Source organism: Dermochelys coriacea, chromosome 7 (assembly GCF_009764565.3).
Source record: "Dermochelys coriacea isolate rDerCor1 chromosome 7, rDerCor1.pri.v4, whole genome shotgun sequence".
Lineage (NCBI taxonomy): Eukaryota > Metazoa > Chordata > Testudines > Dermochelyidae > Dermochelys > Dermochelys coriacea.
In genome coordinates, this window is record NC_050074.1 from 51325248 (window position 1) to 51463442 (window position 138195).

At 57.0% G+C, this 138195-nt stretch overlaps 5 protein-coding genes across 18 annotated transcripts; 2 read left to right on the forward strand and 3 right to left on the reverse strand.

Moving 5' to 3' along the window:
- Positions 1-13595: 13595 nt before the first annotated feature.
- Positions 13596-22055, forward strand: LOC119858743 (aminomethyltransferase, mitochondrial). Of its 3 annotated transcripts, none has more exons than XM_038410050.2 (9): positions 13598-13790; positions 16518-16685; positions 18110-18190; positions 18960-19091; positions 19393-19471; positions 20147-20292; positions 20462-20642; positions 21002-21157; positions 21462-22055. In XM_038410050.2, exons 1-9 carry the CDS (start codon positions 13695-13697, stop codon positions 21638-21640), a joined length of 1218 nt encoding a protein of 405 aa, XP_038265978.1. In that variant the 5' UTR covers positions 13598-13694; the 3' UTR covers positions 21641-22055. The 3 variants fall into 3 exon arrangements, with proteins under 3 accessions (XP_038265979.1, XP_038265978.1, XP_043374316.1); XM_043518381.1 differs by lacking the exon at positions 13598-13790 and adding an exon at positions 14724-14875; XM_038410051.2 differs by lacking the exon at positions 18960-19091 and having other exon boundaries at positions 13596-13790.
- Positions 22056-22719: 664 nt separating this feature from the next.
- TCTA (T cell leukemia translocation altered) lies at positions 22720-26502 on the reverse strand. The gene is made up of 3 exons (XM_038410054.2): positions 26097-26502; positions 24633-24687; positions 22720-24127 (listed from the first exon to the last, which is right to left on the reverse strand). The coding sequence occupies exons 1-3, from the start codon at positions 26308-26310 to the stop codon at positions 24085-24087; spliced, it is 312 nt and encodes a 103-aa protein (XP_038265982.1). The 5' UTR covers positions 26311-26502; the 3' UTR covers positions 22720-24084.
- Positions 26503-32742: 6240 nt separating this feature from the next.
- UBA7 (ubiquitin like modifier activating enzyme 7) lies at positions 32743-85137 on the forward strand. 11 transcript variants are annotated; one of them, XR_006282600.1, is made up of 26 exons: positions 32743-32870; positions 37401-37509; positions 37744-37912; positions 39030-39164; positions 40533-40639; positions 40922-41012; positions 41674-41812; positions 42374-42471; positions 54421-54555; positions 54785-54943; positions 57741-57848; positions 58524-58604; positions 58700-58855; positions 60015-60180; positions 60631-60827; positions 61742-61806; positions 62245-62419; positions 66219-66293; positions 70797-70986; positions 71816-71925; positions 72531-72623; positions 73089-73283; positions 77757-77858; positions 78364-78539; positions 80387-80443; positions 84600-85137. XR_006282600.1 is itself a non-coding variant. In XM_043518382.1 (25 exons), exons 2-25 carry the CDS (start codon positions 37430-37432, stop codon positions 79497-79499), a joined length of 3138 nt encoding a protein of 1045 aa, XP_043374317.1. In that variant the 5' UTR covers positions 32743-32870; positions 37401-37429; the 3' UTR covers positions 79500-79703. The 11 variants fall into 11 exon arrangements, 9 of the variants coding, with proteins under 9 accessions (XP_043374317.1, XP_043374318.1, XP_038266638.1 ...); XR_006282601.1 differs by having other exon boundaries at positions 78439-78539; XM_043518382.1 differs by lacking the exons at positions 80387-80443; positions 84600-85137 and adding an exon at positions 79364-79703.
- Positions 33873-36191, reverse strand: LOC122460951 (aminomethyltransferase, mitochondrial-like). The gene is made up of 2 exons (XM_043518389.1): positions 35853-36191; positions 33873-34215 (listed from the first exon to the last, which is right to left on the reverse strand). The coding sequence occupies exons 1-2, from the start codon at positions 35886-35888 to the stop codon at positions 33907-33909; spliced, it is 345 nt and encodes a 114-aa protein (XP_043374324.1). The 5' UTR covers positions 35889-36191; the 3' UTR covers positions 33873-33906.
- INKA1 (inka box actin regulator 1) lies at positions 80280-86355 on the reverse strand. Of its 2 annotated transcripts, none has more exons than XM_038410165.2 (2): positions 86234-86355; positions 80280-81240 (listed from the first exon to the last, which is right to left on the reverse strand). In XM_038410165.2, exons 1-2 carry the CDS (start codon positions 86282-86284, stop codon positions 80359-80361), a joined length of 933 nt encoding a protein of 310 aa, XP_038266093.1. In that variant the 5' UTR covers positions 86285-86355; the 3' UTR covers positions 80280-80358. The 2 variants fall into 2 exon arrangements, with proteins under 2 accessions (XP_038266093.1, XP_038266095.1); XM_038410167.2 differs by lacking the exon at positions 86234-86355 and adding an exon at positions 85131-85257.
- Positions 86356-138195: the final 51840 nt, after the last annotated feature.

Consider the following 138195-nt stretch of genomic DNA (forward strand, 5'->3'; position numbering starts at 1 on the left):
AGGTAGGGTTAGGATACAGAGGGACCTAGACAGATGAGAGGATTAGGCCAAAAGAAATCTAATGAGGTTCAACAAGGACAAGTGCAGAGTCCTGCATTTAGGACGGAAGAATCCCATGCACTGCTACAGACTAGGGACCGAGTGGCTAGGCAGCAGCTCTGCAGAAAAGGACCCACTGGTTACAGTGGACGAGAAGCTGGATATAAGTCAACAGTGTGCCCTTGTTGCCAAGAAGGGTAACAGCATTTTGGGCTGTATAAGTAGGAGCCAAGCAGATGACAAATGGCCTTGACTCATCGGGAAAGCATTAAGCTGGGACTGCTGCTGCTTTTTGTTTTAAGGGGCTCAGGGCGGAATCCTGTTCCGGTCCTCGTTCTCATTGAGTCTTTTTTTTTTTTTTTTTTTTAAACAACTTCCATAAAGGAAGGGTGATTTCAGCATCCTTATAGATATGTGGCTGCAGGAAATTAAATCCACCCCACAAAACTCGTGAAGAGTGCACATCCGTAGGGGCTGGCATTACTAGCAGGGCCTTTACTTTCCGCCCATCTACTTCCTCTCTTCCAGTCACTGTGCCCAGATATGTCACTTGTGGCTGTACCAGTTGAGCCTTCTCTAAGTTCACTTTCAATCCTGTCTCTGGAATTTACGCTAAGATATTTTCAGTAAGCTGCTATACCCCCAAAAACCAAAATGTCATCCACATAAGAAAATACAAAGGGTTTTTCCTGGGGACTCAAGCAGTCTAGCATATCAACTACATGCTGGTACCGGCGCAATAGCTGGGCTGTTGTGGTAACCCTGTGGTAATCTGCACAAAGTGTTCTGTTGTTCTTTTACAGTAAATGCAAACCGGTCTTGTGATTCTGAATGCAGGGGTGTAGCAAAGAAACAGCTGACCAGCTCAATTACAGAGAAATATTTAGACGTGGCTTGTACTCTGTATAACTTGCGTCATATCAGCCATGATGGGGCCCATGGCACAGTTCTTTTGTTAATTCTCCTGTAATCTGTGGTTAAACACCAAGAATGGCCATCCGCTTTTAAAACTGGCCATACAGGGGAATTAAAGGGATAGTTCATTTTTCTAATAACTCCCTGTTGTTCCAGCTCCTGAATAATTTGCACCAGTTGGGCATCTGCCTCCCTTGGGTAGGGGTATTGTTTTGAGGGGATACTAGCTCACCAACAATTTTAATGCAGGTGTTAATATTACCGCAGTCTGTTTTCTTACGAGTCCATATGGTGGGGAATTTTAAACGCCACGCCTCAGCCTGCTCGGCTGAGAGTTTGGTGATGGGCCTCCTGCCCCCTTTTGTTATAATAATAACCTAATGCCTATCCTTGCAACAAAGCCGTTGCCAACTCTGTCCACATATCTATTCAGGGGACACCATCATAGGACCTAATCACATCAGCCACACTATCAGAGGCTCGTTCACCTGAGCATCTACCAATGTGATATATGCCATCATGTGCCAGCAATGCCCCTCTGCCATGTACATTGGTCAAACTGGACAGTCTCTACGTAAAAGAATGAATGGACGCAAATCAGACGTCAAGAATTATAACATTCAAAAAACAGTTGGAGAACACTTCAATCTCTCTGGTCACTCGATCACAGACCTGAGAGTGGCTATTCTTCAACAAAAAAACTTCAAAAACAGACTCCAACAAGAGACTGCTGAATTGGAATTAATTTGCAAACTGGATACAATTAACTTAGGCTTGAATAGAGACTGGGAGTGGATGGGTCATTACACAAAGTAAAACTATTTCCCCATGTTTCCCCCCTCACTCCCCCCCCCACTGTTCCTCAGATGTTCTTGTTAACTGCTGGAAATGGCCCACCTTGATTATCACCACAAAAGGTTTTCTTCCTTTCCCCCACCCTCCCTACCTGCTGGTAATAGCTCATCTTAAGTGGTCACTCTCCTTACAGTGTGTATGGTAATATCCATTGTTTCATGTTCTCTGTGTGTGTATATAAATCTCCCCACTGTATTTTCCACTGACTGCATCCGATGAAGTGAGCTGTAGCTCACGAAAGCTTATGTTCAAATAAATTTGTTAGTCTCTAAGGTGCCACAAGTACTCCTTTTCTTTTTATCAGAGGCTTGTTCACCTGCACATCTACCAATGTGATATATGCCATCATGTGCCAGCAATGCCCCTCTGCCATGTACATTGGCCAAACTGGACAGTCTCTACGTAAAAGAATAAATGGACACAAATCAGACGTCAAGAATTATAACGTTCAAAAACCAGTCGGAGAACACTTCAATCTCTTTGGTCACTCGATTACAGACCTAAAAATGGCAATTCTTCAACAAATAAACTTCAAAAACAGACTCCAACGAGAGACTGCTGAATTGGAATTAATTTGCAAACTGGATACAATTAACTTAGGCTTGAATAAAGGCTGGGAGTGGATGTGTCATTACACAAAGTAAAACTACTTCCCCATGTTTATTCCCCTCCCCTGCTCCTCACACGTTCTTGTCAATTGCTGGAAATGGCCCACCTTGATTATCACTACAAAAAGTTTTTTTTTCCTTCTCCCCCCCCCCCAACTAGTAATAGCTGACCTTACCTGATCACTCTTTTTACAGTGTGTATGGTAACACCCATTGTTTCATGTTCTCTGTATATATAAAATCTCCCCACTGTATTTTCTACTGCATGCATCTGATGAAGTGAGCTGTAGCTCACGAAAGCTTATGCTCAAATTCATTTGTTAGCCTCTAAGGTGCCACAAGTACTCCTTTTCTTTTTGTGACATATTAGCCGCTTGTGCCATTAAGTGTTGGTGGCCCACCATTTCTCCTAGTGTTGTAAACATAGCCAGGATATTTGTAGGATTGTCCTGCCCCACCCTGTCAATGACTCCCTGGATTTCAGGTGAGGCACAGGCAGTTAATAGATGCTGTATCTCAGGGAGTGTTAACTCTTCCCTAGCTATTAATTGAAAATCACGCAGTGTCCATTTAGAGAAATTTTCACGATTAAGGGATCCAAGTCATTTCGCTATGGCTTGGAGATCAGAGGTGGATATGGGCTCTGTAGTGGTAGTGGTACTATTTCCATTGTCTTCTCTCGTGGTTGTCGCAATTCGGGTTACAACTGCAACTGGATTCTGATCAAGAGGTCCCCAACTCTTAGGATCATTTCAAATATTCGCTTTGCTGGGATCCCAGGGTGCATTTCCCCAATCAGGGGTATTATCTTGGAGGTTACTATCCCATTCTCCTGCTGTTACCGCTGCTATTTGGCATGTTGCGAACCCGAGCTTTTGCCTGAGGTGTTTAATGAGGGATTCGCAAAGGTTATAATTGGCAGGGGCTCTGCCTTGCTCTAGAGTTAATTTTTTAATCATTCCTTGTAACACCTGATTTTCTTTCTCTATTTTATCCTTTTCCCCAGCTTCTTCCTCTAATATTTTCTCCTTTTGTTTCCCTTCTTTGAGTGCTTCCCGAAGGGGATCTAACTGGCTTTGTATTCCTGTTGCCAATACCTTTCACTTCTCTACTTCTTTTTCTGCTTGGGAAAGTTTCTTGTGCAGAGAGACACTCTCCTGCCGGCAAGCTGCCAGGCGAGCGAATGACTCATTGCACGCTTCCGATAGTAACCAAATTACTGCCAAATCTCTTTTTGTTGGGGTGGAAAGTTTGTACAGGAGTATATATTGTGCCAGCCTATCTTCTAAATCCGAAATGGTATGCACATCGGCCAATAGCTGTTCAGCCCGCGGGCTATGCCAAATCTTTGTAAAATTTGTTTAAAAGGGGTGACTTCTTGAACAAAAGGTAATTCTCCTGACTTTTATTAGGGGCATCTTTAGATGGTTGTTTCTTAAACATTTTTCCCAGAGATATAAGATCATGCAATGCTACTCAGATTCTTTTAACCCACAAATACTATTTGCCCAAACTCCTATATTCTTCAGAGTTGGGTCTTACACAGAAAATACCACCTAAAATTCCTCAAGAGTTTGTTCTGATGCCAAAACAGACACTCTTAAGTTCTCCTCCTACTGCTCAGCTCTCTACGACCATGGGTGTGCACACGAATTTTAAAATAAGCAATCCATTTTGCATAAACAATCAATCTTTCAACTTTACAATAAGTATGATGTACAGCCACGTTCCCCCTTCCGCAATTCTCCACCAAAAATGTTATGCTTATAAAAACTCACGGAATCTTTTTCAGAGGACAAAGCAATAAGCCATGTTTATTTAAAATGACAACAGATATTAAAATCAGCAAGTATATGCATATATTCAAACTAGCACACACACATAGGTTCTGGAGCTGGTGTTTACAGTTACCCTGTCCTTATTGTTGCTCGAGTCAGCCTAGTGACCAGCTACACTGAACACAAGAAGGGGTAGCTAGGCCTCCGTCAGACATGTCTGATGCGCCATTGTTGCAGAATGACCCAAAGCTTCATGGCCTCCCATCTTTATAGTAGTTGTCTTTCACTCAGTCTATGGATTTTGCTTTGTCAGTTGGGATCCATTAATTACAAATCTGCCCTTCTCACAGTCATCTTTCATCAGTGATGTTTGAATCCTCAATCACAAACTGGGTGCTAGCTGTTTACACAGCTGCTCCTTATCTTATACTTTGTTCTTAGTTTGGGGCAGATGCCTTGCACTTCAGGGTCATTAATTTGTACCTCTTCAGCCATCAGGACAGGATGGTAGTGTCTTAGGCTTTGTCTACACTGAAAAAACACACCCCTGAGCAATGCAAGTTTCAGTGCTGTAAAGTGGCAGTGTAGACAGTGCACCAGCACTGGTAGCTACTCCCCTCATGGGGGTGAGTTTTTTATAGCACTGGGAGAGCTCTACAAAGCCACGTTAAATGCTTTAACTTTGGTAGTGAAGACATACCCTTAGGCTTTGGCTACACTTTCACATTATACCATAATAATGCCTCACAGAAAGAAAAGGAGTACCCGTGGCACCTTAGAGACTAACAAATTTATTAGAGCATAAGCTTTCGTGAGCTACAGCTCACTTCATCGGATGCATTTGGTGGAAAAAGCAGAGGAGAGATTTACACACACACACACACACACAGAGAGAACATGAAACAATGGGTTTATCATACACACTGTAAGGAGAGTGATTACTTAAGATAAGTCATCACCAGCAGCAGGGGGGGGAAAGAAGGAAAACCTTTCATGGTGACAAGCAAGGTAGGCTAATTCCAGTTAACAAGAATATCAGAGGAACAGTGGGGGTGGGGGGGGGGAGAAATACCATGGGGAAATAGTTTTACTTTGTGTAATGACTCATCCATTCCCAGTCTCTATTCAAGCCTAAGTTAATTGTATCCAGTTTGCAAATTAATTCCAATTCAGCAGTCTCTAGTTGGAGTCTGTTTTTGAAGTTTTTTTGTTGAAGTATAGCCACTCTTAGGTCTGTGATCGAGTGACCAGAGAGATTGAAGTGTTCTCCATCCACAGCCTCAGAAACAACTCTGACATCATAATCAAAAAGGCTGACAAAGGAGGTGCTGTCGTCATCATGAATAGGTCGGAGTATGAACAAGAGGCTACTAGGCAGCTCTCCAACACCACTTTCTACAAGCCATTACCCTCTGATCCCACTGAGAGTTACCAAAAGAAACTACAGCATTTGCTCAAGAAACTCCCTGAAAAAGCACAAGAACAAATCCGCACAGACACACCCCTGGAGCCACGACCTGGGGTATTCTATCTGCTACCCAAGATCCATAAACCTGGAAATCCTGGACGCCCCATCATCTCAGGCATTGGCACCCTGACAGCAGGATTGTCTGGCTATGTAGACTCCCTCCTCAGGCCCTTCGTTACCAGCACTCCCAGCTATCTTCGAGACACCACTGACTTCCTGAGGAAACTACAGTCCATTGGTGATCTTCCTAAAAACACCATCCTAGCAACTATGGATGTAGAAGCCCTCTACACCAACATTCCACACAAAGATGGACTACAAGCCGTCAGGAACAGTATCCCCGATACTGTCACGGCTAACCTGGTGGCTGAACTTTGTGACTTTGTCCTGACCCATAACTATTTCACATTTGGTGACAATGTATACCTTCAAATCAGCGGCACTGCGATGGGTACCCGCATGGCCCCACAGTATGCCAACATTTTTATGGCTGACTTAGAACAACGCTTCCTCAGCTCTCGTCCCCTAATGCCCCTACTCTATTTGTGCTACATTGATGACATCTTCATCATCTGGACCCATGGAAAAGAAGCTCTTGAAGAATTCCACCATGATTTCAACAATTTCCATCCCACCATCAACCTCAGCCTGGACCAGTCCACACAAGAGATCAATTTCCTGGACACTACGGTGCTAATAAGCGATGGTCACATAAACACCACCCTATATCGGAAACCTACTGACCGCTATTCCTACCTACATGCCTCTAGCTTTCATCCAGATCATACCACACGATCCATTGTCTACAGCCAAGCGCTACGATATAACCGCATTTGCTCCAACCCCTCAGACAGAGACAAACACCTACAAGATCTCTATCATGCATTCCTACAACTACAATACCCACCTGCTGAAGTGAAGAAACAGATTGACAGAGCCAGAAGAGTACCCAGAAGTCACCTACTACAGGACGGGCCCAACAAAGAAAACAACAGAACGCCACTAGCCATCACCTTCAGCCCCCAACTAAAACCTGTCCAACGCATCATCAAGGATCTACAACCTATCCTGAAGGACGACCCATCACTCTCACAGATCTTGGGAGACAGACCAGTCCTTGCTTACAAACAGCCCCCCAATCTGAAGCAAATACTCACCAGCAACCACACAACAGAACCACTAACCCAGGAACCTATCCTTGCAACAAAGCCCGTTGCCAACTCTGTCCACATATCTATTCAGGGGATACCATCATAGGGCCTAATCACATCAGCCACACTATCAGAGGCTCGTTCACCTGAGCATCTACCAATGTGATATATGCCACCATGTGCCAGCAATGCCCCTCTGCCATGTACATTGGCCAAACTGGACAGTCTCTACGTAAAAGAATGAATGGACACAAATCAGACATCAAGAATTATAACATTCAAAAACCAGTTGGAGAACACTTCAATCTCTCTGGTCACTCGATCACAGACCTAAGAGTGGCTATACTTCAACAAAAAAGCTTCAAAAACAGACTCCAACGAGAGAATGCTGAATTGGAATTAATTTGCAAACTGGATACAATTAACTTAGGCTTGAATAGAGACTGGGAATGGATGAGTTATTACACAAAATAAAACTATTTCCCCATGTTATTTCTCCCCCCCACCCCCCACCGTTCCTCTGATATTCTTGTTAACTGCTGGAATTAGCCTACCTTGCTTGTCACCATGAAAGGTTTTCCTCCTTCCCCCGCTGCTGGTGATGGCTTATCTTAAGTGATCACTCTCCTTACAGTGTGTATGATAAACCCATTGTTTCATGTTCTCTGTGTGTGTGTATATAAATCTCTCCTCTGCTTTTTCCACCAAATGCATCCGATGAAGTGAGCTGTAGCTCACGAAAGCTTATGCTCTAATAAATTTGTTAGTCTCTAAGGTGCCACGGGTACTCCTTTTCTTTTTGCGAATACAGACTAACACGGCTGCTACTCTGAAATGCCTCACAGAGCGCTCTACCTTCCCCCCCCCCGTCCACACTGGCAAGGAACTTAGAGCACTCGGACTCCCTGTCTGGAGCGCTCCTGGTACTCCACCTCCCCGAGAGGATCAACAGCTGTTGTGCATTGGCTGAGACACCCAGTGTAAACGGGGAGTAATGTTATTACACACTGATTGAACTCCGGAAACTCCCCATAATCCTTTTAACTGAAGCGTCCTCTCTTGTTTTGTTGTGAACTCCGGACGCGGAAGTGCCGTTTCAAAGCTCTGTTTCGGGGGCTGCTTATCAAAAAATAAACACAGCTACCGTTTGCTTTGAATGAGTGAGAGGCAGGCGGGGGGCTCCGTTGGGAGTGCCGACAGCCAATGGTTGTGGCGCGAGTCCGTTTCGGCGAGCAGCTGCTTATCTCCTCTATGAGGGAAGAAGAAACAGCTGCCCTTTGCTTTCAGTGAGTGAGAGAGAGAGAGGCAGGGAATCTGTACTTACAAGACAGCTCGCTGACACGCTCTCAGCCCCCCAAAACCCCACTCTCTCTCCCCCCACGCTCCTGTCACATTCCACCCCACCTCCCATTTGAAAAGCACGTTGCAGCCACTTGAATGCTGGGATAGCTGCCCACAATGCACCGCTCCCAATGCAACTGCAAATGTGGCTAGGACAGTGCACTGTCTGCTGTCAGTGTGGACAGACTGCAGTGCTTTCCCTACTCAGCTGTACGAAGGCAGGTTTAACTAACAGCGCTGTACATCTGTAAGTATAGGCAAGGCCTTATTTTCTCACTTCCTTCTTCTTGTGATTAGGCCCATCTGCTCAGCTGGTGTCTCTTCTTATCTCCTCACATCCTTGCATACCTCACTCATATAAAGAACAACTATACATCCATCTACTAAGCAATTAGAAGAAACAGCACAGGGACTGGTTTCAGAGTAGCAGCCGTGTTAGTCTATATTCGCAAAAAGAAAAGGAATACTTGTGGCACCTTAGAGACTAATAGACTATGCTCTAATAAATTTGTTAATCTCTAAGGTGCCACAAGTAGCACAGGGACTGTAAAACAATTTTCTCACAAGCAGACTTGTAGCAGAACATCATGATTTTGAAACAAATCCAATCATTTACTATTTTAATTCATAAAACAAATTACTACTAACTTAATAAATCCAAAACCGCTTAATAGATTAAGGCAACTTTGTCAGGGATTGGTATTGGGTATGCTTTGTTATTGGGTATGCTTTGGCTAACAAGGGAGTTATGGTCTCTTCCAACCCTAATCTTCTTTGATTCTATGAGTCTAGGTGGACAGAAGAATTCTGGCAGCCTAGGTACCGCCTCTCAGGGAGGTGGGTTGCGTACACTGGTGGGAGAAGCCCTTTTGGTGTAGGATGTGTCTACACTGAAGTGGGGCAGCTGTGGGGTTATAAGAGTAGACAAGCCTAGAGGAAAGAAGTTGCTACAGAAGCATGGCATCAGGAGGCCTGGTGTTGGCCAGGAGGGACTAGGCGGGCCTGGTCTACACTTAAATTAGGAGGACATAGCTACGGCACTCAGAGATGTGAAAGCCCCCCCTCCCCCACCTCCCAAGTGCTGTAGTTAAGTCAATCTAAGCTCCAGTGTAGATGTGGCTGGGTCAATGGACAAATGCTTCGGTCAACCTAGCTACCACTGCTCAGCAGCCAAAAAACCTCTCCAGCAGCACAGCTGCCATGCCGGAGCTGTGCCACTGTATCACCCATAGTGTAGACATGGCCTCAGCCTTACCTTTTGCTCCTGGATATTAACTGAAGGACTTCCTAACCCTGTGTCCCAGTTGACTTTCTTTGCAAAAGGCTGCCAGGTGTCACTGCAAACACTGGCTGAGGTTCACTGAGCCCTGAAGAGGAGGAAAGGCTCTGACTAGGAGTCTATCTTAGGCCATGGCAACATGACTAAATTGACAAACGTTACGCTGGGGTGTGCTAATGTAACATGGGGCATCCCTAGGTGGTATTCCAGCATGTCCACCCCACCGTGGGGCACAATACCTTTGGGGACATTGTCACTGCTTGATGGGCTAACTGGGAGTCTCACAGGGCTTTCTGGAACCAAGCGGGTCCAAATCCCACCATGCCAACGTCCACATCCCAGGATTTTCACGTCTTTCTCTTTCCTGCCTGATGCTATTTGACGTCTGCCAGCTCTCGTCCAGAAGCCTGCAGAGCTCCATATGGTTCTCTTGTCTGTTGCTAATACAGGCTGCACAGTTCTCTAGCATTTGCACAGTCTGAGGCAGCTCTGCTCCCATCAGGGCTGCAATGAGGATGATGCAGAGATGTTTGGGCACAATAACTGGATGCTGATGGACACAGCAAAAGTCAGTACCTGGTTGCTGCTCTCCACATGGGGGAGAACAGAAAGGGAAAGAGACATCTCAAAGCTCCCTGACGTTATTCTCACACATCTCTGTAATAAGAAATGCTTACTGACACTGTGGCTTTGGAGTGCATCACCTGCACCGCTCTCCAGCGCAAACCCTGGAAAGCACAGCCAGACTGGGCGGAGGGCATGCTCCATTGCAATGTAGCTCTATAGCTTGGTTCCTCCCTGGGTATTGGTATAGAGCAATGGCAGTGAATATACTGGCACTATTTTCATAGGCAGTTATTTTGGCTGGTATCTCACTCCTGCGGGTCATAAAGGCAGCTGTTACTGGCTGCCCAGCATGGCCCGGGCCAGTAGGCTTCTAGCCTGTCTACTGCAATGGTGCTAGAGAACTGGCCACAGAGTGGTGCGGAGAGTGTCCTGGGTGGAGGCAGGAGGCTGCTCTCCCTAGAAACCTTGGGGAGAGAATTGCAGAGCATCTGCATGGAAGTCTCCCTGAGGTCTCTCATGGGGAGAAAAGCGACATCCCCATTCTGATACCGGAGAATTCTGCATGGCCCCACTGCCAAACAAGCCAAAGACAGGAGAAGCTGATGCCGATTCTTCCTGTTTGTTCTACCTCTGCCCAAACCCTGGACACTGGCCTGCTGTGGCCTGTGGGATCGGATGGCTAGGACACCTGGTTAGAATGTGTTCCCTGACCGTCCCTCTCTCCTATTGGCCCAGTGAAGCCATGTGAAGGTGACACCTGCCTGAACCCACGAATAGGCTGCGTTCTGGTTTTCAATGGGGAACAAAGGCTGGTAGAGGAGGGTGGGTGGGGGAAGTTCAAGGAAAGCAAAAAACAGGAGAAAAAGAAAGAATAATGTCATGGGGTCCCAGACTGGGGGCTCTGAAACTGCTCTGAATGAAGCCAGGCAGGACTCTGGGGCAGCATGTCTCCCCTCAGGCCCACTCTCACCAGGGCAGCCTGCTCGCCTTCAGCGCCTCATGGGTCTGACCTTGGAGCATTCAGCCCCCTGTTCTCACCATGATCTCCCTGCAGTGAGTACCCCTGGATGGGTCACCTGTGGAAGCCTCATCCTGCCCCCAGAGGGGCCTTGCACCCCACTCCACAGTCAGCGGTGACTCGCAGCATGTGTAAAACAGAAGGTTTATTAGTTGTGTGGAACACAGTGTAGAACAGAGCTTGTTACCACGGAAAGCAGGAAGTTACAACAAAGTCCATATTGGGGGATCCCCACCCCAAAGTCCCAAACCAGGAGACTGACTCGCTTCCAGCAGCCTCCCCTCAGTCACACCCAGTGCCCCCTTGTCAGCCTTTGTCTCTTTTCCGAGCAAACCGGACCCCTGGCCTCCACCTTTCGTTTTGTTCTCCAACACCTCTGGCTGGCTCCCGCAGAAGATCAGTTGCCAGAGTGTCGGCCATTGTCTGTGCCCAGTCAGCAGTCACACCTGCCCGCTAGTCCAGTGGCTCTCAACCTTTCCAGACTGCTGTCCCCCTTTCAGGAGTCTGATTTGTCTTGCGTACCCCAGGTTTCACCTCACTTAGAAACTACTTGCTTATAAAATCAGACATAAAAATACAAAAAAGTGTCAACAGCCATCCTATTACTAGAACACTGCTGATATTCTCATTTTGTCTGTATGAAAGTTTAGTTTGTACTGATTTCACTAGTTTTTTATGTAGCTTGTGGTAAAACTAGGCAAATATCTAGATGAGTTGATGTACCCCCTGGAAGACCTCTGAGTACCCCCAAGGGTACGTGTACCCCTGACTGAGAGCCACTGCTCTAGCGGCCTCTGCTTGATCACAGATCACACACCCTTGTCCCACCACCTAGATACTTGTGCAATACATAGGGGAAACTGAAGCACACACATTATTCATACAAAACATTACAAAAAATCCCATTTAATCACAAATGTATGTAGATACTTCCCCCCGCTCCCATTCCTGTGATCAGCAGCCTCATCCATGCTGACCTGGCAGGATTGGCTAAATTTTGCGGCGTTTCAATCAGTGTCTGGCCTACTGCCACATCTTCTTCCTCCTCCTCCTTCCTCTCCTGCCTCGCTGTTCACAGCTGGGGTCTCCTCCAAGGTGTCCACAGTGGTCTGCGGGGTGTGGGTGGTATGCACCTCGTACAAGCAGTAGGTCTGTGAGGCACTACCAAATGTCTAGTTGCCCTCCTTTGCACGGCACTGCATGCCCCTTCTCCTGCAGCCTCTGTGCAATGTGCATCGCGATGGTCCATAGCTAGGCCTGCAAAGCCTCTTCTCCCTGCCAGCCCAGGAACTCCAGTAGCTCCAGGCAGGAGCGTGTCTAAGCAGTTCTTGGTGCATGGAGCTGGCCTGGGTGGTTGGGCAGGTGCACACAATGAGGGAGAGCTGCCAGCTGTGCTCACCAAGGTGGGCAATCAGTAAAAGGCATTTCAGAACCACACAGGAAGTTAAAAGGTGAGGGAAGGTGTGAACTGCAGGGTGCCATTGGGCTGCATGCTGGGAAATTGCATTCCAGTTTCTGTGCCCCCTGGGCAGTGGAGGTCAGAACCAGGACTGGTCATGGGGACAGAGGCACTGTGGGATGGGTGCAGGAGAACTGGTAGGGTCACAAGACCTGTAATGGCTCACTTGCTGTGGTGTTACAGCATTGCTGTCCTGGGCGGCAGGAGAAAGGTGCGAGCATAGACACGTGGACTCGCCCAGACCTTGCTTTGCAATGTAGACCAGGCCTAAGCAGGACTCACTGGGCAGAGAGACTGGGTGAAGCAGGCAAGCTTGAGACAGGGGCTCAGCCTCAGAGGTGCCCTGCCCTGGGCTCTGGCACACTGAGGGGACCCTCCAAGGATGGGGTGTAGTGCCACTCCTGGGGCGCCGTGACAAGCCAAAGGCTGGCCCCCCAAAGATGAGGTGTGTGCACAGGTGAACATATAGCCCAGGGATGCTGCCGCAGGGGATGGGAGCCCCAGGTTGTGAACACCTTACACTTGGAGCCATGCTCCACAGCCCGAAATCCTGGGGAGCTGGGCAGGTGCCGCAGCCACGCTGCCATGGTCATGGCACAGGCTGTCCCTGCAATGGGCACATCCCAGCATGCAGCCTAATGGCACCCTGCAGTTCACATCTGTGTGAGCGGCATCAGGGGCCTCTACTGGGATTGGGGCACCTGGCAGCCCTGGAGTTCAGACAGACCCACGTGTATCTGGCTGGGGGCCCGGGGTAGAATGGGGGAGGTGGGCCCGGGTCCCACACACCCTTGCCACACCAGAAGCCCCAGGTCCCCTGCAGGCCGGGCTCTCCCTGGTGCTGGCAAAGCACCCAAAGTGCCCCAGCCTCCCGAGGGGCCCGGGGGGCACAGAGATCACATGAGGCAGGAGTCCCCCACAGCTGTTCCTCCCCACACCGCATTAAACCCCTCCCCCACAGCTCTCCTCTCCCGCATTAATCTCCTCCCCCTACAGCTTCCCCGAGTTAATTCCCTCCCCCCGCATTCCCCTCACTGCGTTAAACCCCTCCCCCCGCTGCTAATCCCCTTTCCCGCAGCTCCCCCCCCGCGTTAAACCCCTCCCCCCGCAGCTCCTCCGAGTTATCCCCTCCCCCGGCGTTAAACCCCTCTTCCCCCGGCGGCCGCATTTCCCAACCTGCAGTGCCGGGGGCAGGCCCGGGCTCAGAGCCTGCGGGATGCTGCGGGCGGGCGGTCGGACTGCGCTGCGGGTCGGGCCCCGGGGCCTGGAGCCCGGGGCGGGCGGGCGGCGGCGCTGCTGCAGCTCTGGGCCGGTGAGCGGGGGCGGGGGGACCCCGGCGTCCGGGTGCGACCCCCACAGTCCGGCCTGTGTCCTGCGCAGGGACTGTCCCGGGCTCCGGTCCCCACTGCCCCAACCCCTGACTGCCTCTTCCACCGCTACCAACTTCCGCCCCGACTCCCTGATACTCCCTGACTCCCATCCCCAATTTCTGCCCCTTGAGTCCCAGCCCCCACCCCCTGCCCTCTGACACCCCTGAATCCTCCCCCCTCCCTACCCAGACCCCATGCTGCCCCCCAATACTTGCTGCCCCTGATACCTGACACCCCCTGACTGCCCCTCCACAGCCCCCAACTTCTGCCCCGACCCTCCTACCACTTCCAACTCCTACCCCCCTCCTGCCCTGGTACTCCCTGACACCCCACCAATTCCCCACCCCTTACCCCTGATTCCCAACCCCTAATCGCTGCCTCCAATACCCAACACCCCCAAACTCCAACCCCATAATAGCCCCTGAGCTCCCCCTGCTCTTCCCTGATCCTCTGCTGCCCCCCAAATCCCACCCCTGACCTCCCACTGCCCACTACCACCCCCCACCACCCCAATACACAACCTGCCCCAACTGCCACCCCCCTGACTGCTTGAACACCCCCTCCAGGCCCCTGACTTTGCATTCCTCGCCTACATCCTGGCTTTGGGATAAAAACAAATTTAATTTGTAGCTAGGGCTGCTGTAGAGAATCCAGCTGCCCCCTCCCCAACCTGCCCCACCCAACTGCCCCCTCCTACATGTCCTCCTACTGCCCCCACTAGTCTTCGGGACTATGTCCCGTGTCCTCCTCCCATATGTCTCCTGACTATTCTTTGTACCCCCTGTCCTCCCCAACTGGTGTGCCCCCCCCCATATTCCCAAATGTCCCGTCCCCCCAGGCTACACCTCCCAGCTGCTCTCCTTTTGCCCATCCAGCTGCCCTCTGCACTTCTGTGCCCCTGCTGTGGTGGTGGCTGGCCGGGTGTGCAGAGAGCCTGCCCCGGGGATTGGGGTGAGCCTGTCTTGGTGCCAACTCTGAATCCTAATAATGAATGTGGACTCTTCCTACTGATCTCTCTGCAGGCAGGGTAGGGATGGGAGACTGGCAAAGAGCAGGGGCCAGAGAGACCTGGTGGAGGGGGAGCGAAGCAAGAGGTAGGGACAGCAGGACGCCTCCCCCGCAGTGACCTTGGATATGCCAATTACCGATAATGAGGGCACGTGCTGGGCAAAGGGCAGGAGCTCCCCTTGATCAGTGCACACAGCCCTGGGCTGTCCGTGCGGCACCCTGAATGCTCTGCCATCAGTAAATACAGCCCTTGTCGTGTCCCCCCCAGGCAAGGATGCCCCGCTCCCCTCCATCCACCAGGGAGGCACCATGGACCCCAGCCTGGGGTTCTGGCTTTGTCTCGGCAGGTTGCGAGGGCCGTGTCCATCACGCCCCGGGGAGCCGACACTGCCATAAAGGGGAGTCCAGTCTTGTGCTGGGTGTTGGCAGCTCTTGGTATGAGGGGAAGGGGATGCTGCTGCAGCACGGTGCTGCCAGGCTGGCACCAAAGCTCCCCCTCAAAGCCATCTCTCTCTTGCTGGGCATGGCCACGGTGGGAGTGGCAGGGGGTGTTGTGTCCCCTGCTGCCTGTTCTGTGCCAGCCTGGGGAGCATGGCCGAATCCTGGGGGTCCTGGCACCCCTACAGTGTGGGGGACAGCACTATGGGGGGGGGGAGGAGCCAGAAACCTGGCGGCTGAACGTTCCTATTAGTCCAGTCTCTGGCTCTGGCACTGGGGCAGGTTCCCCTTCTTGGGCTTCTTGGAAAACCCACATGGGCTCAGACCTGCAGCCTGGTTCTGAGCTGAGGCCCTGGCAGCCAGCCTGGGGGCTCCTCTCCCTTCTGGGGCCCCTTGGAGACCCCCTCCTGTGCCTCAAGATGAGTGTCCAAGCCAGTGCTGCAGCCAGAGGCCTCAGCCGGCATAGACATGTGCTGCTAAAACTTCTGGAATGGGAGCCCAGAGCGGGGAGCAGAGTGCCCCCAGACCTTCCCCATCTGGAGCAGGTCCAGGGGGAGGGGCTCATGCTGACAGTTTCAGTGCATGGCTACAGCCCAAAGGGGGAAGCCTGGGGGTTCCCCAGCAAGACCGAGATGGTCTCCCCTGGAGCCTGCATCCCTGGGCCCCAGACATGCCTGGCACTGGGGTTACTCTGGGGCAGGGCTGCCAGTTTCCCACTGTGGTGCCAGCTGGCGTCCCTTGGTCTGGGGCGCAGCCCTGCAAACTGAGGCTGGCATTGGGCAGGGAGGAGCAGCGGGGGTGGTGCGGGGACAGAGCCTACAGCCCTGGGCATGCTCCTAGCCTGGGGGCAGCGCAGGGAGACCCTGCGAGCTAGCCCCAAGCTGTTCAGGGAGGGGCTGCCGCTTCACAAGTGTGGCTGAGGTACCAGCTGGTCTGTGCCATTCTCTCTCCGTCCTGCCCACAGGAGTACTCCTGGGGGTGAGCTGCAGGTTCAGCCCTGTCTCACGGGAGGGTGCCCGAGCTCTGACTGTGTGCGGTCCTCAGGTGGTAATCTGCCCCATGACAGGAACATTGCCCTGGGGCAGTGCCCATCGACCCTTCCCGGCAGGGAGCCAAGCTGTGCCCTGAACCTGTGGCTCTGTGCCAGTTGCCAAGCCCAGCCCCTCTTGCTGGGAGGTTCTAGTGCCAGGGCCGACCTGATCCAGTCCTCTCTCGCCCTGCAGGACAGCCTGAAGCAGACGCCCCTCCACGCCTTCCACCAGCAGCAGGGCGGCAGGATGGTGAACTTCGCTGGCTGGAGCATGCCCGTGCAGTATGCACTGAGCCACCTGGAGTCCCACCTGCACACACGCCGGCACTGCTCCCTCTTTGACGTCTCCCACATGCTGCAGGTAGCATCGCCCGCCCCAGCCGCTCCCAGCCAAGGGTCCCCTGTGCTCACAGCCTGACCGCATGCAGGCCAGGAAGCTGTACACCCCATTCACTGTGCATCCGGTCACCTTGTAGACAAGCCTGAAGACACCCTGAGATGAGGAAACTGAGGCCCAGGCAGGGCCAGCCAGCACTGCCCAGAGTCGGATCTTAGGGGTGTGACTAGAACTGTGGCCCTCCTGAAACAGGGCAGGGACTCAGCCAGGCTGCACAGCGAGTTAGGGCAGAGCAGAGAATGGAACCCAGGAGTCCTGGCTCACTTGCCCTCCCCTGCTTGCATCGGGCACCTTAAAAATATCTTAATACACAAGTACCCAGCCCTGCCAGCAGGAGCAGGAGCAGGGGCAGGGCAGGACTCTCTGCAATGGCGGGGGGGGGGGTGGTGGAGGGGCTGGATCGGCGCAGGGCTCTCTGCAATGGCAGAGGAGAGGGGAGCAGGGCTGGCATGGGGCTCTCTCTGATGCCGGAGGGGGGTAGGCAGGGCCGGCATGGAGCTCTCTCTGATGGGAGAGGGCCAGGGCCAACACCGGGCTCTATGTGATGTGGTGGGGCTGGAGGGTGCAGTGTGGGGTACTCTCTGCAATGCAGGGGCCTGGGCCACTGCTGGGCTCCCTGCAATCGGGGTGGAGGGGGCAGGGCTGGCTCTCTGAGATGTGGGGGATTGGGCCATTGCAAGGCTCCCTGTGATGAATGGGAAGGGCCAGCGCAGGGCTCCCTGCAATGGGGGTGGAGGGGGCAGGGTTGGCACGGGGCTCTCTGAGATGTGGGGGGCTGGGCCGGTGCAGGGCTCTCTGCGATAGGGGTGGAGGATTCAAGACTGGCGCGGGGCTCCCTGCGATGTGGGAGAAGGGCTGGTGCAAGGCTCCCTGCAAAGAGGGTGGAGGTGACAGGGCCAGCACGGGGCTCCCTGCGATGGGAGTGGAGAGGGCAGGGCTGGTGTGGGGCTCTTTGCGATGGGGGTGGGGGTCTGGGCCGATGCACAGTTTTCTGTGATGGGGTAGGGCCAGCAGGGGGCTCTCTGCGATGGGGGTGGGGGAGCAGAACTGGCACGGGGCTCTCTGCGATGGGGGCTGGGCATGTCTTAATGGCTATGGGGCAGGGCTGGCAAGCTGGTCTCAAGCTGTGCCCATGCTGGAGATGCCCACAGCTGGCCCATGCCATTGTTGCGGGTCATGGGACTGGCACGAGGAGCTGTTAAATTGTCGTGTAGAAGTCCAGGCTTAGGCTGGAGCCAGGATCTAGGATCCTGCGTGGTGGGAGGGCCCTAGAGCCGGGCTACAGCTGGAGCCAGAACATCTACATGGCAATGAAACCGCCCTGCAGCCCAAGCCAACTGCCTGGCCAGCCAGCGGAGACAAGACCCTCAACAATGTCTCCTCCCCAGACCAAGGTGTTTGGCCGGGACCGGGTGAAGTTCATGGAGAGCATGGTGGTTGGGGACATCGCGGAGCTGAAGCCGGACCAGGTACGGTGGGTGTGAGATGCCCTCCCCCATTCATGGCCAGGAGTCTTTGTAGTGCCCTGGAGACAATAGCAGTGGGTCTTAGGGCAGCCTGGGCATGGGCAGAGCCACAGTTGAGGGGAGCCCTAGCCCTAGACCCCTCTGCCCCTGCTCTATGTGCAGCAGCAGCCTGGCAGCTCCTGCCATATGCCCGGTGGGGCACTCAGCTCCCTGCCGAGTGGGGTGAGGAGCTCACCTAGGAAACAATGTGTTATCTGGGCCCAGGCAGCCCTGGTGACTCTGTGGCTCCAACACCTTCCATGTCCCAGGAAGCAAATCGCTTCTCCCCTCTGGGGTAGTAACGCCACATGGATAGATCCCGAGTCAGATGGTTCATAACGAGCGCAGAAAATTGCCCCATTCGTCACAGGAGATGTGGCCACCTCAGCTGCTCACCCATCCTGCTCTGGCCATGGGGTCAGAGAGCTGGGGGGTGGGGGGTGTCCCATAGCACAAATCCATCATGAAACTAACTCCATCCTCTGTTCAGTTAGAGACCCGGGGCTGGGCTACCAGGGGCTGCGGTCGGGAGTGAGGGGCACCAGCAGATGGGGGGAGCCCAGGGCTGGGCTTGCAGGGGTCTTTCACTGAAGGGCCATTAGGAGACACTGCATGGCATGCTGGTGATCTGTGGCCTTGGCTCGAGTTTCAAGGGTGGGGGGTGGGGGGGGTCGTTGGGCGGGTCTGCTCTGTGGCTTGTGGCTGCTCAGGCTCAGCATGGCCTCGCTCGCAGGGCACCCTGTCTCTCTTCACTAATGAGGAGGGAGGCATCCTCGACGACCTGATTGTGACCAGCACCTCAGAGCAGCACCTCTATGTGGTGTCCAACGCAGGCTGCAGGGACAAGGACTGGGTCCTGATGCAGGTATGTGTGTGGCTGGGCACCCCTTGCCTGGATCCTGCAGTGACCCTGAGAATGGGATCATTGCTGGGCGCCTGCTCTCTCCCTGCTATGCTAGTGCTGCCCTGCTGGTGCCCTTCCCCATGGAGCTGCAGCCCTGGCTGCCAGGGGGCTCCCTGAATGGCGGAGGCGGAAGAATCCATCCCCCGTGCAGGGCTGGAGGCAGGTCCGATGCTGGTCCAGGGTCTAGCTGCTGACCTGCCCTCAGGAGCTGGGCTCTGTCCCTGCTCTGCCCTGTTCTCACCTGTGCTTGTCTCCGATCCAGGACCGAGCAGAAGAGCTGAGGGCTGCAGGTGGCGATGTGCACCTGGAGGTCTCTGAGAACGCGCTGCTGGCTCTGCAAGGTAACAGGCCGCCCACCCAGGGCTGCCAGCATGTCCCTGCACCAGGGCCCTGCACTGACAGCCCCTTCCCCCCCATTGGGGTCACCCTCGTTTGGAGTTGCTGCCATGCCCAGAGCTGATGGTGCTGGTTCTCCTGCCAGGCTGGCCAAGCCAAGGTGTGACTCCCCAAGGGCATGGGAATGGGGCAGGATGTCCTATAGAGAGAAGCTGATGGCACAGACCCCTCGGCCCTGCTGTGCTCACCCCATCCCCCACCAGTGCAGGGGGGAGTTGGCAAACACAGGCAACACTGCCTTGGTATTGGGGTTGCCAGGCGAGGGTCAAGGCCCATCATTCCTGGGCAGAGCTGTCCCGGAGCTGGGGGTGGGTCAGAAATGCTGACTCGCTCAATCTCTTACAGGACTGATGAAACTTGGAACAAAATCTGCCTGGTGGGGGTTGCGCAGCCCTGGGGCCCAGTGCATGGCACTGGCAGGCCCTGGCAGAATGGCTGTGTGGGGCAGCGTTGAGAGAGCAGCAGGGGAGCTGGCAGGAAATACCCATTTGTTGCGAGTCAGACATACTGAAACTTCCCCTGCCGGCTCTGCCCCAAGTCCTTCGTGCCCTGCCAGAGTGGGCGCTATTCCCGGGATGCTGAGGCTCACGCTGAGCTCCTCCTGTGCTCTCTGTGCCCAGGTCCCTCGGCGGTGCGGGTGCTGCAGACAGGCGTCTCGGATGATTTGGCCAAGCTGCCCTTCATGAGTAGCATGGTGATGGTCGTGTTTGGCGTGCCAGGCTGTAGGGTGACACGCTGCGGCTACACCGGAGAGGATGGTGTGGAGGTACCGTGCTGCCGGGCCCAGGGGAGGGGAGGGCGGAGGTACCAAAGCAGAAGCAGCCCTGGTGGGGCAGGGAGGGGGCGAGGTGTCCCGTGGGTGGCACAGTGCTGGCTCAGGCACTGCCTGGTGGGAGGAAGCTGGAACTTACCATGCCTGCCATTGCTTGGCTCAGATCTCGGTGCCCGTGGGACGCGCGGTGGAGCTGGTGGAGCTGCTGCTCAGGGACCCACAAGTGCAGCTGGCTGGGCTGGCGGCCAGGGACAGCCTGCGCCTGGAGGCAGGGCTCTGTCTCTATGGCAACGACATTGACGAGACGACCACACCTGTGGAGGCGGCTCTGGTGTGGACCCTGGGTAGGAAGGGGCAAGGAGCAGGACAGGCATGGCAGGGCCTGGGCACCTTAACAACAGCAGTGAGGAGCACCTTGAGGGGGTGGGTGAGCCTGGTATGGGGACTGGAGGCTGGAACAGGGGTGCTAGATGCCTTGGGGAATGGAGACACAGGGACAGTGAGAGCCCTTGTGGTTGGGGGGGAACAGGTTGTGGGGCACTTTGTGCGTGGGGGGCTTGGCCAGGCCCCCAGAAGGCCATGGCATGGGGGTTGGCCAGACACCTAGAGGGCCAGGGGATGGGGGTGGGACAGGGTTTGGAGTGCTGGTGGTGTGGGCGAGGGGCGCCCAACCCCCTAACTTGGCCTGTCTCACTGCCTGCAGGGAAGCGGCGCCGGGTGGCCATGGATTTCCCCGGTGCCACGGTCATTGTTCCCCAGATCAAAGGGAAGGTGAAGCGCAAGCGCGTGGGGCTGATTTCCACGGGCCCCCCCATCCGTCCACACATGCCCATCCTGAGCCTGGAGGGCAGACCCATTGGTAGGTGGGGCAGGCAGGAATGCGGCCCTTGTGGGGGTTCTTGGGCCTGGCTAGCCCTTCATTAGCCCACTTGTATTGGCCTCCCTTCCCCTCGCTGTGCTGCAGCCCAGGGGGCAGGACCCTGACCCTGACACACTTGGCGTGTCTGTCTCCCTGTGTGACAGGCTCCGACCTGCAAAGCTCACAAGCTGGGCCCCACATCAAGGAGGATGGCACAGCTGCATGTGTGGGGTCTGCTGGCAGTGCTGGGGGGCTGGCATGGCTTTGCCCATGCTAATCTACCACTTGTGCTTCCTGTGCCCAGGCAAAGTGACCAGTGGCTGCCCCTCTCCCTGCCTGAAGAAGAACGTGGCCATGGGCTATGTGGAAGGCGAGCAGAGCCGGGTGGGCACGATGCTGGCAGTGGAGGTGCGGAAGAAGAGCTGCCCTGCCCTGGTCACCAGGATGCCCTTTGTGCCCACCCGCTACCACATGCTCAAGTGAGGCACTGCTGGCAAGCCACGTCTCCCACCCACCCCAACTAATCAGCATGCACCTCTCTGCCCCACATGAAAAGCCACATCCCCAATCAGGACTCCCCAAGGGACAGCCTGGCCCCACAGTGCCACCTGTCCAAGCAAGGCTGTGCCCCTCTGGGGGCACAGAGCCAATGTCCAGCCATGCACTGCCCAGCCAATGCCAAGGCCATCTGAGGCTGATGTCAAACCAGGCCAGCCTGTTGGTTGTCGGGGGGAGCAGCCTCTCAGCTGTGCCCTGTGTCCAGACATGCTCTGTTCTGCCACATGCTGACAGGCAATGGGCTGGCAAAGTGAAAGCCCCTCTGCTGCCCCAGCCCGCCTGGGCGTCCCCCTTTTCTGTAATTGGGCTGTGATTCTCCATTAAAGACCCCCTGACTCCACTCCTGCTCTGCCACTCTTTACCCATGCTAGACTGGCAGTATGCAGCACCCAGAAGGCACAGCCTGGAGAATAGCCTTCAGCCGCCACTGCTCACGTGTGGCTTCTGAGTATTCTGGGTCCCCCACTTGCCTGGAGCCCATAACCCCCAATGGGGCCTGCCAGGGGCAGTGGCAGAGCTGGGGAGAACAGCTCAGCCCACTGGAGAGCTAGCCCTTGCACGGGGGTGGTACATGCCACCTGGCCCTGCAGGCGGAGAGGCCAGCACACCTTGCCCCCATGAGAAAGGGGAAAAGAGACTGGGCATACTGGGGCTGTGGGTAAACTAGGGTGCCAGGGCCAGCCCTGTGCCATCAGGGACCAACTACAGGCCTTTTCAAAAGCAGCCATGGGGGTTTTGCCCCCCCACCCCCTCCCCCCAGCATGGCATGCGTCTGCTTCATGCTCCTGCCCTTGCCCCCAGCTGGGAGTGAGACCAGGGAGACCCTCTTCCAGCAAGAGATGGGGGAAGTGGTTCAAGGCAGTTGCTCCAAATGCCTGAAGAGCAACAGCATCCACCAGCTAGGACAGCATCTCCCTGAGGAGCAGGGGTCCCCTCCTCCAGGGACAGGGTCACAGAGATCCAGGATGGACACAGTACCCCCCAGTAATGGAACGGCAGCATGATCACAGCAGAGGGATTTAATCCAGCCAGCAGGTACCATAAGGCCACAGGAGCCAGGCCATTGCCCTTAGCCAGGGCCTGGCAGGGTGCAGAGGGACAGCAGCTGGCCCTAGGCCTAAGGGCCTAGCCTGGGATACAGGTACCAGGCTCCAAGCCCAGTTGTGCCACCATGTGCCTGCCAGGTCATTAGCCAGGTGCTGCCTCTGAGCCCTACCCCTCCTGAGCTTGGAGGGACCCTCGCTCACTGCAGGTGGGGCTGAAAGTACCTGGGGCTAGCTATTCCTACTGCCCTGAGAGGCACCCTGGCCCCTAGGCTGGGTTTGCCATGGACATGCTGTTCCTGCTCTGATCCCAAGGACTGGCACCTTGGCAGAGGGCCCTGGCCTAGGAAGGCCTCATGTGGCCCAGGCAGATGGCATGGGAGGTGTGTGGAAGCTGCCAGTGTTGCTACCCAGGTGCCAGTGGGCTATCACTCTTAACACTGCTATGAGACACTGAACAGGGCAAGAGCAGCCAGGGGCTGCCCCAGGGCCCCCCACACCACCAAACCCCAGGGAGGTGGGCAGCTCAGCTCTCTGCTTCCATGCTGTGTAACCAGTGGGATGGCGACAGGCGCTGCCATCCTGCCCTGCAGATCCCCTGTGCCCAGGAGCAGAATCCCGCCCCTCTGAGGAGCAGCTGCAGTTGCCTCACGGGCCCGGGTTGCAGGGAGCAAAGGAGTTCTAGCAGCAGGAAGTAGGACCTCCCACTTTGGCCGCTGGGGCAGGAAGTGGTACAGGTGTATGAGGCACACAATCCCTGGGGGCAAAGGAGGGGGCTTGGCAGCAGGGAAGGAGGGATGGGGGCAATTTTCCCTGGAAGGGGCTAGGGGATGAGAAGGCTTTTGGCTCATCAGGGTGGGGGCAGCCGTGGACAGGAGTTGTGGGAAGGGGCTTGGAGCAGGGCTCAGGGGCATGTGCTCGAGGAAGATTTAAGCTGGGCATGATGACCACTGAGGCACAGACTATGCACCGCCCCCCCATGTACACCGGGGACACAGGCCTGTGGCCACTGCAGGGGCCTGTTTTGTTTGGGGCAGGTAGGAGGAAGGGCTGATGTGCTTGGGGCAGTGCAGATGCCCCCAGAAGTGAGCACAGGGGTGAGATCACAGCTTGCCCTGCCTGAGAGGCTATGCAGAGTCCAGCTGGGATGGCACAGGCCAGCTGGCTGCACAGCTCCCTGCTAGCCAGGGGCTAGCCCACAGATGACATGGCTGCGGTCTCCAATGCAGCGAAGGTGCAAAGCCAGTTTCTCTGGCTGGCAGCGCTGGGTCCATGGGTTGAGCTGTCCCAGGTATGCCCCTGCCCACCAGCGTATCTGTCCACGCCTCATTCTCGGTGCATCTTCATGGCCTCATTGCTTGAGCTGTCCCTACAGGAGGGTGAGAAGAGAGCAGGCGCCATAAACAGAGCTTTGGGGCATGCCCTAGACACCTGAGGCTCGGCTCCTGCAGCTCAGAGGACTGGAGAGCAGTGAGTAGCCCGGGGTCAGAGTGGGAAAGGATGGGTGGAGTCCTCTGGCAGGCTCCACATATGCACACAGATCCTGTGGGGATGGGCACTGCCACTAGGGCACACCAACCCATACATCCCGCTGCACTGCCTGGGCATGAGAGCCACCACTGGGGTGACCCCCACCCAGGGCAGGCATGGCAAGGCTCCCCCTGCTGGCAGGGAAGCAGCTGCCAGAGCTGGGCTTCTGCCCACCTCAGAGCCCCGCATTCTGGCAGTGCATGGGCCAGGACTAGCTGTTTCTGAGGCCTGGAGCTGCCTTTGGAGAAGGAGCCTTATGAACTGGTGAGGTGGGGCAGGGCCAGACTCCATGCCTGTAAGCCCCCTGCTGAGCGGCACAGGACTGAGCAGCAGGAAGCACTCACCAGCTGGGGAAATATGAGGCACCAGCGGGGGTCCCTCCATTCTGGCCACCTCTGCCTGGAAACAAGGCGAAGGAGCAGTCAGGGCGGGGCCAGACAGGGCTCAGCAGGGGGCAGGCAACAGGCACCTTGCTGAAGGATACTCAGGCAATACCTAGCAGCTGCTCCATATGCCACAGCCAGGCCAGCACCTGGTTCCCCCCCTTGGTACCAGGGAGCTGCTAGACACAAGCCAGCCCCTTTCATGCTGCCTGGGCAATGGTGCAAGTGCTCCTGGATTCTCCTCTGGGTGGGCGGGGGCCCACAAGCAGCCAGGGACGTGCAAGGGTGTGTGCCCTAGTCCTCACTGCCCCCCTCCAGCCTGTAGGTGAGACAGTGTGAAGAAGAGCACCGTTCCCTGCCCCTGGCAGTCTCACCTGCTCCCCAGGCTCACTCAGCCCCATGGGCACCAGGGCAAGGCACACAGACATGGGCACAGTGTCCCCAGCCCAGATTCCACGAGGAATGGCTCTGAAGCGGTGGTGCTATGGGACAAACCTGTGCACAACAGGCCACTGGGAGAGGGCAGGAAGCCAATCAGAACAGGCTACCTGCCCAAACAAGCCCAGGAGAGTGAGAGAAGTGCTATAATTCGCCCACAGCTGGTCTCCCAGGGCCAGGCCCAGCAGCAACCCCTGACCTATGCCTTACATAGTTTGGAGCCCCAGTTCTCCCTAATAGCTAGAGCCAGGCCCACTCAACCTGTGGGGTGGGCAGCTGCTGGGGCAGGGCCTGGCACAAGGTGCCTAGGCTGCTCTGCCCAGGTATGCTGCTGGGATCTGGGTGCCAGAGACAGGGCTGGCTCCAGCCCCAGCTCCCGACAGTACTTGGGACTGCCTAGGTTAGGCAGGATCGCCAGGGGCACGGCACTTTGGGCAACAGGCCATCCTCCAGGGCTCCCGCATTTGGAGCTGGCCCCTCACTGGGTGCCGGGTCCCACCACATTCCCTATAGCACAGCTCAGTCAGTACCTGAGCGTCAGCCCTGCCTAGAGCAGGAGATTCAGTTCGGTTGATAGTGACCAGCAGCCCAGCCGGGGAGTCAGTTCGGGTCAGCACCTGGACGGCAGCCTGGCCCACGGTTCGGTGTCCGGCCAAGGGTTTGGTTGCGGTGGGTACCTGGTCGGCGGCCCAGCCCAGGGGTCCGGTTCGGTACCAGGGCAGCAGCAGAGCTCGGCCCAGGGGTTTCGGGTCGGTACCTGTCTGGCAGCCCAGCCCAGGCGTTCGGTTTGACCCGGCCAGGTGGGTTGATTCAGCCCGGTTTGGTCGGTACCCGGGCGGCAGTGCAGCCTAGCCCGGGGCGGGTTCGGGGCCCAGCCCGGGAGTTCGGTTCATCCCGGGAGAAGGGGGCCCGTACCTGCGCAGCAGCCCAGCCCAGCCCGGGGGAGGTTCTCGGGGGCCCGGCCGGGGGGTTCGGTTCGGACCGTACCTGGGCGGCAGCAAAGGCGGCTGACGCGGCCCCCGTGGAGCCGCCAGGCTAGGTGGATGCCCAGCAGGCTGAGGCCCAACCAGAGCAACAGCAGCTGGAAGACCGCGGCCCGCAGGTCCTGAGCCGCCCAGTCGGCCGCGAACTCCTGCCCCAACCAGGCGAGGCCCCGCAACGCCCGGCCCGGCGCCTCCCAGCCCAGCCACGGCTCCGCCATCACCCTGCGCAGGCGCCAGCAGAGCACTGCACTGCCCTGCGCAGGCGCCGAAAGCCGTAGTGTTGCTTTCCTCCTCTCTTGCAGGGGAGCACCCCGTGAACCTGCCTTGAGACAGTGAGCGGAGCCGCTGCAGTCCAGCTCCTCCTCCCACAGACCGCCCGCCTGATCCCCTCACAGGCCGTGTTCCCCCGCTCCAGTTCTGTGATCCCGCCCCTCCTCTCGTAACTGGCCCCCATCTGCAGCGACCCTGCCCCACCTCCACCGCACTGGCCCTTCCCCTCACAGTTTGGCCTCTCCCTGGCCCCACCCCTCCTACAGCCCTGCCCCTAGCGCACGGGCCCCGCCTGTCATTCCCCACTCATAGTCTGTGCCCAGCACTGGCCCCACCCCTCCTCCCACAGCCCAGCCTGCCCCCCAGCACTGGCCCTGCCACTCCTCCAACAGCCTGGCCCTGGTCGCCAGGGCCATCCTTAGGCATAGGGGGCTGCGTAAGGCACCTGAAAATTTGGGGCACCACTGGGTCTTAGTATCCATCCTCTCACCTCTTCCTATCACTGTTCTGACCCTTCCTGGAGGCTCCCACAGCTGTTGCTGCAGCCTGGTGACTTACTCTGGAGGGGATCTAGTATCTTTAAATGAAAAAGCCTTCCAGCCTGCCAGACCTATTAGCTCAACACTGAAACTGTTAAAGAGCCATCCAAGTGGTAATAAAGCCATATAATAGGCATTTGCCAACCCCCAGGTATATACTGTCAGTTTCTGAATTTACTGACAAAAACAGTTATCGTTACTGTAATATTTACTCAGAACATGTTAGTCTACAGGACCTTAGTTTAAAATTTGCTTTAAAAATATTTCATTAGTGAGTTGGTGAAGATTATAAAATCACAGATTTTTAGATGCAAAATCACCTTTAGCCTTAAATGCTTGGCTCTTCAGACACATAGTTTTTAAAATAAATCCTTCAAAAGACCGCCCTTATCTAAAATACACATTTTAATTACTATAGTGAAAAACAACTTGCTTCCAAAGTCTTTCCTTTTTGTTTCAGAGTAGCAGCCATGTTAGTCTGTATTCACAAAAAAGAAAAGGAGTACTTGTGGCACCTTAGAAGCTAACAAACTTAAGTGATCACTCTCCTTACAGTTTTCAGAGTAGCAGCCGTGTTAGTCTGTATGATAAAACCCATTGTTTCATGTTCTCTCTGTGTGTGTGTGTGTAAATCTCCCCACTGTATTTTCCACTGAATGCATCCGATGAAGTGAGCTGTAGCTCACGAAAGCTTATGCTCAAATAAATTTGTTAGTCTCTAAGGTGCCACAAGTACTCCTTTTCTTTTTTGTCCATCCCTTTCTCCCTTCCACTCCCCTGTCCCTTGAAAAGAGCCCTTAAAGGGACAAACACCCCTTTTCTTCCAGATAGCTCAGAGGGGGGCAATCTATGGTCCACATCTGGCCTGCAGGACCCTTCCCTCTGGCCCCTGAGCTCCTGCCAGGGAGCAGGGTCAGGACAGGCTTATGGAGGAGCCAGCCCAATTCCTCGGGCAGCGTGGTGAGCGGGAGGGAGGCTAGCCCCTGGCCCCACCCCTTCTGCTCCCCTCCCTTGCAGTCACATCATTTCCCCCAGCACCTGAGCAGCGTGGCTGCAGCTCCGGCTATATTGCTGCCAGACCTGGGGCTCCAGGGCATTGCGGTCAGGGAGTAGGGGGAGTTGAGGGGGGTGGGAGGCGAGAAGCAGTGGTGCGGTCAAGGGGCCTGGACCCTGCTCCTGGGGACAGGGGCAGGGCAAGCCAGGGCCCCCCTCCACCCCAGCATGCTTGGCCCCTGTCCCCAGCAGCCAAGGCCAGACAGTGAGCAAGCCCTGCCTGCCTGCCTGCCAGGAGAGCAACCAACCGAGCAGGGAAAACACACAGGGAAAGGACTGAGCCCCCCTTTCCCCCACCCCACAGGGGCGGGGAGAGCAGGGAGGGTTGGATAGAGGGCTGGGGGGCCTAGTGGGGGGGGTGTTGTATGGGGGTGGGGATTCCAGGGTGCTGGATAGGGAGTGGGGGCCAGGCCATGCCTCACTGTTTGGGGAGGCATAGCCTCCCCCAGCTTTTCCTACCTGGCTGTCCATACAATTTCTGTACCTGATGTGACCCGAGGGCCAAAAAGTTTGCCCACCCCTGAGATAGCTGGGCAAAGTTTCCCGTTCTTTACTTCTGACTATCTGATGAACTAGTTTTAAGAGAACCCTCCAGCAAAATCAGTACCAAGATAGATATAAAATCCTTTGTTATGCCTAAAATCTTTGGAAACATTTTTAAAGTTGGTGAAATTTCATAAACATATCTATTGTTATGGAGATCACACAACATAAATTACCGTTCTCTTTTTCTAAAAGCAATGAACATTGTTATGAACACACTAAACCTCTGTGACTGATTAATTTAAAATAATGTCTTTGTTTCAGTGAGTTAAATATGTAGTAATCTGGAGTGATTACTTTATGAAGGCTTAAGAGTACATCTAAAATATAAAATTAGCTTAGAAATACGGATTAAGAAAATGTAAAATAGAAGAGTTGCATCATGTATTCCATAATATTTAATGTTGTATTTAGAAAGACAGTCGACTCGCTGTTGCTACTAAGTTTTTGCAAATAAATCTCTGACGAACTTCAGGGCATATCAAAAAACCTGTGACTGACATTTTTTATTCCCAAATTTAGTGCTTTTAATTAGATGCCTTCTGCATGTCCAGTCTTCCCCATCGGGCATGCAGTGGAAAACATGATTCATTTTCTTTAGAAAGAAATTGCAGAAGAGTGTTTTTTTCAAATGTCATTTGCTTCATTTGTGTTCAGGGATTTGGCTGGAAGGGGGTGAGGGAGGGGGAGGGAAGAGAGGAGGGAGACAGTGGGGAGTGGGCAAGGCCTGGGGTGGAGCAGGAGTGGGTATGGGTGGGGCCGCAGAAGAGGTGAGCTGGGGAGCTAGCCTCTCCAAGTGGCAGCTTCACCCACTGCCCATGACAGCAGGTAAGAGTGGGTTGGCTCCCGCACACCCAGCTTGTGCTGCAGTGTCCTTAGGCAGAGGCCATTCACAGAGCCAAATGCGCCTGCGCTGCACATTCTGTGTCTCTGCGCGGAACTCTGACTCTCTGCCGCTGTGAGGTGCGCCGGGCTTCTCTGTATCCTTTGCTGCCTCATCCCTCCCCCTGCGGGCTGTGAGCCTGGGCTGCCATAGGGGCACCAGTTTAATACTGCATAGATAGGCTGACCAGACATCCATTTTTAAAGGGACAGTCCTGTTTTTGGTGACTTTTTCTTATATAGGCGCCTATTACCCCTGTCCCTGTCCTGTTTTTTCACATTTGCTATCTGGTAATCCTATGCAGAGGGCCCCATAAATCCTAAGGACAGCCCTGTTGTCCCCCCACTGAGCCTGCCCCTCCCTTTACAGCCTACCCTGCCCCTTCCCCTGCTCCTCCTCTCACAGCCCAGCCTGCCCCTGCCCATGCCCATGCCCACTGGCCCAGCCCCTCCTCCCACAGCTCAGACCCCACCTGCACTGGCCCCCCACCTCTTCCTCCGACCTGCCCCACACACACTGACTCCCACCCCTCATCTCATAGGTTGCGCCACCCCCACACTGGCCCTGCTTATGCCCCTCCTCCCACAGCCCAGTTCTGCCCCACCCCCATTGACCCTTCCTCTCCCCTCACAGCCCGGCCCAGCCCCACCCCCTGCTTTCTGCCCTGACCCCACCCCTCCCACCCCCTTACAGTCTGGCTCCACCTCCACACTGACTGCACCCCTGCACTGTACCATTACCCCACAGCTCCATGGGGGCCTCCCCCACATCCCATGCCCAGAGCCCACTGGTGCTTGTGGCAAAGGCTCACTGAGCTCTACTGGCCTGCTCCGGTGTTTGCTGCCCTCACCCCGTGTTCTTGGTGCGACCTCTGTCAGCCATATGAAAGCACGTGCTGGAGGCTGGTGATCTGACACTGCCATGTGGCCTGATGGTGGAGGAGCCATGGGTCACATAGGACCCTCTGCTGAGGGGTTGGGAGGAGTCCAGGACCCAGGGCTGCCATGGGAGTGGGCGGGAGGGGAAAGGTGTAATGATGCTGGTTCTGGCAGGACCCAACTGAGAGTGCCAATTCAGGACAAATTGCTTAGAGCAAGGCAGTCACAGCTCAAGGTTGGAGTTCCTTTACTATTAAGGCACACCAAACCAGCCCAACAGAGAAGACTTTGGTTTTACCCCACTGGCTAACCACAAGTCACACAAGCAATTTCCTTAAGCACTCCAGTTTCCCAGTATCACTACCAGTGCCACTCATTATGGGGATGAATGATTATGAAAACCAATACCCCAGTATAAAAAAAAGGGTTCTCTCAATCCCAAAGGACCAAGCCCCAGATCCAGGTCAATATATAAATCAGATCTTACCCACAAATCACACTGTTACCAATGCTTTAGAATCTAAAATCTAAAGGTTTATTCATAAAAGGAAAAAGATATAGATGAGAGCTAGAATTAGTTAAATGGAATCAATTACATACAGTAATGGCAAAGTTCTTGGTTCAGGCTTGTAGTAGTGGTGAAATAAACTGCAGCTCAAATCAAGTCTTTGGAGTACATCCACAGCTGTGATAGGTCATGCAGTCCTTTGTTCAAAACTTCAGTTTGTAGCAAAGTCCCGCAAGAAGCAGGACTGAAGACAAGATGGAGGAGTTTTCAGGGCCTTTTATATCCTCTGCCCTGTGGAAGATCACTGCAGAAAGATGGAACCTGGAGTCACATGGGTAAGCCAAATGTCCATGCATGACTTAGTTCTTTACAGGTGGCAGCCATTGCTTACATGCTATCTTGAATGTCCCCGGGAAGACTTCTTATGTGGTATGGAGTCTTCCAAGATCCATTGTCCACTGAATAGGAGTACTTGTGACACCTTAGACACTAACAAATTTATTTAGTCTCTAAGGTGCCACAAGTACTCCTTTTCTTTTTGTGAATACAGACTAACACGGCTGCTACTCTGAAACCTTTCCACTGAATGCATCCAATGAAGTAAGCTGTAGCTCACGAAAGCTTATGCTCAAATAAATTTTTTAGTCTCTAAGGTGCCACAAGTACTCCTTTTCTTCTTGTCAGTTAAGTGTTTCTTGATTGGGCACTTAATTTGCACATTCCTCTCTCAAGAAGCTGATCAAATGCTTTACTAAGGCTACTTCAGAATCAAAACACATTGATATACAAGTATATAGCCAATATTCATAGCTTCAACTACCAAACTGATACACAAACATCGATAGCATAATCATATTTAGCAAATCATAATCTTTCCATAGACACCTTCCATGACAACCTTTATACAATATTTGCTGCAAATATATAACAGTGGTTGCAACAGTGATCCATATGGTCACAGGTTATATTAATAATGTCACAAGGAGTCTGGGGCCCCGTGCTGCCATGGGACTGGGTGGTAGGGGAGAGGTCTGGGGCACAGTGCTGCCATGGGACTGGGTGATAGGGGAGGGGTCTGGGGCCTGGTGCTGCCAGGGGCCCCTTGGCACTGGCCCTGACCCTGACCTGAGAGGGAAGCTAATACCGGGCAGCCCTGGGCCGCCTTCGGGGCACTGTAGGGTGTGTAACCAGTGGTTTCCATAGGTCGCCCAACTCCACATCTGAGGGAGTCTCTGGCCTTTGTTAACGCAATCTCCTGTCTCACTATAACTGCACTCCGACCTGGAGGGCACCATACTGCTGGGCTAAAGACAGCTGGTAAACTGAGGCAGCTGCTCCTCTGGGATCAGAGGATCTGAGATTTCGGTGGGGATCATGTTCAAGGCACTTGGGGGTCCATTGTTGACCTGCAGGGCACAGGTAGCGCTGGCATGGCCTAGAGGAGTGAGCGGCTGACAGGCTGGTGGGGTTGGGAAGCTGCCACCTGACTGGTGCAGGCAAGACTCCCTAGTGCTGGCTATAAGGTGCTGACAGCCCTGGGTGCTCTGAGAAGCATCACACACACACACCGGCACCGTCAGCACCAGATGTTACAGTGGAGGAGGGACAGTGAGAGCTGCATGATGCCAGGTGGTCCCCTCTGCCAGGACACATCCATGGGTGCCCCTGTTGCGGGGTACCAGACTTCCCCTTCAGCTATACACAGCCTCTAGTGCTTTGCGCCAGGTCCTGGGCCTGGCATTCGGACAGGATGGGGAGGGGATGGCATGTGTCTTTGCTGAGGGGAAAGTCCTGGATGTATCCAGACCATGCCCTACCTACACACTCCAGCGTCCCCGCTGCTCCTGCACCAGCCCCTGCCCTGGCGGCGGTCTGGGGTCCCCGCTGCCCACCTGCGCCCTGGCAGAGCTCCGGTATCCCCACTGTCCGCGTACCCGCCTGCCCCCAAGCGGAGCTCTGGTGAGGGTGACCTCACTGCCCGTGGCTCAGGCGTGTCTGTGCCTTTAAGAGGCTGAGCCAGGTGGCTGCTGTTTCTCGACTTGCCGTTTCCTGCTCTCCTCCTTGTGCTGCTTCTCTGGCGCTTGTGTGGGCACCGGCTGGCTGGGTAAGTGCTGCCCCTGTCCCCTGCTGGGCCAGGCAGGTTTGCCAGCCTCCCCCTCTGAGCATGAACCCCAGCAGCCGTGTTATCCCCACCTCAGGGCTGGTTCTGGGCTGGGAGCGGTGTCCAGTGGCTGGAGCAGAGGGCTGGGAGGCAGGTTCTGCTCTGGGCCCTAGAGGGGCTGAGCGTGGCCTGGTTGTGCCTGGGCCTTGCTTACCCTCTGCCCATGAGAACAAGATCCAGGCACGGGGCGGGGATGTTTCTGCTCCCATCTGTGTGGGATGTTGGCGCCTGCCTCCTCCTCCTATTGGCATCACTCTGCAGGACCCCTGCCCTAGTGCCCCCAGGGCCTTGCTGCTGTGCTGTGCCCTGGCTAGCTCCATGCCCTGCTGGCCCCCAGGAGGCGATGTGCAGTGGGATGTGTGGCAGACCGGCCCAGCCCCCTACATCTCAGAGAGCACCGTGCCAACCCTGCCCCCTCCACCCCCATTGCAGGGAGCCCTACGCCGGCCCTTCCCACTCATCACAGGGAGCCTTGCACTGGCCTAACCCCCGCATCTCAGAGAGCCAGCCCTGCCTCCTCCACCCCCATTGCAGGGAGCCCAGGGGTGGCCCAGCCGTCTGCATTGCCCTGGCCCTCCCCCATTGGAGAGAGCTCCATGCTGGCCCTGCCTACCCCACCTCCGGCCTCACAGAGAGCCCCATGCTAGCCCTGCCCCCCTCTCCTCTGCCATTGCAAAGAGCCCTGCGTCGATCCAGCCCCTCCACCCCCCCACCATTGCAGAGAGTCCTGCCCTGCCCCTGCTCCTGCTCCTGCTGGCAGGGCTGGGTACTTGTGTATTAAGATATTTTTAAGGTGCCCGATGCAAGCGGGGGAGGGCGAGTGAGCTAGGACTCCTGGGTTCCATTCTCTGCTCTGCCCTAACTCGCTGTGCAGCCTGGCTGAGTCCCTGCCCTGTTTCAGGAGGGCCACAGTTCTAGTCACACCCCTAAGATCTGACTCTGGGCAGTGTTGGCTGACCCTGCCTGGGCCTCAGTTTCCTCATCTCATGGTGTCTTCAGGCTCATCTACAAGGTGAGCGGATGCACAGTGAATGGGGTGTACAGCTTCCTGGCCTGCATGCGGCCAGGCTGTGAGCACAGGGGACCCTTGGCTGGGAGAGGCTGGGGCGGGCGATGCTACCTGCAGCATGTGGGAGACGTCAGAGAGGGAGTAGTGCCGGCGTGTGTGCAGGTGGGACTCCAGATGGCTCAGTGCATACTGCACGGGCATGCTCCAGCCAGCGAAGTTCACCATCCTGCCGCCCTGCTGCTGGTGGAAGGCGTGGAGGGGCGTCTGCTTCAGGCTGTCCTGAAGGGCGAGAGAGGACTGGATCAGGTTGGCCCTGGCACTAGAACCTCCCAGCAAGAGGGGCTGCGCTTGGCACCTGGCACAGAGCCACAGGTCCAGGGCACAGCATGGTTCCCTGCCGGGAAGGGTCGATGGGCACTGCCCCAGGGCAATGTTCCTGTCACGGGGCAGATTACCACCTGAGGACCGCACGCAGTCAGAGCTCAGGCACCCTCCCATGAGACAGGGCTGAACCTGCAGCTCACCCCCAGTAGTACCCCTGTGGGCAGGACGGAGAGAGAATGGCACAGACCAGCTGGTACCTCAGCCACACTTGTGCAGCGGCAGCCCCTCCCTGAACAGCTTGGGGCTAGCTTGCAGGGTCTCCCTGCGCTGCCCCCAGGCTGGGAGCATGCCCAGGGCTGTAGGCTCTGTCCCCCCACCACCCCCGCTGCTCCTCCCTGCCCAATGCCAGCCTCAGTTTGCAGGGCTGTGCCCCAGACCAAGGGACGCCAGCTGGCATCACAGTGGGGCACTGGCAGCCCTGCCCCAGAGTAACCCCAGTGCCAGGCATGTCTGGGGCCCAGGGATGCAGGCCCCAGGGGAGACCACCTCGGTCTTGCTGGGGAACCCCCAGGCTTCCCCCTTTAGTCTCAGTGCATGGCTACAGCCCGTCAGCATGAGCCCCTCCCCCCGGACCTGCTCCAGATGGGGAAGGTCTGGGGGCACTCTGCTCCCCGCTCTGGGCTCCCATTCCAGAAGTTTTAGCAGCATGTGTCTATGCCGGCTGAGGCCTCAGGTTGCAGCGCTGGCTTGGACACTCATCTTGAGGCACAGGAGGGGCTCTCCAAGGGGCCCCAGAAGGGAGAGGAGCCCCCAGGCTGGTTGCCAGGGCCCCAGCTCGGAACCAGGCTGCAGGTCTGAGCCCATGTGGGTTTTCCAAGAAGGGGAACCTGCCCCAGTGCCAGAGCCAGAGACTGGACTAATGGGAACATTCAGCCGCCAGGTTTCTGGCTCCTCCCACCCCCCCCATAGTGCTGTCCCCCACACTGTAGGGGTGCCAGGACCCCTGGGATTTGGCCATGCTCCCCAGGCTGGCACAGAACAGGCAGCAGGCGACACAGCACCCCCTGCCACTCCCACCGTGGCTCTGCCCAGCAAGAGAGAGATGGCTTTGAGGGGGAGCTGCGATGCCAGCCTGGCAGCACCGTGCTGCAGCAGCATCCCCTTCCCCTCATGCCAAGAGCTGCCAACACCCAGCACAAGACTGGACTCCCCTTTATGGCAGCGTCGGCTCCCCGGGGCGTGATGGCCACGGCCCTCGCAACCCGCCGAGACAAAGCCAGAACCCCAGGCTGGGGTCCATGGTGCCTCCCTGGTGGATGGAGGGGAGCGGGGCATCCTTGCCTGGGGGGGACACGACAAGGGCTGTATTTACTGATGGCAGAGCATTCAGGATGCCGCACGGACAGCCCAGGGCTGTGTGCACTGATCAAGGGGCGCTCCTGCCCTTTGCCCAGCACGTGCCGTTCATTATCGGTAATTGGCATATCCAAGGTCACTGCGGGGGAGGTATCCTGCTGTCCCTACCTCTTGCTTCGCTCCCCCCTCCACCAGGTCTCTCTGGCCCCTGCTCTTTGCCAGTCTCCCATCCCTACCCTGCCTGCAGAGAAATCAGTAGGAAGAGTCCACATTCATCATTAGGGTTCAGAGTTGGCACCAAGACAGGCTCACCCCAATCCCTGGGGCAGGCTCTCTGCACACTCGGGCAGCCACCACCACAGCAGGGGCACAGAAGTGCAGAGGGCAGCTGGATGGGCAAAAGGAGAGCAGCTGGGACGTGTAGTCTGAGGGGTTGGGACATTCGGGAGTATGGGGGACACACCAGTTGGGGGGGACGGGGAGTACAAAGAACAGTCAGGAGACATATGGGAGGAGGACACGGGACATAGTCCCGAAGGCTAATGGGGTCAGTAGGAGGACATGTAGGAGGGGGCAGTTGGGTTGGGCCGTGTAGCGGGGTAGGTTTGGGGAGGATGAGTGTCTAGAGGAGCCCCCTTCCTGCTGCATGGTGCCCATGGCCACCTGATCCAGCAGGTATGCCCTGCCTATGCCTGGGCAGCAGTGTACCAGCTGGTCTGAGGGAGGCCACTGCCTGCTCCAGTGACCTTCATGCCAGCAGCTTCTTGTGCCATGTGCCCAACTTCTGCAGGGGTGGGTTGGTCTTTGCTGCCCCACAGCAGGGCAGCACTGTGCCCATAGCTCCATCAGGCTGTAGCAAGATGCTGGGATGAGGGTGCTGCCAAGCTAGCCTTGGGGGCTAGTAGGGGATTGGCCTGGCTCCTGGACTCTGGGGTTCCCCCACTCTGTTCCCTCAGCCACTCAGGCAGTCTTTGCTCCCATCTGTCCCTGTGCGGCAGGTGGGCTTCCTGCATGGCATGGGGTGTGGCACAGGGACCTGTCCAGCAGTGCTGTCTGAGGCTGCTGACCAGGGGTTGGGGAGCTCAGGGAATGCAGCCCACTTCCAGCCCTTAGCAGCAGCTCCCCTCCCCGCTCCCATTCTCAGCCTTTCACTTTCACTTTCCTGACATTCACAGGGCTGGGTCTACTGGGGATAGAGCTGTCTTTCCTTCCTCATGGCCAAGCCCCGGCAGCATTAAACTTCATGGAACCAGGCCTCTGCGGGGAGATGCTGGAGATGGGGTTGGAGCCCCTGAGCCTGCCAACCTGCAGCAGGGGGCATCCACCGCCTCATGGGTGTTCCAGCATCCTGAGCACCCGCTGCTCCCATTGCTGCCCTGGTTTGTGGCCACTGGGCTGGCCCCTTCTGGCTACTTCCCTGGGTGACATCTGTGATGCCCCTTGGGTGCTCTGCACCATGGCTCTAGCCCAGCTTGGGTGCCAACCTCCTTCCAGGCCCTGCCAATCTCCCCCAATCCCTCCGGCCAGGCTCCTCTGCCCACAGCCCTATGTTAGCTGCCAGCTCTGGGACCCAGAGAGAGGAGCTGCCCACCCACAGCTGGGGGCTGGGCTGGGCCGGAGCTGGACAGCCCTAGGGGGCCCAGGGCAGCCTGGCTTGCTCTGTGGAGCATCCCTCTGCCTTTTGTAGCCAGGAATGGAGCTGGTACAGAGCCACTAGCTCCAGTGGAGGACCAGGAGCAGGGCCCATGAGTCTTGGCTCCCAGCCTGGTTCTTTTCTCATGCAGGGCTGGGCACAGCTGCACCCACCTCACCCATGTCTGCACTGGGCAGAAGCAGCATGAGGTGCTCCAACCGCCTGGGCGAGATCGACGAGGGCCTGTACTCGCGGCAGCTGTGAGTGCTGGGCCTGGAGATCAGTCAGCGTGGCAGGGGGCACCTGGGGTCAGCCAAGGAGCATGCCAGGTGCAGTGCCCCAGTTGGGCATGACGGGGGAGGGGTCAGGGCCAGTGTGACAGGGCTGTGGTGGGGGCGGGGCCAGGGGCAGTGGTGTGGCGGGGACATGGTGGAGTAGGGGCTGTGCCAACTGCATGTTCTCTCCCCCACATGCCCACTGTGTTTGCCCCATAGCTATGTGCTGGGCCATGAAGCCATGCAGCGGCTGGCAAAAACCTCTGTGCTGGTGTCGGGGATGAAGGGCCTGGGTGTGGAGATTGCCAAGAACATCATCCTGGCTGGGGTGAAATCCGTCACTGTGCACGACCTGGGCAACGCCCAATGGAGTGACCTCTCCTCGCAGGTACCCGAGGTGGTCTGGGCCAGGGCTTGGGGTTCCTCCTCCCTGTGGGCATGTACCTCCCAGACTTGACTGGTCTGTGTTCACCCTGCGTTCTGGGGCTGGGATGCTGCCAGGGCCCAAGCATGCCCATCTACTTGCATGGTGACAACCTATCGGCAGCAGCTGTCTCTCAGGAACTGCTCTGGGATTCAGCTTCTGACGAGAATTGCACCACAACTGGTGGCAGGCATTTCTCCATGGTAGCTCTGCCCTGCCTCTGCAATTGGCAGCCGTAATGCTCAGTGGTAGCCTCACCTGCTGACTCCCTGCAGCTGTCCCCCAAACCTGACAGAAGCCGCATTAAGCCTGAGTGCTTCCATTAGTCCTGTCCGCAGCGCCTGGCTCTCCCATGTACAATGGAATGCCAAGAAGATCCAGCCCTGCACAGGTGTGGGGCCGCGGTTTGTCCCCATTCCCTCCTGGCTCTGCACTGCCAGCCCGCTTTGACCTGGCTATGGACTGGGGTGGGACAGCCCGAAGAAGGGGATTTTTAATTACCCATGTGATTATTACTCTCTTTCCCGGGGCGGGTGCAGGCTGGCTCAGCCCCAGCCCTTGGGTATCGTTCAATTTAACCTCATGACTAGGTTCAAGTGCTTAGTTTGGGGATCCTTGCCCCAGCCAGGTTGGGTTTTCCCTTTGATCCCTGCTTGGGGCTCTCGGCCGTAGCACTGTGCAGCTCAGGGTCGGTTTCTGCCTGGGAATTTCTCTGGCTTTTCAAATAGCCTGGGCTGGGGGTGGGCTGGTGCTGTGCAAAGCAGAGATCTGGTTGTGGGGAGCCCTCTCCCTAAATCTCCTGGCCTCTTCTCTGTAAGGGCTCCCCCTGCACCAGCCCCGCTCTCCAGAGTGCTTGCTGAAGGTGTGGGGAGTTGAGGCTGCAGTGCCGTGGGCAGCCTGGCAGCCCTGATTCTCAAGGCTGGCTGCTAATGTCTCCTGAAGCAATGGGTGGGTGCCCTGGTGGTGCCCAGGCAAGCACTGCAACTGGGGAGGCATGAGGGGGGCTGTGTGCCACATGGCCAAAGCTCAGCCCATTGGTAAGGAGGCCAGAGGCACTCCTCATGTAGGGCTGTCTCTGCAGTTCTTCCTGTCTGAGAGCGATGTGGGCCGGAACCGAGCCGTGGCCTCCCAGCAGCACCTGGCAGAGCTCAACAGCTACGTGTCTGTGACAGCATACACCAGGGAGCTGTCTGAGAGCTTCCTGGCAGCCTTCCAGGTGAGGAGGGGCTGTGGCTCGGGCACCAACACCTAAGAGCTTGCAGAGGCCTCAAGCAGGCAGGAGCTGGGTCCAGGCTGCCAGTATGGAGCAGCCGGGAGCTGAGGCTTGGCAGGTGTCACTCAGCTTCTGGAAACAGCAAGCATAACCAGCCCAAGTCCAGAGTTGGGGTGGGAATCTGCAGCAGAATCTGAGGGTGGCGGGAGCCCGGGCGGGGGTCTGAGGGCAGTCTGGGGTGGAGTCCCCAGCCAAGCATCCATTTTTTGACTGGAAGGCCCGGTTGAAAAGAGACCCTCGTGATTCTGGTTGGCACCGCTGATCGGGTCATTAAAAGTCCGGTTGGCGCAGGGCTGCCAGACTCCCTACCTGGCTCTGCATGGCTCCTGAAAGCAGCCGGCATGTTCAGTTACCAGGTGCAGGGTGGCATGGGAGGCTCCGCACTCTGCCCCCACCCCGAGCACTGGCTCTGTAGCTCCCATTGGCCAGGAACTATGGGGCAGTGTCTGTGGGTTGAGCCAGTACGCCGTGCCTTCCCCTGCACCTAGGAGCCGAGGGACATGCCAACCGTTTCCGGGAGCTTCCTGAGGTCCACGCTGCCCGGAGCCTGCACCCTGAACCCTCTTCTGCGTCCCAACCCCCTCCCCCAGGTCTCAGTGCCCGCCTGCACCCCAAACTCCTCATCACCAGCCCCACCTCCAAGCTGGCACCCCCAAGCCAGAGCCCTCACCCCCACCCACACCCCAACCCCCTGCCCCAGCCTGATAAAAGTAAGTGAGGGTTAGGGAAAGCGAGCAATGGGGGGGGGATGGAGTGAGCAGGAGGTGGGGCGTCGGAGAAGGGGTGGGCAGGAGCAGGGCTTCAGGGAAGGGGTGGGCAGCAGGTGGGGCAAGGGTGTTTGGTTTTGTGTGATTCAAATGTTGGCAACCCTAAGCTGAGCCTGAGAGGGTGGGGAGTCTGGGGAGTGATCCGACCTGAGGCCGGGGTGGCAGGGAGTCTTGTGGGGGGTCCCAGCTGAGGGCTGGCTGTAGCTTTCTGAGTTCCTAAACAAGCAATTTTGGGACTGCTTCTCCCTGCAAAGAACAATCCAGGTGTTTACATAGAGCCTACACAAACCACTGTGTGATCGCCCCCTTGTGGGCCTGCAGCACACTGACCCAGCTGGCTGGCACTGCCCAGCGGCTGGCAGGGGGAGTGAAGTTCTCATCTAGCTAATGCCAAAGCCAGTTGAGTGGCTGCAAAGCAGCATAAGGGAGACATGCTGGCCCAGGGGGCATGGCACTGGATTTGGGGGCCTCATCCCAGGCTTCCCAGGGGCATAGTCACCCCCAAGCCAGATCCCGCTTGCACTAACTCTGGGTCTTGGCTCAGGTTGTGGTTCTGAGCAACTCGCCCCTGGAGGAACAGCTCTGCGTCAGCGACATTTGCCATGCCCGCAGCATCCGCTTCGTCCTAGCCGACACCAAGGGGCTGGCCGGGTAAGCGTAAGATGGTACCTGCACTGCTGTGACACACGCACACCAGATGCTCTGCAGCAGGGGGCGCTGTGGGGTGGGGCAGGAGCCCTGGCTGTAGGGGGAGCCTCTGGCTACTTCAGCCTCAGCCTCTCCCAGCAGGGGCCGCTGTGGAGGGGTGAGTAGGGACAGTGGCTATGTGGGGAGCCCTCAGCTACTCCAGTCCCAGCCTCTCCCAGTAGGAGATGCTGTGGGGAGGGAGGTGCACTGGTCAGGGGTGCTGACCCAGCCCGTTCCTGCCTCTAGGCAGCTGTTCTGTGACTTCGGGGAGAACTTCGTGGTCAACGAACCCTCGGAGGCCGAGCCCGTCTGTGCCTACGTCCAGCACATCTCGCAGGTACAGCCAGGCCAAGCGCCTTCGCTGGGGCCTCAGCCGGGCACCTGGGGAAACTTGGTCTCCCCACTCAGGGCCCAGGCCCCCAGCCAGGAGTCACCCAGGCACCACAGAGGGATCCCCGAGAGGCAGGAGTTCATCCCTTGCCCACCCTGGCCAAGCCAGCGCCATGACAAGCTGGCCTTCGCTCTCGGACTGGCTCTGTGCCCAGCATCCCTGCGGAGCTGTGGGATCACGCTCTCTTTGGGCTGTGGGGCACTGTGGGTCCCTGTCCTGGTGACTGGCTCTGCCACTGTTTCCTCAGTGTCTCCATTGTACAAGTCGGCCTCAGCCAGTCCTCAGTGACTGCCGCCCTCCAGCTCAGACCACTGGGCGATGCTCAGACACCCATCAGACTCCCTGGTGATACCCACATGCCCATGTGTCCCCCTAGGCAACATCCACACATCCGTGGCCCACCTCCACCCCGAGAGCATACAGGCCTTTTCCACCCTGGGGAACAATATGGGGAAACTGAGACACACATGGGCTTCGTAAAATATTACAAAAATTCCCACCTTGTCATCCCCTTCCCCTACGTGGGATGCCCCAAGGTCACCCTTCCTCCTGTAACCCCCTTGCCATGTGGCCCAAGTGGGGTTGCTGACCCCTTCTCTCTCCGCAGGGCAATCCTGGGGTGGTGACCTGCAGGGACGGGCAGGGCCACGGCCATGGCTTTGCAGATGGTGACTTTGTGACATTCTCAGATGTGGAGGGCATGAGCCAGCTGAATGGCTGCAAGCCCCGCGCCATCCATGTTCTGGGTGAGCCCCCACTGGCTGGGGCCAGGAGAGCACAGGGGTGGGGATCCCAGGGCCGGGGAGCATTGGGGGATCCCATTCTGAGGGCCTGGGGGCAGGAGAGCATTGGGAGGGACCCCACTCTGGGGGCAAAGGGCAGGGCAGCATTTTGGGGACCCTGCTCTGTGGGGAGGCCGCTGCAATGGGGGCTGAAATGTAGTTTTTCACTGAAAGTCATTGAGCCCCACCTCTCCGATGGGGGCAGAGAGGGATGAGGGCTTCCCCGCTGGCTCCCTGCTTTCAGCCCAGCCCCAGGTGGGGGCTGCTGGGCTCTGTCCAACCCACCGTGTGCCCACCTGGGCCCATGTAAGTTCCCTAGTGCCAGGGCCTGTGCCAGGGCTAGGCTGGCCTTGGGCTCCTGGCTCTGGGTCGGGCCATGGTGAGGGTCCCTGGGCAGGTCTGGCCAGGCTGAGATGGCAGAGACGCCCTTACCCACAGGCCATGCCCAGCTGCCACAGGCTTACACAACTGGGGAGGAGGTGTGGAGACTCAGGGCCTCCCTCACCCAGGCACTGCCTTCCCCAGATGAGTTCATGCTGGAGATTGGGGACACGGCCTTCTTTGCCCCATACCAGCGCGGTGGAGTCATCACCCAGGTGAAGGTGCCACAGCTGTACTCCTACGTGAGTATATCCCCAGCCAACCCCCCTCCCCCCCATCAAGGCCCCTCTGCAGTTGGCTGGGCCCCACTACTCTGCACACACACACACACCCCGGGGCCCCCACGGCTGGCCGGGCTCCCTGCTCACCTCCCCCCCCCCAGTTTCCTCATCTGTGGCTGGCTGGGCCCCCCACTCTGCTCCCACGACTGTCTGGGCCCCCACCCCACAAACTGGTGCAGTGTTACAAACTGCTGCCCATCAGAATTTGCTGCTTTGCTTGGACCAAACATGTCCTTGTGGATGCTCAGTAACGTCTGCTGGAGCCACTGCCTCGTGCTGCCCCCCTAGGGGACCTCCTGTTCCCTAGGGCTGGAGGGGGAAAATTGGCGGGGGGGGGGGGAGAGCGGAGAGAGGGCCAGGCTGCGGCCAAACTGACTGCACAGGAGGGGCAAACTGCCAGAGGCAGAGGTCGAACAGGGGCCAAATCAGGGCTGGGGGTAGGAGCTGGGGTACTGCTACCTTGGGGCAGAAGGGGTAACAGTTACCCCAGGGAAGGGGGGCATTTGCAATGTGGAAGTGTCAAGGCTGAATCCCCACGCTGTCACTCCGAGTGCAGAAAGTGGGGGACCTGCAAGGATTCTAAAATTTAATACTTGCCACTCCAGGCTTGTATTAAACTCCCAAGGTTACTGCTTTTCTCTGACCTTGGCTTGGTAAACGCTGCCACCACCCAAATGCAAAAAACCCCCTTGGACCCAGGAAGGAAGCTCTTGGGAATTCCTCCCTGTGGGGTACCCTCAAGCCCCTTCACCCACCCACTGCCTCCAGGGAAGAGCTGAGAAAGAAAACAAAGGAAATTAGCTGTTGCCACCAGCTAGTCAAACAGCATATACACAAATCTCTTAGGACATCAAAAATCCAATCCTGTTCTTAAAAAAGATAGAAAATACATCTGGAACTTAGGCATTTGCTAGATTTTAAAAGAGCAATTCCAAAAATTAAGCACCCAAAATAGCTTTCTTGGGGGTTCATCTTAAAGGTTACAAGCAAACAAAAGCATCTGGGGTTAGCACAGAGGAGTCCACAAGCCAATAAGAAATAAAAGAAATAACCCTAATTGCTTCTTTTTAGACATTCCCTAATTTTACGTACATATCTGAGGCTTCAGATAAGTAGGTTCGTGGTATGAATTGATAATCTATAATCATACCTGGCTTAAGCTTCTTACAGCATTGCTGCTCGATCCCTGCAGCCCAGAGAACAACAGACAAAGGGAAAGGTTTTTTTTCCCAATTTTAAAAAGTTCTAGCCTTCCCATTGTCTCTTTTGGTCAGCTGCCCACTTCTTTTCTTTTACCTGTGGGCTTGTTAACCCTTTACAGGTAAACCAAGCAGAGAACAGACCAAGAGGGATTTTACAGCTAACTGGCTGGCTAGATGTCCATCAAAGGGAGCTACCTCTTCCCCACCCTTCATGTATCACGGGGGGCAGAGGGTCTTTTTGTTTCCTCTGCCAGGACAGTGCAGCTCAGTGCCTGTCTCCCAGGGCCGTGTTGCCTAGCCAAGGCAGCTCTGCCCCAGCCTCTGGGATGTGCTGGGTGGCTGAGGGAGACTCCATTCAGTGCTGTATTTTGCCCCACAAAAGTGACAGTTGTCAGCCATGGTTTAGTGCATACGGGAATTCCGGCTCAGATTCTTTCTGCAGAACGTCCATCGCAAATTTGCCTTGGCCACTGTTCTCGTTCCTGCTCTGGTGCCTGCCACTGCTAGGCCAGTATCACTCCTAGCCATTCTTTATTTGAAAATGTTACCCTGATTTCCCTTGGCACTTCATTGTGGGTTGTCCTTACCGGGGGGCTGGCGGGTGGCACTGCCACTTGAGAGTAAATCACTGACTATGGGCTTGTCTACACTTACATTTTATAGCACTCCAATTTGCTGGCTTAGGGGTATGAAAAATCACCCCCCTGAGTGTTAGTGTAGACAGGCTCTGAGTGCCGGGAGCTGCTCTCCCAGTGCTCAGAGCTAATCCCTTCATGGAGGTGAAGTACCAGGAGCGCTGGGAGAGCTCTCTCCCAGCGCTCACGCGCAACCACACTCGCACTTCAAAGCGCTGCCATGAGAGCATTCCCGTGATAGCGCTTTGAAGTTTCCAATGTAGCCATGCACTATATGTCACTAGTACCTTCAGCAGTCACAGCTCACGGTGTTTCTGGGACAGCACTTCCTGTCTGTATGGTGACATTAGGTTTTAATTTTAAATTTCATCCTTTTCTCCTTTGTTTTAATCCTCATGTTAATTCTTTGGGCTCAGGACATCAAGGCTGGGTGATTTCCTGCTTGGGTGTCAAACTTCTTCCCTTTCCTTTGATCCACCAATGGATCAAATATATATGTTACATATTGTGTTATGATACATTTCAGTATCATTCTGACAAGTTTACTGCTCTCTACTGCTGAAAGCAAGGATTTTTAAGGTGAATTATGCTGTTACTCCTTTGCCTTGGCTGCCTTTTGGAGAAACTAAAATGCTGTCTCTCCACTATGTTTGCAGTGGCTGTGTCAGTCCCAGCATGTTAGAGACATGAAGTGGGTGAGGGAATAGCTTTGATTGAACCAGCTTCTGCTGGGGAGAGAGACAAGCTTTCAAGCCACACAGAGCTCTTCTTCAGCTCTGGAAACCTACTGAGAGTGTCCTGGCTATATATAAGACTGAACAGATAGTTTTAGCATAAGTAGTTACACATATTGTAAGGAACCATTTAATGTAGAGTAGCCCAATAACACCCCTGTAGTCACAGGACACAAAGGGAGAGGGGATTGTTGTAATAAGCTATAAATCCAGTGTCTTTATTAAGACCATGATTTTTAGTGTCTAGCAAAGTTATGAACGTAAGCTCCCAGGCTCGTCTTTTGAAGGAGTTGTGCAGGTTTCCTGTGTGGCCGAGGACTGAGAGGTCAGACATGGAGTGATCGCTGTGTGAGAAGTGTACACCCATAGGTGGCAGATGGCATGTTTTTGTCCTTTGTCTTTTTTCCTGTGCGAGTTCATTCCATAGAGATTGTCTGGTTTCACCTGTATACCTGTTAGTGGGGCATGTAGAGCACTGGGTCTTAACAGGGAGATGCTAATGTGGGGTGGGTAAACTACGGCCCGGGGGCCGCATCCAACCCTCCAGACTTTTTAATCCGGCCGTCAAGCTCCCACTGGGCAGCAGGGTCTGGGGCTTGCCCCACTCCGGCGCTCCAGCCGGGGAGTGGGGTCAGGGGCTTGCAGCACTCCACGTGGCTCCCAGAAGCAGCGGCATGTCCCCCATCTGGCTCCTACATGTAGGGGTAGCCAGGGGGCTCCGCACGCTGCCCCCACCCCAAGCGCTGCCCCCACAGCTCCGATTGGCCGGGAACTGTGGCCAATGGGAGCTGCAGGGGTGGCGCCTACAGACAGGGCAGTGTGCAGAGTTGCCTGGCCGCACCTCCATGTAGGAGCTGCAGGGGGGACATGCCGCTGCTTCTGGGAGCTGCTTGAGGTAAGCGCCGCCCAGAGCCTACGCCCCAACCCCCTTCCCTAGCCCTGATCCCCTCCCACCCTCCATCCCAGCCTGGAGCAATCTCCTGCACCCCAGAGCCCGCAACCCCAGTCCAGAGCCCCCTCCTGCACCCTGAACTCATTTCTGGCCCCACTCCAGAGCCTGCACCCCCAGTCAGAGCTCTCACCCCCTCCCATGCCCCAACCCCCAATTTCAAGAGCATTCATGGCCCGCCATACAATTTCCATACCCAGATGTGGCCCTCGGGCCAAAAAGTTTGCCCAACCCTGTGCCAGTGCATATTAATTATCACACAGTAAACACACATTTTCTTAACAGTGAGGACACAGACTATAATGCTAAATTAACCATTATTATCTAGAACTTGACAACTCTGATACCAATTGTGTGGCTAAGGACTTGTCTACACTTAAAATGCTGGAGCATGCCACTGTAAGTGTTCAGTGTAGATCAGGGGTCAGCAACCTTTCAGAAGCGGTGTGCCGAGTCTTCATTTATTCACTGTCATTTAAGGTTTCACGTGGCAGTAATACATTTTAATGTTTTTAGAAGGTCTCTTTCTATAAGTCTATAATATATAACTAAATGATTGTTGTATGTAAAGTAAATAAGGTTTTAAAAATGTTTAAGCTTCATTTAAAATTTTAAAATTTAAATTAAAATGCAGAGCCCCCCAGACCAGTGGCCAGGACCCGGGCAGTGTGAGTGCCCTTGAAAATCAACTCATGTGCTGCCTTTGGCACGCGTGCCATAGGTTGCCTACCCCTGGTGTAGACAATACCTGTGCCAACGGGAGGGGCTCTCTTGTCAGTGTGGGCAATCCACCTCCCTCAGCAGCAGTAGCTAGGTCATGGAAGAATTCCTGCTCCATCTACCCAGGGACAGCTTAACTCTGCCAAGGGGACGTGGATTTTTCACATGCCTGACTGATGTAGTTAAACCAACCTAATTCTCTAGTGCAGATGAGCCCTCGCGCTGTTTCTTCGCCAGCACAGGGCTTTGCGTCAGACTGGTTGCAGGCCCTGCTGTGGGCATGCCATGGAATCCCAGGGAAAGCCTGTGAAAATAAAGGAACTGACTGAGGCTTGTCTTAGTAAGGGTATGTCTCCAAGGTGTGACACTAAAGGTGTGAAGCCAGGCCATGCCGTGGGGATGCACTGCCCCGAACCCTTGTGTGGATGCTCTTGTTCAGGGGTGAAGTGCCCAGTGTCAGTCAGGGCAGCCCCAGGAGGTTGGCGTCCATCTCCACCCACTGTTAATCATCAGGCCTGTGAGTATGTTGAACGTTGGTAAAATGTCTCATTCCCATGATGGGGGCTCCACTGGACTGGCCCCTCCCCTGGTCACTGGGGTATAGCTTGACAGGTGGAGCCTCTTCCTGCAGTCGCAGGCCCTCCCTCCCTCTGTCTCTGTCGCCGGCGGGTGCCCCAAGCTGCTGCTGCCTCTTGGTGACTCAGCCTCCGGCCAAGCCACTACAGGCCTTTTCCCTTCCAGGCACCAGTCTCACTTCCTGGCAGACTCCCTTTCATGCCCCAGCACCACTCCTTAGTGGCTGGCAGGGCCCCGGACCTACTCTCTGTTCTGGATTCTGACTCGGGGCTCCTCTGCTCAGCCGCCAAGGCCTGTTCCCTTTGAGCCCTCTCCTGCCACCTGACCCTGCGCCTCTCTGGGGTTTGCTAACCTCCACCTCCCGGGAGGGACTGTGGGCTACCTGGCCCTGTAGCCTTCCAGCCCTCCTCCCAGTGTCCAGCGGGACTGCAACCTTCCCAGCAGCCCCTGTCTTCATAGGTCCAGCCCAACTGGTTCCTTGGGCTTCCTCCTACAGCACCTGCTTCCTCTCCACAAGGGCCTCTTGGGGATTAGCTCTGCCAGGCATCGCACCCTCCTCTGGCAGTGTCTTCGCCTGTCCTGGCTCACCCTGCAGCCCCTTTCGCCTCCGGCTGGCTCCCTACAGGGTCCCCCTTCTGGGGTTACCCAAAGCCCTTCCACACAAACAGCCTCAGGCAGTCTTCTATTGCCACATCCGCAGGGGCTGGCAGGAGAACCCAGCCCACCTGCTACTCCAGGGTCCAGTTCGGGGCCCCACACCTCACAACTCTCTGGCTGCTTCCTGCAGCCCTTGCTCTTTCCCTGGACTCCTTCCTACAGCATCTGGTTTCTCTTCCCTCCCCTCCCCCCCTTTACCCCTGACTGTACCAGCTCCAAACCCTCCTCCGAGGAGTAGGCTGCTTGCTCTAGCCCCAACACCCATCCCAGGGAGGGACTGCAGCCCCCGCAGGTGCCAGCTTCCTGCTTGTATGGGCCAACCTGCTCCTGCCCAGCAGAGCCTCCTCTAATGAAATCCCTGCTCCCTGGCTCCTTCTCCGTGGGCAACTGATTGGCTCCTTTGCCAGCTTTATTCCTCCAGGCCTTGTGTGGGGTGCACACAAGTACTCAGACTCCTAGAAATGCAGTCTGGGAGGGACCTCTTGAGGTCATTTAGGCCTGCTACATATTACTTGTACCATCCCTGACAGGTGTGTGTCCAACCTGCTCTTAAAAGTCTCCAGTGACGGAGACTCCACAACCTCTCTGGGCAATTTATTCCAATGCTTAACCACCCTGACAGGAAGTTTTTCCTAATGTCCAACCTAAACATCCCCTGCTGCAATTTAAACCCATTGCTTCTTGTCCTACCCTCGGAGGTTAAGAAGAACAGTTTTTCTCCCTCCTCTTTGTAACAACCTTTTATGTACTTGAAAACTATTATCATGTCCCCCCTCAGTCTTCTTTTCCAGACTTAAAAAAAAACATTTTTTTCCCAATCTTCCCTCATAGGTTATGTTTTCTAGATCTTTAATAATTTTTGTTGCTCTTCTCTGGCCTTCTCCAATTTGTCCTCATCTTTCCTGAAATGTGGCACCCAGAACTGGACACAATACTCCAACTGAAGCCTAGTCAGTGCGGAATAGAGTGGAAGAATTATTTCTTGTGTCTTGCTTACAATACTCCTGCTAATACATCCCAGAATGATGTTCACTTTTTTTGCAACAGTGTTATACTGTTGAGTCATATTTAGCTTGTGATCCACTATGACCCCCAGATCCCTTTCTGCAGTTTTTCTTCCTCAGCAGTCATTTCTCATTTTGTATGTGTGCAACTGATTGTTCCTTCCTAAATGGAGTACTTTGCATTTGTCCTTATTGAAATTAATCCTGTTTAATTCAGGCCATTTCTCCAGTGTGTTCAGATAATTTTGAATTATAATCCTGTCCTCCAGAGCATTTACAACCCCTCCCAGTTCAGTGTCATTTGCACTTTTGATAAGCATGCTCTCCACTCCTGTAATGATGTTGCCCTTGATGGGACACTTCTGAAAGTACCAGTTCAGGACAAATTGCTTAGAGCAGGGCAATTACAGCCCAAGGCTGGGGTTCCTTAGCACACCAGACCAAACCAGACATACAGACAGAGAGGACTTTGGTATTACCCCACTAGCTAACCATAAGTCATACAAGCAAGTGTCCCTTAGACACTCCAGTTTTCCAGTATCACCACCAGTGCCGCTCATTATGGGGACGAATGATTATGAAAACCAATATCCCAGTACAAGAAAAAAGGTTCTCTCAATCCTAAAGGACCAAACCCCAGATCCAGGTCAATATATAAATCAGATCTTATCCACAAATCACACTGTTGCCAATCCTTTAGAATCTAAAATCGAAAGGTTTATTCATAAAAGGAAAAAGATATAGATGAGAGCTAGAATTGGTTAAATGGAATCAATTACATAAAGTAATGGCAAAATTCTTAAAAAAAGAAAAGGAGTACTTGTGGCACCTTACAGACTAAAATTTATTTGAGCATAAACTTTCGTGAGCTACAGCTCACTTCATCGGATGCATCCGATGAAGTGAGCTATAGCTCACGAAAGGTTATGCTCAAATAAATTTGTTAGTCTGTAAGGTGCCACAAGTACTCCTTTTCTTTTTTGCGAATACAGACTAACACGGCTGCTACTCTGAAACCGGCAAAGTTCTTGGTTCACGCTTGTAGCAGTGATGGAAAAAGCTGCAGGTTCAAATCAAGTCTCTGGAGTACATCCACAGCTGGGATGGGTCATTCAGTCCTTTGCTAGAAACTGAAGCTCTGAACAAAGTCCCTCCAAAGGTCAGAAGCAGGATTGAAGACAAGATGGAGGAGATGCAGCTTCCTTTTATAGTCTCTTCCCATGAAAGGACACCCCTTTGTTCTGACTGTGGAAAATCACAGTAACGAGATGGAGTCTGGAGTCACATGGCCAAGCCATGTGTCCATGCATGACTCAGTTTGCAGGCCAACGCCATTGTTTACATGTTAGTTTGAAAGTTCCCAGGAAAGCTCAGATGTGGATTGGCGTCTCCCAAAGTCCATTGTCAGTTAAGTGTTTCTTGACTGGGCACTTACTGAGAATAGTCCTTTCTCAAGAAGCTGACCAAATGCTTCACTGAGGCTACTTAGAATCAAAACACATTGATATACAAGTACATAACCAATATTCATAAATTCAACTACAAAAATGATACACACATTCAAATAGCATAATTATACCCAACAAATTATAAACTTTCCATAGTCACCTAACATGACAACCTTTGTACAATATTTGCTGCAAATATATAACAGTGGTGGCAACAAGGATCTATACGGTCCAAGTTCATATTAATAACGTCACAACTTCATTATCCGTTATTAATGAAAACATTGAATAGTACCAGTTGCAGGACTGACCCTTGCAGGACCCCACTAGATGCACTTTCCCAGTATAACTAATCTTTGAGAATGGCTTTTCAGCCAATTGTGCACCCATATTATAGTAATTTCATCTAGACCAAGGGTGGACAAACTACAGGCCGCATCCAGCCCATCAGGGCTTTGGATCCGGCTCACAGGTGAGGGCAGCACGCGGAGCCCTCTGCCCTGCCTCCCCCAGGGGCCGCAGGGATGTGGTACTGGCCGCTTCCAGGAGCAGCACGGGGCCAGGGCAGGCAGGGAGCCTGTCTTAGCCCCTCTGCGCGCCGCTGCCACCCGGGAGTTGCTCAAGGTAAGTGGCGCCAGGCCGGAGTCTGCACCCTGAACCCCTCCTGCACCCCTAACCCCCTGCCCTGAACTCCCTGCCGCACCCCTCCTGCATCCCAACCCTCTGCCCCAGCCCTACATTTTTGGCCCTGCATGCAATTTCCCCACCCAGATGTGGACTCGGGTGAAAAAGTTTTCCCACCCCTGATCTAGACCACATTCTCCTAGTTTGCTTATGAGAATGTCGTGAGGAACTGGGTCAAAAGTCTTATTAAAGTCAAGATACATCTGTTCTACTGCTCCCCTTTTGTCCACTGGGCCAGGAACCCCGACAAAGCAGGAAGGCTGGTTTGCCATGATTTGTTCTTGACCGATCCTTGCTGGTGATGCCTTAGCCCTGATCATTCTGGGGGTGCTCACAACAGGCTGGTTTGTTCATTTCCTCCAAGGAGCAAAGTGAGGCTGACTGGTCTGTAATTCTCTCATCCTCTTTGTTCCTCTTTATGGAGACTTAGGGCTGGATTCGCAAAGGGCTTGGTGCTGAAGTTCCAATTTTAGGCTCTGCTGCAGTTCCCCAAACTCCCACCAAATGCTGTAGGCACCTGAGCTCAGTCGGCGCCTCGTTGTCAGGTCAATGCTCCCGTGGTGCCCCCGGTTCCACTCAGCATGGGCGTACTGCTCCAGCGTCTGGATATCAGCCTCCCACCAACGCACCCAAACAATTTGCTAACCAGGCAGATGAGGGCAATGCTCATGGGGCATGTGGGCCCGATCCAGTCAGTGTGCTCAGATGCTGTGTGCTAGATAGGGCCCCACTAGAGACTGGCTGGAGGAGAGGAGATGGGGCACTATCCACCTTGTAACTTCTTGCCCAATGGCTAGAGCACGAGCCCAGGGTGGGGATGATCCCAGCCCCCTCCCCCCCCCCATCAGAAGGGTTTGAATAGGGCACTAACCCCAGGGCTACAAGTGGGTCTCACCTACCGCTGTGTATGGAGCCGCCTGACTCCAGAGGAGTCCCCGTTCATGGATCACCAGGCTGAGCCTAATGTCTCCCTGCCCTGGGGAGTTAGGCGCTGAACTCTGTGAGAGGTGGGGCTTAGCATGCCCCATTCTGCGGGGGGAAGACCCCATCCAGCCTACTGGCATTTGGAGATCCCACTCTGAGCCTCCTCATTCTTGGCACAGAGAGCGTAGGTGCCCAACACAGGCTCTGTGCACTGTGGGGTGTTCCGGAGGCTGGGCGCTGGGACATTTAGTGGACAATGCCCCAGGCCCTCTGCGAATCAGCCCTGTTCCCCATGGCTAGAAACTGGGATTGCTGTGGTGTTAACTTGGGGAACTGAGGCGCGGGGGCTGTTCTGCAGTAGAACTCCAGGGAGGATGAGGCCTGAGGAGATGCTGGGCAGTGGGCTCAGCAGGCAGGGGCGCAGTGGGGAGCAGGCACAACATTCTCAGTGGGCAGCAGGCTCAGCGGGCACAGCAGGGAGTGGGCTCAGCAGATTCAGTGGGCAGCAGGCTCAGTGGGTGCAGTGGGGAGTGGGCTCAGCAGGCTCAGTGGGCAGCGGGCTCAGTGGGCGCAGTGGGGAGTGGGCACAGCAGGCTCTGTGAGCAGCTGGTTCAGTGGGCGCAGTGGGGAGTGGGCTCAGCAGGCTCAGTGGGCAGTGGGCTCAGTGGGTGCAGCGGGGAGTGGGCACAGCAGGCTCAGTGGGCAGCAGGCTCAGTGGGGAGCAGGCACAGCAGGTTCAGTGGGCAGTGGGTTCAGTGGGCACAGTGGGGAGTGGGCACAGAAGGCGCAGTGGGCTCTGCGGGTGCAGTGGGCAGCTGGCTCAGTGGGGAGTGGGCTCTGTGGGCAGTGAGCACGGCAGGCTCAGTGGGCAGCTGGCTCAGCGGATGCAGTGGGGAGTGGGCTCAGTGGACAGCGGGCACAGCAGGGAGTGGGCTCAGTGGGCAATGGGCTCAGTGGGTGCAGCGGGGAGCAGGCACAGCAGGCTCAGTGGGCAGTTGGTTCAGTGGGGAGTGGGCACAGAAGGCGCAGTGGGCAGCTGGCTCAGTGGGGAGTGGGCACAGCAGGCTCAGTGGGCAGTGGGCACAGTGGGGAGTGGGCACAGAAGGCGCAGTGGGCTCTGCAGGTGCAGTGGGCAGCTGGCTCAGTGGGGAGTGGGCTCTATGGGCAGTGAGCATGGCAGGCTCAGTGGGCAGCTGGCTCAGCAGATGCAGTGAGGAGTGGGCTCAGTGGACAGCGGGCACAGCAGGGAGTGGGCTCAGTGGGCAATGGGCTCAGTGAGTGCAGGAGGGAGCGGGCACAGCAGGCTCAGTGGGCAGCAGGCTCAGTGGGGAGTGGGCACAGCAGGCTCAGTGGGCAGTGGGTTCAGTGGGCACAGTGGCGAGTGGGCTCAGCAGATTCAGTGGGCAGCAGGCTCAGTGGGCGCAGGGGGGAGTGGACTCAGCAGGCTCAGTGGGCAGCGGGCTCAGTGGGCGCAGTGGGGAGTGGGCACAGAAGGCGCAGTGGGCTCTGCGGGTGCAGTGGGCAGCTGTCTCAGTGGGGAGTGGGCTCTGTGGGCAATGAGCATGGCAGGCTCAGTGGGCAGCTGGTTCAGCGGATGCAGTGGGGAGCAGGCACAGCAGGCTTAGTGGGCAATGGGCTCGGTGGGCACAGTGGGGAGCGGGCTCAGCAGCAAGCGGGCGCACACGGGCCCCAAGGGTGGAAGAGCAAATCTGAAAACTTGACCAGTTTGTGTAGCAGTGATAGGATGGGGTGGGGTGGGGGGGCTGTATAAGGACCAAGGCCAGTTTCCTGCCTAGCATTCCCCAGCCTGAGTGTTCCCCAGCCTTTCCTGGTGCGCCACGTGACTCCGAAGCAGTGAACAGTGGTTATATGGGCCAGAATCTAATCTGCGATGGCAAGAGATGAACACAGACAAACCAAGACCTGTCGGCTCAGCCAGATGTCCGCTCTGCGCTCTGACGCCATATCGGCCTTGCCCAGTCACACCCACACATCTGCCAGAGGGGAGAGGCAGCAGACGAGTCCTCCCATCAGTAGCTCAAACATAGTCATTTGTAACACAGCCCCCGGCTGGGCCCATCCCCTATCTGCACCCGGGGTCCCTGGGGGAGATGGGGGGACCATTCTGTGCCAGGTCTCGGCCCAACAGCTCTTCGGGGTATGGATGTGTGGGCCTGGCACCGTCTCCTGCTGCAGGGCATGTGTCCAGGCCCTGGCATGTCTCTCAGAGGCTGGCAGCACTATGCCAAGAGCCTGTCATGGGGCAGAGTAGCCTAGCCCTGCCTGTGCCCAGCTGCCTTGCTCTGTGGGGGGTGCATCCTAGCCTGTACCCAGCTTCCTGGGCAGCGCCACTCCAGACTCCAATCTCTGCCTGCAGGAGCCTCTGAGAGCAGCCCTGGCCAAGCCGAAGATCAAAGCCATGGACGACCGAGGGCACAGCTTGCACCTGGCCTTCCGGGCACTGCATGCCTTTGTTGCCGAGATGGGACAGCTGCCCCGGCCCAGAGCCCAGGTGAGGAGGGCCCTTGCCTGGGGGTTAGCCACCTCCTGGCCTTGTGCCCTCTGCCTGCATCCCGCCCCCACCTGCACCCCATCCCTGCCTGCGCCCAACTTGCACCTGTGCCCCACCCCCACCTGCATCCTGCCCCAGCCCTGACCTGACTTGCACCTGTGCCCTGCCTGTGCCCTCCCCCTGCCTGGGTCCTGCCTCGCCCCCACCTGACCCGTGCCCGTCCCTGCAGGCAGATGCCAAGAGGCTGCTGGAGTTGGCACGAGGCCTGACTGCACACCAGGAGCTGCTAGACGAGGGGCTTGTGCGGACATTTGCCCACGTGAGCGCAGGGGAGCTGAGCCCCATGGCCGCCCTCCTTGGAGGCCTGGCTGCCCAGGAGGTGCTGAAGGTGCGTGGCCAGGCTGGGCGGGAGGAGGAGGACAGGGCGAGCCTGAGGCCTGGCTGCTGGCTTGGGAGGGGCAGGGCCACATCAGGTGCCTGGGGAGCGGGGGAGGGTTGAGAGGGGGGTTTCCAGCCACTCAGACCTTGCGCCTGATGCCCTTGGGTGCTATCATATGCCAGTGTGGACCAGAATCACTGGGTTCCTGACACAGCCACCATGTGGCGCCCCCATCCAAGCATAACTGTCAAGCTGCAGCCCACCTTTGTGGACGAATTCAAGGGGCGCCCTAGAGTGGGTCTCCTGGAGGGCGGGGGGTGCAGCTGGGGCAGGAGGAGGCTGGGTTAGGCTGGGACTAATGTCTGGGAGGCGCTGGCTCCCTGGCAGCCACCTTCTACCCCAGTCCTGGTCTCCCCCAGCTGTGTGTAAGTGGGGAATTGATCCTGCTATTATGGGGAACTTTCCTGGCTTATACACCATCCCGGTGGAATGGGTCCTCCCTCCCACTCCCTTTACCCAGAGGCCAGCCTGACCTTGAGAACACCCCTTCTACTCTCATGTGTGGCAGAGTCCTCATAACCCCAACAAAGCTGGGCCCAGGATTCCAAGGGGACTCAACCCCCAACCTTGTTGTGGTCACTTAGAGCAGGGGCTAGGGTGTCTCCACTCTGGGGTACTCTCTCTGCACTGGATGCTTCCCTGACCCACTGATCATTATATACAGTTCAAAGCAAATACAATTTAATAAACAGCAATCAATTAAAAAATAAGGAAAAAACAGGAAAGGTGAAAGGAAAACCTGTCAGCACAACCAGTCATCTCTGGAGGGTAAGGGAAGTTCACAATCTGTTCCTCATATGGCCCAGGGCTCCTGCCCAGGCCCTGGCTGTATTGCAGGGATGCTGTGGGTTGGACACTTGCTCTGGCAGTGGCCACACACCTTCAGGCTCTAGGTTGCAGGACCCTTCTTCCCAGCCTCTGCCCCCCGTTGGGGTTATGATCCCCCTCCCAACTCTTCCCTGCACTGGGTCTTCTGCCCAGGGTCCCCCCCAACTTCACTCTCTTCAGCTTTTCCATGCATGCTGCTCCGAACAGCCCCAGCTTCAGCCCCAACACTGCTGCCGCTCTGCCTCCAGCCCTCTGGGCTGCTCCTTTGGCCCCTCTGGCTGGTGCGGCTCTGCTCCCAGCTCAGCCTGGTCCCCGGCTCTCTCCTTACCTCAGCCCCACTCTGTTTCAGGCATCCCCAGTTCACCTGGAGGATGGGACCCTCTGCACTCCTGACTCCCTCATTAGCCTGCCCTCCCTGTCAATCAGGCTAACCCGGAGCATTGGCTTCTCCCCATTGCCCCTGGGACTGTCAGTCTCAGGGTCCTGATTTCCCATTGACCCTTCCCCTTCCTTTGGTATTGGGAGCTAGCAACCAAAAAACCTCACTCAGTTCTAGTAAGGGGCTAACAGTCCCCTTACATCTGCAATGCCCCTCACTCCCGCCTGACAGCCCCCTGCTAGCCCAGTACTGGGCTCCCCTCAGCTCTACCAGTACCTCTCACTCCCACCCCACAGCCCCTGCTAGCACAATTGTGGGTTCCCCCCAGTTCTGCCGGTGCGCCTCACTACTGACCCACAGCCCCTGGCTAGACCAGTCCTGGGCTCCTCCCAGATCTGCCCTTGCTCCTCACTCCCTGTCACGGAGTCACTGGGCGATGCTCTGGAACTACTCCATACGAAGCAAGTCAGGACTCTGGGGGGAGCATGTCTCCTCTCTGAGCATACTGTCTCCAGGGCACGAAGCTTACACAACTTTGACCTTCCTGGGTCTGACCTCGGAGCATTCAGCCTCCCCTTCCACACTGTGTGCTTCCTGCAGCGAGTCCCTGCAAAACAGTAAAGCTGACATAGGCTCAACAGTAAGACTCACATACAACATAACGAGGGAAAATTCCCACTTCATCACACTCCTGCCACACAGCCCCCTGCTAGCCCAGTTCTGGGATCAGCCCAGCTCTGCTGATGCCCCTCACTGCTGACTGGGCTCCCCCCAGCTCTGCCAATGCCCCTCACTCATGACCTGCAGCCCCTGTTAGCCCAGCCCTGGGCCTCCCGGTCTGCTGGTGCCCCTCACTCCCACCCCACGGCTTCCTGCTCGCCCAGCCCTGGGCTCCTCTCCAGCTTTACCAGTGCCCCTCACTCCCAACTCGCAGCCCCTGCTAGTCCGGCCCTTGGTTCCCCCCAGCACTGCCAGTGCCCCTCACTCCTGACCCGTAGCCTCTGGCTGTCCCAGTGTAGGTGCCCTGGTGAAAAGGAGCTAGTTGCTACAAAGTAGGTTGCTGGGATGTGGCAAGCAGAGCTCACGTTGTGTGTGTAGTGCTGTGGCTGGGCAGGGTCCCTGACTCCCTCGTCTTGGGGACTGGCCTGCGTGCCAGTGGCAGGCCTGGGTGGGACCCAGGATCCTGATTCTGTTGTCTCTGAGCTACATCTGCACAAATGGCCAGCAGGTGGCATTACCTGCCACAGTGCCATTGCAGTGGGGTCAGGGGACTGGGGGTGCAGTCCCTCGCAGCAGGATGGGATAGGAAGGTCTGGGGGTGTCCAGGTGCCTGTTCCCATGCCAGGCAGCTCTGCTCTGCTGGGCACCTGGTGACACTGCTGGGCCTGGCACAGTGTGCTGGGTCCTCTTGTGGCAGCCAGCCCTTGGTGCTGCTATCCGCTCTGCTACCCAGCGCAAATAGCCCTGCGCTACAGGTGGGCACTGGCCAGGCACTCGGGGTCCCAGGAGAACTGATGTTGCCCATCTCACTGTGCCCAGGCTGCCTCAGGGAAGTTCTTGCCGCTGGCCCAATGGCTTTACTTTGATGCGCTGGAGTGCCTGCCCAAGCAGGGCACTGCACTGCTGACGGAGGAATCCTGTGCCCCGGTGAGTGCTGTGCCCACTGCCACCCACTGATGGACACAGCCTGAGAGCCACTGGCTCTGGGGCCGGGCTCCTCACCCAGCCCTGTGTGGGGATAGGGTTGCTAGGTGTCCAGTTTTTAAATGGGATGCCCAGTCGAAAAGGGACCCTAGCGGGTTGCTAAAAGTCCAGTTGGCACCCCCCTCCCACACCCCAACCCTCTGCCCCAGCCCTGAGCCTCCTCCCACACTCCAAATCCCTCGGCCCCAGCCTGGAGCCCCCTCCTGCACCCCAAACCCCTCATCCTTGGCCCCACCTCAGAGCCCACACCCCCAGTTGGAGCCCTCACCCCCTCCTGCACCACAACCCCCTTCCCCAGCCTGGGGAAAATGAGCAAATGAGCAAGGGTGGGGGACAGCGAGTGATGGAGTGAGTGAGGGATGGAGTGAGTGGGGGCGGGGCCTCAGAGAAGGGACAGGGCAGAGGTGGGGCCTCGGGGCAGGGCAAGGGTATTTGGTTTTCTGCAATCAGAAAGTTGGCAACCCTATGCATGGAGCTGGCTGGGGGAGGAACAGGGTGGGCCCTGATGAACAGGGTCAGTGTAGGGAGCCAGCTGGGGGAGGGGCACTATGTGGGAAGCTGGTTGGGGGATGGGTGCTGTGAGGGAGCTGATGTCAATCTGTCCTTCTGCTCTAACAGCGTGGCAGTCGCTATGATGGGCAGATCGCTGTGTTCGGGGCTGACTTCCAGGAGAAGCTGGGCCGGCAGAAGTACTTTGTGGTGAGCAGGTCGGGAGAGGGGCCAGGAGGTGGGGCAGAGTGGGTGAGGCAGGGCGCTCAGGGCAGGACCATGCTGACCTCACCTCCTCCCGCTAGGTGGGAGCTGGAGCTATTGGCTGTGAGCTGCTGAAGAACTTTGCAATGATTGGGCTGGCGGCTGGCAAGGGCGGGAGCATCACCGTGACGGACATGGACACCATCGAGCGCTCCAACCTCAGCCGGCAGCTGCTCTTCCGCCAGCGGGATGTGGGTGTGAGTGGGGCAAGGGCCGGGCAAGGCCTTGACTATGGTCTAATCACACAAATCCAAAAACCCTGCCCGTCCCTTTCCATGAGGCCCCACCCCGCCCCACTCCTTCTCTGAAGCCCCGGCCCACTCACTCCATCGTACCCTCTGTTGCTCGCTGTCCTCCACCCTCACTCACTTTCACCAGGCTGGGACAGGAGGGTGGGGTGCAGGGGGGCATGTGAGCTCTGGACTGGGGCTGAGGGGTTCGGAGTGTGGGAGGGGGCTCTGGGCAGAGCCTGGGCAGGAAGGGATGCCCAGTGGCCAGTGGGAGCTGCAGAGTCAGCTCTTGGGGCGGGGGCAGCACATGAAGACCCCCTGCCCCCACCCCAGGAACATGCTGGCCACTTCCTGGAACAGAATGGAGCCAGGGCAGGCAGGGAGCCTGCCTTCGCCCTGCTGCAGTGCCAGATTTTTAGCACCTAAAATCTCCCAGTTTGGCTTCAGTAGCCTCCAGGAGACTGAGCCCGATTCCAGGAGACTCCCTTTGAAACCAGGATGGTTGGCAACCCTAGCCCTTGACACCCCTCACTCCTGACGTGGAGCCCCCTGCTACCCCAGCCCTGGGCTCCCCCCAGCTCTGCCAGTGCCCCTCATTCCCGACCTGCAGCCCCCTGCTGCCCCAGCCCTGGGCTCCCCCCTCTCTGCTGGTGCCCCTCAATCCTGACCCGCAGCCCCCTGCTGCCTCATACTCCTGACTTTCAGCCCCCTGCTGCCCCAGCCCTGGGCTCCCCACAGCTCTACCAGTGCCCCGCACTCCTGACCCTCAGCCCCTACCTGGGCGGTTCTGCATGGGGGATGAGGATGGGTGGGTCTGAGGGAAGGGGAGAGGGAGTGCAGCCTCCTTCCTGGCTCTGACTCTTGCCCTTTGCCCCCTGCCTGGGCCCAAGGGGTCCCTGATGAGGGGTCGAGCACCAGCCAGGGGCACTGACTTTCCACAGCCTGTTCCGTTATCCTCACTGCCAGTGGCTCTGGGCCCAGAAGGGGTCTGTGGAGCTGGCAGAGAACAAGGGAGCAGCCCAGCCTGGCCCAGCACCTGGGCTGGGGTCTCCCTGAGGGATACAGCTCTGATGGGGGTGAGGCTCCCTGGTCTCCCCTCTGCTCATGGCTCCCATGGCCCTTGCAGAAGCTGAAGTCGGAGACAGCAGCAGCGGCTGTACGGCACATGAACCCCATGACTAGGGTGACAGCCCAGCCGCACCATGTGGGGCCCGACACGGAGACACTCTACGGGGACGACTTCTTCACAGCCCTGGACGGCGTGGCCAATGCTCTGGACAGCATGCAGGCCCGTGAGTGCCCGGGCTACTACCACAGGCAGCCTGGCCCTGAGCACCCGGGGCCAAGCCCCCCGCCACATACTGCCACTGCCCTTGCCCCACTCCCCGCCATGCCACATGCCTGTGCCCCCACTGCCACATTCCCACACCCCTGCCACACCCACCCACATCGCCACAGGCCTCGCATGGTACAGAGACTGGCCTGGGACAGGCGCTGGGAAGAGGCTGCTGCTTCCTTCTCTGGCCTTGGCTAAGTCTCTGCTCTGCCTCCCTTGGCTGGGGCATCTCCTGGGGATCTCTGCTGGGTGGAGCTTCCTGAGATCTCATCCAGAAGGCAGCACCTCCCGGGGGGCTAGCAGGATGCACTCCAGGGCCCTGCTCTCTAGCTGCCCCAGAGGCTACCTGGGCAGGGGGAGGGCAGAAGTGGGGCATCTCCCTGACCTGGCCACTCTTTTCCCATAGGGGCCTATGTGGACGGCCGCTGCATTCGCTACCTCAAGCCCCTGCTGGACTCAGGCACCGAGGGCACCAAGGGCCACGTGCAAGTCATCGTGCCCTATCTGACACAGCCGTTCAGGAGCTCGATGGACCTCATGGAGTCAGCCGTACCCCTGTGCACCCTGCGCCACTTCCCCAGCACCATCGAACACACCCTACAGGTGGCCATCCCTCCCCGCGTCTGGAACCTGGGCTCTCTCCACCCCGAGCCTCTTCCTGGCCCCTCTTCACCCCCTGCCTGGCCCACTCCTGTCCAGAGATTGGGCCCTCCCCAACCCTGGCCTGGGCCTGGGCCTGGGCCTGGGCCTGGGCCTGGCCCCTCCCTGCATCCTGAGGTTAGGCCCAGCCCTTCCTCCCTGCCCCAGACCTGAACCCCCTCCAATCTGTGCCCTGTCCCCAGCCGGTCCCTTCCCCGACCCCAGCTGCCCAGCAAATGCCCGCCCTATAGCAAAGTCCAGGAGCCAGTGGCCAGGCTGGGGGCTCCGATGCAGGCCCAGGCCATCCAGGGCCCAGCGAGGGCAGGGGCGACTGTGCCTGGAGCCGGGCTGGGGGGCAGGGGAGCACTCTGACCTGCCAGGTGGCTCTCCGGGCACTGCCGTTTCCAGGCCGTGCTGGGCCTCTGGCCTGTTTATTTGGCAGAGGAAGGGGCTGTCAGTGGTCTGCTGGCCGGACCTTCCTGCTTCCCAGCCCTCACACTGCCCCTCCTGCCCACATGCTGCCCTCTGTCCACATGCTGCTCCATGTCGACACAGCCCCTTGGACACGCAGCCCCCATACCCTGCGCACACCGTGCACACGACCCAGGCCCTGCCCAGCTCCCTGTCTCGGGGCCTGGCACTAGGCCTGGGGGGCTGCAGGGGCTGTCGCCTGGCCCCCTGCTAGAAACCACCTGCCCTGGTCACCTGCCCCTGCTTCCGTCCCACAGCTGGGGCTCTGAGCGCCCAGCAGCCAGAGCATTTGGCCCTCAGCATGGGCCATGCCAGAAGGCAGCATGGGGGTCCTGCCCACGCCCTGATGGGATTGGGTGGGAGTGGGGCGACCCCAGCCTGTGTGTAACTCACCCCCTCTCCCACAGTGGGCCCGGGATGAGTTTGATGGGCTCTTCAAGGTGCCTGCGGAGAATCTCAACAAATACCTGGAGTGAGTGTGGGCTGTAGGGGGCTGTAGGGTGGCTCTGGGTGATGGGGGTTTAGTGGCTAAAGGGAGCTGTGGGGGTTGGGGGGCTGAGGAGGGTGCTGGGAGGCAGGGGTTTGGCAGCTGAAGGTGCCTCTGGGGGGTGGGGTGGCTGAGGGGAGGTGTGGGGGTTGGCGACTGGAGGGGGATCTGGGGCAGGGGTTGGGCAGTTGAGGGGTCCACTGAGATTTGGGGAGCCGGAGGGGAGCTCTGACATTGGGGCCTGTCCGTGGTCTCTGTGCCCCAGCTCACATGTACCAGGGCTCAGGAGCCAACCTGGAATGGCCCAAGATGTTTGGGTTCTCTCTGGGTGGGTGACCCTCCCCCCCGGGCCCTGGCTCTGGCACTGTGCTGCACCATGTGTGTCTGTGGGGGGCTCGGCCTGACACTGCCCTGTACCCACAGGGACCCAGCCTTCCTGGAGGGACAGTGGACGACGCAGGATCTGGAGGGGGTGCGAAGCAGCCTGCAGGAGAAGCCGCGCAACTGGCAGGACTGTGTGTGCTGGGCCAGGCAGCACTGGGAGAGCCTCTATCGCCATGCCATCCTAAACCTGCTGCATGCTTTCCCACCCAGCCACGTGAGCGGCACCGCGGACACCCCGGGCTCCCATCCCCCCACCTCAGTGCCCCAGACTCCCATCCCTTCCCCAGCATCCCCCGGCTCAGTATCCTGGGCTCTGATCCCTCCCTGAGCACCCCCAGCTCAGTGCCCAGGCTCCCATTCCCCTGGCTCAATGCCCCAGGCTCCGATCCCTTCCCCAGCATCCCCCAGCTCAGTACCCCAGACTCCCATTCCCCCGGCTCAGCGACCCGGGCTCCAATTTCCCTGACTTAGTACTCTGGGCTCTGCTCCCCCCGGCCTCAGTACTCTGGGCTCCTTTCCCCATGGTACAATGCCTTGGGCTCCGATCCTCCCAGTTAAATATTCCTGGCTCCGATCCCCCGAGCTCAGTGCCCCGGGTTCCCATCCTCCCCCGAGCTCAATGCCCGTGGGCTCCCATCCCCCTGTGACGATGCTGCCTTTGGTGGGACACTTCTGAGAGTATCAATTCAGGACAAAAAGAAAAGAAGTACTTGTGGCACCTTAGAGACTAACAAATTTATTTGAGCATAAGCTTTTGTGAGCTACAGCTCACTTCATCAGATGCAGTCTCTAAGGTGCCACAAGTACTCCTTTTCTTTTTGCGAATACAGACTAACACAACTGCTAATTCAGGATAAATTGCTTATAGCAGGGCAGTTACAGCCCAAAGCTGGGGTTTCTTCACTTCTAAGGCAAACCAAACCAAACCAGACCAGACCAGACAGACAGAGGACTTTGGTTTTACCCCACTGGCTAACCATAAGTCATACAAGCAATTCCCTTAGACACTCCAGTTTTCCAGTATCACCACCAGTGCCGCTCATTATGGGGACGAATGATTATGAAAACCAATACCCCAGTACAAGAAAAAAGGTTCTCTCAATCCTAAAGGACCAAACCCCAGATCCAGGTCAATATATAAATCAGATCTTACCCACAAATCACACTGTTGCCAATCCTTTAGAATCTAAAATCGAAAGGTTTATTCATAAAAGGAAAAAGATATAGATGAGAGCTAGAATTTGTTAAATGGAATCAATTACATACAGTAATGGCAAAGTGCTTGTAGCAGTGATGGAATAAACTGCAGGTTCAAATCAAATCTCTGGAGTACATCCACAGCTGGGATGGGTCATTCAGTCCTTTGTTCAGAGCTTCAGTTTGTATCAAAGTCCCTCCAAAGGTCAGAAGCAGGATTGAAGACAAAATGGAGGAGATGCAGCTTTCTTTAATAGTCTCTTCCCATGGAAGGACACCCCTTTGTTCTGGCTGTGGAAAATCACAGTAACGAGATGGAGTCTGGAGTCACATGGCCAAGCCATGTGTCCATGCATGACTCAGTTTGCAGGCCAACGCCATTGTTTACATGTTAGTTTGAAAGTTCCCAGGAAAGCTCAGATGTGGATTGGCGTCTCCCAAAGTCCATTGTCAGTTAAGTGTTTCTTGACTGGGCACTTACTGAGAATAGTCCTTTCTCAAGAAGCTGACCAAATGCTTCACTGAGGCTACTTAGAAACAAAACACATTGATATACAAGTACATAACCAATATTCATAAATTCAACTACAAAAATGATACACACATTCAGATAGCATAATTATACCCAGCAAATTATAAACTTTCCATAGTCACTTTACATGACAACCTTTGTACAATATTTGCTGCAAATATATAACAGTGGTGGCAACAAGGATCTATACGGTCCAAGTTCATATTAATAATGTTACAACTCCATTATCCGTTATTAATGAAAACATTGAATAGTACCAGCTGCAGGACTGACCCTTGCAGGATCCCACTAGATGCACCCTCCCAGTATAACTACTCTTTGAGAATGGCTTTTCACCAATTGTGCGCTCACATTATAGTAGTTTCATCTAGACCAAGGGTGGGCAAACTACGGCCCGTGGGCCACATCCGGCCCATCAGGGCTTTGGATCCGGCTCACAGGAGAGGGCAGCATGCGGAGCCCTCTGCCCTGCCTCCCCCAGGGGCCGCAGGGACGTGGTGCTGGCTGCTTCCAGGAGCAGCAAGGGGCCAGGGCAGGCAGGGAGCCTGTCTTAGCCCCTCTGCGCGCCGCTGTCACCCGGGAGCTGCTCAAGGTAAGCAGCACCGGGCCGGAATCTGCACCCTGAATCCCTCCTGCACCCCTAACCCCCCACCCTAAGCCCCCTGCTGCACCCCACCTGCACCCCAACCCCCTACCCTGAGCCCCCTGCCGCACCTCTCCTGCATCCCAACCCCCTGCCCCAGCCCTACATTCTTGGCCCTGCATGCAATTTCCCCACCCAGATGTGGACTCGGGCGAAAAAGTTTTCCCACCCTGATCTAGACCACATTCTCCTAGTTTGCTTATGAAAATGTCATGGGGAACTGGGTCAAAAGTCTTACTAAAGTCAAGATACATCAGTTCTACTGCTCCCCTCTTGTCCACTGGGCCAGGAACCCCGATGAAGCAGGAAGACTGGTTTGCCATGATTTGTTCTTGACCAATCCTTGCTGGTGATGCCTTAGCCTTGATTATCCTGGGGGTGCTCACAACTGGCTGGTTTGTTCATTTGCTCCAAGGAGCAAAGTGAGGCTGACTGGTCTGTAATTCTCTCATCCTCTTTGTTCCTCTTTATTGGGTACTTACTGAGAATAATCCTTTCTCAGGAAGCTGACCAAATGCTTCACTGAGGCCACTTAGAATCAAAACACATTGATATACAAGTACATAGCCAATATTCATAACTTCAACTACAAAAATGATACACACATTCAGATAGCATCATCATAACCAGCAGATCATAACCTTTCCATAGACACCTTACTGAACCTCCTTTGTATAAGATTTGGTGCCACTCTAGGATTTTGGTTGCAGCAGTGATCTATATGGTCTCCGTTATGTTAATAACATCACACCCCCCCGGTTCAGTACCTAGAGCTCCGATCCCCCCTGTTCAATGCCTTGGGTCCTGATCCCTCAGGCTCTGATACTCTTGGCTCATTGCCCCAGGCTCCCATCCCATCGGCTCAGTTCTCCGGGCTCCCATCCCCCTAGCTCAGTGGCCTGGTCTCCCATCCCACCATCTCATTGCCCTGGGCTCCCATCCCCCCGGCTCGGTACCCTGAGTCTCTGATCCCCTTTTTGAGTACTCCTGGCTCCCATCCCCCAGTTCAGTGGCCTGGGCTTCCATCCCCCTGGCTCATTGCCCCAGGCTCCCATTCCCCCTTGCTCAGTGCCCCGGACTCCCATCCCCTCGGATCAATGCCCCTGGCTCCGATCTCCCCGGGCTCAGTGCCCTGGGTCTCCAATCCCCCTTGTTATGTACCCCAGGCTCCGATCCCCACCCCTCAGTAGCCCCGGGCTTGTTACCCCAGGCTCATATCCCCCTTGGCTCTTATCTCCCCCACGCTCCAATCCCACCGGTTCATACCCCGGGCTCTGATCCCTATGCGCTCCAATCACCCCCCAGGGCCTCCAGGCTCAGTACACCAGACTCTGCCCCCTGCACTTCTCAAGGATCTGGTCTCCACCTGAACTCCTGGGCTCTCACTGCCCCCGGGCCTCTATCTATCCACCTCTTGACACCCTCCTAACCCTTTGGTCCTTGTCTCCTGGCCCCCGGCACACCATCAGCCCACCCTCCTGCAGGGCCCCCTGGGCCCACAAGTCCCTGCTGCTCATCCCACAATGGAGCCTCAGCCCCCTGGTCCCTGTGACCTGTCCTGGAGCTGCACATGGAGGGGAGCCTCCATTGGCTGGGCCCCTCCCTGGCCCTGGCCTGACCCCTGGCTTCCCCTGTCCCCAGGAGACCAGCCCTGGGGTCCCCTTCTGGGCAGGGCCGAAAAGATGCCCCCGGCCCCTCGAGTTTGACTGCGACAATGTAAGTGGGGAGCAGTCAAGGGTGCCTGCGGGTGGGGGGGTGGGGCCAGTGGTGAAGCCAGGACCCATGCTGGGTGGAGCTCTGTGCTGGGGCTAGTGGATGCGGCGCGGCTCCTGTTGGGGGGTGCCTGTGTTAGGAGTTCGGGAGGCCCATGGGATGGGACCTATGCTAGGGGTGGGGCTCATGTTGGGGGTGAGACTGTGAGGGGCAGGATCTATGCTTCGGGCAGGAGCTGGGGGGCCTGGGGGCAGGTGGGTGCGTGTGGTCAGGCGATGGCACCAGGTGTGGGCAGGTGAGCAAGGGCACCAGGCATGGGTGGTTGGACGTGGGTGATGATGCAGGGTACAGACGGGGGGTGGATGATGGCGCAGGGCGAAGGTGGGTGGCTGATGGTGCCGGGGGTGGACGGGTGACAGTGCAGGGTACAGGCAGGTGAGTGGATGATGGCACTGGGTGATAATGGGTGGGCGATGGCCCCGGGTGTGGGTGAGTGAGCACGGATGACAGTGCATGGTACAGGTGGTGGGGTGAATTATGGCGCAGGGTGATGGTGGGTGGGCGATGGTGCCGGGCGTGGGTGGGTGAGAGTTCACAGTATGGGTGGGTGGGCGAGGGAGCTGGGCATGGGACTGTACAGGGTACAGGCAGTGGGTGGACGATAGATGCAGGGCATGGGTGGGTGATGGTGCAGGGTACAGGTAGGTGAGTGGATGATGGGGCAGGGCTATGGTGCCAGGCACATGTGATGGTGCAGAGTGCGGGCGGGTGGACGAGGACGCCAGGTGTGGGCGTGTGATGGTGTCATGGAGTGTGGGGGAGTCAGGGCCCTGCACCCCCGACTTCTTGCAATTCACCATGACTCTCAGCCAACCAGTAAAACAGCAGATTTATTAGATGACAGGAACACAGTCTAAAACAGAGCTTGTAGGTACAGTAAACAGGACCCCTCAGTCAGGTCCCTCGTGGGTGGTGGGGAGCCCAGACCAAGGTTCTGGGCCTCCCCATATCTCCCCAGCCAGCTCCAAAACTGACACCCCTTCCTGCTGCCTCACCCAGCCTGGTCCCTCCTCCAGCCTTTGTCCTGTTTCCCAGGCAGAAGGTGTCACCAGGCCTCAGCCGCCATCGTTTGCATACTGGCGGTCAAGTATCATCCCTCAGTGAAGTCACACCCTTATTTCTAGTATTGATGCTGTACCCCAGGGAAATGGAGGCACGCCCCGTGTTAGCAGAAGATAGTAAACTAGTAAAACTCACATGCAGTATTACCCAGTTAATATTCCCTACTCCATCACAGATGGTGCAGGGTATGGGTGGCTGGTTGATGGCTAGGGCAATGGTGCCGGGTATAGGCGAGTGACAGTGCAGGGTACAGGCAGGTGGGTGGATGATGGCAAAGGGCGATGGTGCTGGCATGGGTGACAGTGCAGAGCACAGATGGGCGGGTGGGCAAGGATGCTGGGCGGCAGCAGGTGATGGTGCAAAGTATGGGTGGGTGGGTGATGGTGCTGGGCATGGGCGGATGGGTGTGTGTGTGACAGTGCAGGGTACAGACGGGTGGGCAGATGACAGCGACGGGTGATGGTGGGTGGGTGAGGGCATTGGGCATGGATGTGTGACAGTGTAGGTTACGGGCAGGTAGGTGATGGTGCCAGGCATGGACAGGTGGGCATGGGTGACGGTAAGGGTGGGTGGGCATGGGTGCCAGGTGTGTGCGGGTGATGGTGCAGGGTACAGGTAGGCTGGTGGATGATGGCACAGGGTGATGGTGGGTGGGGTGGGTGACAGAGCAGGTTACAGGCAGGCGGGTTCATGATGGTGCTGGATGTGGGTGACGGTGCATGGTACAGGCAGGTGGATGCACGGTACAGATGGGTGTGTGGATGTTGGCACAGGGCAATGGTCCCGGCTGTGGGCAGGTGATGGTGCAGGCACATGGGTGGGCAAGGGCGCTGTGCATGAGTGGGTGACGGAGCAGGGTACAGGTGGGCAGGTGAGCAATGGCACCGGGCGTGAGATGGTACAGTGTACAGGTAGGTGTGTGGATGATGGCACAGGGAAATGGTGGGTGGGGCAGGTGACAGTGCAGGGCAATGGCATTAGGTGTGGGCAGGTAATGGTGCAGGGTACAGGTGGGCGGGTGGGCGAGGGTGCTGGACGTGGGCTGGTGACTGTGCACAGTACAGGCGGGCGTGTGGATGATGGCGCAGGGCAACGGCGGGGTGGCGGGTGACAGTGCAGGGTACAGGTGGGCAAGTGTATGATGGTGCAGGGCCTGGGTGACGGTGTAGAGCACACACGGGCAGGTGGGCGAGGGCACTGGGCATGGTTGGGTGACGGTGCAGGATAAGGGCGGGGGGGTTGGCGAGAGCTCTGGGCGTGGGCAGATTACAGTGCAGGGTACAGGTGGGTGGGTGAACGAGAGGGCCAGGCATGGGCGGGTGATGGTGCAGATTACACGCGGGCAGGTGGACAAGGGCGCCTGGTGTGGGCTGGTGACAGTGCAAGGTACAGACAAGCGGGTGGATGATGGCGCAGGGGGATCATAGGGAGGCGGGTGACGGTGCAAGGTATAGGCGGGTGGGATGGCTCCGGGCGTGGGTGGATTATGGTGCAGGGTACAGGCAGGTGGGTGCAAGGACAGACGGGTATGTGGATGATGGCACAGGGTGCTGGCACTGGGTGTGGGCATGTGACGGTGCAGGGTGCAGGCTGGCAGGTGGATGATGGCGCAGGGCTATGGTGCGTGGGGTGGATGACGGTGCAGCTGACAGTAAAGTGTATGGGTGGGTTGGCAAGGGCACATGGTGTGGGACAGTATAGGGTACAGGCGGGTGGGCAGGCGAGGGTGCCAGGCATGGGCTGGTGATTGTGGATGATGGCACAGGGTGATGGTGGGTAGGGCTGGTGACACTGAAGGGTACAGGTGGGCGGGAGCACGATGGTGCTGGGTGATGGTGCCGGGCACGGGTAACGGTGCAGAGCACAGCCGGGTGGGTGAATGATGGTGCCGGGCATGGGCAGGTTACAGGCAGGCAGGTGGATTATGGCACAGGTGATGGTGGGCACTGGGCATGAGCAGGTGGGCATGGGTGACAATGCAGGGTACAGGTGGGTGGGCGGACAACAGCAATGGGTGATGGCTGGACAAGGGCATTGGGCATGGGTGCGTGACAATGCAGGGTATGAGTGGGTGGGTGATGATGCAGGGTGTGGGCGGGTGGGCACGGGTGACGGTAAGGATGGGTGGGTATGGGTTCCACGTGTGGGTGGACGTGGATGATGGTAAAGGGTACAGGCGGTGGGTGGGCAAGTGTGCCGGCTGTGTGAGGGTGATGGTGCAAGGTACAGGCAGGCAGGTGGTGAGGGCGCTGGCCATGGGTGGGTGACTGTGCAGGGTGCAGGCGGGCGGGTGGATGATTGCACAGGGTGATAGTGAGTGGGGCGGGTGACGGTGCAGGGTACAGGCAGGCGGGTTCATGATGGTGCTGGGAATGGGTGACAGTGCAGGGTACAAGTGGGTAGGTGCAGGGTACAGATGGACGTGTGGATGATGGCACGGGACAGTGGCGCCAGGCGTGGGCAGGTGGTGGTGCAGGGTACAGATGGGCAGATGATGACGCTGGGCGTGGGCAGGTGACAGTGCAGGGTATAGATGCGTGTGTGGATGATGGCACAGGGCGATCGCGCCAGCATGGGCAGATGATGGTGCAGGGTATAGGCGGGCAAGTGAGCAAGGGCTCTGGGTGTGGGATGGTGCAGTGTACAGGTAAGTGTATGGGTGAGGGTGCTGGGCGTGGGTGGGTGACTGTACATGATACAGGTGGGTGGGTGGATGATAGTACAGAGCTATGGTGGGTGGGGTGGGTGACGGTGCAGGGTACAGGTGGGCGGGTATATGGTGGCACAGGGCGATGGTGGGTGGGCGATGGTGCCAGGTGTGGGTGGACCATGCAGGGTACAGATGAGTGTTGATGCAGATTACACGCAGGCAGCTGGACGAGGGTGCCTGGCATGGGCTGGTGACGGTGCAGGGTACAGGGAGGTGGGTACATGATGGTGTAGGGCAATGGTGCTGGGTGTGGGTGAGTGACTGTGCAGGGTAGAGGCAGGCGGGTGGATGATGGCGCAGGGCATGGTCCCAGGCATGGGCAGGGTACCGGCAGGCAGGTGGGCATGGGCACAGGGCACGGGTGGGTGACAGTGCAGGGTACAAGCGAGTGGGTGGATGATGGCACAGGGCAATTGTGCTAGGCACGGGTGACCATTCAGAGGACAGGCAGGCAGGTGGATGATGGTGCCAGGCATGGGTGGGTGATGGTGCAGGGTACAGGCAGGCAGGACAGGTGGGAGATGGAGGTGAGGGACAGGGTGAGAAGGGGGAGTGGTGGGGCAGGGAGAACAGGGGGAGGGATCAGAAAGGGAAGTGTGGGACAGGGGGAGTGGTGGGGGTGGGCAGGGACTGCCCCCGCCCTCCCCACCCACTGATCCAGGCTATATTCGCAGAGCACCCACATGCAGTACATCATGACGGCTGCCAGCCTCTTTGCCCAGACGCACAGGCTGCAGGTGCCCCGGGACCGGGCGGCTGCCAGGGAGACACTACGGGCCATGGCCGTGCCGCTCTTCCAGCCGGAGGTGGGGGTGCGGATCCCTGTCACGGAGGAGGAGATGGAGGAGGCGCCTGCTGGGGTCGGTAAGGGCCATGCTTGGGCCACAGTGCCAGAAGCTGTGCAGGGGAGAGGGAAGTGGGCGCTGGCCAGGGCGGGGAGCTCTGCCTGGCGCCAGCTGGGGGAGAGGGGCTCTGCCTTGTGCCCGAGGGCGGGGAGCTTTGCTTGACACTGGCTGGGGTGGGGAAGGGGAGCTCTGCTCTGTCCTGTGGGAGTCGATGGCCAGGCACCCCAGGACCCAGTGCAGAGCAGCCTGTCGCCCTCTGCAGACACCTGCAGGCTCGCTGGCCTGGCTTGGACCCCTCTGGAATAGACATTTCCCTCCTAGGCCCTGCCTTGGGCAGCCCCTGCCCACCAGCCTGCATCTCTGTTTGTACCTGCTGCCCAGGGCGGGTGGGTGCCCCCCAACCTGGGCCGGGGAATCCTGTCCCAGCCTGGCCCCCCGGGGGAAGGGGTGTCCTAACTCCAACACCGTCTTGCTGGGGCTCAGAGGGCCTTGGCACAGGCAGGGCTTGAGCCTGGCCCGCTCCTTGCCTGCAGCTCGGCTGCAGGTTCCATGCTGCCCCTGAGTCCCTCTGAGATGTGTACTGGCCCCACTCCCCAATGGGCACCTTGCAGGCCCTGCTCCTGTTCTGCTGGCCTGGAAGGCTCCTGGCACAGTCCTAGAACAGCCTGGGGCAGTGCCTGCTGGGGACATTGCTGTCTGTGGCTTCACCCCCGGATAGCGCTCAGTCCCGGTCCCCCTGCCAGAGCTGCCCCGTCCTGCTGCTGGCTTGGGGGTTCCCTGAATGCCACAAATGGACCCGGGAGACCTTCTCCCAGCTGCAGCCCCACTGTTCCCTGTGCCCCCTGCAGATGAGGAGCAGCTGGCAGCACTGAAGCAGGAGCTGGCAGAGCACAGACGGGCACTGCTGGAGGGGGGGTGCGGTAGCTCCCACCGCATGGAGCCTATCCACTTTGAGAAGGTAGTGGAGGCTGCGCTGGCTAGGGTCAACCTCCCCCAGGCGTTGGGGGGAGGGGCGTGGTGCTGTGAGCCGTGGCTGGCTGGCCTGATTGGCATCGCCAAGGGGCTGGGGCTGTGGGAGATTCCAACGCGCCTTGGGGGAGCATGAGGGGCCAGGGTGGAGCACACGGCCCCACCAGTGGGCTGGCCTTTGCCCCGTGGGCGCTGTCTGGGCAGGGACTGTCTATTACTGCCATGTGGGGTCAGGCAGGAGCCAGTGAAGCCACGCAGGGTCAGGCAGGGGCCAGGGTGGCCATGCAGGGTTGAGCAGGGGCTGGGGTGGCCAGGCAGTGTCGGGCAGGGGTCACGGGTCGGGAAGTGGCTGGGGTGGCCAGACAGCTGGCTGTCCATGTCACTCAGAACAGGGCTTCATGTCAGAGATGTGCTGGGGCACTGCCCCCTTTGCAAGGCAGGCATTGCCCTATGTCCTGCAGGGTGAGGCCCAGGCTGCCCTGACCAGATTAGGCCTTGCCCATTGGTGGCGGCTCCGGGGGCTTCTCCTGCAGGCACTCGGGTGGGGCATCTGGCCCCGGTTCTCATCATGCTCCTCTTGCGCTGGCCCTGCAGGACGATGACAGCAACAGCCACGTAGATTTCATCATGGCTGCATCCAACCTGCGGGCTGCGAACTATGGCATTGCCCCCGCCGACTGGCACAAGGTGTGGGGGACAGTCCCCGCAGGGAGAGAGGTGGGGTGGGGGCGGGGCCATGCACCGCCGGGGACAGAGGTGGGGCAGGGGTGGGATGATGGCCTCCCCGGGGACAGACACGGAGCGGGAGGCGATGGCCTCCCTGGGGACGGATGCAGGGCGGGGCTGGGGCCAGGCACCTCCTGGGGACAGACGTGGGGAGGGGTGATGGCCCCCCTGGGCACAGGCGCGGGGCAGGAGTGGGGCAACAGTCTCCCCAGCCACAGACGTGGGATGGGGGTGGGGGAACGGACCCCCTGGGGACAGACCCAGGGTGGGGCCAGGGCTGGGGCTATGGGCCTCCCCGGGGACAGACAAAGGGTGGGGACGGGGGTGGATGTGAGGCAAAGGCCCTCCCCAGGATAGCTGTGAGGTTTGGGGCCCTGCCCCCGCCCCTGGCAGCAACTGCTGACACAGTTCCTTGTTGCCTGGCAGAGCAAGCGGGTGGCGGGCAGGATCGTGCCTGCCATTGCCACCACAACAGCGGCAGTGGCCGGACTGGCATGCCTGGAGCTCTACAAACTGGTGTGGGGGCACCAGGACCTCGGCTCCTACCGCAACAGTTTCCTGCAGCTTGCGGAGCCGCTGCTTGCCCGCTTCCAGCCCCTGGCGCCCTCAGCCACTTACAAGGTGAGACGCTCGGGGCTGAATGGCCGGGAGGGGGGTTGGGCCTTTCTCAAGGGCAGCAGAGTCAGTGGCTGGGGGGCTGCCGGATGCTGGTGCCCACGCCCTGGCAGTCAGGGCTGAACGATGCCCCAGGGCAGCACTTGGAGGCGCTGTGCTGCAGGGAGCGGGCTGAGGTCTCCCCTCGTGGTCAGGGCTGGTGCTTATGCCCCAGTGCAGCACAAGAGGCACTGTGCTGCACGGAACCGCACAGGGTCTCCCCTGGCAGTCAGGGCTGGCCTGATACCCAGCGTGGCCCTACAGAGCCTGTGCCTCGGGGTACAGTGTGGGGATGGTCCCTGCCTGTGGCCGTGGGGAGGTTGGCACAGGGAGGGTGCACCCAGGGTCCTGGCTCACTGTTACACTCTCATCTCCTGTGTGCTGTTATCGGCTCTGGGGTGGCTGCCTGGCTGCACCGTGTTCCTCCCCAGCACGGGCTGCATCTCGGTGGTGGAGAGGAGCACGGCTCTGGGTGAGGGACTGCAGCTGTAGCTAGGGATTCCCCACTCTGGGTGACACTGGAGCAAGGGGAGCCACAGCCAGGGCAGTGCAGGGGCACCATGCACATGGTTGAGCCTGGCCTATGCTGTGCCTTCTGCCTGGGCACAGGGTCCAGCACGCGTGGGGGGCCTAGATCCTGTGCGCACGGTGTGGAAAGCTGTCCAGCCCCTGATGCCTGGACCATGCTGGGAGCCGGCATCCCAGGGACCGGGGCTCTGCCAACAGCTGCCTGGGCATGGCCGAGCAGCTTTCAGCCCCAGCCCCTGTGGCCGCCCTTCTCTCTGCCACGCAGAGCTACCCCTGTCCTGGCCCTGGCCAGGCCTTGCTGCACGAGAGCACTGTGGGGCAGCGGGGGGGAGCAGGCTGAGCTGTGGGGGAGAGGGGGGCTGTAGGTCAGTGGGGGGAGCAGGCAGAGCTGTGGGGATTAGTGGGGGGCTGTAGGGCAGTGGGGGGCTGTGGGGCAGCAGGGGGAGCAGGCAGAGCTGTGGGGAAGCATGGGCTGTAGGGCAGAGGGGGGAGAAGGCAGAGCTGTGGAGATCAGTGGGAGGCAGTAGGGCAGTGAGGGGAGCATCAGATATGTGGGGCAGCAGGGTCTGTAGGGAAGCGGGGGGGAGCAGGCAGAGATATGGGCAAGAAAAGGGCTGTCGGGGAGTGGGGGGAGCAGGCTGAGCTGTGGGGATCAGTGAGGGGGTTGTAGGTCAGCAAGGGGAGTAGGCGGAGCTGTGGGGCAGTGTGGGGCTCTGGGGCAGTGGGCGGAGCTGTGGGGATCTGCGGGGGGCTGTGGAGCCTTTCTGGGAGCAGGCAGAGCTGTGGGGATGAGCTGGGGGCTGTAGGGTAACGGGGAAACAGGCTGAACTCTGAGGATCAGCGGGGGTCTGTAGGGCAGTGGGAGTAGCTGCTGTGTACCAATGCCTGGCTCCCCCCAGCCTGGGATGGGCACCCCTCCCCCGCTCTGCTCCCCCTGGCCTGGGATGGGCACCCACCCACGCTCTGCTCCCCTCTGCAGGCCTGACACTTGGCTTGGGCAGCAGAGGGGGCCGGGGGCAGGGCACTAAATTGGGACCATGTGTCATGGGAGGAGGCAAGTTTCCTGCTGCACAGGAAGCGCGCTGGCGGGAGCCAGGCTGCCTGTGGGGGCGGGGGAAGGGGAGCCAGGCTGGCTGGGGCATCTGGGAAAGAGGAGGCGCCAGGCATAGGTCTCAGTGTATTTCCACTAACGCAGCCAGCTTAGCTCCCGGCCTGCACTTGCCTTCCCGCAGCCCACTCCCCTCCCCCCCAGGCAGTGCACCCCACAGCCCCCCGAGCAGGGCACCCCACAACCTGGCCAGGACTGCAGCTCCTGGGCCTGGGGTGCAATGGGGTTGAGGGCTGGTCCCAGCATGGGTAATGAAAGCACCCCCTACAGGGGCAAGGGGGGGCCGGTCTGTCGGCCAGGGAGAACCCCCTGCCCCACACCCTGCTGCACAGCTCCCCGCCCATGCTGGCACAACTCCTGACAGCCAGGGAAGAGCTCCCCCTGCTGAGCTCTCAAAGCTGCAGCCCAAGGGGGTCCGGAGCCCCTCTTAAGGCCTGGGCGCCTTGGGGGAGCTGTTCCCTGGCTGGGAGACCAGTGGGGCCACAGCTCCAGCACACAGGGGCTGGCAGGAGAGCAGGCCAAGGGTGGCAGGGGCAGAGGTCAGCTGCCGTGGGCTCTGCACAGCCTAGCTGCCCTGAGTATGCCGAGCTCTGGCTCAATATGGGGAGGATTGGAGACGTCTGGGTCAGTGCCCTGCTGTCCTTGGAGACAGGAAGGGGGTGCAGGCTGGCAAGACTGGAACAGTCTCCTGTCAGCCATCCGTGGGAGCGTCAGCCCCTTGCCCAGAGGGGACCTGAGGTGCTGGGAGCAGATGGACTGCGCCAGGGTCACCCAGCAGAGCAGCATCAGGCAGGATTTGAACCCAGGAGTCCTGGGCCTAGGCCTATGCTCTGAGCTCCTGGGGCACAGCAGGCGTCTCCCAGGCTGGGCTGAGGGGATGTGGGGCAGTGTCTACATGGGCAGGGCCCAGCAGGGCCCCCAGTTCCGGGTGGGGGCCAGCAGAGGAGCTGTGCCACAGCAGGCACAGAGTTAACTCCGCCAGGCTCTCAGGCTGCAGGTGGCGAAGGGAGTGGCGGGGGGGAGCGGCCAGGTCCTAATACCTTGTCCCACCCGGGTGAGAAGGGGTGGGTCCCGCTGCCCCATGGAGCCACCGCAGCACTTGGCAAGAGCAAATGGCCAGGGCCAGCTGCAGCAAATGGCCAGGCTGTTTTGCTCCCAGTACACACACTGCGGCCCCAGCTGCCTAGCCAGGGGCCCTGCTCAGCTATGCCAGGCTTGCTGCAGGGGCTTTCCCAGGCCCTTCAGCCTCTGTGCCTCAGTTTCCCTACCATGAGCTCACTGCCTTAGAGGTGGCAGAGTGGCCAGGGGCAGGGAGCTGGGGCTTGGCACAGTGGGAGCCCTGCTGGAAGGCAGAGCAGAGACCCCAGCAGGGGAGGGGCCAGGGGCCTGGCTTGTCCTGGGGCTGGCACTGAGCAACGTGGGCACTAGGCCTGGGCGTGAAGCTATGAGGCTGGGGAAAGTGCTGTGGGCTGACTAGTTGTGGTGCAGGAGGTGTCTGGGGCAACTGTCCTACCTCTTAGATCTCTGCAGGCCAGGGTGGGCCTAGCTGGGGCAATGTTGGCCCTGGGTTGGGGGGATGAGCCATGGCAGAGCCAAACTCATGAGAACTCCTGCCCCCACCCCCCCAGGCACTCTAGTCATCTCCCCTTTGGCAGCCTCGTGTGCCCCACATGCTCTCCCCACATCTAGGCCACCCAGAAAGGCCTGGCTTGTTGGCAGTCAGAGTCACCCCCGGCCCCAGCTGGCTGGGTCCTAGGCAGGGCAGAGATGTGCAGGGCTTGGCAGAAGGGGCTGATTGTGTGTGTGTGCGGGGGGGGCACTGCCTCAATGGGGCTTTATGCAGGGCTGCCTGGCCCAGCCTCTCCAGAGCTCAGCGGCCCAGACCCCCACCTCAGCAATGCTCACAGGGGAGCTATATGCTTGGGCACAGCCCATGGCGGAGGGGGGTTGTCCCCTGTCCCAGCCCAGCCAGCCAGGAGCCCCAGCTCCCTGTGGCGAGGGCAGAGCTCGCACCTAAGTCTGCTTGGGGCTGGGCTGTGCCCTGCCCCCCCTCCAGTGCCCCCCCAGGCCGTATGTCCTACCTTGAACTCTGCATCCTGCCCGTCCTTATCTGAGGGGCCAGGGGGGCTGGGCATGACCCCCATGTCCTAACACTGCCATGCCCGGATGCAGGGTCCTGTTTGCACTCACCCTCACTAGCCAGAGGCCAGGACTGGGTCAGGCATAAGGGAAGGGAGCTGAGTGCTGGATTGGCCGGGGAGGCTCTGGGCCCCACTGTCAGGATGTGGATTTTTTAATTCACATTCTGGGGTGATTTTGATTATTCTGAAAAGGAGGGAATTGCAAAAGGGACCATCCAGGCAAACCACCCCCCTGGCTCGGCTGGTTTCCCTCTGCTCCAACCCGCAGCCCCTGCTAGCCCAGCCCTGTCACTTGCCAGCTCTGGTGGTGCTCCTTAGCCCCAAAACGCAGCTCCTGCTAGCCCAACCATAGGCTCCCTCTACAGCTCTGGCAATGCCCCTCACTCCCGACCCACAGCCCCTATTAGCCCAGCCCCGAGCTCGTGCCAGCTCTGGCAATGCCCCTCACGACCTGAAGCCGCGTATTAATGGGCAGAGCAGGGAGAGATCTGTGTGTCATTGTTGAGGGTCAGTGCCAGTGTACATGGCCATGCACAGCGCTGGTGCTCAGGGGGAGGGGGAGGGAGAGGAAACAGATGGGGAGACCTGGCTCCCTGGCCCCATGGTGGCTCTAGCGGGGTGTGGGGACATGCTGACATCAGCCTGCCCTTGTGTCCCCACCAGTATGGCCACGAGACGTGGAGCTGCTGGCATCGGGTCGAGGTGCCTGGGATCAGCACTCACGGGGAGGAGCTGAGCCTGCAGGAGCTCCTGGACCAGCTGCAGGTAACCTCCCCCTCTCTTCCCCCCACCAGAACCTGGGCTGGGTGGAGGCTGTGGGAACAGGCCTGTGCCCCCCACATCCTCCTGACCTCCCCCCTTTCCCTCTGTGATCTGAGCCCTGTCCCCACTGCCTAGGGGCTCTGGCTGGGCCTTGGGGAGTCTGCCCCCACTTGGGGCAGGCACTCACCTCCCCTCAGCTCTCACCTGCCCCCTACCCAGGTCTCTCTGGGGTGCCCACTGCTGGACATGGCAGCTTGGGAAGGTCTTGGCTGGCACACTTTCTCCAGACAGCCGCCTGCATGCTGGCCTAGTCTGGGCACGTCCAGTCTGGGACTTGTGCTGGGGGGAGACGCACAAACCACTTCTGGGAGACATGCCCACCCCCAGCTGCGACTGGCTGGACCCTGGTGCTCCCAACGCCTGGGGGAACAGCCCCATCTGAGGCTTGGGAGAGATCTGGGATTGGGGGAGACCCTCCACTTGCACCTTTTTTCCTATTCCACAAAAGCTTATGGGAAGTGAGCGCCCAGTGCTGGTCCTGGCGCTGATCTGCCCCATCCCTGACGCCCCTCCTTCCTTACAGGGGGTGCACGGCCTGCCAGTGCGCACAGTGCTGTGCGGGGTGACCATTCTCTATGCCAGCTTCTGGGCTAAGCAGAAACGTGAGGCACAGCTCGCCCGCAGGTAGGTGCTGTCCTGGGCCTCTGGGCTGGCAGCTGGCTCCCCTCCAGCTCTGGGCTGGCTGCCCTCCCTCTGCAGGGGGCTGATGGGTCTGCAGCAGGGGGCATCACCCCATGAGCCCCCATACCCAGTGAGGTCCTGGGAGCCAGCACCAGCCCCTGCATAACCCACTGCCCCTCCCCTGCCAGTCACCAGGACTCCAGCTCCCCGCTGCCCCTCCCCCTCCAGGGCTCCAGCTCTCCCTCCCTACTGCCCCTCCCCCCCGCTCACCAGGAGTCCAGCTCCCCCCCTCCTCCGACAGCTGCATCGCTGGCTCCCAGCCCATCTGACCACCTGGTAAACATCCTGCTTCCTGCACCGGGACCCCCAGCCCGGCCCCTCGCTGGATGTGCTCTGCAGGGAGGCCCTGAGGGCCGGGTGGCATTGCCCTCAGGCCTGGCCATGGCAGCTCCTCCAGCCAGAGAGCCCTGCCAGTGCCCCTGGGCTCCGCGAGGAGAAGGACTGGGGCCAGCGTCAGCATGGGGGGGGGGAGAAGGGAGGGGCTAAGGGAGCCTGGTGAGGGGCAGGCTAGCATGGGGAGCCACTCCGAGCTTGGGCTGCTGCCCTGGGCAGGCTAGCTGGACGCCCACACAGAGGGGCTCTTCAAACCTGGCTCCGGGTGCTTGGACCCCAGCCCCCTCCCCAGCCAGGGCTGTGCCCACTGGCACTGCCAGGTCTCCACTGATGCAGGTTCGCCAGGGGTTTGACTGGCACAGCCTCTGGGCACATACACTGGGCCTGGCCCCTGCTGGATGCCCCGTGGCTTATTCACCCTTCCCTTTCCCTAGACTGACACAGCTGGTGAGCGGCCCCCCTGGAGCAGCCTGGCAGCCCCCCCGAATCCTAGTGCTGGACCTGGTCTGCGAGGACCAACAGGACGATGACATCTTACCGCCCGTGCACGTTCAGCTGCCCTGTGGCTGAGTGAAGCCTGCTGCCAGGCGCCTCCCTGGGCACAGACAGACAGTGGGGGCTCGGCTGTACGCTATAGGCCCCCTGAGATGCTCAGCGGGAGGCTGGCCCGCTTCTCACCAGCCTGGTAGTGGAGAGCCCAGGATGTAGATGGGCACACTGGGAGCGAGGCCTGCCCCTGGCCCCCCTACAGCTAATAAATCCCTGCCCCTGTCAGTAGGACCCAGAGGACTGCTCATTCCAGGGGGTGAGGGCAGTGCCCCCATCCGTTAACTCACTGGTTGTAATTCTCCTGCTGAAATGGGGAGGGGCATAACAGGTTTAATAGCCCCACTCCCTGGGGCAGCCTCGGGGGCAGCGAGGGGCCTGGCTGGACGTGGGATAGTCTGGCACCAGCGCCAACTCTGTGCCACAGATCGGGGCCCAGCCTGGTGCTGCCTTGACCATGGAAGCTGGGCATGGCAGCCTCGGGTGGGCAGGGCCAGCATAGCCTGGCACTCCCCACCGGCAGCTCCAGCATTTTAATGGGTGCGCCCTGTGCTTGCAGCATGTGCCCTGTGGGGGGGTGCGTGTGTGCATACATTGATTATTCTGTGTGTTTGGATGTGTGCACTGCGTGTGCACCATCTGGGTGAGCCAGGCTCCCTCCCCTGCACCAGTGCAGGCTGCAGCCAACCGGGTGAAGCTGGCACAAAGCCCCTAGTGAGGACAAGAGCATACTGGGCCAGTGACGGGCTCCGGCCGCGCCCAGCGCTGCCTCCCCTCCCCCAAGCGACAGGCTCCGGCCGCACGTTCCATACAAAAGCCGTTTATTTATTTACAGAGCTGGGTACAAATGCAGAGCTGGGACAGGAATGCGCCAGGGGCGGGGCTAAATGTAGCTGATGATGTCGTTGCAGATGATTGGCTGCCGGCTGCGGCTGTTCAAGAGGGCAGCGAAGCGGGTGCAGTCTGTGGTGAGCTTGGCAATGTCGCCGTGTGACTGGTGGAAGAGGGGCCCCTGTGCCCGCCCACCCAGGCCCCCCGGACCGGAGAGGTGCTTGGGGCCAGGCTGGGGGGCGGCGGGGCCCTTGGGGCGTGCTAGGCTGGCCAGCTTGCGTCGCACGTTGCCCGAGAGGCTGAGCAGAAAGCCATGGGGCTTGGCCAGCCGGTGGGGCAGGGCACTCTCCTCAGGAAGGTCCATCCAGTTCTCCACCAGGTCAGCGAAACAATTATCACCCAGCACGAGCGGCTGCCGGTTGCGGCTCTGTGAGAGCAGTGCCACAGTCCAGTCCTGCGCGTCCGCCGACTCCAGCACCCGCCACTGCTCCAGGCAGGCGTCTGAGGTGGACTTGGGCCGGACCTGCCGGCCAGGGGTCTGGCTCAGGCTGCTGCGGAGGAAGGCCCCTGTGGAGAGCCTTTGTGCCCTTTGGCAGGGGGGCGGGGGGTTCCTGCGCAGCACCAACCCCTCCTCCTCCCGCCATGTCCCCCCTGACACCTCTGAATAGCCCGAGTCGAACTCCAGGCTCCTCTCACTAGCAGGCGGTGCGCACTCCTCCTCCATCAGCTCCAGGCAGCAGGCTGAGTCTGCCTCTGAGACGCCCGATGCCCGGTTCTCCACAGGCCGCTCCCAGCAGGGCGGGGGGGGAGCTGGCGCGGGCTTGGGGGGCCCCAGCCGTGGAGCTTGGCCTGGCACCCGCTTCAGCTCGTGGAGAGTCCGCATCATGCCCTGCATCTGATCCCGCAGTGTGTCCCCCGCTGCCTGCAGGCACAACTGTGGGGAGAAGAACATGGTGATGTCATCGCTGCCCTGATGGACTGGTCACCCTGGTAGCATGGCTGGCCCATACCCCATCTCCAACAGTCCCATCCCCACAACAGCCCTTTCACTCATCATCTGTCCTGACATCTCCAACAACCCCATCTCCCCAGCAGCCTTGTCTCCCGTCACGCGTCCCGACACCTCCAACAGCCCAGTCCTCCACCTCCATCAGCCCCATCCCCCACCTCCATCAGTCCTGTCACCATCCCAACAGCCCCATCTCCCTAACAGCCCCATCACCGTCCCAATACCTCCAACAGCCACATCCCCCGCCTCTGTCAGCCCCATCAACAGCCTCATCCCCCCAACAGCCATCCCAACACCTCCATTAGCCCCATCCCCCTAACAGTCCCATCCGCCACCTCCATCAGCCCCATCCCCCCCAACAACCCTGCCACCCACCCCGACACCTCCAACAGCCCCATCCACCACCTCCTTTAGCCCCGTCCCCCTCCCAACAGCGCTGTTCCCCACTTCCATCAGCTCCATCAATGTCCCAACAGCCCCATCCCCCCAACAGCCATCCCGACACCTCCATCAGCCCCATCCCTGTAACAGCCCTGCCACCCATCACCTGTCCTGACACCTCCAACAGCCCCATCCCCCACCTCCATCAGCCCTGTCAATGTCTCATCAGCCCTGTCCTCCATCACTTGTCCCAACACTTCCAACAGCCCTGTCACCAGTCCCAACACCTCCCACAGCCCTGTCCCCCCAGCAGCCCTGTCTCCCATTACCCATCCCAACACCTCCAACAGCCCTGTCCCCTCAAAAAGCCGCATCACCATCTCCTGCCTCCAGCTGCCCCATCACTGTCTCCCCCATCCCAACACCTGTCACCCTGTCTGCAGTCCCAGTCCTCTCCAACACTCTCCCTGCACCAGCCCAATGGCAACAAGGCCCCCAGGACCCAGGATGGGATGGACACTCTGGGGTTATCAGCCAGGCACGAGGGCAGGCCCAGCCCCATGGGCCAGGTCATTCCATGGCAGTGACCCGGGTGACTGGCTATGGGACACCAGTGACCAGCTATGGGACACCAGTGTGCCCACCCCATCCACCACCTGCCACCCCACATATCTCCTGCCCCGTCCCCATGCACCCCATCCACCTCCCTGCCCCCTCCTCATGCCCCCCATACACCCTCTGCCATCCCACACTCCCATCCACCCCCTGCCCTGTCCCCTCCCCCATTCACCTCCCTACCCCATCCCCTCGTCCCTCCTTCCCCCTTCCACCCTGCTGCTCTCATCCACCCATGTCCCGTCTCCACACTCCCCATCCACCCCATGCCACCTCATGCCCCATCCATCCCTCGCCCTGTCCCCATGCCCCCATCCACTCTCTGCCCCACATCCAGTCCCACTCCATCCCCACCCCCATTGACTCCCTGCCATCCTACACCCCCCCATCCACACACCTTACTGTCCCCACACCTGCTGCCCCATCCCCATATGCAACCACAACCTCATATACACCATGCCCCACTATATACCCTCCTCTATATACTCTCTCCATGTCCTTCCCCATACAGCCCCTGCCTGTTCTCCACACCCCCCATAAACACCCCACTACCACCTATACACCCTGCCCCACACACTCCCCCAAAAACACCCTACCCCCACACAAATGCTGTGTCCCCCACCCCTGTGCTCACCAAGCACCAGCTGCAAGGACCCTCCCTCTAATCCCCATGTCACTCAGCCCCCAGGAGAGCCCCCAGAGGACTCACCAGGCTCTGGGCTTCCAGGCAGCGAGGCCAGCTGAGCCCAGGACCCCCAGAGCTGGGGCTGAGTCCTTGTCCCCTCTCTGGGTGGCCACAGGGGCTTCCCTAGGAGATGCCAGGGTCTGGCTGGGTTGGGCACTTAAGCAGTGGTCTCTGCGGTTGCAGCAGCGTCTGTCTGGGCTGGGTGTGGAGCTGCAAGGGGGAGATGCACACGCAGGGCTCCGCTGCCTGGACGTGCACCCAGCCCCAGGGCACCACTTTCCTGCTGCTCCTGCACCTGAGCTAGCCCATCCCTGCCGCGTGCTGCAGCATGTTGGGGTGAGCAAGCAACCGCCCCGCCGCGTCGGCAGCTACAGATCCAGCCTCAGCCCAGCCGCTGGGACATGACAAATAGAGACGGCAGCTGGAGTTACACAAGCTGGGCCTGGCCAGAGATGCTGGGTGCCCAGAAGAGTCCAGCACTGGGAGACAGAGGGAAGGGGCACCATGCAGGCCTGGCCCAGAGCAGTGTGGAGGGACCCTGGCTCCCACCGTTCCCTGGGAATTCCTCGGGGCAGGCATGTACCACTGGCGAAGGGCCATGAGCCAGGGCCTGGGGCAGCCAGCAGCCTGGGGCGACATGAGCTCTGGGGGCCATTGGCACTGTTCCACACAGCCAGCGCAGGCATTGGGCCCGGGGAGGAGGGAGCTGAACTGCTCACCAGGACCAGGCACAGACGGGGCACCAGCCACACCAACAGGCACCCTCCGATGGGACCTGCTCAGGTCCCCTTGTCTGTACCAACCCCTGCAGTCACACCCAGGTGGTTGGGCAGACATCGGGGCTGGGGTTGCCCCACGGACACACACGAGTGTGCCAGAGCTGGAAACTGAACCCAGGAGTCCGGACTCCCTGCCCTGGCTCTAACCACTAGCCCCCACTCCTGCCCACAGCAGGGAAGCAAACCCTGGAGTCCTGGCTCCCAGCCCCACCAGGTACATAGAGCAGTGCGCTGTGTGGTAGGTCGCCAGCAGGGACATGCCAGGGCTGGAGTGCCAGGAGCCTCGCCAAGGGCAGGCCGTGAGGCCATGAGAGCAGAAGCATTTGGGGCCTTAACAAGGCGAGCCCAGCCTGAGAGGCTCCCTAGTGCTGCCAGCTCTGTGCTTTGGGGTGGGGCTCCTCCTGCTTCCAGCCACCCCCACAATCCACCGTGCCTGCCAGCCACCACGCCGCCTCCCCCCCCCGCACGTCCTGGCTGAGGGCGTCGCTGCACTTCCTGCAGGGAAACACTAGTGATTCAGCCCCAATGCCTGTTGCAGCCCTGAGCCCGGGAAACCTCCTGCACTACAAGGGCCTGCTCACCCAGTCACCCCGCAGCTCCACCCTCGTGTCCCCAGCTGCGAACCACGGCACCACAGCTCAGGCTTAGTCCCTTTGTCCTAGAAATGAGTTGGTGACTCCCACTTGCTGGCTGAGGGCAGCTGGGCTGCAAGGCATGGGGTCTGCACATTGGCCTGGGTCTGGGGGGGGCTGGATGAACCCAGGGCATGTCCAGCTCCAGGGTCCCTGCGGGCAGTGCTGGGCGCTTTCTTGTTTGCTCCCCAGCTCTTGTAGGCCATACCAGCCAAGGCCCCAGCCGAGCGCAGCCCTGCAGGGGGTGGCTCAGGCAGCTGGTCCTAGCAGCCTGGCATCCAACATGCCATGGAAACCGTCTAACATCCAGCTCTGCCAAAGCTTCAACCTGAACTGGGGCCAGGTTTGCCCAGAGCTGCTGGAGGATTGAGGGCATTCGGGCCACATGCTCCCCAGGGGCCAGGGAAATCACCCTGCCGAGTGTGCAGACCCAGGCGGGCCCAGAGACAGCAGGGCTAGTGCCAGGGGCCCACTCCCATAGCGGAGGCCATGCCCAGGGCTCCGGAACAGCCCCAGGATCTGCCCGTTCAGCCCTAGCCCCAGCCTGGGGACACGGCAGACCCTACAGGAGGGAGACATGGGACCAAGGGACAGGACCCAACAGCACCTCTGCCACTACCAGTCAGGGCTGAACTGGGGCCAGCTTGGGCGGATTGGCTCCCCCAGCTCTGATGTCACTATCCCCTCGGGCGGATTGGCTCCCCCAGCTCTGATGTCACTAACCTGTCACCCAGCAACCAGTTGTTCGGCAATCAGCACTTTCTTGACATCAGATGTAAAACAACAAAAATGGCTTCCTGTCAGCTGCCTGCGAAGGGGGGAATCCTGCTGCTCCTCCCCTGCCCACAGGGACCACCCAACCCCAGTCACCGAGCACACGCGCCTGCTGCCCCACGCGGGTAAAGGTGGATGTGGGTGCCCGGAAATGTGGGTGGGTATGTGTGCACAGCCCTGCCTGGGGACCCTGCCCTGCGCCAGCACTGCCCACCCATCCTGGGGCCAAAAAAAAATTTTCAGAAGTGCCCAGGGATTTGGGGAGCCCTGAGACCACCAGCGGGCAGTACCCAGGTCACACAGGGGATCAGGCCCCTGAGGCCACGGGGGTGGGTGGGTGGGTGGCTGGGGGAACTGTGCCCGGGTCACACAGGGGATCAGGCCCCTGCGCCTGGCCAGGGGCGGGGGGTGATAAGGCCCCCTGTGGCTTCTCATATCAGTCCCCAAGTCCCTGGTCACATTTTTAAATTATGGACGGAGATTCCTCCAGCTGCCAGTTACTATGAGCCAGTCACCCTCTGCCCCCGCCAACGCCCCCAGCCCCCCATCCCATGGCAGGGCAGCCCAGCGCTCACCTCCCTGGGGGCAGCCAGCCCCTCCCCCGCCCCATGCAGAGAGGGCAGGGTTGGAGCCGGGCTGAGTCCCTGAGCATGGAGCTAGCGGAGCAGCTGGGGGCAGTCTGGGCCCTGCTAGGGTCTCGGGGATCCCAGAGCCGAGCAGGCCCAATCGCAGGGGCTGAGGGTAGCTCTGGGCCAGCACAGCCCGTGGCCCGACACTGTGGCCTGACTCTGGTGACACCCAGCCTGGGGCTGCCCGGCCCCGCGTGCAGCCCTGGGCACAGGAGCTGGCAGGGCTGGCATGTGCCCAACGTGGGCAGCCAACCGAGCCCAGCGGTGCCAGGCGTGGTCCGGGCAAAGCCGAGCCCCGGTACTCCGGGGACGCCTCTGCCCTGCATCCCCAGCGCCCTTCCCCGGGCTAGCCCCGCCGCTGCCAGGGGGAGCCGGGCTGCCCGGCCGGACCCGCTGTCCTCCGAGCCCGGCCAGGCCACTCACCACTTCTGCCCGGAGGCGGCCGAGGGAGGCGTCCAGCCGGGCTCGCCGCATGTCTGGGGGGGGGGCTAGGCGGGCAGCCCCGGTGCGCTCAGGGCGCCCCGCCAGCCCGGCGCTCGGCGCTGGCCCGGAGCTGCGAGCTGGATCCCTGGCGCTCACTATCCCAGGCCCGGCCCCCGCCCCGGAGCAGCCAATGAGCCCCGATCTCCCCTCGACCCGGGGGCCGGGCCGGGCTAATGGGAGGCCTCAGTAATGTGATTCCCGGGGCGGCGGGGGCCGGAGCCCGCTGGGGCAACCCCGGGGCCAGACGGCGCGAGGGGCCCCGCCCGGGTCCCGGCCCCGGCCGGTCCAGCCCTGGGCAACCCAGACACCATGGGCACCGACCCTCCCCAACCCAGAGCATCATGGGCACACCAGCCCTCCAGCCTCGGGCACTGCGGGCACCAGCCCTCCAGCCCTGGGCACCAGCCCCACCCAGCCCTGGGCACCGAAGGCACCAGCCCCCAGCCCAGTTGCAGAGCTCTGGGTAGGTGGTGGGCGCAGGGGACAGGCAGTTGCAGAATTCTGGGGCGTCGGTGCGGGGGGATGAGGGGGGGACAGACAGTTGCAGAGCCCTCCGTATGGGGGGTTGGGGGTGGGCACGGTGGGGGGACAGGAAGTTGCAGAGCTCTGGATGGATGGGTGGGCACGAGGGAGACAGGAAGTTTTAGATCTCTGGGTGGGTGGGTGGACAAGGGGGGGCATGGTGGGGACAGGCAGTTACAGAGTTCTGGGTGGGTGTGGGGAGGTGCGGGTGGGACAAGCAGTTTCAGAACTCTGGGTGGGTGGGCATGGGAGGATGAGAGGGACAGGCAGTTGCAGAGCTCTGGGTGGGAAGGGTGCAGGGGGGACAGGCAGTTGCAGAGGTGTGAGTGGGTGCGAGGGGAGGACAGGTTGTTGCAGAGCTCTGGCGGGGGGACAGGGGTTGGGTGCGGGGGGATAGGAATCAGCACAGGGTGAACAGGCAATTGCAGAGCTCTGGGTGGGCAGGGGCTGGGGAGTCTGGGGATGGGCGTGGTGGGGGTGTGGGAGGGCCATGGGGGGCATGCAGTTGCAGAGCTTTGGGTTGGTGGAGGCTGGGGGTGGGAGCAGGGGTGTGTGCAAGGGAATAGGTAGTTGTAGAGCTCTGGGTGAGTGGGGGCAGGGGGGTGGGCACGTGGGGGACAGGCAGTTGCAGAGTTCTGGGTGGGTGGGGCTTGGGGGGGTTTCGGGGGCAGGCAGTTGCAGAGCTCTGGGTGGGTGGGGGCTGTGGAGGCTGGGGGTGGATGCGGAGGGCACAGGCAGTGCCTGGCTGGAATCTCTGGGCAGTCCCCACAGAGGGTGCCCACACTGGACGTGCTGAGATTGCAGGGCCAGCTGGTGGAAGAGGACCAGGCTGCCCCCTTTGGGGGAAAAGAGTGGCACTGTGTATGCAAATCGCTCAATAAACTAGTTTGCATATTATATACAAATAATTTGCATATTTGTATATAATCCTAAACTCCGTTTAAAATCTGTTGGTTTAGTTCTGGCAAAAGGCATCCACTGGCAAGCCCCTTCCGCCACCCAGCTTCTAGCCTGGCACCCCTGAGCTGGGGGAGCTGCAGAGCTCCCCACACCTGTGGCAGCAGTAGACTGTTGTCCTGTGTGCCGAGCAGGAGAGTGCACAACCTGCTTTCTGCAAACACAAATGTTTGCTAGAATGTTGGATCCAGGACTCCTGGTCTGTCCCTGCCCTGGGAGGGGAATGGAGGAAAAGGGGGTTCTAGTGAGGGGCAGTTGGGAGCCAGGACTCCTGGGTTCCATCCCTGGCTTTGGGCAGGGAGAGGGGGTCTTGTGACCAGAACAGTGGTTCATGCAGCATAGCCTAGCTTGTAAACGTGGCACCTTCATCTGCAAGGTGGCGAGGCCACAGAGCACAGCTGTGGGGCTGGTTGGGGCTGACCCTGCCCTTGAGGGTTGTTTGCAGGCTCACACTGGGCTGTCCTGCCCCATGCCACTCCCTGAGCTCGCCGTGCATATGTCCTGGGGTGCACTGGCATGGCAGCACTACATGTTACAATCCATCAGCCAGAGGCCCCTGCTCAGAGCCCAGGCCTCATGCTGCTCTGGGGGCAGCCCCATTGAGCTTCTGGCACCCCCCACTGGACAGAAGTTTACACATCAGGATTTAAAACAGTTGTCCACAAGCTTTATTTGTTGCAAGACCCATTCCCGCTTTAGTTGTACTGTAATCTGTCTCTGCCCCCCAGGGGTTGGGAGCCAGGAGCCAAGCCATGGTTGGGGGCTGAGGTCAGGGACGGGAGCTGAAGCGGGGCCTTGGTTGCAGGCGGGGCAGTTTCCTGATGCGTTTGCTACGTCCAGTCTTTCTGGCCTAAGGTGTCTTCTGCCTGCAACAACTCCCTGCAGTGTGCGAACGCCAACCTCTGCTTCCCTCCCAGTCCCTGCTCTCTCCCAGCCCCTGGCCCCCAAACCCTGCTCCTTCCTAGCCCCCGACTGCTGCTCCTTCCCAGCCCCCAAACCCTGCTTCCTCAGAGCCCCTGGCCCCAAACCCTGCTCCCTCTCAGACCTTATCCCTCCCAGCCCATGGCACCCAACCCCTGCTCCTCCCAGACCCTACTCCCTCCCAGCTGCCAGCCCCCGATCCCAGTTCATTCCCAGCCTGTGGTCCCTGACCCACGCTCGCTCCCAGCCCCCAGCACCCAACCCCTGCTTCCTCTCACCCCTGGCCCACAACTCCTGCTTCCTCTCAGCCCCTGGTCCCCAACCCCTGCTTCCTCCCAACCCCTGTTCCCTCTCAGCTCCTGGCCCCCCTGTGATGCTCGGTACCTCGGGGGAACACCCAGCACACCCATGTTCATCCTTGTAAAATGATTGTGTGGTATCCAATGCAAAGTTTGTCATGTTGGGTGTCTTTGGAAGAGTCATGATGCACTGAGCATTGTTATTATAGTGATATTATAGGTTATAATTTCATGTATATAGTTATGAGGCTGAAAATGTATCCTCATGGCTTAAAATAAGCCCAGGCAAAAACTCTCTAAGAGCAGAGGGGCAGTTCACACCTCATCAAGGCGTGTATGGGACAAACCCAGCCCAGCCTCACAGGAACAAAGGACGCTGGCCTAGGCAGCAACAAAAGGATCTGTTGGATTCTCGAGTAAGTCACCCCCTCCTTCCTTTGGTCAGTTTGGGACTGCGATGAGGTAATGCTCACCTGATTCTGAAGGGGGGGGAGCCAAAAGGGAAGAAAAATCATGATAAAAGGGAGAGATGTTTGCCATGCTGTCTCTCTCTTCCACCTACACCTACAGATACCACACCAAGCGACTGAAGTGCTGATCAAAGGGCAGAGCCTATCTGAAGAGCAACCAGCCACCCTATGGTGAGAATCATCTAAGTTTATAAGGGCATTGAAAGTGTTAAGATCAGGTTAGAATGTGTTTTGCTTTTATTTCTTTTGACCAAATCTGACATGTTATGCTTTGACTTATACTCACCTAAAATTTATCTTTACAGTTAATAAATCTGTTTATTTACCTGAAGCAGTGTGTTTGGTTTGAAGCATGTCAGAGATTCCCCTTGGGATAACAAGTCTGATACATATCAATTTCTTTGTTAAATTGATGCACTCATATAAGTTTGCAGCGTCCAGCAGACATAACTGGACACAGCAAGATGGAGGTTCCTAGGGTTGTGTCTGGGACCGGAGATATTGGCTAGTGTCATTCTGTTGCGCAATCCAAGGAGCAGCTCACGTGCCAGAGGCTGTGTGTGAACAGCCCAGGAGTGGGGGTTCTCACAGCAGAGCAAGGTCAGGCTGGCTCCCAGAATCAAGGATTGGAGTGACCTAGCAGATCACCGGTCCAGATAACATCAGAGGGGAACATTACAGTGGCGCAGCGAGCAGGGTCTATGTGCATCTTGTTACTCCAAGTGTAGTTTACATTTTAAGCACTGATATTTGTGATTTTAAGTGAGTCTTAAGTACAGTGGCTAAGAACAATCAGGAGGAGACCACAATTTTGTTATTTTCTGTTTGCTTATTTCAAGAAAGTGAAGTAGGAACAGAAAATCAGGAAAATGAGTTAAATCAGTGAAGCAATTGCAAAGTTGGAGCTTTTTAGGCTGCAGTCTGCAAAAAAGAAGAGGGAGCACCAGATATTATTGCAATTGAAAGAACTGGAGATAAAAGAAAAAGAAAAAGAGGCAGCCAGAGAGGAGGCTGCCTACAGAAGGGCCATGGAAGAAAAAGAGAGATAGAGAGAAAAGAAAAAGAAAGAGAGCAAAAACATCAACTGGACCTCCTAGAGACGCAGAACCAGAACCTCATGACCCCCACGACTCCCATCACTCCAAAAATCCACAAATGGGAACATTTATGTCCTGCATACAGTGAAGACGATGATATTGCTGAATATCTGACTACCTTTGAAAGGCTGTGTGTAATACATGAAATCCCTGATGATAAGAAAGTTCCTACCCTGATTGCAAAATTAACTGGTAAAGCTCAAAATGTATTCAATGGAATGCCTATTGGAGATGCTTTAGATTATTGTAAATTTAAAGATATTGTTTTGCGAAGTTTTCAGATTACCCCTGAAACATACAGAGTTAAATGTAGGACTCTTAAGAGGGCTATTGGGATGAGTAATGGGGAGCTTAGTGGTTTGAGCATTGGCCTGCTAAACCCAAGGTTGTGAGTTCAATCCCTGAGGGGACCATTTAGGGATCTGGGGCAAAAATTGGGGATTGGTCCTGCTTTGAGCAGGGTGTTGGACTAGATAACCTCCTGAGGTCCCTTCCAACTCTGATATTCTGTGATCCCAAGATGGCAAGTTTTGAGGGAATGTTGGATCTTGTTGCCTAAAAGCATTTCCTAAGCATCCGTAAGGCTGATGTAAAGCAGTGTCTATGGGACAAAGATGTAAAGACTGTGGCTGTTTTAGCTGATGCCTTTGAACAGACTCAGGCATCTATTGAGAGCAGGCCACAGAAGAGGGGTTTAAAACTGGTGGGAAGGGAGGATCCCATTTTGCCCCTGGGAAGAGCGAAGGAGGTTGGGAGCCTAAACATTCTCTTACCCAAAAAGCATCCCTCTACTGGTAACTCCTATCCCAAATCTCCTGTAAAAGCAGAAGAGCCCAAAAGGTGCTATCAATGTAATTCCACTGATCACTTGAGGAATAAATGCCCTGTGCTAGGAGGAAGCAGGCAACCAAAAGCTCATGTTAGTTCTGCTGTCCTCAACACAGAAACCCCCCAAGCAATTGAAACCTATCATATTGGTTTTGTGAGGTTAGCCTCTGCAGAACCAGATATGGAGCATCTTAAGACTGTCCAGATTGATGGCAGGGAGTACTTAGGGCAGAGGGATACAGGGACTCAGATCTCTCTGGTTAAGCAGAGTGGGATCCCAAAGGCCAGTATGCTACCTGGCCAAATGCCAGAGATTGTGGGGGTTGGTGAAAGCAGATTCCTTGTACCACTAGCTAAAATCCATGTGGTTTGGGAAGGTTTGGAAAGTGTTTTGACTGTGGGGTAAGAACACCTCCTAGTCGACCTGCTCCTTGGTAATGATTTTTTCCATGTAGCTCAGGTTAAAGTATTTGCCTGCAGCAGGACGGAGTTTTATGCTGGGACTCCCGAGGTAACGTCTCAGGAACTGCTGAGAAAATGGGAAAGAGTCTCCTTGATTCTTCTACAGCAGGGGAAAGCCACATGCTTCCAGGTGAGAGCGTGGTTGAGACCAACACCTGCATTGCAGCTGGGGGCAACACCACATCCAGAAGGGATGGGGATGTAATGCCTGCCAGGGAGAGAACTGTCCAGGGTGTTCACTGCCAGCAGTTCACAGCTGAACCAGAGGCAAAGCTGGCTCTAGGTAGCATAGAGAAATGTGTCCCAGAGGGGAGCCCAGAGAAGGGGCAGGGGAAACAGGGTGCTTCCAGAAACCATTGAGGTGGGTGAGAATTCCTGTGACACTGTAACACAGGGAAGCAGGGTGCTTCCAAGTGCGGGCTGGCAGCTGACACTAGTTCCTTTCCAGCAGAAAGCAACATGCCCTCAGGTGCTGGGGCAGGAGAGGTGTTATCAGTGATTAAGGAAACTGTCCCAGTTGTTAACTGGCAGAGTTTTGCAGATGAACAAGAGACAGGGAGCACAGAGAAATGTGTCTTAGGAGGGGCCTGTGATGAAGTAGGGATTTTTCCCTTGTTATGTTGTATGTGACCCTATGTGAGTCTTACTGTTTTGCATGAATGCTGTGTGTGCCTCAGTTTCCCCTTGTATAGCACCAATGTCTAGGTGGTGAGAATAAAGGGGTGTGACTTTTGAAGAGGCTGCTTCAGCTGCCTGCACTGATGCTATAGCCACCCCTTTCTAACCTGAGATCCAGGAGGGGGATGCGACCAGGTGACTCTTGACCCAGGAAGCGAGACAAAGGCCAGAGAAGGAGCAACAGGGAGGACAGGTGCCAGCCAGCTGGAAGCGAGTCAGTTTTGGCTGGCTTGGGGCACAGGTAGAGGAACAGAGCCCTGGCTCTGGGCTCCCCTCCGCCCACTATGGACTTAGCTGAAAGTCACTGATTTCTGTGCTAATAAGCTCTGTTCTACTCTGTGTTCTGTGATGGGGCAAGGCCAGATGGCTATAGAAATCTAGTCTTCTTATTGGGATCTGGGAAGTGGGCGGGCGTATAGAAATGTAGTCTTATTGAGATCCGGGAAGTGGGCGGGCGAAGCCCGTCCATCGCTAAAGGATCCCCCCAGCCTAAAAGGGGGATCCACAGGACCTAGATACCCAAAAAATTCTGGGGGACAACTAATGAAATAACAGAGACAGGAGTATGGTCAAAGGGTCAAACGAAGGGAACCGGACGGGGACACCGAGCAGAGAACCCCGGACAGCGCCCACTGCTCCTCAAAGGCGTCAAGGGAGTCAGAGGACGCCGCCCAGAGGAACTCTGCCCGGATACGTGAACAAACCGAGGATCGGAAATAGGCCCCACAGTCACAGGAGACTCCATCGGCCAACCTCCTCACTCTGGTTTTATAGATGGCCATTTTAGCTAGGGCCAGGAGGAGGTTGACCAGGAGATCCCGTGACTTCGTAGGGCCACAGATAGGGAGTGCATAGATAAGAAGGTGAGGGGAAAAGTGCAACCAAAAGCTTAATAAAATATTGGTGAGGAGCCAGAATAGGGGCTGCAGCCTGGCACACTCCAGGTATATATGTGCCAGGGTTTCTCTCACGCCGCAAAAGGGGCAAGTGTCTGGGATTGGGGTGAACCGCGCCAAGTACACGCCCATGCTCACGGCTCCATGAAGGAGCTGCCAACTGACATCCCCAGCGGGCCTCGGGACTAAGGTGGAATATAGGCTGGCCCACCGGGGCTCCTCACCCTCCAAAGGTGGCAGGAGGTCCCGCCATTTTGTATCGGGGCGGGACAGGAGGGTGCGGGCGTGAAGGGTGTGGAGCACGAGTGTGTATAGATGTTTTCTTGGTGCAGTTTGAAAGCAGTGAAGGGGTGAGGGGATCGGTTGGGTCCACGGGGCAGGGGTCCAATTAAAAGGTCCGGCGGGCCTGGGGTAGGGGGAGGGCGGGGCATGCCCTCGTGCAGGACCCGGTCGAGATAAACCCGAGCAGCGGGCGGCAAAGCGGCCTTCACCTCCTGAAGTATGCGTACAAGGTCTGGAGAGCCCCATGCGCTGAGCGAGCATCAGGGGATCCAGCCAGTCTCCCCGGTCATAGTCCAGGAGGTCTCCGACCCTTGTGACTTCTGCCAGGACCAACCTCTGGCTCACCGAGCGGGACTCCGCCTCCTGCACACGGAGCTGGGGGTTGTGTAGCAGGGCTCCACGAGGAGATCTGCCCCCTCAGTGGCCGCCACGGACCTGGTCGTTCTAAAGAGTTTCCAGGTCCAGAGGAGGTCCTGGTAGAAGACCGGTAGCCCAGAGAGGTCTCGCGGAAGACCTCTCAGATGGAGATAAAGGAGCTGCCAGTTGTATTGGAGCCCTCGGAAGCGGCGCAGGAAGGCATACACCAGTATGCTCCACGTCGGACTACCTGCACCATATCTGCAGGGCCTGGAGGCGGAAGACGTGGATCTGAATAAGCGGACATTTCAGGCCCTGCCCTCCCTCCTCCAGAGGTAGATGGAGAACTCTGCAGGGACCCAGTGCAGTCCTGACCAAAAGAACTCCAGAATCGATGTCTGGAGGTTGGCCAGGAAACCCGGGGCCGGGACCAGGGTGTTGAGCCGGACCAGAGCATGGACAGGACTAGTTGATTAAGCACCAGTGCTCTCCCTCGAAGGGAGAGGCACCGGAGTAGTCCTGTCCATTTCCAGAGCCGCTCTATCACCCTGCCCTCTAAATTCTGCCAGTTCTCCGGCAGAGAGGGATGCGTGGCAGAAAGGTAAATGCCGAGATAGAGCAAGTGGACCCGTGCTCCACCGGATGGCCTCAAGCGCGGGTGGGAGGGAGCTCAACTGCCGCCAGTCCCCTACCACCAAGCCAGAGCTCTTGACCCAGTTGACCTGCGCGGAGGAGACCGCCATATAGATGGCCTGGCAAGCCTCCACCCACGCCAAGTCACCTGGGTCCTGGACCACGAGGAGCATGTCATCAGCGTACGCCGACAGGACCAGCCGCAGCTCCGGCTCCCGCAGCACCAACCCTGTCAACCTCCTTCGGAGGTGACAGAGGAAGGGCTCGATCGCCAGAGCGTACAGCTGGCCCAAGAGGGGGCACCCCTGCTGCACTCCTCGCCCGAAGCTGACCGGTTCGGTCAGGGTCCAGTTGAGCCTGACCAGACACTCTGCGGAGGTCTACAGCTCCTGGAGAAAACCCACAAACTGGGATCCGAAGCCAAACGCTTGCAGAGTGCTCAGGAGATACCCGTGATCCACCCTGTTGAATGCCTTCTCCTGATCTAAGGACAGGAGGGCAAACGACAGACCATCCCTATATCCGAGTTCCAAAAGGTCCCGGACCAGATATAGGTTGTCAAAGATGCTGCAGCTCGGGACGGTGTAGGTCTGGTCTGGGTGGACCATGTCCACTAGCACGGACCCTAGCCGCAGCGAGATTGCTTTTCCCATGACTTTGTAGTCCGTGCTGAGGAGCAAGACCGGACGCCAATTTCGTAAATCACGGAGGTCCCCCTTCTTCGGCAATAAGGCGAGCACGGCTCGCCTGCATGAAAGAGGGAGGACCCCAGTCTGCAAAGACTCGGCCCAGACAGTGACTAGCTCTGGGCCGAGGATGTCCCAGAACACGCGGTAGAACTCCACGATCAGCCCGTCCATGTCCGGAGATTTATTGGTGGGCATGCGACGGAGGGCTTCCGAGAACTCGGCCAGAGTGAGAAGCAGCTCTAGCCGGTCTCGGTCGCCCGCGCTGACCGTAGGGAGCTCCTCCCAGAGCACTCTGCAAGCGTTAGGATCGGTCAGATCGGGGGAGAAAAGGCTTGCGTAGAAGGCTCTCACTCTCTCGCACATCTCCACCGGATCCGTGAGGGGGGTGCCATCTTCTGCCAAAAGGCAGATGACATGTTTCTTGGCCCCCCTCTTTTTCTCCAGGGCGTAGAAAAGCGGAAGCCGCGATCCATCTTCCAAAGGAGACGGATGTGGGATTGAACAAAAGCACCCTGGGCCCGATGGTTCTCGAGGGTCTGGAGCTCCTCCCGCTTCTCCCGGCACGCTCCGCAGAGGGGTGGATCCTCAGGGCTGGCAGCTAGATGCCTCTCCGGCTCTAAGACCTCCCATTCCAACTGCTCTATCGCCGCATCCCTCCGTCAGCTGGAGCCCTGGGTGTAGTCACGGCAGAAGAGCAGGGCGCGCACCTTCCCTAGGTCTCACCACCGCCGCGCCGAGGGAAAAGCACGCCGCTGCCCTCACCAGGCCAGCCAAAACTCCCGGAAGGACGCCACAAAGCCCGCATCCTCCAGCAAGCTGTTGAAATGCCAATAGGCCGGCCCCGGCCTCTCCGCACAGAGGGAGGCTGTCACGGTGGCTATATGATGGTCAGAAAATGGGGCTGGCCGGATGCTGGAGGAGTGGGCTCGTGAAAGATGAAAGCGTGATAAATAAATGCGGTCCAACCGGGAGTGGCGTGACCGATGGGCCTCCACCCGGACAAAGGTGAACGTGGAAGTGTCATCCGGGTGGTGGTCGCGCCAGACGTCCACCAGGGAGTGGTGTTCGACTATCTCCTGGAGGACGGCGGCGGTGGCCAGGCTCTGCTCGGTCTACGAGCAGTCCCGCTCCTCGAGGGTGATGTTAAAGTCCCCTCCCAGGACCAGGCACTCCTGAGGATCCAAGGTGCCGAGGAAGGTGGACGCCTGCTGATAGAATTGCAACCGCTCCGGGCTTGCTGCCGGGCATAGATGTTAACAAGGTTGACTACGAGCCCCTCCATGTGGACCTGGAGGTCCAACAGGTGGCCCCGCACAACCTCGGTGACCCCCAGCACCTCGGGCCGTAGGTCGGGGGAGAACAGGATCGCCACTCCAGCCGTACGAACGGTGAGATGGCTAAAGTAGACCCTGTCCCCCAATCCAGCTGCCAGCTGTCTTCGGCGGTCGGATCTGTATGGGTCTCCTGCAGGAAAACCACAGAGTACCCCCCTTCACGAAGGAAGGAGAGCACCTGGGACCTGCGGAGACCCATTCTAAAGCCGCAGGTGTTCAATGTTGCGATGGTAAGAGATGCCATGAGGAGGGCTAGGGGGGATCCTTGCCGGCAGGGAAGCTCGCGGCTCCCGACGGGCCGCGCAGCAGTCCGTGACCTACCCCATAGGTGAGTAAGGAGTCACGGAAGAGGCGGACCCACTGGTAGGCGTGGCGCCCTGCCTCCCGGTCCTTTTACCCTCCCCCATGAGGGCCCTTGCGACCAGGAGGATTTGATTAAAGTCCCCCACATCGCTGGAGAGCAATCTGTACTTTGTTGCGGGAGCCATGGACGTCTTCTAGAAACTCCCGCAAGTCCTCTCGCAGCGCATGGGGGGCTGGGGTTACGGTCTCCTGGTTACTCCCCGACGGGGCCCTTGGTACAGCCCTGTGGCCCACCGAGACGAGCAAACAGAGTGCGGACCCCCGACAGGACTCCTGATCGGTTGGCGCCACGAGGCCTGCCTCGAACCCTGGGGCAATAGGGGGCGGCAGAGGGAAGATTGCAGCCCCTGGTCGGTCGGGATGGGTAAACACAAAGGCCGCTCCCTGGGGGTCATCGATTGGAAAAGGGAAAGAGACAGCCCCAGGGGCGTCAATAAAATCTCGGGAGGTGGACAGGAAAGGGACAGGGGCAGGGACAGGGTTAGAGGCGAGATTCTGGGCGGGGAGAGGGCTCTCAATGATGCTGGGCGCAGGCTCTATGGTGGATTTGGCAGCCACGGCATCAGGAGGTGGACTCTCTTCTGTAGGGCCCTCTCCCGGGAAGGAGGTCGAATGCTCCTCACCAACGAGGTGTGCCCCTGGTGGCTCAGGTCCCGGCCGCGTGGCACTGGCCATCGCCTCAACAGGCTCGGCAACTCTCAGCAGGGTGCCATCTGCAGCCGGGTTGATGGAGGAATCCAGGGGCTCCTCGGAGGTGGGAGCAGAAGCAACGGTTAGGGGGAGGGAGCATGGGGAGAGGGGGCTGGAATAAAGTCGCCCAGATCGAGGCCCGCTGGCATAGGGTCATCCTCCCCTTGGGTGACCGGGGTCAGACCCAGGGCCTCGATCTCCTCATATATAGACGGGAAATTGTTTTCCGCTACCCCGGGATTCTTCCCGCCAGCACCTGACGCGACAGTTGCTTCGTGGCACACTGAGGTTTCAGATGGTGCCTCGGGGGTCTTGGAGAGGAGGGACTCCCGTGGAGGGGAGATACCGCCTTCCAGTGCTGCCACATCTTCCCCAGCCGGCTCTGGTGGATGGAACACACCCGTGGGTAGAGCGGAAGGCTCGGCATCAGTGCCCCCCTTCCTGGTCTTCCGGGGGGCCTCCACATCAGATGAAAGGAGCGGAGCTCGAGCCTTCCGCTTGCCCCGTTTCCCCTGGACTAGGGCCCAGCCCTCCATGGAATCATCCAGGGGCTGGCTAGCAGGGGTTGTGTCAGGCGGCAGAGGCGATGGCTCAGGGACTCGAGGGGGGAACGGTGGGGCAGCACAAGGGAGGGAAGATTCCCCTTGGGGCGGGCCCTCTCCCATGCCCAGTGGTGTCCCTGCCACACCCTCCTCCACAGGCCCCGCCAGATTACAAGCAGCAGGGGTGGGGCTCTCCCGCTCATCTGGGCATAGTTGGAGAGGTGCCCTTTGGGCCCGAGCGAGAGTAATGGTGGACTGGGAAGGAGGAGGGGTGGTTTTGGGTGCCGGGCAGCCAGGGGCGCCGGTGATGATGGGGCCGGTGCCCTGCCGGGGCTCAGGAGTCCCAGATGCCCCTCCTTGCCGGGCCAAGGGGCAGTCCCTCCGGACATGCCCCATCACCCGGCAGAGGTAGCACTGGGCCTTCCCCGTGGAGTAATGCACCCGGTAATGGGCCCCCTGGTAGGGGACTAGGAAGGACCCCTCCAGCGCCTCTCCGTCACGCGCCACTGGCGGCAGTTGAAGCTGCACTTCCCGGCGGAACGAGAGGACGTGATGGAGGGCGGGGTCTTTGCAGCCCAACGGGAGAGGGCTGATGACAGAGATGGGCTTCCCCAAGGTAGAGAGGGCGGGTAACAGGGCGGCATTGGGAAGAAAGGGAGGGATGGAGGTCAGGACCAGGCGGATGCCCAGGTCCTCTAGCAGCTCGAAGGGGACAAACACGCCCCCCACTGCCAGGCCATTCTCCACCACCTCCTGGGTGGCAGCCTCCGATGCTAAGAAGAAGACGACCTTGCCATACATTTTGGAGGCTGCCACAATGGCTGTGGGCCCCACCACCCTCGCCAACGCCTGCACATAGGTCTCCACGTGGGGCGAGGTGGGCACCAGGAGGCAACGGACGCCGTGCTTCCTGGTCATGGTGGGAAAGGGGCCCCGGCTGCTATAGATGGTAGCAGAGGCGGTGGGTGGGAGAGATGACATAGCGGCAGGCGGGGAGGCTGCCACCTCCTGGGCGTATGCCTCAGGTGCTGGGGGAGGGACACCCGCAGAGCTAGTGGAGGGAACAGCGGGGAGGGACGCCCCAGCTGGTGGTGGGGCCAGGGCATTGCGGGCAGCCCCTGCCATGGAGGGCCTGGTCTTTTTAGCGGGGCCCTTCCCCTTCTTCTTCCCCTGGCCCTTTCCGCCGGCTGGGGGGGGGCTCCCCCAGAATCTGAGTGGGGGAAGGACGTGGCAGCAGTGGAGGTCACCCCGGTGCCTGTCGCTGCTGGTGCCCCAGCGGGGGCGGTGGCAGATGGTTCGGTAGCGGAGGTAGAAGCTTGGGGGGTGACGGAGGGGCAGGCGGAGGAGGGGTAGCTGGGGCTGCTGGGGCTGCTGGGGGGCCCCACCCGTCTCGTCCCCCAGCATCGTGAGCAGGGAGGGAAGGGGAGATACCAGAAGAAGGAGGGGAAAGGGGAAGCAGGTCGACCACTCCTCCCCGCTAGGCTGCAGGCAGGGGAGGAGGGTGCCAGAAGGGGTGGGCTGGACGGGGGGGCAATCAGGGGTTAGGGTTCAGTCGCCGACACAGGGTGGAATTCCGGCTCCTCTAGCTGCACTAGGGGAGGGGGGGATACAACAACATTGGGGATGCAGTGAAGAGGGTTGAAACTAAAATGGGGAGTGTCACAAGTGCATGGGAGGGGGCATGGGCGCATGGAGCGAGGGCTAAGCGGGCTAGAGGTAGGACAGGGAAACCAAGGGGCTAGCTTCAGAGGCTGGGGCGGGGCAAACAAACAAAGGCTGCAGAAGGAAATGGGTGGGGTAGGCAAACAAACTGAAGCTAGTAAGGGGGGCTGGGGCAAAAAGGGGGGGCAAAGCTGCAAGTGGCAAATGGGGCAGGTAGTAAAGGGCAAAGCTGTGGGGTGGGCAGTCTGGGGCGGGGGCACGTGCACCCACGTGCACTTGCACAAGTCTTTTTAGACTGGCTGCTGCTTTTGGCCCAAAGGGTGGAAATAGGGCGTGGCAAGCCAAGCAAGTAGCTGAGTCCAGAGGCAGGAGCTGAGGCAGATGGTATACAGCCAATGGGAATGGTGGAGGGGGCAGTGGTGGTGGTAGTAGTGGTGGGGGTTGGGGGGACACACAGATGGATTGGGGGGCAGCTCCATGCCACACCCCCTGTGTCCCTGGAAACACAGTCAAGACCCCCATCACAAGAGCACAGTTTGAAAGTTACTCAGTCTTAAGGCCCCCTCCATGGTGGTCTGCAAATCTCTAGGTGCTCCCCCACTGGTAGATGGTCCTCTCCTTCTCCTCCTCGGGCTTCAGCAGCTCCAGGCAGCAGACTCTGCAGCAGTAGCAGCTCCAGGTGGTGGTCCAGGCAGGCAGAAAGGACCCCTCTCAGGTGGTGGTGGTAGTGGTGTTGGAGCAGTAGCAGCGCCCGAGAGTCAGGGGTCCAGCAACCAGGTAGCAGAGAACGGGGGGGGGGGTGTCTTGCTAGGTTGATTGGGACACCTGAAGCCAATCAGGGGCTGGCTGAAACTAGTTAAAAGCCTCCGAGTCAGTCAGATGGGTGTGCATGTCAGGAGCTGTGGGAGGAAGTTGCGCTGTTGGAGAGACTGAGTAATACACACCATATCAGGCACAAGGAAGGAGGCCCTGAGGTAAGGGTGAAGTGGAGCTTGAGGAAGTGAGGGTTGCTGTGGGGGAAGTAGCCCAGGGAATTGTACATGTTTCTAAAAGGTCAGCTACCATAGCTGATATTATTAGGGTCCCTGGGCTGGAGCCCGGAGTAGAGGGTGGACCCGGGCTCCCCCCCCATCTTTGCCCCCTGATTAATCACTGAGACTGGGAGACAACAGAAACTGTGCAAGGAAGGATAACTTCTCCTTACCTCCCTTGCTGGCTTATGATGAAAATGGCTCAGTAGACTGTGACCGTTGTCTCTAGAGAGAGAAGGGTTATGTGGAGGGTCACAGTGAGCCTCTGAGGCTAGCGATATCCTCCAGGAAACGCGGGACTAGTTTCGGTCAGTTCCTGTCGACTAATAAACTTTCTGTTTTACTGGCTGGCTGAGAGTCATGTCTGACTGCGGAGTTGGGGTGCAGGGCCCTCTGGTTTCCCCAGGAGCCCTGCCTGGGTGGACTCGCTGCGGGAAGCACACAGTGTGGAAGGGGATGCTGAATGCTCCAAGGTCAGACCCAGGAAGGTTGAAGCTGTTCAAGCTTCTTGCCCTGGAGTATGCTCAGAGAGAGGAGGCATGCTCCCCCGGAGTCCTGACTGGCTTTGTATGGAGTAGTTCCAGAGCATTATCTCAGTGACTCTTTGACAGGGGCCCAGAGGAGGAAACTGTGAAAGGAATAGTTGGGGTACAGGAATGTCTCCTCACTAGTCACTTGTGGCAGGATGCCTAGGACACTAGGAGGATGGCTGGGTCAGCATCTGTGCACTCAGCCACTCAGGCTGTGATCCAGGTTTTGAGAAGGAACTGTGTAACTGGCCTCCTGGAAGGGAGCAGTCACACAGCTGACTTCTCAGGGACAGAGAAAGGGGTGGTGGAGGATACCCCAATCCAGGTCCCAATTTTTTCAGGATGCTATTTCTGATACGTTTTTGGAACATAACTATGTCTGTTTTAATCAAGATGCAGTTCCAATGCCTGTGATAACAGAGGAGTTGGGAGCAGGAAATTGCCAGGTGGTAGTTTGTCAGAATACAAATGACCCAACTAACAGAGAAGGGGGAGTTTTCCCCCAGGCTGGTGAAACACAGAGAAGAGTTATGGGAAAGCTGCTGGGAAAAGGTGAATCTGATCAAAGGTAAACACACCTAGCCAAGAGAGCACAGATCACAGCCCTCTAGGAGGCAGGAAAGGACTCAGAGCTGGGAGGGGAAAACACAGGGTAACCCAAAAAGGGGAGCTGGATTTTCTGCATATGTACAGTCCTGAGGTTGGGAGACTACTCCCCAAAGGGCCAGCCAATGTGCAGGATCCCCCTGAACACCTATCTTGCCAGACCCTGAGGCACCAACATTCCAGAAACATGATTAAATTAAGAGCTCACACAGAGGGGAACACTGGAGGGAAGGAAAAGCCAGTGACTGATTATAGGAGAGGTTTCAGAGTAGCAGCCGTGTTAGTCTGTATTCGCAAAAAGAAAAGGAGTACTTGTGGCACCTTAGAGACTAACAAATTTATTAGAGCATAAGCTTTCGTGAGCTACAGCTCACTTCATCGGATGCATTTGGTGGAAAAAGCAGAGGAGAGATTTATATACACACACACAGAGAGAACATGAAACAATGGGTTTATCATACACACTGTAAGGAGAGTGATTATAGGAGAGAGAGTCAAAGGACTCCATGGATAATGAACAAACTAACCTCAAACTAGAATATCTGAACAGAGAGCGTGGTTTCGTAAAGATACTTGTAAATGCACATCTGAGACAAAATATTTTGGTTCTCATGTTAAATTTTGGGGATAAGAATTTTGACATGGATGTTAAATCTTATGATAATGCTACTTTTCAATTAATTCCTGTAAACAGGTTTAAAGCTTATAACAGCAGAGAAACCCTAAAAAAACTAGTTTTCTGTGTGTGAATGGGGAAACTGAGGCACATTGCCTCATGGGCTTAATGGCTGAATGCCAAGAGAACTATAACACAAACTGCTTTTGAACTAGTCCAGGGGTGGGCGAACTTTTTGGCCTGAGGGCCACATTGGGGAGTAGAAATTGTATGACAGGCCATGAATGCTCACAAAATTGGGGTTGGGGTGTGGGAGAGGGTGAGAGCGCTGGTTGGCACTGCGGGCTCTGTGGTGGGGCGGGGATGAAAGGTTTGGAGTGCAGGAGGATACTTCAGATTGGGATCAAGGGGTTTGGAAAGCTGGAGGGGGATCAAGGGTGGGGCACGGGTTTGGGGCATGGGGAGAGGCTCAGGGGTGCAGGCTCCAAGCAGTGCTAACCTCAAAGCGGAGCACCCATGGGGAAAAATTGGTGGGTGCTCTGCACCCACCAGCAGCTCTCCATCCTTCTCCCCCACCCCAGCTTTCCTCCGCCTCCTCCTCTGAGTGTGCCGCCGTATCCTGCTTCTCGCCACTCACTTCCAGCGCTTGCGCTGCGAAACAGCTGTTTCGCACGGCAAGCCTGGGAGAGAGGGGGAGGAGGGGGAACACGGCGTGCTTAGGGGAGGAGGTGGGGCCGGGGTGGGGATTTGGGGAGGGGTCCAATAGGGGCAGGGAGGGGCAGAGTTAGGGCGGGAACTTTGGGGCAGGGGTGGGGCCAGGGGCCAGGGGGGCGAGCACCCACCGGCTCAGAAAAAAGTTGGCGCCTGTGCCCGGAAGCAGCGGCATGTCCCTTCTCCAGTTTCTACATGTGGGGCGGCCCCCAACCCCTGGAATGGGGCCATGTGGCTGCTTCTGGGAGCCGTGTGGTGCAGCTCCCAACCTGGCGCCCCAGCTGGGGCTTGCGGGATGGCTTTAAATGGCTAGCTGGCTGGATCCAGCCTGCAGGCTATAGTTTGCCCACCCCATAGCTACTCAGTGACTAATCCTCTTGCAGTAAACTAAGTGGGGAGGTGTGATGCTCTGTATTTAAGGGGAACTCCCAATACCCCCATGTTCATCCTTGTAAAATGATTGTGTGGTATCCACTGCAAAGTTTGTCATGTGGGTGTCTTTGCACCATGCCATGATGCACTGAGCATTGTTGTTATAGTGAAGTTATAGTAATTGTTGTTGCAGTAATGTTATAGGTTATAATTTCATGTACATAGTTATGAGGCTGAAAATGTGTTCTCCTGGCTTAAAATAAGCCAAGGCAAAAACTCTCTAAGAGCAGAGGGGCAGTTCACACCTCATCAAGGCGTGTATGGGACAAACCCAGCCCAGCCTCACAGGAACAAAAGACGCTGGCCTAGGCAGCAACAAAGGATCTGTTAGACTCTCGATTGAGTCACCCCCCTTCCTTTGGTCAGTTTGAGACTCCAATGAGGAAATGCTCACCTGACTCTGAAGGGGGGGAGGGGGCAAAGCCAAGAGGGAAGAAAGAACATGATAAAAGGGAGAGATGTTTGCCATGCTCTTCCTCTCTCTTCCATCTATTCCTACAGATACCACACCAAGCAACTGAAGTACTGATTGTCACGGAGTGTGGGGGAGTCCGGGGCCTGCACCCCTCTTCCTGGGATTCACCGTGACTCTCAGCCAGACAGTAAAATAGAAGGCTTATTGGACAATAGGAACACAGTCTAAAACAGAGCTTGTGGGTACAACCAGGACCCCTCAGTCAAATCCTTCTGGGGGGCAGGGAGCTTAGACCCCAGCCTTGGGGTTCCCTGCATTCTACCACCCAGCCCAAAACAGAAACCAACCCCCCAACTCCCTCCACAGGCTCTCTACTGCAGCCTTTGTCCAGTTTCCAGGACAGAGGTGTTACCTCCCCCACCTCCTCCTGGCTCAGGTTACAGGCTCTCAGGTATCCCATCTCCAGTGAAACTCCCCTGCCACATTCCCAGGTCAATCTCCCCCCTTTGAGACTGAACTGAGCAGGGTCACTCTGACCAGTGACCTGGGGAAGTTCAGGACCCTCTCTCTGGACAACGCATCCGCTATCATGTTGGCACTTTCCTTCACATAGACCACGTCCATGTCATAGTCCTGCAGGAGCAGGCTCCACCTCAGGAGTTTGGCTTTGGCTCCTTTCATCTGGTGTAGCCAGGTCAGGGGAGAGTGGTCAGTGTACACTGTGAAGTGTTGCCCATATAGATATGGCTGTAGTTTCTTAAGGGCCAGGCATTCCTTCTCGATGGCTGCGTAGTTCTGGTCCCGGGGTAGGAACTTCTTGCTCTGGTACATGATGGGGTGTCTCTCCCCCTTTTAATCATCCTGCATTAATACTTCCCCCAGTCCCGTGTCTGAGGGGTCGGTGAACACCATGAAGGGCTTGTCAAAGTCTGGGTTTGCCAGAACTGGGCCACTGACCAGAGCCTCCTTCAGCGCCCGGAAAGCCTCCTGGCACTCCTCGGTCCAGACCACCTTGTCTGGCTTCCCCTTCTTGCATAACCCAGTGGTGGGGGTGGCTATGGCACTAAAGCAGGGCACAAACTTTCAATAGTATCCTGCCAACCCAATAAAGGCTTGGACCTGCTTTTTGGTGTGGGGAGTGGGCCAGTCTCTGATCACCTCCATCTTAGCTGGTTCCGGCTTTAGGCAGCCTCTCCCCACCCAATGGCCCAGGTAAGATACTTCAGCCATCCCCACCTTGAACTTCTCAGCTTTTATGGTCAGCCCAGCTTCCTGGAGTCAGTCCAGCACTTGTCTAACCTGGGACACATGGTCCTACCAGGTCTGGCTAAAGACACAGATGTCATCAATATACGTCATGGCAAAACTCTCCATCCCCCTCAGTAGCTGATCCACCAGGCGCTGGAAGGTGGCCGGCACTCCCTTGAGGCTGAAAGGCAGGGTCAGGAACTCATAGAGCCCCAAAAGGGTGATAAAGGCCGATTTCAGCCTGGCATTTGCATCCAGAGGCACTTGCCAGTAGCCCTTTGTAAGATCCATGGTGGTAAGGTATCAAGCTCCTCCCAATTTGTCTAGGAGCTCATAAGGCCTGGGCATGGGATAGGCATCAGATACAGTGATGGCACTGAGCTTCCGATAGTCCACATAGAACCGGATCGACCTATCCTTTTTGGGGACCAGCACCACCGGTGAGGCCCAAGGGCTGGCAGATGGCTGGATCATCCCTAAAACCAGCATGTCCCTGACCTCTTTTCCCAGGTCCTGAGCAGTTTTCCTTGTGACTCGGAAGGGGGGAACATCTTATCGGCAGGTGCGATCCTGTCTGCACCCGGTGGACAGTCAGATTAGTGAGTCCAGGCTGGTTGGAAAACAGCTGTCGGTACGGATGCAGCACCCCTCTGATCTCAGCTTGCTGGTCAGGGGTTAGCTGATCCAAGAGGGGAATTGTTTCCAGGGGGGAACCAACTCTGGTCCCAGGGAATAGATCTACTAAAGGGTCATCTCCCTGCTCCTCCCAATGTCCACACACGGCCAACACCACATTCTCCCTGGCATAATATGGCTTCATCATATTCACATGGTACACCAGGCGGTGGTGCGCCTGGTTCGACAGCTCCACCACATAGTTTACCTCATTTAGCTGCTTGACAACCTTGAAAGGGCCTTCCCAGGCGGCCTGTAGTTTGTTCTTTCTCACGGGGATGAGAACCATCACCTGATCCCCGGTGTTGTAGGTGCGGGCCCGCACCATGAGGTCATACCAAACCTTCTGCTTCTTCTGGGCTCTGGCCAGATTCTCCCTGGCCAGGCCCATGAGTTCAGCAAGTCTCTTTCAGAAGATCAGGATATATTCCACCACTGACTCTCCATTGGGAGTGGCTTTCCCCTCCCATTCATCTCCCATCAGGTCCAGGGGACCCCTTACCCTCCTTTCATATAACAGTTCACAAGGCAAAAATCCAGTAGACTCCTGGGGTACCTCCCTGTACGTGAACAGCAGGTGAGGTAAATACTTGTACTAATCCTGCGGGTGCTGGTTCATAAAATTTTTCAGCATCATCTTTAGTGTCCCATTGAACCTCTCCACCAGCCCATTGGACTGGGGGTGATAAGCTGAGGCCCAGTTGTGCCGGACCCCACATTTCTCCCACAAGTACCGGAGGAGGGCCAACATGAAGTTGGACCCTTGGTCTGTCAAGACTTCCTTGGGGAACCGCACTCGGCTGAAAATGGTCAGCAGTGCATCTGCCACAGTGTCTGCTTCAATGGAAGCTAAGGGCACTGCCTCGGGGTAGCGGGTGGCGAAATCTACCACCACCAGAATGTATTTCTTCCCTGACCGGGTCGTCTTGCTGAGAGGCCCCACTATGTCCATGGCCACCTTCTGGAAAGGTTCCTTTATGATGGACAAAGATTTCAAAACCGCTTTCCCCTTGTCCCGGGCCTTTCCCACGCTCTGACAGTGGTCGCAGGATCGGCAATACTGCCGGACAGTGGTAAGGACCCCAGGCCAGTAAAAGTTCTGCAGCAGTCTCTGCCTGGTGCGCCAGATTCCCTGGTGCCCTGAGAGGGGGATGTCATGGGCCAGAAACAGTAGCTTGCGGTGATACTTCTGGGGGATCACCACCTGCCTCCTGATCCCACAGGACTTCACTTCCCCTGGGGGAGACCATTCTCGGTACAGGAATCCCTTCTCCCACAGGAACCTCTCCTGGCAACCTTTCCTCATGGTCCGTACCACACTGAGGTCGGCCAGGTCCCTGAGCTTCCGCAAGGAGGGATCTTTCTGCAACTCGGCCTGGAACTCAGTGGCCGGGGAAGGGATGGGGACCGGTTCCCTCTCACTAGCTGGGTCTGAGGCCACAGCCTCTCTGAGCCATGCCCCTTGGCGCTCCCTCCCCACCAGGGGTAGGGTCCTGCGCCTCCCGTGTGGTACCCTCCCCAAGGTCAGGGCACAGTGCCCCTCGCCGGCTCTGGCTATGGGTCACAACCAGGGCATTCTGGGGGTTGCTTGGCCAATCCTCTAGGTCACCGCCCCTCAACACCTCAGTGGACGAATGATGGTGCACCCCCACATCCTTGGGGCCCTCCTTGGCCCTCCATTTCAGATGTACCCTTCCCATGGGCACCTTGAATGGGGTCCCGCCCACCCCTGTCAGGGTCAGGTAGGTTTTGGGCACCACCTGATCTGGGGCCACCACCTCAGGCCGGGCCAGCGTCATCTCCATGCCCGTATCCCAGTATCCATTGACCTTCCTCTCATCCACCTCCAGGGGAACAAGGCACTATCTCCGGAGGGACAGGCCCGCACCCACCCTGTAAACTGAGAACCCTGAGTCCAGAGCATCCAACCCTCCGGAGGAGCTGGCCTGGGGTACTCTTCCCTCCTGAGCATGTGGTAAGCTGGCAGCCCCCCTTGCCTGGGCCATCTGCCCCTCATCCAGCTGGGTCCCTACCCAGTTAACCTTGAGTAGGTTGGGTCTGCTCAGTCTGTCCCTGAGCCTGGGGCACTGGGTCCATATGTGGCCTCTCTGGCCACAGTGATGGCAGCTCATGTCACGTTAGTCCCCTTGAGCAGGTCAGATGGTCCTGACACCAGGCGTTCCCCTTGGGAGGGGATTCTCCATATTTTCCCGCTGGGAGGTCCCATGGTGACTCTCTCTCTGCAATGTGGGGGGCCTGTTCTTTTGGGACTCCTCCCTGCTGCCCCCTGACCGACTGTTCAGAAACTCTTCGGCCAGCTGCCCTGCATGCTGTGGGTTCTCTAGCTTTTTGTCCACCAACCATAGCCTCAGGTGGGAAGGGCACTGTTCATACAGTTGCTCCAGTACGATTAGGTCAAGCAGGTCCTCTTTAGCTTGGGCCCCAGCTGTCCACTTGTGGGCATATCCTTGCATTCGGTTGACCACTTGTAGGTATGTGACCTCAGGCATTTTACGCTGACTCTGGAATCTTTTCCGGTACATCTTGGAGGTCAGCCCAAACTCATGGAGCAGGGCCTTTTTGAACAGTTCGTAGTCCCCTGCCTCCGCCCCTTTCATTTGGCTGTACACCTCCATGGCTTTGGGATCCAGTAAGGGGGTGAGAAACTGGAGCCTGACTGCAGGATCAACCCTGTGCATCTTGCAGGCTTTCTCAAAGGCCATCAGGAAGCTATCTATGGCCTCCTTCTCCTTACGCTGGGCCAGGAAGCACTTATCAAAGCTCCTTGCAGTCTTGGGTCCCCCCTCACTCACCGCAGCTGGGGCCCCACTGCTTCTCAGCCTGGCCAGCTCCCGCTCATGCTGACGTTACTTTTCATGATCCTCCAGCTCCATCATTTTCCTCTCCCTCTCCCATTCCAGCTGCCTCCGCTCCAGGGATGGGGAACTCCGCCGGGAGGATCCCCTGCTGGTTGCCGGGGTCAGAGTGCCCTTGGTATTCACTGGGCTTCCCCTAACCCCTCCCCTAGGCATAGGTAGGAAGAGTCTTGGGATGTCCTTGGCAGCAGTCTGATCCCTCCCAGCCCGGTCAGGCTCCAGGGCCCATGCTGCGTCCACCGGGTAGCTTCCCTCAGGGACAGGGATCGGGTCATCCAAGCGATCCTTCTCCTTCAACTGGGCAATCAGCTGTTCATTGGTGGACCTCCCAATGCGCAGCCCCCCTCTGCCTGCACAGCTCCACCAGGTCGCTCTTAAGGCGTTTAGCATACATCTCCCTGCTGGCCACTCGCAGGCCTGTGCAGCTTTCCACAGTTTCCAGGAAGAACCCCTAGGGTGCCAGTCCTTCTTGAGGTCACCACCTCTTTGCCAGGGTCGAGCTGCAGACTCCTCCGCCCCTGGGACCGCTCGCTGCAATCCCCCAGGGGACCCTGTTACTGCAAAAGTCCTTCTCTCTGGTCACACACTCCCAGGGGTTAACCACCCCTTGAAACCGTCTCTCTCCGAATCTTCAGCATGCCTGGTCCCTGTCAAGCCCCCTTTGTTTTACTGCTCCCCAGTCACTTACTGCAGGAAGCGCTGTCCACAGGGTGCAGTACATCCCACTGCTACCACCAGTTGTCACAGAGTGTGAGGGAGTCTGGGGCCTGCACCCCTCTTCCTGGGATTCATCGTGACTCTCAGCCAGCTAGTAAAACAGAAGGTTTATTGGACAATAGGAACACAGTCTAAAACAGAGCTTGTGGGTACAACTAGGACCCCTCAGTCAAGTCCTTCTGGGGGGCAGGGAGCTTAGACCTCAGCCTTGTGTTCCACCCTGCGTTCCACCACCCAGCCCAAAACTGAAACCAACCCCCCCACCCCAGCAGGCTCTCTCCTGCAGCCTTTTTCCAGTTTCCCGGGCAGAGGTGTTACCTCCCCCTGCCCCCTCCTGGCTTAGGTTACAGGCTCTCAGGTATCCCATCCCCAGTGAAACTCCTCTGCCACATTCCCAGGTCAACACTCCCCCCTCCCTGCTGCATCACACTGATCAAAGGGGAGAGCCTGTCTGAAGAGCAATCAGCCACCCTGTGGTGAGAAGCATCTAAGTTTATAAGGGAATTGAAAGTGTTAAGATCAGCTTAGAATGTGTTTTGGTTTTATTTCATTTGACCAAATCTGACTTGTTATGCTTTGACTTATAATCACTTAAAATTTATCTTAGCAGTTAATAAATCTGTTTATTTATTCTACCTAGGAGGGTGTTGAAGCACTGGAATGGGTTACCTAGGGAGGTGATGCAATCTCCATCCTTAGAGGTTTTTAAGGCCCAACTTTACAAAGCCCTGGCTGGGATGATTTAGTTGGGGAATGGTCCTGCTTTGAGCAGGGGGTTGGACTAGATGACTTCCTAAGGTTTCTTCCACAGAATTGCAGAATCACAGAAGATTAGGGTTGGAAGAGACCTCAGGAGGTCATCTAGTCCAACCACTTGCCCTACTCAGGACCAACACCAACTAAATCATCCCAGGCATTCCAGGAAGGATTCAGAAGGCATGTCCCATGTGTGGGGGGCAGAGGGAGGGGGGCAGAGGCCAGCTCCCATGGGGAGTCAGAGGGCAGGTCTCATTGGGGGGTCAGAGGGAAGGGGTTAGAAGGCTTGTCCCATGGGGGGTCAAAGGATAGGTCCCATGAGGGGTCAGAGGTAAGTGGTCAGAGGGCAGGTCCCATGGCGGTTCAGAGAGAAGGGGTCAGAGGGAAGGGGTCAGAAGCCAGGTCCCATTGGGAGGGTGTCACAGAGTGTGGTGGAGTCAGGGCCCTGCACCCCCTACTTCCTCCAGTTCACCGTGACTCTCAGCCAACCAGTAAAACAGAAGGTTTATTAGACAACAGAACATCTCCCCAGCCAGCTCCAAAACTGACACCCCTTTCTGCTGCCTCACCCAGCCACACCTCTGACCCCTCCTGCAGCCTTTGTCCAGTTTCCCCGGCAGAAGGTGTCAACTGGCCCCAACCCCTTTCCGGAGCTTAGGTTACGAAGGGCAGCCGCCATTGTTTACATGCTGACCGTCAAGTATCATCCCTCAGTGAAGTCACACCCTTATTTCCCATCCCCATCTAGTACTGGTGCAGTACCCCAGAGAAACGGAGTCATGCCCCGTGTTAGCAGAAGACAGTAAACTAGTAAAACTCCCATGCAACATACCAGGTTAATACTCCCTACTCCGTCACAACTCTCCCCACTTCGTGACTGAACTGAGCGGGGTTACTCTAACCAGTGACCTGGGGAAGTTCAGGCCCCCCTCTCCAGGACAACGCATCAGCTATCACATTGGCACTCCCCTTCACATGGGCCACCTCCATATCGTAATCCTGGAGGAGCAGGCTCCACCTCAGGAGCTTGGAATTGGCTCCTTTCATCTGGTGTAGCCAGGTCAGGGGAGAGGGTCAGTGTACACAGTGAAGTGTTGTCCAAATAGATATGGCTCTAGTTTCTTAAGAGCCAATACCATAGCCACGCATTCCTTCTCTATGGCCATGTAGTTTTGCTCCAGAGGTAACAACTTCTTGCTCAAGTACATGATGGGATGTTTCTCCCCCTTTTCATCAACCTTCATTAACACTTCACCCAGCCCTGTGTCTAGGTGTCAGTGAACACCATAAAGAGTTTGTCAAAGTCTGGTTTTACCAGAACTGGGTCACTGACCAGAGCCTTCTTCAGCATACAGAGAGACTTCTGGCACTGCTTGGTCCAGACCACCTTGTCTGGCTTTCCCTTCTTGCATAGCTCAGTGATGGGGGTGGCTATGGAACTAAAGTGATGGAGCACAAATCTTCGATAATACCAATAAAGGTCTGGACCTGCTTTTTGGTCTGTGGAGCGGACCAGTCTCTGATCGCCTCCACTTTGGTTGGTTCTGGCTTCAGGCAGCCGCTCCCCACCCAGTGGCCCAGGTAAGATACTTTGGCCATCCCCACCTTGCACTTTCTCAGTTTTTATGGTCAGCACAGCCTTCTGGACTTGGTCCAGCACTTGTTTAACCTGGCACACATGGTCCTCCCAGATCTGGCTAAAGACACAGATGTCATCAATGTATGCCATGGCAAAACTCTCCATCCCCCTCAGTAGCTGATCCACCAGGTTCTGGAAGGTAGCAGACACCAAAAGGTGTCTTGAGACCAAAAGGCAGAGCCAGGAACTCATAGAGCCCCAGAAGGGTAATAAAGGCAGATTTCAGCCTGTCAGCTGCATCCAGTGGCACTTGCCAGTAGCCCTTTGTAAGATCTATAGTGGTAAGGTAGCGAGCTCCTCCTAGCTTGTCTAGGAGGTCATTAGGCCTGGGCATGGGGTAGACATCAGATACAGTGATGGCATTGAGCTTCCGATAGTCCACACAGAACCGGATTGACACATCCTTTTTGTGGACCAACACCACAGGAGAGGCCCAAGGGCTGGAAGATTGCTGGATCACTCCCAAAGCCAGCATGTAACTGACCTCTCTTTCCAGGTCCTGAGCAGTTTTCCCTGTGACTCGGAATGGGGAGCATCTTATAGGAAGATGCGATCCTGTCTCCACCCTGTGGACAGTCAGATTAGTGAGTTGGAAAACAGCTGTTGGTTCAAATGCAGCACCCCTCTGATCTCAGATTGCTGGGCAGGTGTTAGCTGATCAGAGAGGGGAATTGTTTCCAGGGAGGAACCAGCTCCTGTCTCAGGGAATAGATCTACTTAAGGGTCATCTCCCTGCTCCTCCCAATGCCTACACATGGCCAACACCACATTCCCCCTGTCATAATATGGCTTCATCATATTAACAGGTACTCCCGGTGGCGGTGTGCCCAGTTAGACAATTCCACCACATAGTTGATCTCATTTAGTTGCTTGACAACCGTGAAAGGACCTTCAAGTGAAAGAAGTATGGGCTGGATGAATGGACTATAAGGTGCATAGAAAGCTGGCTAGATCATCGGGCTCAACGGGTAGTGATCAATGGCTCCATGTCTAGGGTATCAAGCGGAGTGCCCCAAGGGTCGGTCCTGGGGCTGGTTTTGTTCAATATCTTCATTAATGATCTGGAGGATGGCATTTATTGCACCCTCAGCAAGTTTGCAGATGACACTAAACTGGGAGGAGTGGTCGATACGTTGGAGGGTAGGGATAGGATACAGAGGGACCTAGACAAATTAGAGGATTGGGCCAAAAGAAATCTGATGAAGTTCAACAAGGACAAGTGCAGAGTCCCGCACTTAGGATGGAAGACTCGCATGCACTGCTACAGACTAGGGACCGAATGGCTAGGCAGTAGTTCTGCAGAAAAAGACCTAGGGGTTATAGTGGATGAGAAGCTGGATGTGCGTCAACAGTGTGCCCTTGTTTCCAAGAAGGCTAACGGCATTTTGGGCTGTATAAGTAGGGGCATTGCCAGCAGATCGAGGGAAGTGATTATTCCTCTCTATTTGGCACTGGTGAAGCCAAACCTGGAGTACTGTGTTCAGTTTTGGGCCCCACACTACAAGAAGGATGTGGAAAAATTGGAAAGAGTCCAGAGGAGGGCAACAAAAATGATTACGGGGCTGGAGCACATGATTTATGAGGAGAGGCTGAGGGAACTGGGATTATTTAGTCTGCAGAAGAGAAGAATGAGGGGGGGATTTGATAACTGCTTTCAACTATCTGAAAGGGGGTTCCAAAGAGGATGGATCTAGAACAGGGATCTCAAACTCAAATCACCACGAGGGCCACATGAGGACTAGTACATTGGCCCGAAGGCCACATCACTGACACCTTTTCATACAAAGATACAAAAGTCCCCCTCTGTGTCCCCGGCCCCACCCCCACTCCACCCCTTCCATGAGGCCCTGCCCCTGCCCCACCTCTTCCCACTCCTTCCCCACCCCCATTCCCACCCCAACTCTACCCCCTCCTTACCCCTATTCCAACTCCTTCCCCAAATCCCTGCCCCGGCCCTGCCTCTTCTCTGCCTCCTCCCCTGAGTGCGCTGTGTCCCTGCTCCTCCCTACTCCCTCCTGGAAAGTCCTAAGTGCCCCAAACAACTGTTTGGTGGCGGGAAGTGCTGGGAGGTAGGCGGAGGAGCGGGGACGTGGCATGCTCAGGGGGATGGAGGTGGGGGGATGGAGGGTGAGGGGAGCTATGGTGGGCCACAGGAAAGAACTCCACGGCCGCATGCGGCCACTTGGGCCATGTGTTTGAGACCCCTGATCTAGACTGTTCTCAGTGATAGCAGATGATAGAACAAGGAGTAATGGTCTCAAGTTGCAGTGGGGGAGGTTTATGTTGGATATTAGGAAAAACCTTTTCACTAGGCGGGTGGTGAAGCACTGGAATGGGTTACCTAGGGAGGTGGTGGAACCTCCTTCCTTAGAGGTTTTTAATGACAGGTGTGACAAAGCCCTGGCTCAGATGAGTTAGTTGGGGATTGGTCCTGCTTTGAGCAGGGGGTTGGACTAGATGACCTCCTGAGGTCCCTTCCAACCCTGAGATTCCATGATTCTATGATTCCCAGGCAGCTTGTAGTTCATTTTTTCTCATGGGAATAAGAACCATCACCGGGTCCCCAGTGGCGTAGGCAGGGGCCTGAGCCATGCAGACATACCAGACCTTCCACTTCCTCTGGGCTCTGGCCAGATTCTACTTGGCCAAGCCCATGAGCTCAGCAAGTCTTTCTTGGAAGGTCAAGACATACTCCACCACTTTGATTGTCCAGCAGGACTGGCCTTCCCCTCCCATTTGTCTCTCATCAGGTCCCGGGGCCCCCTTATCCTTCTTCTGTATAACAGTTCAAAAGGCAAAAACCCAGTAGACTCCTGGGGCACTTCCCTGTATGTGAACAGCAGGTGAGGTAAATACTTGTCCCAATCCTGTGCGTGCTGGTTCATAAAGGTTTTCAGCATCATCTTTAGAGTTCCACTGAACCTCTCCACCAGCCCACTAGACTGGGGGTGATATGCAGAGGCCCAGATGTGCCGTATCCCACATTTCTCCCACAAGCACTGGAGTAGGGCTGACATGAAGTTGAATCCCTGGTCTGTCAAGACTTCCTTGGGGAACTCCACTCGGCTGAAAATGATCAGCAGCGCATCTGCCACTGTGTCTGCTTCTATAGAAGACAAGGCTACTGCCTCGAGTTAACAGGTAGTGAAATCTACCACCACCAGAATGTATTTCTTTCCCGACCAGGACGTCTTGCTGAGAGGCCTCACTATGACCACAGCCACCTTCTGAAAAGGCTATCATAGGTAAAGATCTCAAAGCCACTTACCCCTTGTCCTGGGCCTTCCCTGCCCTCTGACAGGGGTCACAGGATTTTCAATACTGTTGGACAGTATTAAAGTTTCCAGGCCAGTAAGAGTTCTGTAGCAGCCTCTGCCTGGTACACCAGACTCCCTGGAGTCCTGAGGGAGGGATGTCATGGGCCAGATAGAGTAGCTTGCAGCAATACTTCTGGGGGATCACCAGCTGCCTCTGGATTCCCCAGGACTCCATTTCTTCTGGGGGAGCCCATTCTTGGTACAGGAATCCCTTCTTCCACAGGAACCTCTCCTGGCAGCCTTTCCCCATGGTCTGTGCCGCATTGAGGACAGGCAGGTCCCCCAGCTCCTGCAAGTAGGGATCTTTCTGAAACTTGGCCTGGAATTCAGTGTCTGGGAAAGGGATGGGGGCCTGCTCCTTCTCGCTGGCTGGGTCTGAAGCCGCAGCCCCTCTGAGCCTTCTCCTTGGGCACTCCCTCCCCACCAGGGTAGGGTCTTGCGCTTCCAGAATGATATCCTCCCTGATGTCAGGGCATAGTGCCCCTTGCTGGCTCTGGCTACGGGTCATTCTGGGGGTTGCTTGGCCAATCCTCTAGGTCACCGCTCCTCAACTCCTCAGTGGACGAATGATGGTGCACCCCCACATCCTTGGGGCCCTCCTTGGCCCCCCATTTCAGATGTATCCTTCCCATGGGCACCTTGAATGGGGTCCCACTCATGCCCATCAGGGTCAGGTAGGTATTGGGCACCACCCAATCTGGGGCCACCACCTCGGGCCAGGCCAGCGTCACCTCAGCGCCCGTGTCCCAGTATCCATTGACCTTCCTCCCATCCACCTCCATGGAAACAAGGCATTCACTCCACAGGGACAGCCTTGCACCCACCCTGTAAACTGAGAACCTTGAGTCCAGAGCATCAAGCCCCAGAGAGGAGCTGGTCTGGGAAACTCCTCCCTCCTGAGCTGTTGGTAAGCTGCCAGCCCCTCCTGCCTGGGAGGCCTGCCCCTCCTCCAGCTGGGACCCTACCCAGTTAACACTGTGAGGGTTTGATTTGCTCAGTTTGTCCTTGAGCTTGGGGCACTGGGTCCATATGTGGCCTCTCTGACCACAGTAATAACAATTCACATTCCGTTTGTCTCCTCGAGACGGTCAGTTGGTCCTGGTGCTGGTTGTTCCCCTTGAGAGGGGGTTCTCCACATTCCCCCTTTGGGGGTCCCAGGGTGACTCCCTCTCTACACCGTGGTGGGTTTATTCTCTTGGGACTCCTCTGTTCCACCCTCTGGCTGTCCACAAACTCGTCGTCCAGTTGTCCTGCGCTCTGCAGGTCTTCTGACTTTTTGTTCACCAACCATATCCTCAGGTCAGATGGGCAATGTTCATACAGGTGCTCCAGTACAACCAGTTTAACTAAGTCCTCCTTAGTCTGGGCCCCATATGCCCATTTGTGGACATATCCCTCCATTCAGAGGATCAGTTCCAGATATGTGTCCTCAGGGGTTTTACGCTGACTCCAGAACGTTTTCTGGTACGCCTCAGGAGTCATCTCAAACTTGCATAACAGGGTCTTTTTGAACAGTTCATAGTTCCCTGCCTCCACCCCTTCCATTTGGTTGTACATCCCTGTGGCTTTGGGGTCCAGTAAGAGGGTGAGAAACCAGAGCCTGTCTGCAGGGTCAACTCTTCTGCAGCCCACAGGCCTTCTCAAAGGGCATCAGGAATTCATCCATGTCCTCCCCTTCCTTAAACTGGGACCGGATGCGCTTATCAAAGTTCCATGTAGTACTGGATCCCCCCTCACTCACCGCAGCAGGGGGCTCTCTGCTCCTCAACTTTGCCAACTCCAGTTCATGCTGCTGCTGTTTCTCCCGATCCTCCAACCCTTTCAGTTTTATCTCCCTCTCCCATTCCAGCCGCCTCAGCTCCAGGGATGGGGAGCTTGGCCGTGAGGATCCCCTGCTGCCCGTGGTGGTTACGGTGTCCCTGGGGTTCACCTGGCTGCTTCTAGCCCCTCCCCTAGCCATAGGTAGGAGGAGCCTTGGCGTGCTCTCAGCAGCAGTCTGACCACTCCCAGCTGGGACAGACACCGGTGCTGGCACTGCATCTGCCGGGCTGCTTCCCTCAGGGACAGGGATCAGCTCCTCCGAGTGATCCTCCTCCTCCAGCTGGGCAATCTCCACAGGCTAGAGCTGTGCTTTGGTGGCCTTCCCTCTGCGAAGCCCCCTCTCCTTGCACAGCTCTACGAGGTCCCTCTTAAAGAGATGGTTATACATCTCCCCGCTGTTCCCAGGTTGTTGTGGACTCACAGGCCTGTGTGCTCTTAGCTCCCCATGGTGTCCAGAAAGAACCCCTACAGTGCTAGCCCTTCTCCATGTCACCACCTCTCTCCTAGGGTCAAGCTGCAGACTCCTCCACCCCTGGAACAACTCACCACAATCCCCAGGGGGACCCCGTTACTGCAACAGTCCTTTTCGCTGGTCCCACACTCCCAGGAGTTAAGTGTAGCTCCTCCACCTCCTGAAACCTCTCCTCTCTGAGCCTTCAGCACACCTGGTTCTCGTTAATCCCCTTTCATTTTACTACTCCCCAGTCACTTACTGCAGAAAACGCCATCTACAGGGTGCAGTACATCCCACTCTGCCACCAGTTGTCATGGAGTGTGTGGGAGTCGGGGCCCTGTAGCCCCCACTTCCTGCAATTAACCATGACTCGTAGGCAGCCAGTAAAACAGAAGGTTTATTAGACAACAAGAACACAGTCTAAAACAGAGCTTGTAGGTACAGAAAACAGGACCCCTCAGTCAGGTCCCTCTTGCAGGGTGATGTGGAAGGGGATGCTGAATGCTCCGAGGTCAGACCCAGGAAGGTTGAAGCTATGTAGCTTCTTGTCCTGGAGACAGTAAGCTCAGAGAGAGGAGGCATGCTCCCCCAGAGTCCTGACTGGCTTTGTAGGGAGTTGTTCCAGAGCATCATCCAAGTGACTCTGTGACACTCCCTCCCAGCTTATGGCCCTCCGGCAGCCTGCTCCCTCTCAGCCCGTGGCCCACCAAGCCTTGCTCCTTCCCAGCCCCCAGCTTCCTTCCAGCCCCGGTCCCTCTCCCTCCTGGCCCCGCCCCCTCAGAGTCCCTGACCCCTACTCCCTCCTGACCCTCAACCCCTCCCACTCCCCAACCCCCACTCCGTCCCAGCACATGCCACATGAACCCCAACCTCTATTCCCTGCCAGGCCCCAGCCCCCACTCCCTCCCACAGACGGACGGACAGCCACGACCAGGCTGGATGCAGATGGATGGACAGATACCCCCAGCGAGACACAGATGGACAGACAGTCATAACCATACAGACACAGACAGACAGACAGACAGCCACCCCCGGCCAGGACACAGATCTACAGTCATGCCCAGCCAGTCACAGATGGATGGACAGCCATACCCAGCCAAGACATAGATGGACAGACAGCCACCCCCAGCCAGGACACAGATGGATGGACAGCCATGCCCAGACAGACACAAAGGACAGACAGGCACAGATGGACGGACAGCCATGCCCAACCAGGAGACAGATGGAGGGACAGCCATGCCCAGCCAGGACGCAGATGGATGTACAGCCACCCCCAGACAATCAGATGAGCCCCAGGATCAAGCCCCGGCCCAGCTCTGCTGGTGGTACCTGAGGGACCCCAGTGCCTGCTCCTTTGCAGGTCTCTGAGCTCCCCCCAGGCCCTGGAGCAGAAAGGCAGGGGAGGCCAACCCATCGCCACATCTCTGGGACCTGCCTGATCACCAGGAGCCACCCAGCTGCTCCCCTGAGGGGCTCAGCCCAGAGTAGTGGCAGTGCGGCAGATTAGGAGTGCGCGTGACTTGGGCCATGGACTGTTCCTCCAGGTACACCCAAATAATGCACCCGACATCCCCGGTGTGATGCTGCAGAGAAACCTTTGCTCATTTCGGTATTCCAAAACAGCTGCTGTATCCGCACCTTGCACCAGCCTGGGCAGAGAGCTGGGGAGGGGCAGCTGGGAAAGGTGTTGAAGAAGGAGAAGAATCGAGAGGCTGAGCTAGCAGGTGAATCCGAGCCCAGGCAGGAAGGAAGTGACACAATAACAGAAGAAAAGGAGAGTCAAAGTAGGGCCCTGGGATGTGAGAAGGAGGAAAGAAGGAAAGGGAAAACAGGCCTGGGTACATGAGCAGATGCCACCAGAGAAGGGAAGGAGAGAGTGGGGATCTAGGGACACTGAAAGGAAATTGAATTGGTGAAAAGGGAACTGATCCAAAAGCTGCATAAGAAGCAGACAGCTCCTGGCGGGGTAAGGTCCCTGACCAGAGCAAGTGACTGTGAGGACATCCATGGAAGGAACACAGGTCAAAGTATAGGGGAGAATTTCTGTATTTCTGTTCTGGTTGTTAATACCTACACGCCATCTAGAATTCCTGACAACAACAACGAGGAATCCATCTCAGCTGCCTTTCTTCCCCCTCCTTAGGTATAGTTTCCTGCCCTTTTTGCCAAAAGGCGGGAAACTGGGTAACCATGTGACATGTGATCTGCCCAGTAACAACAGGGCATATAAGGGCTAGAACGTCCGAGGGAGGGTGCTGCCCATCTGAGTGGCAGAGTGCTGTATTCAGGTGCGTAAGCCGGAGCACCGTGCCTTAGGGTTGTGGGAGGGTTTAATGCAAAGTTGAGCTGCTAGCTGCCACCCTCTCATGCTGATCTTACTTGCACCCATGATACCGCGGGGAAGAAGGAAGAAGAATCATCAGCATTAAGCAGTTACCACCTACCTGTTGCCTGAGGTCCACTTCTCACCCTGCTGAGTATCTTGGTCGATTCTGGACCCGATCTGTGTCATGAGGTCAGGAGGCCCCAGACAAGCTGCAGGAAATGGTAGAGACCTTTTAAGTCCTCCATACCCCTTACCTTGGACCCGTCTTAGGGAGAGAATAAACCCTTTTGGTCATAGTCAGTATAGTTATAGTATCATCTTTACTTATTTACTTTGCTTACCTGTGTTGGGAGTCCTTTATAGCACACCCTATTTACTGACCTTGTTGAACTGTTGTTAGTCTAATAAACATACCTGAGTTTTACTCCTGAACTCCTGTTGCGGACTCCCAGGTCATGCCCACTCTTGGCCCCGTACGGTCCCTGGGGGGGATCCCCCTTCAGTATGACAGCCCTTCTCGGGGGTCCACTCTCTCTTGCGGGTAAAGCCCCTCCACCTCCTGGAACTGCACCTCTCTGAGCCCTAACACACCTGTCTTCACTGTGGGCCCTCTCAGAGAGTCCACTCGCTCTGGAACCCCAGGGCCTCCACTCCAAGAGGGAATAATGCAACCCTGTTCTCTAGATCGGAGCAACTCTCAGCCAGCGTAAAACAGGAGGGTTTATTGAGTGTCTGAAGACAGCATAGGAAACTCTCAGGGCCCTCAGGCCTGGCCTCCCTCAGCACAGTACATCTAAGTCTCCCCTGCATCCAGGTAGGCTCTGACTGCTCTCTCCCCGCAGTCCAGAGACCCTACTTTTCCAGCTGGGCATCCGATATCACCAGCCCCAACAGCTCCTCCCCTGTCCTTTGTCTTCTGTCCCAGGTAAACAGATCATCCCAGGTAAACAGATTGCTGAGGCACTCTCTCTTCTGTCCTTTGGTCTCCTCTGGCTGGAATCAGCTGATCAGGTCACTGGGGTCCTCTCGCCTCAGCCCTTTGTCCTCCCACTGGCCAGAACCGGCTAACTGCCAAGCTGGGGTGGGCCTCTTAGTCTCCAGATCACCAGTTGTTAGGGTTCCCCATCTCCGGGCCATTGTTCTGGGATCCTGGCTGCTAGGTGAGGTCACACCTGCTCCTCTGCAACAATAACCCTCTCCCACCACCTTATTAAACATGCAGCACACAGGGAAACTGAGGTGCGCACACACTATTCATGTAAAACACTACAAAAATCCCCAATTTCCTCACAATTCCCTTGTTGGTTTTTATTTCGGGCAATCTTAAACCCCGATGATAGATATGGGTAGGGAGATGAATCTCTCGACTGGTCTCCAGCCATCCTAAAACCGGTCAACAAAAGACGCCTAATCGACAAGGGAGGTGTCACGAGGTCACTGGGGCGATGCTCTGGAACTACTCCATATGAAGCCAGTCAGGACTCTGGGGAGCATGCCTCCTCTCTCTGAGCATACTGTCTCCAGGGCAAGAAGTTTACACAGCTTCGACTTTCCTGGGTCTGACCTCGGAGCATTCAGCATCCCCTTCCACACCGTGTGCTTCCCGCAGTGAGTCCGCCTGGGTGGGGCTCCTGGGGAAGCACCCCAACTCCACAGTCAGACGTGACTCTCAGCCAGCCAGTAAAACAAAAGGTTTGCTAGTCAACAGGAACACAACATAGGACAGAACTTGTTAACACAGAAATCAGTGACTTTCAGCCAAGTTCATCTTGTGAGGAAGGGAGCCCAGAACCAGGGCTCTAGTCCTCTCCTTGAGCCCCAAGCCAACCGAGACTGACTCTTGTCCAGCTGCCTGGACCCTGCCCTGCCCGTTACCTGGTTGTATCCCCCTCCTAGGTCTCAGGTTACAAAGGGGCGGCCATAGCATCTATGTAGGCAGCTGGAGCATCCCCTGCAAAAGTCGCACATGCTTATTCCCCCCATCTAGACATTGGTGCAATACACAGGGAAAGTGAGGCACACACAGCATTCATGCAAAATAGTAACACTCACATAGGCTTACATACAACATAACCTGGGAGAATCCCCACTACATCACAGGAGGACCACAAGGTGAAGAAACTGGCTTGTGGCTAAGCTCGGTGCAAAGAGGATCAGCGAATCTATGGAGCATGGCAAGCCAAAGGGAGGCAAAGAACAGGACAGCGAGAGCGGAGCCGGCCTGCCAGCCAAGACGGAGAAGTTGATTCTTCTTGCAGTGACCCAACCTATTGTAGATACTCTCTTCTGGGGCTGTTCATAACAATGCACTTGGTGCTAGCCGCACAGCGTTGCCAAGCTACCCAAGCCTTATGAGCTGGTCCCCCCGAGGTTATTATTATCAAGAGTAGGTCTTTGGCAATGGTCTCTATTATTTATCCTCTGCCCCTCCTCCCAGTTAGCACAGCCTGGCCTAGCTGGGTCCCTACACCTGGGCTGGACAATGGATACACATAGGCGCCAACTTCTCCTGGCGCCAGGGGGAGCTCGACCCCCACTGCCCCAGCCCCGCCCCAACTCCATCCCTGCCCCGCCCCCTCCTGTCTCTGCCCCACCCCCATTCCAACCCCTTCCCCAAAGTGCCCACCCCAACTCTGCCCCCTCCCTGCCCCTATTGGACTCCTTCCCCAAATCCCTGCCCCAGCCCTGCCTCTTCCCTGCCTCCTCCCCTGAGCGCGCCACATTCCCGCTCCTCCCCCGTCCCTCCCAGAGCTTGTTACTCTGTGAAATAGCTGTTTCACGGCAGCAAGCACTGGGAGGAGAAGCAGGGATGCAGCACGCTCAGGAGAGGAGGCGGAGGCAGAGGTGGAGGCAAAGGTGAGGTGAGCTGGGGCAGGGCGGGGAGCTTGGCTACCGGTGGGTGCAGAGCACCCCCCAATTTTTCCCCGTGGGTGCTCCAACCCCAGAACACCCATGGAGTCAGCACCTATGGAGCCCAGCTCATTTGAAATGACAAATGGCTTTGATCCTATTCCTGGCAGTCCACATTACTCACAAGTGAATGGGGAGGCGGTGAGAGCTGTACAGACAGCCAAGAAAATCCTGCAGCAGGAAGACCCATTCCTTGCTCTTTTGGGCTACAGATCAGCATTGATAACAGCTCCTGGCTGTTATCCAGCACAAGGCAGCTCAGAGCTATTGTTCAGACTTTGCAAAGAGCCTAGCTCCCAAGTGGCAAGGCACGAAGAGGGGCCAAATCAGATAAAGGCACAAAGAGCTTATGGAGGCTTTTACAACAGACCTCGTTCAGCTCGAGAAGTGCCAGGGTTAGCGCCCAGAGGCTGCATTTGGGTGAAACAGGAGGGAGAGAAACGTGGGAGAACTCCAGAATTCATCGCCAAGCCCACCAGTGGAGAGCGCCTCAGGAATTATAACGCACCTGACCGGGGGTGGGGGGGGGGAAGGGCATCTCCATCACCCCACCAAGGAGAGGCAGGGGCTATCTAGAGGCCAAACTATGTTTTCTCTCAATCAGTCGGAGCAAAGGAGAACTCAGGGAAGTGGGGAGGAATCACAAGTAAATCAGAGTTAGTTGTTCAATTGTTCTCCACTGACAGTGCCTGGGATCCTAATAATACTCCCGTTGCAGGTAACGATGGACATTTCTGAAAGTGCAGAATCTGGAATAGAAAACAAAAGGCCATAGAACCCAGCCCCTCCATCCATTCCCTGTCCTGTGGCTCCATTTGCAGCCTCTGCCGGCCAAAGTGTGGAGGAAAAGTTCTTCAGCGGTTTAGCCACATCTGACACAGGCAGGAGATGGGAGTGAGCCCCAGTAGCTGGAGCCAGAGTGGGAGTTGGCTGGGTCAGGATACAGGGAGGTCAGAACTAGGAGTCGGATGCTGGGGTCATGCCAGATCAGGTGGCAGGAAATCACGCCATGGGAGCAGGAAGCAGGAGGCCCGCAGTCCAGAGTGGGGCGGAGCCCAGTTGTTCAGACAGCTCCTTGGGCCTGCTGCTGGCTTAAGTAGGGCCAGTGGTCTGGACACTGCTCTGGATGCTAGGGCTGGCCTTCCTGGGTCCCAGGAGAGCAGGTGTCAGCAGGCTGCCAGGGAGAGGCTGGAGAGGGCTGCTCCATAGGCTCAGCTTTGAGACTGGGGGTCGTGACAAGCTCAGGTGGGTGCCTTGTGCGATCTCTGCTCACTGGCTTGAGATCCAGCTTGCTGCCTTGTGTTGGCTTCTCCCCCGGCTCCTTTCTGGCTGCCGGTCTTTGCTCTTGGCAGCAGCTCCTTTCTTGTCACTTCACCTTGTTGACGGGAACCAGCTGCCTGGTGTTTTACATGACAGCTCCCTTCCTCCTTCCAGCCTGCATCTGTTCCTCCATCCGGTGGCCTGTTTCCTGCCACTGCACTCACGCTTTACCACTGCACAGGTCACTCATGAGGGGCTTCTTGGATCCCGCAGAGACTTGCTAGTTACTGTCCTCATGGAACTTCCTTCAGCCTCCCCTCTGCTTCCCTATCCCCTGCTGTGCCTCTGCTGCCCCGTCCTGGGCGAGCCCCCGCCCCCATTCCCTCTCTGACCTGGCCTCTCCCTGTCCGCTCTGCTCCTGGCACCCCCAGCCATTGGGTCCCTAGCCACTAGTCACGTCCCTCCTTTTCTGGTGCTGGGTGCTGCCCCACTGGGGACTGGCCTCTCCTCCAGTGCTGGGCAGCCTCCCTCTGGCTCCTCCAGCACTTTGCATCACTGACTGAGTGGCCAGCCAGCAGCTGGAGCCGCACCCGAGGTGGGGTGAGCTCCCCCAAAAGCTGTGCCGGGTTGAGCTCACCCTGGAGTCTGGGCAGTTCTCCTGGCCCCTCTCCCCAGTGCAGCTGGGTTGGGGACCCAGGGAGGTTGCAGCCGCAGCCAGATAGGGCTGCTCACGGCTCACCCTCCACCCGGGCTGCAGCGAGTCCCTGCTGGGCATATGACAGCACCAGCTTGGCACAGCACCAGCAGGGACTCTGTGCCAGGCCTGGGGCAGCTGAGCTCTGAGCAGAGTCCAGGGAGGTGACCCCAGGCCCACGTGTGTTCCCCAGCCCCACTGGAGCTGCAGGCCAGAAGCCTCCTGTAGCCTCCCCCAGCATGTCAGGTTATGCCCAGCTCTGGTACTGACCCCTTCCAGCCCTGATCCCACCTCCTGACTCTCCGGTTTCGGCCTCTGGCCACCCCTGCACTCTGGCTACGGTTCTGGTTCTGGCCGGTCTCTGTTCTCAGTTCTGACCCTGGCCTAGCCCCTGATCTCATCTCCAGGGCTGCCCTCAGCCTGGTCCCAACTCCATCTGGCATTGCCTGCTGCTCCAACCATTAGGCCTGTCTGTCAGGTCTCACCAGGCACACCCTTTTCAAAAACTAATTCTCAATACCGTGTGGTTGCTCCCATTGCTCCTTCCACCCAAGAAGCCCCCTTCCCCAAACTCTGGTTGTGTAACTGCTCCCTCCAAGCACTCAGCCATGGGCTCGCCCCCGGCCTGAGCTGCAGGCTGCCTTCCTGGCTGGCCAGAGGCCGAGTTAGCCCCTCAGCCCTGGGCAGACCTGGTTTCCTCACACCTCGGGCACTGTGCCTGCTTGTGTCCTGTTCTCCCCAATGTCCCCGCCCCTCTCCTCCCCCCCACCCCCTGGCTTGGGTCATCCCTGGCCGGGTCTGCTGCGGTGGAATGGAAGTTGTTTGTGATTCCTCTGTGTGCTGTGGTTTCCCCTGCCCCATGCACGATGACAGGGGTCGGTCTGCACTTGGGGTGTGTCACCAGCCATCTGAGCCGAATTTGACCCAAATTGCAGAAGAGCCAGCCAGCGGGTGTGTGAGCTGAGCTGGAGCACCAAGGGGAAAAGGGGCCAGGTACCAGGGAGAAGGGCTAAGGGAGGCACCATCCATTGTGGCTTAGCTGGTCTGAACAGGCTGGACCCTGGCTTGAGCTCTGCCTCTCAGGGCTGGGCTGAGGACATTCGGACTCTGTGGCCAGGTGCCTTGTTTGGGACAGGCTGCCAGCAGGGCTGTAGTGCACCCCGGCAGTATTGCGCATCCCATAGGAGTGATGGAGAGAGACAGGGAGCTGGTGCCAAAGACCTGGTGTTGGAGGCCACAAGCTTGTCCCATAGAAGTGTGAGGCCCTGGGGCCTGGCTCACTGCAGGGGTCACCCCCAGGAGCCTGGTGACAGGCTGGGGCACTGACCAGGCCTTGGGTTTAGCTGTATGCCATTCCTGGGGTGCCGCTAGGGGTCCCTTTCCCAGGGCCCAGTCTCAGGCCAGTCCCTGTTGGGCTCCTCTTCAGACCCGGACCTATGGTCCACAAACTCCTCTGCCAGCTGGCCAGCGCCCACAGCTCCCTAGGTTCTTGGCCACACGTGATGCGCCGGGAGCTGCTCTGACCCAGCCAGGTTATCTGAATCCTCTAGGGCAATGAGCCCTGCACCCGTACCCCCATGCAGAGAGATTCTCCCTTCAGCTTCTACACAGGCAGGGGCAGCCCGGGCTCCAGCAATATTCAGGGCCCGGGGTCCCAGCTTCACCAATGCTTGGGGCCAGGTCTCTCTCCTGGCCCTGCCTGTCTCCCACACGTGCCTCCTCCGAGTGTCCCCTGGCCTCCACTTGCTGCCCCCGTGTGCCTCCCCTGGTTCCTGGAGCTTCTCTGCCTCTCCCCTGCAGCTCCTCATTGCCACCGCACTGCTGGCTCCCTAGTCCAAGTGCCTCCTGTCCACTAGTGTTAGGGCAGGCTGACCCAGCCCCTGCCCTTCCACCTCGGACCCTTCTTTTTTCCAGCAGGATCCTTCACCAGCAGAGGACCCTCCCACAGCCCGCAGTCACCATTCCTGTCCCACACTGGGCAAGGGGCAGCCACATCCGCCACCCCTAGTGAGGCTACAGTGAAGGGCAGCAGCAGGGGAGGAGACGCACATGTGATGGCAGCTCCCCACCCAGCACTCACCACAGAGGGGGCTTCCTTGACATGAGAGGGGCCCTAGGAGCACATGCAGTGAGAGTGGTGCGAGGTGAGTGTGCTGCCGGAGGAGAGAGGGGGGCCTCTCGCTGCTCGCTGCTGCCATCCTTCTCTCTGGCCCCATCCCCGGGGCAGCCTGCCTGCACCCCAAACTCCTCATTCTCACCCTTGCCCCAGAGCTCTCACATTTTTACATTATTTTAAAAATATATATCTGCTTATGAGGCAGGTTTGGGGTGTGTGTGATGTTATTGACATGAACTGTGACCATATAGATCATTGTTGCAACCAAGGTCCTATAGTGGCACCAAATCTTGTACAAAGTAGATCAAGTAAGGTGTCCATGAAAAGGTTATGATTTGCTGGTTATGATTATGCTATCTGTATCCATGTATCATTTTTGTATTTAAAGTTATAAGTACTGTCTCTATACTGTCTGTATTTCAAACTTGTGCTATGCTTCTGGGTGACATCCTAGACAATTTGGCATCAGCACTGCCTAGCCTGCTTGATGGCCCATTAAGGACCATCAACTATACAATTGACCCATTGAGAGAAGGCAGATGCTCCTTATGACGCAGCAAGGTATGCAGGGACATGCCTACAGAGAGAACTCTAAGGTTTTTCCATGCCATGTGCTGGGTAGCTTGTGTTTGGAACAAAGGAAGCCACCTGGCAAAAGGACTATAAAAGGCAGCTGCATCATCTCCATTTTGTTTTCAATCCTGCTTCTTACTTCTGGAGGAACCTTGCTCCAGATTGAAGTTCTAAACAAAGGACTGAATGACCCATCCAAGCTATGGATGTACTCCAGAGACTTGATTTGAACCTGCAGTTTATTCTATCACCGGTACAAGCCTGAACCAAGAACTTTGCCATTACTGTATGTAATTGATTACTTTGACCAATTTTAACTCTCATCTATATTTCTTTCTTTTTATGAATAAATATTTAGATTTTAGATTCTAAAGGATTGGCAACAGCGTGATTTGTGGGTAAGATCTGATTTGTATATTGACCTGGGTCTGGGGCTTCATCCTTTGGGATCGGGAGAACCTTTTTTCTTGTACTGGTGTATTGGTTTTCATAACCATTCATCCCTATAAGGAGCGGTGCTGGTGGTGTTACAAGGGAACTGGAGTATCTGAGGGAATTGCTTGTCTGACTTCTGGTTAGCCAAAGGGATAAAACTGAAGTCCTCTCTGTTTGGCTGTTTTGGCATGCCTTAATAGTAAAGGAACTCCAGCTTTGGGCTGTAACTGCCCTGCTCTAAGCAATTTGTCCTGAATTGATACTCTCAGTTGTGTTCTGCCAGAGGCCACTTTGTTACAGGGGGGCAGGACATGGACCTGTTCCGGGCACCACCAAAAATTATACAAACCTGCCACATCTGCATGCAGGTCACCACTGGGGCCTTTTCCAAGCAATGGATCCTCTTTGAACGATTCATAGTCCCCATTCGCCACTCCATCCATCTGGCCTTATGGCTCTATGGGACCGAGCAAGAGGATGTGACAGCCAGTCCGATTCGCAGAGTCAAATCACAGGCCATCAGAGGTACTAAGGTCAAATCTGAATTCCCCTCCCCGCCAACTGGGGCAGCAATTTGGTATCTCGGTTCCCTGTGGAATGGGCATCCCGGGGCCTTTCCCCATGTGGCTCATGGTGGCTCATCTTGCCCCTGCGCTCCTGTGGCTCCAGTTCATGCTTTTGCTGCTTCTGGGTTTTTTCTGTTATTTCTTCTCATGATTTTGCTGCTTCTAACAATCAGCTCATGCCCTCTTGTGATCCACTACATCCTTCACTCCTGGCTCCAACTCCCACTGCTTCAGCTCTATTGAAGGGGAGCCAGGCGGTGAAGGTGCCCGACTGAAGCCTCTGTTGCTCTTGGACCCTCCTGCCCCTTCAACCAATCATCCTTCTCCAGCCATGCAATCAGCTGCGCCTTGTTGAGTTCCCGGATACTTAACCCTCTCTCCCTGCACAGGTCTGCGAAGCCCTTCCTGGGAGATGATTCTATGCCATTTCCTTTGACTACCTGTTTTACTGCCACATGTCACTTATTGCAAAATGCTATTGGTGCGTTCATCATCGCACCCCTGCCATCACTTTTCACAGATCTCCAAGAGATCTTCCTTTGTTAGGTTGTATGTGAGCCTTACTGTTTTGCATGAATGCTGTGTGTGCCTCAGTTTCCCTATGTAAAGCACCAATGTCAGGGTAGAGGGAATAAGGGACAAATATGACTTTTGTGGGAGCTGATCCAGCCGCCTGCACAGATGCTATGCCTCCCCCTTCGTAAACTGAGACCCAGGAGGGGGATGCGACCAGATGACTCTTGGCCCAAGAAGCGAGACAAAGGCCGGAGGAGTAATAGGCAGGGCACAGGCCAGGCAGCTGGAAGTGAGTCAGTCTCAGCTGGCTTGGGGTGCAGGGGGAGGGCCAGAGCCCTGGTTCTGGGCTCCCCTCCCCCAAAGATGGACTTGGCTGAACATCACTGATTTCTGTGCTAATAAGTTCTGTTCTACGCTGTCTTCCTGTTGACTAAGAAACCTTCTGTTTTACCGGCTGACTGAGAGTCACGTCTGACTATGGAGTTGGGATGCAGGGCCCTCTGGCTTCCCCAGGAGCCCCACCCAGGCGGACTCACTGCGGGAAGCGCCCAGTGTGGAAGGGGATGATGAATGCTCCGAGGTTAGACCCAGGAAGGTCAAAGCTGTGTGAGTGTCTTGCCCTGGAGACAAAATGCTCAGAGAGAGGAGGTGTGCTCCCCCAGAGTCCTGGCTGGCTTTGTATGGAGTAGTTCCAGAGCATCACCCTGGTGACTCCGTGACAACTGGTGGCAAAGGTGGGATAAACAGCACCACGTAGACAGAGCATCCTGCAGTAAGTGACTGGGGAGCATGCTGAACGGGGCCTGCTGAAGGCTCAGAGAGGCGTGGTTCCAGGAGACAGAGGACCCTATGGCTTAACCCCGAGAGAGATTTCAGAGTAGCAGCCGTGTTAGTCTGTATTTGCAAAAAGAAAAGGAGTACTTGTGGCACCTTATAGACTAACAAATTTATTTGAGCATAAGCTTTCATGAGCTACAGCTCACTTCATCGGATGCATTTGGTGGAAAATGCACCACCAAATGCATCCGATGAAGTGAACAGTAGCTCACGAAAGCTTATGCTCAAATAAATTTGTTAGTCTCTAAGGTGCCACAAGTACTCCTTTTCTTTTTCCCCGAGAGAGAGTGGACCTCTGAGAAGGGCTGTCGCACTGAAGGGGTTCCTCCCAGGGATTGCGGGGAGCTAAGAGAACACAGGCCTGTGAGTCCATGACAACTTGGAAAGAGCGTGGAGATGGCCTAAAACCATCTCCTTAAGAAGGACATTGTAGAGCTGTGCAGAGAAAGAGGGCTCCGCGTTTGAACGCTCACTAAGGCACAGCTGATTACTCAGTTGTAAGAGGAGGATCGCTCTAAGGAGCCAGTTCCTGACCAAGCTGGGGGCGCGAGAGAGTCTGGGAGCAGCCAGGCAGCCCCAGGGGTGAATGGGGATGGACCATGGGGTGCCAATTCTGCAGGGAACCTTGACACTAAATTGCTGCCCCAGCTTAAGGAGTGGGGAGATATAGATGCCTGTCTCGTGGCCTTTGGGAAGGCTGGCAATTGGAACCAGGCTGGGCCTGCGGATAGGCTCTGGTGTGTAGCCCCCTTCCTGGTCCCAAGGCCATAGAGCTGGTTAGCCAGATGGGCGGGGTGGCGAACTGGCCCTCACTCCCAGCCCCAGCATATATGTCTGCGTGTTTCCTCCTGGGCTCAGGCCCCTCGAACCCCCAGTGGGAGCGGAAGGTGGTGATCAATCGGAGACATTCCTGGGGTGGCGAAATCGTGGGACAGAGAGAACTGATGTCAGACCCTGGGTGGTGCAGCCTCACCAGATGCTGAGGGGCCATGTGACCTGGGTGAAGGTCCCAGGATAAAGCCCCTCACCCTGCCAATGGTGCAGAAACAGGAGGGGTCAGGCTGGCTGGCAGTTGGGGTTCTCCAAGATATCAGCCGTGACCTCCTGTGGGGGAATGACTGTGTCTATTTGGGACAGGATCCAGACCTTGCGGCCAAGGATTTGAATTTGAATCCAGGGAAACAATCGGCTGAGACTGAAGCAGTCAGTGAAAATGCAAAGCTGCCTGTTGGAGCTGCTAAGCTCAGGATACCTGCCTGTCTATAACCAGAGCCCTGGAGTTGAATGGGACTGAGAGATGGTCCCCACCTCACTGCACACGGGGGAGGTGGCTCACACTGGCTCTGATGCTGTGAGCCAAACAGCAGGCTCCCTGTCTGCCCTCACTGGGACAGCAGGGGAAAGCTGAGTCCAGGGGGATCGGAGATCCCAGTTGAGTGTGGGGAACCACAGCCAGGGGAATCAATTCCCCTCTCTGACCAGTTAACCCCTGCCCAGCAGGCAGAGATCAGAGGGATGCTGCATTCGTACCAACAGCTGTTTTCCAAGAGGTCTGGGCTCACTAATCAAGCTGTCCACTGGGTGGAGATGGGACCCAGCCCTCCCATCAGGTGTTCCCCATTCAGAGTAATGGGGAACACAGCACAGGCCCTGGAGGGAGAGGTCAGAGACTTGCTGGCTTTAGGAGTGATCCAGCTATCCACCAGCCACAGGGGCGTCTTCCGTGGCGCTTGTCCCCAGGAAAGATGGGTCGATCCGATTCTGTGTGGCCTATCGGAAGCTCAATGACATCATCCTGTCTGGTGCCTGCCTGTACCTAGGCTTGATGAGATCCTAGACAAGCTGCAGGGGACTCGGTACTCCATTACCAGGGATCTCACCAAAGGCTACTGGCAGGTGCTTTTGGATCCAGATGCCAGATTGAAATCTGCTTTTGTCACCCCTTTGGGGCTGTACAAGTTCCTGGTTCTCCCTTTCGGCCTGAAGGAGGTGCCCGTCACATACCAGCGCCAGGTGGATCATTTACTGAGGGGGATGGAGAATTTTACCCTAGTAGACATAGATGATATTTGTGCCATTAGCCAGACCTGGAAGGACCACGTGTCCCAGGTGAAGAGGGGGTTGAGTCACCTCCAGGATGCGGGACTGACTGTAAAAGCTGGGAAGTGCAAGGTGGGAAGTGGCTGCCCAAAGCCAGAGCTGGCCAAGGTGGGGGCAATCAGAGACTGGCCTGCTCCGCAGACTAAGAAACAGCTTTCAGGCATATATTGGGATGATGGGGTACTACCGGAGGTTTGTGTCCCACTTTAGCTCTGTGTCAGCTCCGATCCCTGAGCTATGGAAGAAGGGTAAGCCAGACAAGCTGGTCTGAACTGGGCAGTGCCAGAGGGCTCTCTGCATGCTGAAGAAGAATCTGATCAAGAGCCCAGTGCTGGGAAACCCAGACTTTGACAAGCCCTTTATGGTGTTCACCAGTGCTCCAGACACAGGGTTGGGCACGTTGCCGAGGCAGGCCAATGCAAAGGGGGAGAAACACCGCATCATGTACCTGAGCAGGAAGCTGCTGCCCTCGAAGCAGGGCTATGCAGCCATAGAAAAGAAATGCCTGGCCCTGGGGTGGGCTCTTAAAAGGCTGCAGCCAGATCTATTTGGGTGGTGCTTCACTGTGTACCAGGACCACTCACCCTGCCATGGCTGCACCAGATGAGAGGGTCCAATGCCAAGCTCCTGAGTGGAATCTGCCCTCCCAGGATTATGAGATGGAGGTGGTCCACTTTAAGGGGAGTACAAATGTTATGGCTGATGCTTTGTCCCAAAGATCGGAGCCTGAACTTCCCCAGGTCACTCGCTAAAATGACCCTGCTCAGTTTGGTCTCAAAGAGGGGAGAGATGTGACCAAGTGGGGATTTTCCCTTGTTATGTTTTATGTGAGCCTATGTGAGTCAGAGGCCGAGTATTCTGTCTCCCGATGCAGCCACCACTACTCTTGGTCCCGGCACCAATCCCAGCACTGTAGGCCAGCGGAACAACCGACACCAGCGATCACTTGGCCGCCCCATGGCAGGGCGCAGCACAATGGCCCTTTTGGACCCCTTGGGCCTACCACAAGGCTCAGGGTCAAGGATCAGGCCAGTATCAGTAACGTTGGCACCCCATGGCCCTCCATCAGCAATGTTGCTGGCATGCTATACCCCTACCGCCCCTGAGGACCCCGAACATGATAGGCCTGCTGAGCTGTCACAGGCAAGCGCAGCCCATGCTCCACCGACATCAGTGACACAAAAGCCGCCTCCAGTTGCTGTGAGCACCGAGGTACCTGACCAACCTCCAGAGAACCGGGAAGGGCAGAAAGACCCCATAGAATCACAGAATCATAGAATATCAGGGTTGGAAGGGACCTCAGGAGGTCATCTAGTCCAACCCCCTGCTCAAAGCAGGACCAATTCCCAACTAAATCATCCCAGCCAGGGCTTTGTCAAGCCTGATCTTAAAAACTTCCAAGGAAGGAGATTCCACCACCTCCCTAGGTAACACATTCCCAGTGTTTCACCAGCCTCCTAGTGAAAAAAGTTTTCCTAATATCCAACCTAAACCTCCCCCACCGCAACTTGAGACCATTACTTCTCATTCTGTCATCTGCTACCACTGAGAACAGTCTAGATCCATCCTCTCTGGAACCCCCTTTCAGGTAGTTGAAAGCAGCTATCAAATCCCCCCTCATTCTTCTCTTCCGCAGACTAAACAATCCCCAGTTCCCTCAACCTCTCCTCATAAGTCATGTGTTCCAGTCCCCTAATCATTTTTGTTGCCCTCCCCTGGACGTTTTCCAGTTTTTCCACATCCTTCTTGTAGTGTGGGGCCCAAAACTGGACACAGTACTCCAGATGAGGCCAGATGAGGCCTCACCAATGTCGAATAGAGGGGAAGATCACATCCCCCAATCTGCTGGGCAATGCCCCTACTTATACATCCCAAATTGCCATTGGCCTTCTTGGCAACAAGGGCACACTGTTGACTTATATCCAGCTTCTCGTCCACTGTAACCCCTAGGTCCTTTTCTGCAGAACTGCTGCCTAGCCATTCGGTCCCTAGTCTGTAGCGGTGCATAGGATTCTTCCATCCTAAGTGCAGGACTCTGCACTTGTCCTGGTTGAGCCTCATCAGATTTCTTTTGGCCCAGTCCTCTAATTTGTCCAGGTCCCTCTGTATCCTATCCCTACCCTCCAGCATATCTACCTCTCCTCCCAGTTTAGTGTCATCTGCAAACTTGCTGAGGGTGCAATCCATGCCATTCTCCAGATCATTAATGAAGATATTGAACAAAACTGGCCCGAGGACTGACCCTTGGGGCACTCCACTTGATACTGGCTGCCAACTAGATCACTACCCGTTGAGCCCGACAATCTAGCCAGCTTTCTATCCATTTTATCGTCCATTCATCCAGTCCATACTTCTTTAACTTACTGGCAAGAATACTGTGGGAGACCGTGTAAAAAGCTTTGCTAAAGTCAGGGAATAACACGTCCACTGTTTTCCCCTCATCCACAGAGCCAGTAATCTCGTCATAGAAGGCAATTAGATTAGTCAGGCATGATTTGCTCTTGGTAAATCCATGCTGACTGTTTCACTTTCCTCTCCCCTAAGTGCTTCAGAATTGATTCCTTGAGGACCTGCTCCATGATTTTTCCAGGGACTGAGGTGAGGCTGACTGGCCTTAGTTCCCAGGATCCTCCTTCTTCCCTTTGTTAAAGATGGGCATTACATTAGCCTTTTTCTAGTCGTCCAGGACCTCCCCCGATCGCCATGAGTTTTCAAAGATAATGACCAATGGCTCTGCAATCACATCCACCAACTCCTTTTGCATTCTTGGATGCAGCAGATTCGGCCCCATGGACTTGTGCTCGTCCAGCTTTTCTAAATAGTCCCGAACCACTTCTTTCTTCACAGAGGGCTGGTCACCTCCTCCCCATGCTGTGCTGCCCAGTGCAGCAGTCTGGGAGCTGACCTTGTTCGTGAAGACAGAGGCAAAAAAAGCATTGAGTACATTAGCTTTTTCCACATCCTCTGTCACTAGGTTGCCTCCCTCATTCAGTAAGGGGCCCACACTTTCCTTGACTTTCTTCTTGTTGCTAACATACCTGAAGAAACCCTTCTTGTTACTCTTAACATCTCTTGCTAGCTGCAGCTCCAGATGTGATTTGGCTTTCCTGATTTCACTCCTGCATGCCCGAGCAATATTTTTATACTCTTCCCTGGTCATTTGTCCAATCTTCCTCTTCTTGTAAGCTTCTTTTTTGAGTTTAAGATCAGCAAGGATTTCACTGTTAAGCCAAGGTGGTCGCCTGCCATATATTCTTTCTATACATCGGGATAGTTTGTCCCTGTAACCTCAATAAGGATTCTTTAAAATTCAGCCAGCTCTCCTGGACTCCTTTCCCCCTCATGTTATTCTCCCAGGGGATCCTGCCCATCAGATCCCTGAGGTTGTCAAAGTCTGTTTTTCTGAAGTCCAGGGTCCGTATTCTGCTGCTCTCCTTTCTTCTCTGTGTCAGGATCCTGAACTCGACCATCTCATGGTCACTGCCTCCCATGTTCCCATCCACTTTTGCTTCCCCTACTAATTCTTCCTGGTTTGTGAGCAGCAGGTCAAGAAGCGCTCTGCCCCTAGTTGGTTTCTCCAGCATTTGCACCAGGAAATTGTCCCCTACACTTTCCAAAAACTTCCTGGATTGTCTGTGCACCACTGTATTGCTCTCCCAGCAGATATCAGGGTGATTGAAGAACCAAGAGACCCAAGAGAACCCATGGGAACCAAGGCCTGTGATCTAGTAACTTCCATTAGTTGCCGGAAGAAAGCCTCGTCCACCTCATCCCCCTGATCCGGTGGTCTATAGCAGACTCCCACCACGACATCACCCTTGTTGCTCATGCTTCTAAACTTAATCCAGAGACACTCAGGTTTTTCTGCAGTTTCAAACCGGAGCTCTGAGCAGTCATACTGCTCTCTTACATACAGTGCAACTCCCCTACCTTTTCTGCCCTGCCTGACCTTCCTGAACAGTTTATATCCATCCATAACAGTACTCCAGTCATGTGAGTTATCCCACCAAGTCTCTGTTATTCCAATCACATCATAATTCCTTGACTGTGCCAGGACTTCCAGTTCTCCCTGCTTGTTTCCCAGGCTTCTTGCATTTGTGTATAGGCACTTGAGATAACTTGCTGTTTGTCCTGCTTTCTTAGTATGAGGGAGGAGCCCTCCCCTTTCGTGTTCTCCTGCTTGTGCTTTCTCCCGGTATCCCACGTCCCCACTTACCTCAGAGCTTTGGTCTCCTTCCCCCGGTGAACCTAGTTTAAAGCCCTCCTCACTAGGTTAGCCAGCCTGCTTGCGAAGATGCTCTTCCCTCTCTTTGTTAAGTGGAGCCCGTCTCTGCCTAGCACTCCTCCTTTTTGGAACACCATCCCATGGTCAAAGAATCCAAAGCCTTCTCTCTGACACCACCTGCGTAGCCATTCATTGACTTCCACGATTCGACGGTCTCTACCCAGGCCTTTTCCTTCCATGGGGAGGATGGACGAGAACACCACTTGCGCCTCAAACTCCTTTATCCTTCTTTCCAGAGCCACATAGTCCGCAGTGATCTGCTCAAGGTCATTCTTGGCAGTATCATTGGTGCCCATGTGGAGAAGCAGGAAGGGGTAGCAATCCGAGGGCTTGATGAGTCTCGGCAGTCTCTCTGTCACATCGTGAATCCTAGCTCCTGGCAAGCAGCAGACTTCTCGGTTTACCCGGTCGAGGCGGCAGATAGATGACTCGGTCCCCCTGAGAAGAGAGTCCCCGACCACAACCACCACCTCCTCCTCTTTGGAGCGGTGGTCGTGGAACCCCCATCCCTAGGACAGTGCATCTCATGCCTTCCAATTGGCAGAGTCTCCTTCTGTTCCTTCAGGATCCTGACGCAGGGAAGAAAGGTAAGCAGCAGGATACGGACCCTGGACTTCAGGAAAGCAGACTTTGACTCCCTCAGGGAACAGATGGCCAGGATCCCCTGGGGGACTAACATGAAAGGGAAGGGAGTCCAGGAGAGCTGGCTGTATTTCAAGGAATCCCTGTTGAGGTTACAGGGACAAACCATCCCGATGAGTCGAAAGAATAGTAAATATGGCAGGCGACCAGCTTGGCTTAATGGTGAAATCCTAGCGGATCTTAAACATAAAAAAGAAGCTTACAAGAAGTGGAAGGTTGGACATATGACCAGGGAAGAGTATAAAAATATTGCTCGGGCATGTAGGAAAGATATCAGGAGGGCCAAATCGCACCTGGAGCTGCAGCTAGCAAGAGATGTCAAGAGTAACAAGAAGGGTTTCTTCAGGTATGTTGGCAACAAGAAGAAAGCCAAGGAAAGTGTGGGCCCCTTACTGAATGAGGGAGGCAAGCTAGTGACAGAGGATGTGGAAAAAGCTAATGTACTCAATGCTTTTTTTGCCTCTGTTCTCACTAACAAGGTCAGCTCCCAGACTGCTGTGCTGGGCATCACAAAATGGGGAAGAGATGGCCAGCCCTCTGTAGAGATAGAGGTGGTTAGGGACTATTTAGAAAAGCTGGACGTGCACAAGTCCATGGGGCCGGACGAATTGCATCCGAGAGTGCTGAGGGAATTGGCGGCTGTGATTGCAGAGCCCTTGGCCATTATCTTTGAAAACTCGTGGCGAACGGGGGAAGTCCCGGATGACTGGAAAAAGGCTAATGTAGTGCCCATCTTTAAAAAAGGGAAGAAGGAGGATCCTGGGAACTACAGGCCGGTCAGCCTCACCTCAGTCCCTGGAAAAATCATGGAGCAGGTCCTCAAAGAATCAATCCTGAAGCACTTAGAGGAGAGGAAAGTGATCAGGAACAGTCAGCATGGATTCACCAAGGGAAGGTCATGCCTGACTAATCTAATCGCCTTTTATGATGAGATTACTGGTTCTGTGGATGAAGGGAAAGCAGTGGATGTATTGTTTCTTGACTTTAGCAAAGCTTTTGACACGGTCTCCCACAGCATTCTTGTCAGCAAGTTAAGGAAGTATGGGCTGGATGAATGCACTATAAGGTGGGTAGAAAGCTGGCTAGATTGTCGGGCTCAACGGGTAGTGATCAATG

Excerpts from the sequence above, each read along its gene's own strand:
- LOC119858743 (XM_038410050.2), top strand. The coding sequence starts at position 13,695 with ATGCTGCGGGCGGGCGGTCGGACTGCGCTGCGGGTCGGGCCCCGGGGC. Across the intron at positions 19,472-20,146 it reads CGCGCTGCTGGCTCTGCAAG|GTCCCTCGGCGGTGCGGGTG; the intron begins GTAACAGGCCGC and ends CTCTGTGCCCAG. Across the intron at positions 20,643-21,001 it reads GGCTCTGGTGTGGACCCTGG|GGAAGCGGCGCCGGGTGGCC; the intron begins GTAGGAAGGGGC and ends CACTGCCTGCAG.
- TCTA (XM_038410054.2), bottom strand. The coding sequence starts at position 26,310 with ATGGCGGAGCCGTGGCTGGGCTGGGAGGCGCCGGGCCGGGCGTTGCGG. Across the intron at positions 24,688-26,096 it reads CCGCCTTTGCTGCCGCCCAG|GCAGAGGTGGCCAGAATGGA; the intron begins GTACGGTCCGAA and ends CCTTGTTTCCAG. Across the intron at positions 24,128-24,632 it reads GCCTCATATTTCCCCAGCTG|GGACAGCTCAAGCAATGAGG; the intron begins GTGAGTGCTTCC and ends ACCCTCCTGTAG.
- LOC122460951 (XM_043518389.1), bottom strand. The coding sequence starts at position 35,888 with ATGTGGACTCTTCCTACTGATTTCTCTGCAGGCAGG. Across the intron at positions 34,216-35,852 it reads CTGATTTCTCTGCAGGCAGG|GACAGCCTGAAGCAGACGCC; the intron begins GTAGGGATGGGA and ends CTCGCCCTTCAG.
- UBA7 (XM_043518382.1), top strand. The coding sequence starts at position 37,430 with ATGTCTGCACTGGGCAGAAGCAGCATGAGGTGCTCCAACCGCCTGGGC. Across the intron at positions 54,944-57,740 it reads CTGCCCAGGAGGTGCTGAAG|GCTGCCTCAGGGAAGTTCTT; the intron begins GTGCGTGGCCAG and ends CACTGTGCCCAG. Across the intron at positions 58,856-60,014 it reads TCCGCCAGCGGGATGTGGGT|AAGCTGAAGTCGGAGACAGC; the intron begins GTGAGTGGGGCA and ends TGGCCCTTGCAG.
- INKA1 (XM_038410165.2), bottom strand. The coding sequence starts at position 86,284 with ATGCGGCGAGCCCGGCTGGACGCCTCCCTCGGCCGCCTCCGGGCAGAA. Across the intron at positions 81,241-86,233 it reads GCCGCCTCCGGGCAGAAGTG|TTGTGCCTGCAGGCAGCGGG; the intron begins GTGAGTGGCCTG and ends TTCTCCCCACAG.